At 45.1% G+C, this 144,179-nt stretch overlaps 3 protein-coding genes across 6 annotated transcripts in view; all 3 read left to right on the forward strand.

The window, feature by feature from the left end:
• The first annotated feature begins 17,334 nt into the window (after nt 1–17,334).
• Nucleotides 17,335–43,643, forward strand: LOC117354613 (oocyte zinc finger protein XlCOF6-like). Of its 2 annotated transcripts, XM_033932409.1 has the most exons (5): nt 17,335–17,628; nt 18,025–18,151; nt 38,838–38,957; nt 40,683–40,931; nt 41,175–43,643. In XM_033932409.1, exons 1-5 carry the CDS (start codon nt 17,605–17,607, stop codon nt 42,578–42,580), a joined length of 1,926 nt encoding a protein of 641 aa, XP_033788300.1. In that variant the 5' UTR covers nt 17,335–17,604; the 3' UTR covers nt 42,581–43,643. The 2 variants fall into 2 exon arrangements, with proteins under 2 accessions (XP_033788300.1, XP_033788299.1); XM_033932408.1 differs by having other exon boundaries at nt 17,336–17,628; nt 40,683–43,643.
• Nucleotides 43,644–65,144: 21,501 nt separating this feature from the next.
• LOC117354609 (oocyte zinc finger protein XlCOF6-like) lies at nt 65,145–110,456 on the forward strand. 2 transcript variants are annotated; one of them, XM_033932402.1, is made up of 5 exons: nt 65,145–65,370; nt 86,108–86,230; nt 91,115–91,241; nt 102,182–102,301; nt 107,620–110,456. In XM_033932402.1, exons 1-5 carry the CDS (start codon nt 65,203–65,205, stop codon nt 109,515–109,517), a joined length of 2,436 nt encoding a protein of 811 aa, XP_033788293.1. In that variant the 5' UTR covers nt 65,145–65,202; the 3' UTR covers nt 109,518–110,456. The 2 variants fall into 2 exon arrangements, with proteins under 2 accessions (XP_033788293.1, XP_033788295.1); XM_033932404.1 differs by lacking the exon at nt 102,182–102,301.
• Nucleotides 110,457–134,868: 24,412 nt separating this feature from the next.
• Nucleotides 134,869–144,179, forward strand: part of LOC117354602 (zinc finger protein 850-like) — a 78,752-nt gene continuing 69,441 nt past the window's right edge. Inside the window, exons 1-3 of one of the 2 annotated variants that reach the window (XM_033932390.1) lie at nt 134,869–134,993; nt 138,676–138,798; nt 139,171–139,297. In XM_033932390.1, coding sequence (XP_033788281.1) covers nt 134,991–134,993; nt 138,676–138,798; nt 139,171–139,297 — 253 coding nt within the window. In that variant the 5' untranslated portion in view covers nt 134,869–134,990. Of the gene's footprint in view, nt 134,994–138,263; nt 138,307–138,675; nt 138,799–139,170; nt 139,298–144,179 lie in introns of those variants that run through there. The other variant, XM_033932388.1, reaches the window with a different exon arrangement.

Below are 144,179 nucleotides of genomic sequence, written 5' to 3' on the forward strand. Positions count from 1 at the left end.
TTTTTTGCTTTACGATAAAGTAGTATATTAGTTGTGTTGATAAAAATTTATAAACAAAGCCCTGCCAGCTGAACATCTCTTTCTCTAGTTCAGCAGCAGGAACTTTGATTTATAATAAAGGAATAAGCTAAATATTACAGTACTAAGGCTTATATGGATGCAGCGGGGACTGTGACGGGGTGGTGAATGGGATGGCAGGGGTGGTGACGGGGCGGTGAAAGGGATGGCGGTGACGGTGACGTGGTGGTGCAGAGGATGGTGGGCCGGGGACGGGGCAGTGACGGGGACAGATTTTTTTTCCCCGTGTCATTCTCTAATCTGGAATGAACTTCCTGACTCCATTAGGCTTTTAGGCCAGCTGCAATTATTTTTTAAATTCCTGAATCTTTGTTCTCGCAATTTTTAAATGGTTTAACTACAGTCTCAATGAATGATAATATTATAGTTATTTTTCTTATGCTTTTCTTATGTACTTTAGTTTTTAATTAGTTCTTCCTTCTCCTATGTTTTTACTATGTACTCTAGTCTTAAATCCATAAAACAAAATTATAACTTTTCCCCTTCCTTCCCACCCCTTCTTGTTAGTCCAATATTGTCTGTCATTTAATTGACTTTTGTAAACTAAATGTATTACCACAATCTGATGGTTTTTATACTGTACATCGCTTAGATATTGTTATAAGCGATTCATCAAATAAAGATTAAACTTGAAACTTGAACCGAGTCGAGCTGGGAGATGACCCAGTTTATAAACCAAAGATTAAATTAGAAATAGAGGTCTTCAGCAAACTCTTATAGTACAACAATTTTATTGGTTTTCATTGAAAATACAAACAAGCACATGGCTCAAAGCCCCACACCAAAACACATAACTATTAGTAAACAGTGTAGTCCCCCCCCACACCCGAAACAGGAAGCAACCTCTAGTATGCGGTACAAAAATACTAAGACTACAGCAAGAAAGTAGACCACACAACCCCAGATAATAACCCAACATTTAGAAACATAGAACATGACGGCAGAAAAGGGCCACGGCCCATCTAGTCTGCCAACACTAATGGCCCACCCCCTAACTACCTCCATGAAGAGATCCCACATGCCAATCCCATCTTTTCTTAAAATCTGGCACGCTGCTTGCCTCAATTACCTGTTATGGAAGATTATTCCAGTGATCAACCACCCTTTCGGTGAAGAAATATTTTCTGGTGTCGCCATGAAATTTCCCACCCCTGATTTTCAACGGATGCCCTCTTGTTGCCGTGGGTCCTTTTAAGAAAAAAGAGATCCTCTTCCATCTCGATACGGCCTGTGACATATTTGAACGTCTTGATCATGTCTCCCCTCTCTCTGCGTTCCTCGAGTGAGTACAGCTGCAACTTACCCAATCATTCCTCATACGGGAGATCCTTGAGTCCTGAGACCATCCTGGTGGCCATTCGCTGAACCGACTCAACTCTCCGCACCTCTTTTTGATAATGCGGCCTCCAGAATTGTACACAGTATTCCAGATGGGGCCTTACCATGGATCTGTACAGCGGCATTATGACCTTGGGCTTACGGCTGACGAAACTTCTACGGATACAGCCCATGATTTGTCTAACCCTGGATGAAGCTTTCTCCACTTGATTGGCAGTCTTCATGTCTTCGCTAATGATCACCCCCAAGCCACGTTCTGCTACAGTCCTTGCTAGGATCTCACCATTTAAGGTGTAAGTCCTGCAAGGATTTTTGCCGCCAAGGTGCATGACCTTGCATTTTTTTGGCATTGAAGACAAAGCAAGATATAAAACAGTGCATTACAACAGCAATTCCAATAGGAAATGAAAACTAACAGCTCAATGAACCAGACTATTATACCCCCACCCAATCTCAACGCAAATTGTTACCGCAATAAATACTCTGAAAACTATGAACTCTGCGAGTCTTACGAGATACATCTCCCGAATTCCAAGAATCAGGAGGACAAGCAAACCCCAACCCAGATAGGGCAAAGAAAAAAACAAAACAGTCCACACCTCCTCTCACTCACACCCCACGACCTCACCCACACTCTGGTACAACCCAAAATTTAAGAAAGAGAATTTAGGACCTCACTACGTGCCCATGGGGCTAAGGATTGAATGTAGAGGTCCCAAATCTGAAGGAATTGTCTTTTGCACATACAGCTGACAAAGGCTACTCTCCGCTCAAAAAGCAAAAGTGTATGAAGTCTATTTCTCCAAGCCCAAAAGGAGGGAACCGCATTCAGCAAACTCTTAAAACATCTAGTCCAGTCTTCAGAAATAAAAGTGACACCCAACTCACATTCCTACAAAGATTTATAATGTTGTACAGGATCCGTCCTCAGCAGAAGACAACGAACCTCGACAAAGAGGTTTCTGCAAAGCTTGCTCAAGATATGTAAGAGGGAGAGAGAGCTCACCTCTAGCCTTTTTATACAACAGGGTCTCCAAGCTGAGTATAATAGAAAGATTCAGAATTAGGTAAACCATACTCCTCTTGTAAACTTTCCCAAGACAGCATTCCCTGGTCATCCCACAATTGACCCAAAGTGGACAACGAAGCTTTAGCCCAACGCACAAATACCGGCCAAGAGACATCAGTCTGTAATCCAGGCGTATGTAAAATAGCTGTAAATCTGAAATATTGGCGTTCGGGGAACCAAAGCTGACAAAGGTGCAATAAACAACTTAACATCGGGCCAGCTCTACGCATCAAAACCGATAACAGGTAAAGGTAAATCTAGTATAGCCCACAGCGGCACCGAAGGCATTAACTGCTGCTCCATATGCACCCATAATTTAGGTAATCTATTTGTCCAAGCCATCAAAATTTGCAATTGCACCATCCGATGATGATATGCAAAATCAGGTACTCCCATTCCCCCATGTTTTTTTAAAATGACACAAAACTAAACGTTATTCTTTATTGAATCATAGCTCTTTTTAAGCTTTCAAGCTTATATATTAAAAGCAAACGCTTATCCTTTACAGCAATATATTGATTCAGTTTCCAATAACACTGGAACAATTCATGTAGCTAGATGGTAAATCATATTATCTTCTTAAAGCTCCAGCCATCCGAATCAAAAATGGCGGAACAAATACAAAAGTCCATAGCAGCGTTAATGGATTGTGCAACGAGTGCAAATAGTGCAAACAATAATATAATGTGCTGAAGTGCTGTTAAATTTAGTGCCTTGTGCTTATTACTTCAATGCCTGGCCCCCCTTTGACCCATGTTTCGTGTTCTTCATCAGGAGGGGTCTAGGTTAAAGCAAACTAACATTAAAAACATTTCAAAATTAAAACAAATACATACATACTGTTGTAACTGAATCTCACCAATCCTATATCCAATATCAAACTCATCTTGTATCAGTATAAGGCTAATAAACATACCTTCTCAGGCAAGCTACATCGGGGAACGACACCGGAAGAGGAACTGGCTGAAGCTACCTAAACTCCCGGATTTAAATGCATACGCACTCACTAACACACCCATCTGACCAAAACTCTACAATTAGAATAACGGAAATGACGTTTTGGCTAAGATCAAGTGTAGTTACACCCGAAAACACCACACATACTCTTATATATTTAACCACTCGATTTCTGAATTTAAACCGTTAGGAGATAATGTATTCCAATTACAAATGAATCGTTGTTCTTTCTGTAATAAAAGTTTACAGTTATCTCCTTCATATTGATTGATATGTATAAGCACTGTATATCTCAGATCTGACAACGAATGATCCTCCCTCAACCAGTGATCCACCAGGGGGGAGGATTCTCTGCCCCTGCGGATATTGCTAAGATGTTCAACAATGCATGTTTTAATTTTTCTACTGGTTTGGCCAATATACAACAAACCGCAGGGGCAGATCACGCAGTACACAACTCCCTGGGAATCACAGTTGGTGCCCATAGTGAGAACAAATTTCTTCCCCTGTAATTTTGGAATAGATATAAAAGGTTGACACCATACATGACCACAAGTGCTACAATGACCGCAAGGTTTATGAGCGGACAATCTCTGTCTGCAATAAGCCCCCCTCCTATATCTAAGCTTATCCTAGGACAAGCAGGCAGCATATTCTTAACGCATGGGTGACGTCACCGACGGAGCCCCGGTACGGACACTTTTAACTAGAAAGTTCTAGTTGGCCGCACCGCACATGCGCGAGTGCCTTCCCGCCCGACGGAGGAGTGCGTGGTCCTCAGTTTCTTCGTTTCCGCGGAGCGAAGAAGATGCATGTGTTTTCAACGGCCGTTGAAAAACTAGCTTCTGCCTTCCCGCTCGCGTAAATTTTTTTCGGTTTTCTTCTATTTTCTTTTTCGGATTCCTTATTTTTACTTTCAAAAAAAACAAAACTCATCGAGTTTTCTTTATTTTTCTGGCCAGCCCCGGCGGGGCCTGTTGCCACCATACAGGCCTCCGGATTCGATTTTGCGGAGGCCGTGTTTCCCTTCATGCCCCCTCAACCGGGCTTTAAGAAGTGCCAGCGGTGTGCACGCCCGATCTCTCTCACCGACCCGCACAATTGGTGCCTGCAGTGCTTGGGTCCGGAGCATCGGGCTGACACCTGCACCCGCTATGCTACGCTTAAAAAGCGCACATTAAAAAATAGGCAGATCCAGCAAAATATTATTTTCGGTACCGGATCTGCCATGGAACCTGCCGTACGTCGACGGCACCTCAAAAGTCGGCACCGACTACTTCGACACCACCGGATCCTTCTTCGGGGTCGCTGGCCCCAGGTAAGCTGGCTAAGAAGCCTTCCACTTCCCTTGAGTGCCCTCCTGCCACGGTTGCGACACCGGTCCTCCCGGCACCGCACCGACCCCGCAAACGATATCGGTGAGTGTCTCGTCATCGGCCTCGTCATCGCCGGAGCGTAGAGCGGCACCTATGGTACCGAAGAAGAAAAAAGCGGTACCGGTGCCCCTCCTGGACGACCGCATCGCGGCCATACTCCAAACCCGGTTACAGGAGCAGCTGCAGCAACAACTCCAACAACTGTTGCCGGTGTTGCTGGCCCCGCACCTTCCGGTACAGGACCGGTCCGAGCCTCGCACGGTCCCATCCGTGTCGACCCCCTCGGTACCGCTTAATACTTCCATGCCGGTGCTCTCGGCTGAACCACACCTTTCCCAGCCTACAGTGCAGACCTGCGCTGATACCGACCCTTCCCGGTACCAGGAACGGCACCGGTCTTACTCTCCCGGTACCGCCTCGGTGCGCTCCGGCAAGTTTCTCTCAAAGACCTGCCATGCCGAGCCTTCCACACCGATGTCCCGACGTGCACACCCCGACATCAGGGACCCAGACTTATGGGAAGAATCCCCGCACGGTACCGAGGAAGACGCTTCGTCGACCGACGAAGAACCCTCGGTGGCTGATACCGTTTCAAAACCTGAACAGTCATCTTTCTCAAAATTCCTCAGGGAGATGTCAGCGGCTCTTTCCATCCCCTTAGAGTCTGACTCTAAAAAGTCCCAGGCTTTTCTCGATGCCCTAGACTTTGAGCAACCTCCCAAGGAATTTCTTAAGTTACCTGTCCACGACATCCTACGGGAAACTTTTTATAAAAACTGGGAGAATCCCCTCACTGTCCCCGGGGCCCCTCGCAAACTGGATAGCTTGTACCGGGTCATTCCAATCCCAGGGTTTGACAAGCCTCAATTGCCCCATGAATCTCTCCTGGTGGAGTCCACCTTGAAGAAAACTCAGGGCTCCAGTGTCTATGCCTCCACCCCTCCTGGCAGAGAGGGGAAAACTATGGATAAGTTTGGCAAGCGCCTTTTCCAGAATGCAATGTTGGCCAACAGAGCAAACAATTACACCTTTCACTTCTCCTTCTACATGAAGCATCTGGTGCAACAACTCTCCTCCTTACAAAAATACCTTCCTGAATGTAAGGTCCCCCTCTTCCAACAGCAAATTTCCAGTCTACTCCAACTCCGGAAGTTCATGGTATGCTCCATTTATGACTCATTTGAGCTGACCTCTCGAGCATCTGCCATGGCTGTTGCCATGCGGCGTTTGGCCTGGCTGAGAGTTTCTGACCTCGACATTAACCACCAAGACCGCCTGGCTAACGCACCTTGTCTTGGTGACGAACTCTTCGGGGAGTCCCTGGACTCAACAACCCAGAAACTCTCCGCACACGAGACCAGGTGGGATACTCTGGTAAAACCTAAAAAGAAGACTCCGCCTGCTCGCCCCTATAGACAGCAGTCCTCCTACCAGCGCAGGTTCTCGGCCAGACCTCTCAACCCGCCTCAACAGCAGCCTCGCCGTCCTCGTCACCAACACCAGACTCAGGCTCGCTCACAGTCTCACCAGCCTGCAAAACCTCAACCTCCGTCAAAACCATCTCAACCCTTTTGACGCTTTTCTCCAGGACATAGCCAGTCTCCCACCATCATTGCCTCTTCCTCAGCCTATCGGCGGACGCCTCCACCTCTTCCTCAGCCGTTGGGAGATCATCACATCAGACCAGTGGGTCCTCAACATCATTCACCAAGGCTACTCTCTCAACTTTCAGACTCTTCCACCAGACAGTCCTCCCATAGAGTCTGCTTTCCAATCCTCCCTCCTCCTGAAGGAGGTCCACTGCCTCCTTCTTCTCAACGCCATCGAAGAGGTACCCTCAGACCAAAGGGGTCAGGGATTCTACTCCCGCTACTTCCTAGTTCCCAAGAAGACAGGAGACCTTCATCCCATTCTCGATCTCCGGGATCTCAACAAGTGTCTGGTCAAGGAAAAATTCAGAATGCTCTCCCTTGCCACACTTTACCCTCTTCTCTCTCAACACGACTGGCTATGCTCCCTAGACCTCAAAGAGGCCTACACTCACATTCCAATCCATCTGGATTCACGTCGTTACCTCCGTTTTCAGATACAGCACCGCCACTATCAGTACAAAGTGCTTCCCTTTGGCCTCGCATCATCACCCAGGGTGTTCACCAAGTGCCTTATTGTGGTGGCGGCTTTTCTCAGGTCTCATAACCTGCAGGTGTTCCCCTACTTGGACGATTGGCTGGTGAAAGCACCTACGTCTCCACTTGTACTGCAAGCCACTCAGCACACCATCTCTTTCATCCATCTCCTGGGGTTCGAGATCAACTACCCCAAGTCGCATCTGCTTCCCACCCAGCAACTTCAGTTCATTGGGGCCGTTCTCGACACCACTCTGATGAGGGCGTTTCTCCCCTCCGACCGCCAACGGTCCCTGCTCCACCTCTGCCGTCAGGTACTCCTTCATCACTCCATTCCAGCTCGGCAGATGATGGTCCTCCTAGGCCACATGGCCTCGACGGTCCATGTGCTTCCTCTGGCACGACTCCACCTCAGGACACCTCAGTGGACTCTAGCCAACCAATGGTCACAGACCACGGATCCTCTTTCGCATCCCATCTCTGTGACATCGTCTCTTCTGCAATCTCTTCAATGGTGGTTGAACTCCTCCAATCTTTCCAGGGGTCTACTCTTTCATCTACCCCCTCACTCCATGATCATAACCACAGATGCCTCTCCCTATGCATGGGGAGCTCACCTGGGAGATCTTCGCACCCAGGGACTCTGGACCCCTCAAGAGCGTCAACATCACATCAATTTCCTGGAACTCAGGGCCATGTTCTATGCTCTCAAGGCCTTCCAGCACCTTCTCTACCCTCAGGTTGTTCTTCTGTGCACAGACAACCAAGTCGCCATGTACTACATAAACAAGCAAGGCGGCACGGGATCTCCCCTCCTCTGTCAGGAGGCCATCCGCATCTGGACCTGGGCCACGACCCGCAGTCTCTTCCTCAAGGCTGTCTATATCCAGGGCGAACAGAACTCCCTGGCCGACAATCTCAGCCGCATCCTTCAACCTCACGAGTGGACTCTGGATCCTCCCACTCTCCACTCCATCTTTGCTCAGTGGGGCATTCCTCAGGTGGACCTCTTTGCAGCTCCTCACAACCATCAGCTGCCCCAATTCTGTTCCAGACTCTTCTCTACGCATCGTCTGGCCCCGGATGCATTCCTGCTCGACTGGACGGATCAGTTCCTCTATGCCTTTCCTCCACTGCCTCTGATGTTACGGACGCTATTCAAACTCCGCAGGGACAGAGCTACCATGATTCTCATCGCCCCTCGGTGGCCTCTCCAACACTGGTTCTCCCTCCTGCTCCAGCTATGCTCCAGAGAGCCCATTCCTCTACCTGTGTTTCCTACTCTACTTACACAGCAGCATCAGTCTCTACTACATCCCAATCTGTCCTCGCTCCAACTGACAGCTTGGTTTCTTTCGGGCTGACCTCCCCAGATAACCTGTCTCAGCCTGTCCGTCGTATTTTGAATGCTTCCAGGAAACCGACCACCCTCCAATGTTACCATCAGAAGTGGAACCGGTTCTCCTCTTGGTGTCTACTCCATCACCACGATCCCACCTCATTGGCGGTGGAAACAGTACTGGACTATTTGCTCTCTCTCTCCGACGCTGGCCTCAAGTCTACCTCAATCAGAGTCCACCTCAGTGCCATCACTGCGTTTCATGAGCCTATCCTCGGAAAACTCCTCACGGCTCATCCCCTGGTATCCCGGTTCATGAGAGGCCTCTTCAATCTCAAACCACCTCTGAAGCCTCCTCCAATCGTCTGGGACCTGAATGTGGTTTTATCCGCCCTCATGAAACCTCCTTTTGAGCCTCTTGCCACAAATTCGCTCAAATTTCTTACGTGGAAGGTGCTTTTCCTCATTGCCATCACCTCTGCCAGGAGGGTTAGTGAACTGCATGCACTGGTTGCCGACCCACCTTACACAGTTTTTCACCATGACAAGGTGGTTCTGTGTACCCATCCTAAATTACTTCCCAAGGTGGTCTCGGAATTTCACCTCAATCAGTCCACTGTGTTGCCTGTCTTTTTCCCTAAGCCCCATTCTCATCCTGGGGAACAGGCGTTGCATACGCTGGACTGTAAGCGTGCCCATGCATACTACCTTGACCGTACCAGGGCTCACCGCTCGTCACCTCAGCTCTTTCTGTCCTTCGACCCTAACCGTCTAGGTCGTCCTGTCTCTAAACGGACGCTTTCCAACTGGCTTGCTGCCTGCATTGCGTTCTGTTATGCTCGGGCCGGTCTCTCACTGGAAGGTGCTGTCACGGCCCACAGGGTCAGAGCTATGGCTGCTTCTGTGGCTTTCCTCCGCTCCACGCCCATCGAGGAAATCTGCAAGGCTGCCACTTGGTCCTCAGTTCACACGTTCACTACTCACTACTGTCTGGATGCCTTCTCCAGACGGGATGGACACTTCGGCCAATCTGTGTTACAAAATTTATTTTCCTAATGGCCAACCATCCCTCCTCCCTCTCTGTTAGCTTCGAGGTCACCCATGCATTAAGAATATGCTGCCTGCTTGTCCTGGGATAAAGCACAGTTACTTACCGTAACAGGCGTTATCCAGGGACAGCAGGCAGATATTCTTACGTCCCACCCACCTCCCCGGGTTGGCTTCTTAGCTGGCTTATCTTAACTGGGGACCACGCACTCCTCCATTGGGCGGGAAGGCACTCGCGCATGCGCGGTGCGGCCAACTAGAACTTTCTAGTTAAAAGTGTCCATACCTGGGCTCCATCGGTGACGTCACCCATGCGTTAAGAATATCTGCCTGCTGTCCCTGGATAACACCTGTTACGGTAAGTAACTGTGCTTTTTCACACAAGTTACGAGCCCTAGTAAAGGCAAATTTAGGTTTATCTCTAAGAGAAGAATGATATTGAACTATAGGCCAATATTTTAAAATTATTTTCTTAATAGCATTACTGTTGTTGGTAAAAGGTAATACACACACTGTATGAGAATCATTATCCTTCTCTGTTGATCGTATAAGCCAAGATCGTTGACAGTTCTTGGCTCGCTTCCAAGCTCTTTTAATAATTTTTTTAGGGTATCCACGTTCAACAAATTTGAAATACATCTCAGTAGCTTGATTATTAAAATCAACTTCATCTGAACAAATACGGCATATGCGTAAAAATTGACCCAATGGAATACTATTCTTAAGAGAACGAGGGTGAAAGCTTTGGTACTGGAGGAGGGCATTGCGATCAGATGGTTTTCGGTGTAGACTGGTGGAGATAGCTTTATCATGAATATAAAGACTAATGTCCAAAAATGATATATGAACCTTGTCCTTCTTATGCGTAAATTTAATATTAGGATCCTTCTGATTAATTTCTATCAAGAACTCATCAAGCTCATCCTCTCCACCAGTCCACACAAAAAACAAATCATCAATAAAACGCCTCCAACATCTAACGTGACAGAAATGGCTGGAACTGTATACAAACGTCTCCTCAAAGTTGGACATATAAAGGCAGGCGATGGTGGGAGCAACTGCTGCCCCCATCACTTCCCCCTTGGTTTGTAAATAAAGGGTATTTTAACTTGAAATAATTGTTGAATATAATTACTTCAGCTAATTGTTTAAGAAAATGTTTTTTAGACTCTAAAATATCCAGCTTAGAGGACACCGATTCAACTACTGTCATAGCTGCCTGTCGGGGGACCTTTGTATACAGTGCCATGACATCAGCAGTCACTAAGATGCTATTATCAGGCAACGGTTGTTGGCACAGGCAATCAATGATCTGAAGAAAATGTGACGAATCCTTTATATATGATTCAGCATATGGAACAAATTTTTTCAAATACCCATCAAGGTATTTGGATAATGGTTTCAATACTGAGTCAATACCCACTACAATAGGGCGACCAGGGGGATGAGTGCTAGATTTGTGTATTTTAGGAATAAAATATATGTGTGGTGTCCTCGGGTAATTGTTAAGTCAGGAAACGAAATTCCTTAAAAGAAATCAATTCCTCATTCTTCGCTGATTGAATTAACTGATCTACTTTTTGTTTAATAGCATTAGTAGGATTAGTAGGGGGGCCAGGCATTGAAGTAATAAGCACAAGGCACTTTAACAGCACTTTAATAGCACTTCAGCACATTATATCATTGTTTGCACTATTTGCACTAGTTGCACAATCCATTAACGCTGCTATGGACTTTTGTATTTGTTCCGCCATTTTTGATTCGGATGGCTGGAGCTTTAAGAAGATAATATGATTTACCATCTAGCTACATGAATTGTTCCAGCGTTATTGGAAACTGAATCAATATATTGCTGTAAAGGATAAGCGTTTGCTTTTAATATATAAGCTGAGCAATATAATATAAAGACTGAGCAAATTGCAGCTCTACACTCTCGAAGAGCGTAGGGAGAGGGGAGACATGATTGAGACATTAAATACATCACGGGACTGATCGAGGTGGAAGATGATATCTTTCTTCTCAAGGGACCCTCGACCACAAGAGGACATCCGCTCAAACTCAAGGGAGGGAAGTTTCGTGGAGACGCCAGGAAGTACTTCTTCACGGAGAGAGTGATTGAGCATTGGAACAAGCTTCCAGTGCAGGTGGTCGAGGCACGCACCATCCTAGACTTCAAGAACAAATGGGATACCTATGTGGGATCCCTACGAGGTCATGCTAAGGGATAGGATCACTAGGACTTGAATGAGCGGGTCAGTAGAGTGACAGTATAATTACAATTATACTTTAGGGGGTCAGTAGACTTAAGAGGGTGGGTAAATAGTGTGGGCAGACTTGATGGGCTATAGCCCTTATCTGCCGTCATCTTTCTATGTTTCTATGTTTCTAAGCTTGAAAGCTTAAAAAGAGCTGTGATTCAATAAAGAATATTATTATTTTCATCACAGAGTTCTAGTAATTTTCTCCCTACTATATACTACTGTGATTCAATAAAGAATATTATTATTTTCATCACAGAGTTCTAGTAATTTTCTCCCTAATATATAACAAAACTGAACGTTCATCCTTGTGGGATTTTTCTGCCAAATATAGTGAAACACCTTTTTATTCAAATCACAAAGAAAAGAGCCTGATAAAACTATCGGTAATGACACAAACAAATAAAAGAGCTTGGGAAGCACTATCATTTTAATAGCCGCTATCCTCCCCAGCCATGAATGAGAAAGCTTATTCCAATCCTCCAAAATCCCAAAGAGGTCCTGAATACAACCCAGAAAATTACTAGCATACAGATGATCTATAGTGCTAGGCAAGTTAATCCCCAAATACCAAAGTGTTCCAGAGGTCCACGAAAAGGGATACAATTGTTGTAAACATTGGACCTCATCCCCAGGTACCATCAAATTCAAAATTTCAGATTTTACATATTGAGATCTTGAAGTCTGTCCCCATACATCTTATTACATAGACCACACACCATTTTTGTAGCCTCCTACTGGAATAACCGCATCCTTTTTTTAATCTTTTTGAAGATACAGTCTCCAGAATTGTACACAATATTCTAAATGAGGTCTCACCAGAGTCTTATACAGGGGCATCAATACCTCCTTTTTCCTACTGACCATACCTCTCCCTATGCACCCTAGCATCCTTCTAGCTTTCACAGTCACCTTTTCAACCCATTTGGTCACCTTAAGATCATGACATACAATCACATCCAAGTCCTACTTATCTGTCATGCACAAAAGTTCTTCACCCCCTAAACTCTACTGTTCCTTTAGCTTTTGCAGCCCAAATGCATGAACTTGCATTTAGCATTAAAGTTTAGCTGTCAAATTTCAGACCATTCTTCAAGCTTCGCCAGGTCTTTTTTTATGCTATTCACACCATCCTGGGTGACTACTCTATTGCAGATTTTGGTATCATTCACAAAGAGGCAAATCTTACACAACAGCCCTGCAGCAATATTAAACTAAACTAAAACTAAATTAAACCTTAGGTTTGTATACTGCCCAAGAACAGAACCTTGAGGTACACCACTGGTAACAATCCCTTTCCTCAGAGTGATCTCCAATGACCACTACCCTCTGTCGTCTTCCACTCAACCAGCTCCTGACCCAGCGCATCAGTTTATTTATTAGACGTCAGTTGTAGAAGGTCTGCATAGCGCAAACAGCGCAGAAGAAATAGGGCGTGGCAGAGAACTTTCTAAGTTCTGATCAGAGGCTCTTACATGCAAGCAGACACATTTAAAACTTTGAAAAGTCAGAATAATTAACAAAAGACCAGAAAAACTATGTATAGCATAGGACAATGAGAATTTAGTATTTATGTGAATTGCTAGGTAAAGCAGGATCATAAGGGAAATTATATATAAATATATATATATATATATATTGTAGAGGTATTAAACTGCCTCCATTTTTATTTCTCTTTGTGCCTTTTCTTTATTTAAAGGGTTCATGCCAAAAATCCTCATGCCTTATTGATACCAGATGTTCTTGAACTGGTTAGCTAGGAGCATATCTGATTTCACATACCATAGCTGGGTAAAGAAGGAAGCCCAGATCTCATAAATGTACTTTGATAATAATTATTATATATGTGATAAAATGTGACATATGGATGTTAATGTATGAATGAAGGGATCCCTGTGTGATTGTATGTATATGTGTTTAAACATAAAATTGTTTGCAAACTTTATTTTTATATATTTTAAACCTGAAGAAATCCTGAAAGGTAACATCTGTAGTTTGACCTATCTGACCTTTAAGTTAGGAAACTCTTTACTCTGTACAGTCCAAGAGGCCTGTTTGCCTTTTAGGGGTTTTTTCAGCTCACTTAAGACTTCTCATTAAGGGGGGTCATATGGGCTACTGTTGTAACTTGAGGCTGTCGTTTTCTGTCCAGTATAAGTTCTGAAGAGTCAGAAAGCTGTTTGGATTTAAATTTTTAGAGAAGGGAGTTTGCTTTGGAGTATATTATAATATATAATTTGTAAAACTTTTTCTTAAGCCTGGTGTTGATAAGAGCTAAAAGGAATATCTTTATTCAAATACAAAAGACCAGCCTCTGCTAGCTGATTAGTTGATAGGGAGTGATGTCATACTGGTCACTGCGAAAGTATATAAGTGAACCTAGTGGCATAGTGGTCCCCAAGATCATATATTGTTTCAATAAAGGTGCAATTTTCAGGCCTAACTGTAAATGTGTCTGCATTGTACAAATGCCTTTTCAATCAAGATTTCTGTTAAATTTTAATAAACAATATGTGATTGGAAATATTTGTACAATTATCATTATTCCTGGGCACCTAAGGGCAAAGGTTAGCGCATTACGCTGCTTACTATGTGGTACATTGTCAATGGTTTTGCTAAAATCTAAATACACCACATCTAGTGCACTCCCTCTACCCAATTCTCTGGTCACCCAGTCAAAGAAATTGATCAGATTTGTCTGACAAGACCTACCTCTAGTGAATCCATGTTTCCTCTGGTCCTTTTATCCACAGGTTTACAGAAAGTTCACCATCCTCTGTTTTAGAAGTGTTTCCATTAATTTGCTTTCCACAGAAGTCAGACTTACTGGCCTGTAATTCCCTACTTCTTCCTTACTTCTACTTCTGTGAAGAGGGACCACTCCCGCCCTTCTCCAGTCTTTCATTTCCGACTCGAGAGAAGCATTGAAATGGTCAGTCAGTGGAGCCACCAGAACTTCCCTAAGTTTCTTCAGCACTCCAAAAAATGTTAATTCTTGTCAACTTAAATGACATGTTCATTCCAAAAAATGTTAATTCCCAATGGTATCTTCTTTTGTAACATTATTAATTGCTGTGAACTCTCTGTGAACCTAGAACTCTCTGGGTATGGCGGTATACAAAATAAAGTTATTATTATTATTATTATATGCAGCATCCGCCCCCATCGCTTTATCTACCTTTAATTTAGCTAGTTCCTCATGAACATAACCCTCTGAAAATCGATCAGGGTCTTCCACTCCATCATCCCTATTTGCATTTGTCATCTGCGGTCCCACTCCTGGATCTTCAGGCATGGACACAGAACTGAAATATTTGTTAAGCAATTCAGCCTTTTCTTTATCAGCTTCTGCATATTCCTCCCCTTCACTTTTGAGTCTCATAATGCTACTTTTGTACTTCTTCCTATCACGGATATATCTAAAAAATGTTTTGTCTCCCCATTTTTGCCTGTCTTCCTCTTTCTGCAATCTTTTGTAATTTATGAAAGCTTATCTGCGGCTGGATATTTGTAGAAATTTCTGGTGTAGAGAAGTAGATCTGGGACAGGGGATGAAGGAAGGTAACACCAATATCACACTTTTTTTTTTTTTTTGCTCTTCTCTCCCAATCGTTTTCAATCTAAGGATCGGCTTGTCTTGGCTGAGCTTTCAGACAGAGATGTCGACCTATCCCAGTTATGCTATATATAACACTGCAGTCATCACTCCTCCCACCCCCTTCAATACAGACATACTGTGAATAACCGATGACCCATTTCAGACCCCAGTAGTGCCCACGTCTCTGTACCCCTTCCCCAACACAATCACCTACGTTATAGGAACATAGAGTGGCAGGGAAGAAAGCCATATTCGTTTGCACTTTGCTTTAAAATCAATCAGACACAGCACCAAGGAGTGCCATCCTTCTGCCATGGCTCACATAAACAACAACGTTGTGAATCATTGTCCCTTCAATCGTTACGATTTAAATCAGGGGTCTCAAAGTCCCTCCTTGAGGGCCACAATCCAGTCAGGTTTTCAGGATTTCTCCAATGAATATGCATGAGATCTATGTGCATGTACTGCTTTCAATGCATATTCATTGGGGAAATCCTGAAAACCCGACTGGATTGTGGCCCTCAAGGAGGGACTTTGAGATCCCTAATTTAAATAAATTATCTGTATCTCACACCCAATGAGATCTATGGTACGGGACCAGGAGTGAGGTCTGAACATCAAAACATAAGAGAAAGTGAGTGTATTCAAGATAAGAGTACGACCTCCAGGCCTCTCCTACAATAGGACTCCGAGACTAAAGCCAAACTAACACTCCACAGAAGAAGGGTTTACAGCGAATGGGCTCTCTGGATGACAAATGCGGTGTGGGCAGTCAGATCTCTAATTTCTTCGGAACGGCTTTTATTATTCAGGCCATACATGAAAGATGACATATTGCCCTTCCACCCCCGTCAGAGCCATCTCACTTGTCTGCGCATGCTGTTCATCACCCCCATGAAGCTGGCCTGCAACTTCGCTTCTTCCTGCGCCACAGATTTCTTCTCTGTTTTCTTATTGGGAGTCTTCTCTGCCACTGATGCTGCCATTCTCCCAAGAATGGTGGCGCAACCGGAACTGGATGACAGCCGTGGCAGCCCAGGAAAAGGAAGGGTTCACTCAATTACCGGTCCTCGGTGTCACCGCCATTCCACTTCTTAAAGCTACTGTACGAGCTCCATTCTACGGGGCATTGTTACACGAGATGGGAATTCCAGACGCATGCGGTGACGATACAGGTGGCTGCGGGGGTGGGGGAGGGGGGAGGTTGAATCAGCGCTGGAGGGAGGGAGGCTTTAGCGCGGCAGGGAGGGGAAGCAATCGCTGGTCCGTTGTCCCATGCACACAAAGCTGTCCCTGAAAACAGAACATTTTGGCATCCCGAAGTGGTGGGTTGGGACAATGGGACGGTCGGTCCAATAACGGGACAATCCCGTTGAAAATGGGAGGTACGGTCACCTTAGGCAGCTCCCATTTTGCAAATATACACGTTTGTCTGCCAGACCTGTGTTTCCCCCCAAGCTGTCACAGAGCCAGTATTGCTTTCTGAGGGACAGGAACAAAAAGCATTGAGAAATTAAGGGGTGACCTCCACTAATCCCTCCAGTAGAAAATGCTACACAAAATTAACACCTTTATAGGAGGGGCTGATGGAAAGTTCTCAGCCCAACCAAGAAGAGAATCATGTGGAACCACGAAACTTACAAGTTATTCCACACTTTTCGTTTCAGTGATATGAAATGAAACGTGTCAGGAAAAGTATGGAATACCTTGTATGTTTCATGGCTCTACATGATTCTCTTCTTGGTTGGGCTGAGAACTTTTCAGCAGCAGATGTGAATCCTGATGTTTAACTCAGGGGATATAATTGTGCATTTATGGTCTGAGAAAGTGACCAAAGCCTTTGAGTTCACCTGAGGGGAAACTGCTGCCCACTTCCTGCCACTATGATTGCTTCTGTATCTGCTTCCCGCCCATCTGCCCATCCATGTCCAGCCCTGGCTCCTCCTCCCACCCTAGCTATGAGCAGCAGGACCTGAGAGTGATGCCTTCTTTTCTCCCCTCCTCCAATCAGGGATAGAGGGCGGACCCTGCAGCCATTTTCCCGCCCATCTGCCCAGTAACATGCTCAGCCCTGGCTATGAGTAGCAGAAGGAGGAGCTGAGAGTGACGCCTTCTTTTTTCCTCTCCCCCAACCAGAGCTAGAGGGCGTCCCATTGTATGCCTCACCGCCCAGGGACCATTCTGACCAATCAGCACTGAAAGGGATTCGAGACCCGTGCGTCATTCAGCCCTCAGTGAGAAGATCCGCCTCTCCGTTGTGACGTCATCGGTCTGCGCCAAACAGGAAATCTCTTGTTTCCTACTTCCTTTGTTTCTCTTGTTTGCAGATAAACCGGAAATCTCCAGCTCCATATCTCCGTTTCTGACCTTCTCTCCAGCGCTGCAAGAGGCCAGAAAAAGAGCCTCCAGGTCAGGCAAATGCCTGCAAGAGCTTCTGCGCAGGTAGGAGACTGGCCCTAACATCCTGCCCCTGCTGCACTTTTCTCATCTGGGATCCTAAGCAGTCCTGGGGCTGGACACTGGCACTTTGGGCCTCTTGTCTAGTTGCTCTGCTCCTTTTCTGGGACACAAATCTCTCTTCAAATAAATATGACCCTTCTCTGAGCCTGTGTTATGTGACACTGAATTATATACTCACAAAAATATGTCCCTCTGCTCTGCTGAGCCCCAGTACTGGGTGATGTGAACTATAACCCCATTGTGGGACTGTGGCTTCTGCAATTCTAAATTATATGCATTCAGCAAACTTTTCCCTACCCCAATGGGCACCAGCACTGGGAGATCTGATGGTCTAAGCAATGCTGAAGATTCTGAGTGTGTTTCCGCTTTGTATTTCAGATGCCGGTAAAGTTTGAGGACATCGCTGTCTCTTTCTCCCAGGAGGAGTGGGAGTATTTAAATGAAGAGCAGAAGGAGCTCTACAGGGAGGTGATGGAGGAGAATTATCAGACCCTGATCTCACTGGGTAAGTGAAGATATTACTTTTTTAAAAATCAGTATTGAGACATCATTATAAAGCCAAAAAGATGAAAAAAATCACACAGCAATACAATTTGTTATGGTAATGCTCAAAAATTATGTTATGTAGACAGTCTCCCTTCATAAATTGGCACCTATCAATCACAGGTGCTTAAACTGCATAAATAATGGAAATACTTTCAAGCCCAACTTTATCCATATTCACAGATAATGCTATGTTAATCATTTTTTTCTGTTTTACTTTTCAGAATCTTAAAGGCAGTGATTCCTATTTTAAATTTGATTCTTTCGGTTATGGGCAGCCAGTCGCCTATTGGCTTCTAATATCAAAAAGCATAGCACACATAATATGATTTATCATATCTCCGATAGTGAGGGGAACATCTTGTCCTCATCAAAGTTTATTGGAGAGGCTTGTTTAGCCTATTATGAAAGGGTGTATAGGGCAGAGGACACAACGACATCCGAGCTTGAGATGAGACTGTTTTTTAGCTCAGATTCCCTTACCGACTATAATGGAAGGGAAACACTCACAGCTCTCTCTCCCGATTACACAACTAGAGGGAGATTAAGTCAGAGAGCCTTCATGTAGGCATCTCTCCAGAATTGGATGGCTTTACTAATGGCCCTTACAAGAGCTTATAGCCCCTTTACTAATCAAGGCGTTCAATCGCTTGAGGACAGCTTCAGTATTACCTGCCACCAGCCATTGGGCAGCAGTGACACTAATCCTTAAACTGGGTTGGGTTTGTCATATGGGCAGACTTTACCTACATACACTATCCTCACCTGATATGAGGACTTTCAGAGCCCTGGCCTAGGCCTGAATTGGAAGTATCACGAGGTCTATTTCCTTGCAGATAAGCAGACCAGAACTGAACACAATACTCCAGGTGAGGGCGCACCATGGAGCGATACAGAAGCATTATAACATTCTTAGTCTTGTAACCATCTCTTTTTTTAATAATTCCTAGCATCTTGTTTGCTTTTTTGGCCGCTGCCACACATTGGGCAGAAGATTTCACCGTATTGTATACGATTACACCCAGATCCTTTCTTGGGCGCTAGTCCCCAAGGTGGACCCTAGCATCTGGTAACTGTGATTCGGATTATTCTTCCCAATGTGCATCACTTTGCATTTGTTCACATTAAATTTCATCTGCCACTTGAACTCCTGGTCTTCCATTTTCCTAAGGTCTGCCTGCAATTTTTCACAATCTGCATGCGTTTAACAACTTTGAACAGTTTAGTGTCATCTGTAAATGTAATCACCTCACTTGTTGTTCCAGTTTCCAGATCATTTATAAATAAGTTAAATAAATAGCACCGGTCTCCGTACCAACCCCTGCGGCACTCCACTGTTACTCTCCTCCATTGAGAAAAATTACCAATTAACCAATTTCTAATCCACAACTGAACTTTGCACCTATCCCATGACTTTTTAATTTTCTCAGGAGCCTCTCATGAGGAACTTTGTCAAAAGCTTTCTGAAAATCTAGATACACTACATCAACCGGCTCACCTTTATCCACATGTTTATTTACATCTTCACAGAAGTCAAGCAAGTTGGTGAGACAAGATAATAATAATAATAACAGCTTATATACCGCAATACTGTGAAGTTCTATGTGGTTTACAAAGATTAAGCAAAGGTACAAATTGATTGACTTTAAGAGGGGAGGAAGAAAGAGGGTTAATAGGACAGGAAATCAATTTTTGAGGAGAGAGTGATCAATAGAACAAGTTAATCGCTATAGAGGGGAGAGAGAAGAGAGGATCAGATCTCCTTCGGCTGAACCTATGCTGACTCTGTCTCACTCAAGTCAGGCTTACCCGCCTTTAATTTCCCGGATCTTTAAGTCTGTCCCCATAAGCCTTATCATGAAGACCACACACCATTTTAGTAGCCTTCCTCTGGACCAATTCCATCCTTTTTATATCTTTTTGAAGGTGTGGCCTGCAGAATTGTACACAATATTCTAAATGAGGTCTCACCCCAGAGTCTTATACAGAGGCATCAATACCTCTGTTTTCCTACTGGCCAATGCAATCTAGCATCCTTCTAGCTTTTGCTGTCACCTTTTCAACCTGTTTGGCCACCTTAAGATCATCACATACAATCACATACAAGTCCCGCTCTTCTGTTATTCACATAAGTTCTTTACCCCCTAAACACCACTGAAACGGGAAAACAGAGGCCTTGGTGGAATATAATTTTATCATCTAAATGTTGTGGTGACCCCAAAAGTAACATTTTAAAGGTCAGTGATGAAGTCTTGGCAGCAATCACGATGCCAGGCTGAATGGATCTTTGAATGAAGGGCTGGACTAAAATGATCATCAAATCTACTTTGCTAAATCCTACTAAAATAAACACTTCACCTCTGATTTCACTTTGCTTCTTTTTATTTGTTATTTTAATGCTCAATACCCAGTGTTTGTATTCGGTATTCAACCAAATAGTTTTCATTATTTGTATTCTACCGAATATTAAAATATGTTTTTCACTGCAACTCTAAATGTACAATTTTAACAAAATAAATCCAAGCAACATTTCTAACATGAGCTTGCAAGCAAAGAATGAAATCAACACAAATTCCCAGAATTTTGGACTTACTCCAGAACAGATCACCGTTAAAAAATATTATTTGAGGTGGTCGGTACATTTAAATCACTCTTATAACCTATTCACCAACACCTACTGGAACAAATATCTCAAATGGAGTGACGGATTAAAAGTCAAGATATTTCAGTCTACACCTAGGGCTCCTTTTACTAAGCTGTGTTAGCGTTTTTAGCGCACGCTAAACCTGCACTACGTGGCTAGAACTAATGCCAGATCAATGCTGGCATTAGCGTCTAGCGCGTGCAGGAATTGTTCAATCGATTTGTAAGCTAAGAATCTATACAGCTCTGCTTATTCAACCAGTAACCCTAAGAACTATATAGCTTTCCAATTCTTTCTTTATGTAAGATTGTATTGTTGACTTTGATTGTAACCTCTTCTCTGATTATCCAGCGCTTCTTGCTGTAAACCACCTCGAACTTCCATGACTTTGGCAGTATATAAGAATAAAATTATTATTATTAGTGCGCTATTCTGCACATTAATGCCCTAACGCAGCTCAGTAAAAGGAGCCCCTAGTTCTGGGTAAATCTTTATACTCCTATTAGAATTAGAATCAGAAAATAATATTAAATATTGAACTAGGCCAGTTACTGGGCAGACTTGCACGGTCTGTGTCTGTGTATAGCCGTTTGGTGGAGGATGGGCAGGGGAGGGCTTCAATGGCTGGGAGGGTGTAGATGGGCTGGAGTAAGTCTTAACAGAGATTTCGGCAGTTGGAACCCAAGCACAGTACTGGGTAAAGCTTTGGATTCTTGCCCAGAAATAGCTAAGAAGAAAAAATTAAAAAATTTAAATTGAATCAGGTTGGGCAGACTGGATGGACCATTCGGGTCTTTATCTGCCGTCATCTACTATGTTACTATGTTACTAAAGTGAAGGTGGTGGACTTCATGCGTCATCTAGATTGGTTTTTAGATTGTGGTGGGGAGAAGCATGTTGTCATGGTATATATGGGTACCAGTGACATAGGAAAATGTGGGAGCAGCGGCGCCCAGAGTGATTTGCGCCCCTCCCCTGCTCTCTTCTTCACCTTCTAACCCCATCTGCTCCTCCTCCCCCTCCTTCCGTGCACACTCGCACCCCTTTCCTGCAGGGTGATTGGCGCCCCCTCCCCTGCTCTCTTCTCCACCCTCCCATCCCATCTGCTCCTTCCCCTCCTGCTGGTTGCACATGCACTCCTTCCCTCACATCTTGTTAACGTTCGGGTTGTGAGCAGCAAACCCAAGCTGCTGCTCACACCAGCGTTGGCTCTTCCTCTGATGTCACACTGAACATTAAAGAAATACGGGGGAATTGAAGGGGCACGCACAGTAGTGGGGGTGTGGGAGAGGCAGAGAGGGAAATGGGTGCTAGCGCCCCTATCAAAATGGCAACCGGGGCAAGTCCCCTCCCCCCCATTATCATGTCACAGTGTAGGAGGGATGTTCTGGAAACCAAATTTAGGTTCTTAGTTAGAAAGCTCACATCCTGAACCTGGAGGGAAAGGCAGAGCTTCGGAGTCTCAATGCGTGGTTGAAGCAATGGTTCAGGGAGGAGGGATTTAGATTTGTTAGGAACTGGGTGATCTTGTGGGGAAGGGGGAGTCTATTCTGCCAAAGATGGGCTCCACCTTAACCAGACTGAAGCCAGGCTGCTGCCATCAACATTTAAAGAGGAGATAGAACAGCTTTTAAATGAGAAACTGGGGGAAGGCCTACTGTCACGCAAAAGTTTGTTGTTCCGAACAAGATATCTTTAAAAGATATCACCAGAAGAGGGAAGACAGGGCATCCTGTTAGCGAGGTTGTAATAGAAACCACAGCAGACCAGGTGACCTTAAATATAGAGTGGACTGATTTTAAAGATTGCAGATTATCCATGTCAACTGCTGAGCAAGTTGTAAATGGAAATGACATTTTTTGAAATGTTTGTAAGCAAATGCCAGAAGTCTAAGAAATAAGATAGGAGAGTTAGAATATATTGCATAGAATGAAAAGGATAGATATGATAGGTATCTCTGAAACTTGGTAGAGGGAAGATAACCAATGGGACACTGAGATAATAGGGTACACATTATATCACTGTGATAGGGTGGATCATATTATTGGAGCTATAGCATTATATGTTAAAGAAGACCTTGAATCATATAGAATATAAATTTTACATGACAATACACTCCTTTGAATCTCTATGAGAAAAAGATAGTGATAGCAGTGTAGAACCATCCGCCTGGCCAGGATGAACAGACAGATGCAGAAATGTTATCAGAAATTAGGGAGGCTGAAAATGGGTAAATTGGGAAAATCTCTCTTCTATATCTATATCTTTGTTGAATCAAGATATCAAGCTTTTTGCGGCCATTATGGCTGCGCGTCTTGGCCAGGTTTTGCCCCTTCTGGTTCATCCGGATCAAGCAGGTTTTGTCCCGGGCCGGTATTCCTCTGCTAATGTCTTACGAGCACTTTCTGTGTTGCAGAACCCTGCGCTGTTACGGGAGCATCTGGGTCAGGAGAATGCCCTTATTGTTAGTCTTGATGCTGAAAAGGCATTTGATAAGGTTCTCTGGGATTACTTGTTTTGGGTTCTGCCACAGGTGGGTATTATGGGGGGTTTTCTGGCCGGGATCCGCTCGCTTTATGAGCAGCCGACTGCTCAGATTTTGGTGAATGGGACACTCACCTCCTCTTTTTCCTTGGCTCGGGGTACTCATCAGGGCTGTCCGCTCTCCCCTATGCTGTTTGTGTTGGCCCTTGAACCTTTAGCAGCTAAGATCCGACACCTCCGGGATCTTCGGGGTATACAGTTGGGGTCGCAGGAATTTAAAATCAACCTATTTGCAGATGATATGCTTATCTTCTTAGGTGATGCAGTTACGGGAGTGCCTGTGTTAATTAAGCTTATCCAACAATTTGGTGCGTTTTCCGGTCTACGAATTAACTTTGATAAATCGTAGGCTTTAGCGGTCCACTCGCACTGTGCGGCGCATCACGATCCTACATTTCCATTAAAATGGTCTGGGAGCCCGCTTAAATACCTGGGGGTTTATCTACATGCGGACCCTCGGGTGGTTTACAGGAAAAACGTAGTGTATAAATTGGACGCGATTCGAGTGCTATGTAGAAGGTGGATGGACTTCCCGATTTCTTTTCTCGGTCATGTTGCTCTTATTAAGATGGTCCTCTTGCCGAAGTTGCTCTATCCTCTGCACATGCCGCCCCTGTGGGTTACCTCTAGGGATATACGGGTGTACAAAGGTATTGTTTCTTCTTTCATATGGCGATCCCGGCGGGCGCGAATTGGCTATCTTAAGCTTGTTAGGGAGCGGTCCCAGGGGGGTGTAAATCTTCCAGACCTTCGTCTTTATAACGTGGCGGCTCTACTTCGCTGGGTACATGAAGTTTACTCGGGTGCGACCAAGTTTGCCCCGATGGGGTTCTGGTCCCTGTTGGCGGCTCCGGTGTCGGTGTTTAATGTCTTGAGATCTGGGGCCGGCTCTTGTGGGATCTTTTTAAGGCAGAGAACGATCCTCAAGATGATTCTGATGTTACGTTCTGGGAGGCTAGTAAGGCAGTCATGCGGAGAAAAATCATAGAATTTGTGGCCTGTAAACAGAAGAACAAGATAGGGCGCTGTTGGAGTTGGCCCATCAGTTATAGACTGTTCGGGGGGAGATGGCAAAGCGGGGGACTGATGCAATCTGTCGCCAATACACAGATACAAGAAGGCAGATTACATGCTACTAGTCCAGAGGGCCCTTGGAGATATCCAGTTCTACAAATATCAACTGCATAGATGGAGTAATAAAGTGGGAAAGCTGTTGGCGTCTTTGAAGCAGAGAGAACATAAGTGTCTTATTACAAATATAAAGGCACCCAATGGGTCGGTGGTGTCCACAGTGAAGGACGTTCAACAGAATTTTGTTAATTTTTACCAAGCATTATACAATAAAGGACATTGTGATGTAGATATGCAATCTTTTTTTCAAGTGCTCTAACTCCCCACCATGAGTCAGGAACAGAGGGATCTGTTGCATGCTCCTATGCAAGGGCTAGAAATCCAAAGGGCAATTAAAGCTCTGAAACTTGCTAAAGCACCTGGGCCAGATGGTCTATAAGAATTTGTGTACCAAAGTGGTAGGACCCTTCCAGGCTCTCTATAATGCCCTCTGATCCCGTAGGATATCTCATCACAGGCTTACTTATGCCACTTGTGATTCTACCCAAACCAGCTGGGCTCCTATCGTCCTATATCTTTGTTAAATCATGACGTCAAAATGCTATTTTGGCTGCCATGTTGGGTAATGTCTTGCCGCCTTTGGTTCACTCGGATCAAGACGGTTTTGTGCCCGGGAGCTACCCTTCTGTTAATGTTCTTCGTGCCCTCTCAGTGTTAACAACATCCTGGGTTACTGAGCAAATGCACCTCTAAGTCAAGACTTACAGGTTCCAGATAGCAATCATTGCTCCTCTAAACCTCCCCCTCCCAGATTTAAAACTCCCTTGCTGTACTGTAAATTCTTTATTAATCTTCTCTTTAAAATCCTTCTAATGATAAATCTGTCATCTTTCATTCTACATGAATAATTTATCATCCACCCAGCAAAGGGACTGAATGACTTATCTTAAATAGCCCCACGGGACCTGTTTCGCCTTACAGTGGCTTTCTCAAGGGTTCAATACTGACACTGCATCTATTTTTGGCTGCCTCACTCCCGATTGAGGCTGGGTGCTCAGAGGCAATGACTTTCTCTAGTTTTTTTAGTTATTGCCTGTGAGCACCCAGCCTCAATCAAGAGTGAGGCAGCCAAAAATAGATGCAGCACCACCATTGAACCCGATCACCTACTTGAGGACTGCAGGGGATGTTTACATTCTGTAACTATCATTTATGCTATTTTTTTGAATTGTATGCGCTGTTCTCTCGCGCAGTGTGAAATGTATTGTTCCTTTTTGGGGGGACGGGCACCGATGGCACCAGTGATCTGCTTTCCAGCTCCCATTAGGCCGCTGGATAGCTTTCAGCGTCTTTGGGGTGTGGAAAGGTAATGGAGTGCGGGAAGGGATGGGGGAGGAGGAATGTGGGGAAGGGGGTTTGCGATTTGCTGGTTGTGTTTTCCAGAGTGCATACAGGGTGTATTTTATGTTGTGGTCATGGGCTTACATTGGTGTGTTTTCTGTGGAGCTTTTTTTCCTTGGGTAGGGGCTGGGCACCTGGGGGACTTCTTGGTCTTGCTGTTGTGATGTATTGTGTATTGCAGGGCAGTGAGTGGTAAGACATTCAGGATTTTATCTTAGAACTAGTCTTTAAGCCCGTTACATTAACAGGTGCTAGAATAGATGTCTGTCTGTCTGTGTTTCTTTATCTCTCTCTCCTTGGCCGCTGTCTGTATCCTTCTGTCTCCCCCTCCCCCCCGAGCAAAGCTGTCTGCCCCCAGCACCCACCTCCCCCCCAAATGTCTCTCCATGGCCCTCTTCTGTCTTCCCACCCAGAGCAAAGCTGTCTGTCCCCAGCACACCTCCCCCCAAAGCAGCCCACTTTCCCTATCTCTCCATGGCCCCTTCTGTCTCCCCCCAGCACACCCCTCCCCCCAAAGCAGCCCCCTTTCCCTCTCCCTGTCTCTCCATGGCCCCTTCTGTCTTCCCCCCAGAGCAAAGCTGTTTGCCCCAAGCACACCCCTCCCCCTAAAGCAGCCCCCTTTCCCTCTCCCGCTGACTCTCTCTCTGGCCCCCTTTCTTTGTCTGTCTTTCTGTTCCTCTCCCTGCCCCTGTGTCTTTCTTTCTTTCTTTCTGTCTCCCTCCCTCCCGCTGTCTGTCTGTCATTTTTCCCCATTTCCCTATGCAGCAGCATTTCCATCCCACTTCCCTATGCAGCAGCAACAGCATTTCCCTCCTATCCCCCCCTTTCCTGTGCAGAAGCAGTAGCAGAATTTTCCCCCACCCCCCTTTCCCTTCTCTTCCCTGCTCCATTCTGCCCCTCCCCCTTCTTTTACTGCCGTTGTCCTGCTCGATCTGGCCTGCTCCTGACCCTCTCACCGCCGACAAACCTCGGGGCTCCAGCCACATAGGCAGCACTTTAAACACGCTGCTTCGCGGCCTTCTACTGCCGATTTCCTCTGCCGCGTCTGTTTCCGATGATGTCATCAGAGATGCGGCAGAGGAAATCGGTAGTAAAAGGGCGCGAAGCAGCGTGTTTATAGTGCTGCCTACACCGCTGGAGCCGGGAGGTTTGTGGAGGGTCAACGGCCGGAGCGGGGCTGCTGTCCACCACTCGGTTGCTGCCACTGGTGCTGCCTACGCCGCTGGAGCCGGGAGGTTAGGAGAGAGAGAGAGAGAGAGCACAGTCGTGCGCCTTCAGGCCCCGCATGCGCCGTGAGGTTAGAAGCACACCTCAGGACGCCACACCGCACAAATTTTTGAGAGCGCATGCGCACTCTAGCATTTTATTATATATGATGTGTGTGGCATCACCTTCCCAATTTAACGAACAAAGATCCTTAGGTTAAAGTATTGTGGGGCAGACCTGGCAAGAGACCCGACGTACCCGAGAGGAACATACCAAATTTCAGAAAGGATGAGTGGGTCAGATTTTATTTACATCATCGCCTCATAAACGGGCAGGGGTTGCATTGTTGGTGCAGAAGGGGGTTCCCAGAGAAAGTGGAACAACTAGTTGCTGATGTCTCTGGTAGATATCTTTTTTTGTCAGGTTACTTTGTCTGGACAGGTGTTTAATCTCCTGATCACATATGCACCTAATCATAAATTTTTTTTTTTTCATTGGCTCAGCTTGGCCTTAGAGAACAGTCACATCCATTGAAAGTTTTGGGTGATTTTAATCAAGTGATGGACCCAGACGCAGACAGAACAGGGCCGGGGCCTTCAAAGCCGGTTAATCAAATTAGTGGACTCCCCTATTTGTGTGACACCCTGGATTTGATTGATCCCTGGCGCCTTCTACACTAATGAGAGAGACTTTACACATCAATCTCGCGCACTCCAAACCCTTTCTAGAATCAATGATATCTTGACTTCTACATATTTTCCTTCTATTCATACTACTGAGATTGGCCCTCTCTCGGTGTCGGATCATTGTCTTATATGGATAGATGTTCTTCAGGGAGAATCTTCTTACTCTCAGGGTGGGTGGCATTTTTCCTCCTATTTGGTTGATAACCCTGACTTTGTTAAGTATATTAAGGGAAAATGGGAGGATTATCTTAAATTTAATGCACAACATTGGGAGACGCCACTCCTGTTTTGGGAGGCTGTAAAGTCAGTCCTTTGTGGAGATATTATTTCTTATGTGGTGGTGCATAGAAAGCGCATAGCTCAGGGAATCATAAGGCTAGAAAAGGAATGCATTGCCTTGAAGAAACAACTTATTAACCAGACCACGGATTCCTCCTGGGAGTCGCTTATGTCAGATCAGGTGCCCTTAATACACTAGAAACAGAAAAGGGCTGGGGCCCATCCAGTCTGCCCACACCAATGACCCACCCCTACCTTCCTCTGTGAAGAGATCCTATGTGCCAATCCCATTTTTTCTTAAAATCTGGCACACTGCTGGCCTCAACTACCTGCAGTGGAAGATCATTCCAGCGATCAATCACTCTTTCGGTGAAGAAATATTTTCTGGTGTCACCATGAAATTTCCCACCCTTGAGTTTCAGTGGATGCCCTCTCGTTGCCGTGGGCCCCCTGAGAAAAAAGAGATCTTCTTCCACCCCGATACGGCCCGTGACATATTTGAACGTCTCAATCAAGTCTCCCCTCTCCCTGCGTTCCTCAAGTGAGTATAGCTGCAGCTTTTCCAGCCGTTTCTCATACGGGAGATCCTTGAGTCCTGAGACCATCCGGGTGGCCATTCGCTCGACCAACTCAACTCTCAGCACATCTTTGCGGTAATGTGGCCTCCAGAATTGTACACAGTATTCCAGATGGGGTCTCACCATGGATCTGTACAATGGCATTATGACCTCGGGCTTACGGCTGACGAAACCTCTGCGGATACAACCTATGATTTGTCTAGCCTTGGATGAAGCTTTCTCCACTTGATTGGTAGTCTTCATGTCTTCACTAATGATTACCCCCAAGTCATGTTCTGCTACAGTCCTTGCTAGGGTCTCTTCATTTAGGGAGTAAGTCTGGCATGGATTTTTGCTGCCAAGGTGCATGACCTTGCATTTTTTGGCATTGAAACTTAGTTGCCAAGTCCTGGACCATTGTTCCAGTAGGAGTAGGTCGTGCGTCATACTGTCGGGCATTGAGCTTATGTTAGGCACTTGCTTTGGTCTGTTGTGTTCTGGCCTACTACGTTGCATAGTTTGGCGTCATCGGCGAATAACGTAATTTTGCCTCGAAGCCCCTTAGCCAAATATCTTATAAAGATGTTGAAAAGGATCGGGCCCAGTACTGAGCCCTGCGGCACTCCGCTGATCACCTCCGCTGCTTTGGAGGGGGTGCTGTTTACCACCACCTTCTGAATTCTGCCTCTGAGTCAGTCCTTAACCCATGTAGTTAACGTGTCACCTAATCCCATCAAACTCATCTTGCTCAGTAACCTGTGGTGTGGGACGCTATCAAATGCTTTACTGAAGTCCAGGTACACAATATCTAGGGACTCCCCTACATCCAGCTTTCTTGTAACCCAGTCAAAGAAGCTGATCAGATTGGACTAGAAGGACCTTCCCTTTGTAAATCCATGTTGATGGGGATCTCGTAGATTCTCCTCGTTCAGGATCGTATCCAATTGGCACTTGATTAGAGTCTCCATAAGTTTGCACACTATTGATATGAGACTCACCGGTCTATAGTTTGCAGCCTCCGTCCTGCATCCTTTTTTGTGGAGTGGAATGATATTAGCTGTTTTCCAGTCATAGAAACATAGAAATAGATGGCAGATAAGGGCCACGGCCCATCCAGTCTGCCCACCCTAATGACCCTCCCCTACCTTTCTCTGTGAAGAGATCCCACGTGACGATCCCATTTTGTCTTAAAATCAGGCCTTGAGCATGCGTACATGCTCAAGGCCCAGCACAGGAAGCAGATTTTCGGGCACCGGCACCAACGCATAGGACATGCTGGTGCCGGTGCCGATGCGGAGGCTACATTGGAAGTAAGAAGAGGGTTCGGGTGGGTTGGGGGATCTCAGGTTGCGGCGGGGGGTGCCCGATGGCGGCAGGGGGTGCCGGATCGCGGGGGGGGGGGGCGCTCGTACAGCAAGGCAAGCTCGGTTTACGAGGCACCAAGTTTGCGAATGTTTTGCTCGTCTTGCAAAACACTCGCAAACCGGTGCACTCGTAAACCGAGGTACCACTGTATCTTCTTCCACCTCGATACGGCCCGTGAGATATTTGAACGTCTCGATCATGTCTCCCCTCTCTCTGCGTTCCTCGAGTGGGTATAGCCGCAACTTATCCAGCCGTTCCTCGTACGAGAGGTCCTTGAGTCCCGAGACCATCCAGGTGGCCATTCGCTGGACCGACTCCAATCTCAGCACATCTTTGCAGTAATGAGGCCTCCAGAATTGTACACAGTATTCCAGATGGGGTCTCACCATGGATCTATACAAAGGCATAATGACTTCAGGCTTACGGCTGACGAAACCCTTACGTATACACCCTATGATTTGTCTAGCCTTAGATGAAGCCTGATCCACTTGATTGGCAGTCTTCATGTCTTCACTGATGATCACCCCTAAGTCCCATTCTGCTACAGTCCTTGCTAGGATTTCGCCATTAAGGGTGTAAGTTTTGCATGGATTTTGGCTGCCAAGGTGCATGACTTTGTATTTTTTGGCATTGAAACCTAGTTGCCAGATCCTAGACCAGCGCTCCAGTAGGAGTAGGTCATGCGTCATATTGTTAGACATTGAGTTTTTGACCGTTGCGCTCCTGTCTACTACATTGCATAGTTTGGTGTCATCTGCGAATAACGTTATTTTACCTCGAAGCCCCTCAGCCAAGTCTCTTATAAAGATGTTGAACAGGATCGGGCCCAAGACCGAGCCCTGCGGCACTCCACTGATCACCTCCGTCGTTTCAGAGGGGGTGCCGTCCAACGGAACTCTTCCTATACTTAGGGAAAGATTGAAGAGCGCGGACAATGGTTCTGCCAAGATGTCACTTAACTCCTTGAGCACCCTGGGGTGCAGTTTGTCCGGTCCCATAGCTTTGTTAACCTTGAGATTTGATAGTTCGTAGTGGACGCTGCTGGCCGTAAACTCGAAGTTTCGAAACGGGTCTTCCAAGCTTTCCCTTGTCTGCAGCTGAGGGCCAGATCCTGGCGCCTCGCAAGTGAAGACTGAGCAAATGTATTCATTTAAAAGTTTGGCTTTGTCGGAGTCCGATTCTACATAGTTCCCGTTGGGTTTCCTAAGGCGTACTATCCCATCTGTGTTCCTGTTTCTGTCACTAATATACCCGAAGAAGGATTTATCGCCTTTCTTGATGTTCTTCACTAGATTCTCCTCCATTCAGAACCTGGCCTCTCTGACTGCTGTTTTGACTGCTTTTGTCTTGGCCAGATAGTCTTCCCTAGATTCCTGCCTCCCTGAGATGAACGCTCTCTTCTTCTTTTTTATGAGATCTGAGATCTCCACAGAGAACCATTGTGGTTTATTGTTTCTCTGTCGTTTACTTACTGATTTTATATAGCAGTTGGTTGCTTCGTGCATGATTGCTTTCAGAGTTGACCACATTTCCTCTACATCATCTGTTTCTGCCTGGTTCTGCAGTGCTTGATTGATGAAATCTCCCATGCTGTCAAAGTTTGTGTCCCTGAAGTTGAGGACCTTGGTCAATGTGTTTGATTTAGTCAAACGTTTCCTGAAGATGTTGTCACTGGAGGCCAACGTGTCGCCTACTGAGACCCCTGTGGCGCTTTCTCCATTGGTAAGTATCAGGTCCAGTATCGCCTGATCCCTGGTTGGTTCTGATACCATTTGCCTGAGTCTTGCTCCCTTCATAGAAGTTAACAGCCTTCTGCTGCTGCTGGTCGTAGAGGAAAGTGTGTTCCAATCCACATCAGGCATATTGAAGTCTCCTACCAATACTATGTCCCCATGTAAGGTGATGTTCTCTATGTCTTCGATTAATTCTATAGCCAGGTCATCCTGTTGTCTTGGAGGTTTGTATACTATGCCAAGGTACAGGCATTTGTCGTTCCCCCTGGCCAAATTCACCCAGAGGGATTCCCCGGTGTACTTGATATCTGCAATTCTGGTAACTCTAATGTCATCTTTAGTGTAAAGTGCTACCCCTCATCCCATTTTGCCCTCTCGGTCTCAACGGAGTAAGTTGTCCACAAGAGGACAAAAAAATCTTTGTATTACACCAGGTTTCATTACTATAAATACGGGAATAAACCTGGCAGATTGTTGGCCGCTTTAACTAAACCTAGACGGTCTAACAGATATATTCCCTTCCTGAAACTCAAAGATGGCACGATTGTGAACACCACTGCTGAGATAGTGGATCTTCCATGGAGGGCAATGGGGGCCCGGATGTGGAAGACTATTCCTCGGCTGTCCTCTCCGATGCGCTTTCAGTTAAATAAGCCCATTCAGGGGAAGGAACACCAGTTAGCAGTCAAACAACTAAAGAATCGTTCTGCCCTGGGTGCAGATGGATTTTCATCCGAATTTTATAAATTATTGTTCTCCCATATTTGTGGCCCTTTGGAGGCTTATTATACTGCAGCCTTGTCCAGGTGTAGATTCTCGGAGGGTGAAAACTTGGCCTATATCACATTAATTCCAAAGCCGGGCAAGCCGGATAACGAGATTGAATCCTACTGCCCAATCTCACTCATCAATGTAGATATAAAAATTTTAGATAAAGTACTGGCCAACCGATTAGCATCGTTATTACCCTAATTGTGTCCGAACAGGTGGGTTTTGTACAACAGGGACATTCGGTGTTGAATGTTCGCAGATTGTTATCAGCTAGGCATATAACTTGCACTCAAGGGATTCTCGTAAGCCTTGATGCTGCCAAACATTTCGACCAGGTCAATTGGGGGTACTTGTTCCATGTCTTCACATATATGGGCATTACTGGTTGGTTTCAGGAGGTGGTGCGTTTATTATACACTGACCCCACAGCTTTCATTTTGGTAAATGGTACAAGGACCTCGTCACTCCCCATAGTAAGGAGGACGAGGCAAGGCAGCCCACTTTCGCCCCTATTGGTCCTTATTTAGACCCATTCTTGCGAACTCTTAAGAAGGATGATGATTTGCGGGGTCTTCCAGAGGGTACTTCCCAGTTGCGTGTTCTGGCATTTGCAGATGATATGTTGTTGATGATTGCAGACCCCCAGGTATCTTTATCTCGGGCTCTGGAACTCTTGGATGAGTATAGTATGTATTCAGGTCTGGCTTTAAACTCACAAAAATCTATGTTATTGCCCTTATCCCTGGATATACCCCATAATTGGAGGGGAGACTCCATTGCGGTGGGTGTCTGATTCCCTGACCTATTTAGATATAAAGATTCCATCAGACCTTAAACAATTATACCACCTGAATGTCGGACCACTCATGACATCTACTAAGCAGAAACTGTACCTTTGGAGGGTTTTCCCTCTATCATTAATGGGAAAAATTGCATTGTATAATATGGTGTTGGTGCCTCAGTGACTATATGTATTTCAGATGATTCCAGTTTTGCTTTCTGTTCAACATGACAAAGAATTGGGGGAGAAGTTTGAGTTCCTATTTATGGAATGAGAAACGAGCCAGATTACCCTTGTCTGCACTGATGAGGCCTAAGGTCTGGGATGGTTTGGAATTGTTTTCCCAGGCTTGTCAAATGAGACATTTAAATGACTGGTTCAGGGATACGCATCATTTTTCATCAACTTTATCTGAACTTACTCTTTGTGAACCTTACCACTTCAGCTACCTTCTACATACCAGGCGTCTCCCTGTGCAGCCACCTCATATGGGAGACATTTTGCTCAAGCCCCTGCGCCGGGTATGGCGGAGCCTATACAAAACTCTACGGATTCCACACACCACCACGCCATTTCGGGATAATAGTGACTTTCCACCTGGAACATCTCAGTTCCCCTCCTCGGTGTTGTGGACCACTAATACGCAATACATTTTCCAGGTTGTCACATCTACTGGCTCTTAGATAAGTTTGACACATTACAATCTGAACTACATTGGACAGCTAAGGATTGATTCTCCTACACTCAGATGTTCTCTTATGTGAGGTCAATACCTCGGGACAGTCTTACTGACAAGAGAAGGGAGTCTCTCTTGGAGGCCCTATGTTTGTCTGCACAGACTCAGATCCCATTAAGGTTTCATCATAGGTTCCTTCAAGAGAGTATGGGGGAACTTCCTTACGATATCTATGCAGCTAAGTGGATTTACCTTATGTGGTCCCAGGTCCCAGAATCAAGACCGGACTTCAATGCACTTCTCGCCTTACATCGTAGGTCACTTTGATTTAAATGAATTACAAATTTCTGCTACGCCTTTATAGATCCCCGGTATATATGCGTAGAGGCAAGATATGTAGCACTGACCAATGCCTCAAATTAGAGAATGACACGGGGAAAAAATCTGTCCCCGTCACTGCACCGTCCCCGGCCCACCATCCTCTTCACCGCCCCGTCACCGCCGTTCCCTTCACCGCCCTGTCCCGCCATCCCTTTCACCGCCCCATCACCGCCACTGCCATCCCATTCACCCCCGTCATGGTCCCCGCAGCATCCATATAAGCCTTAGTACTGTAATATTTAGCTTATTCCTTTATTATAAATCAAAGTTCCTGCTGCTGAACTAGAGAAAGAGATGTTCAGCTGGCAGGGCTTTGTTTATAAATTTTTATCAACACAACTAATATACTATTTTATCCTAAAGCAAAAAATAAATAAATAGAATTTTTTTTTCCTACCTTTGTTGTCTGGTTTCTGCTTTCCACATCTTCTCATTCAATTCCTTCCATCCACTGTGTGTCTTCTCTCTGCGTCTTCCATTTGCTGTTACTGTGCCTCTCCCTTCACCCCTCCCCCCCCCCCAATTGGTCTAGGACCCATCTTCTTCCCTCCGCTCCCACATAGTCTGGCATCTGTCTTCTTCCCTTCCAGCGTCTTCTCCCCACTCTGCCTTCCACATTTCCCTTCAGGGTCTGTTCCTCTCTACCCTCTTTCAATGTCTGTTCTATTCCTTTCCACCACTACCCTTCCCTCCCTCCTTTACCATCTGTTCCTTTCTACCACCTTTCTTTCATATCTTCTATTAGTCCCCCCACCATCACTAGCAGTCTCTCTTCTCCCTTACCATGAGCAAATAGAACTTCTGAAAATTGTATTGCTGAGGCATTATTTCTAGTACGCCTTTTTTTCCAGATGGATAATGACATCAATTTTATAATTCTTACTGTCTGCTCTGATTTCATTCACAATTTGGTTTGTGTTGTGGCTGAGGATTCCATGAGGCATTTAACCTTTTCCTGTCTCTTGAACTGTGATTTCAAGTTGATTCCTTCAATAATGGAGTCTCACGGCAGTAGCAGTTGTCTATTTTGGACTCTTTTGACATTGTTTAAGGGATTTCTTGTACATTTGGTGCTGGTCTTCTTTGATGAGGTCACTTCAGAATCTATTTCCAAGGAAGAGAAACTTTTTCCCTTTCACTCCCTCCTTCCTTGTGTGAGCCGGGAACACGCGATCCCCGCAGCCCCCACCCGCCCACCCGCACGCCGGCTTGATCGTTTAACCAGCTTCCTCTCTTCACCTCACCTTAGTTTGCTGGCTTTCTTTTTCGGCAACCGGCACGCTTTCAAAGAGCCGCGCATGCGCAGCTGCTCAAAGTTCAATCTTTTGCTCTGCTGCAATTTCCTGTTTCCGGTTGGGTCAGAGCAGAAGATTGAATACTGAGCAGCCGCGCATGCGCGGCTCTTTGAAAGTGTGCCTGTCGCCGAAAAAGAAAGCCGGCAAACTAAGGTGAGGTGGAAAGAGGAAGCTGGTTAAACGATCGATCGATTGGGTGGGACCGTGCAATCCTTGATGCCTCACTGCGGAGACAAGACCATTCACCGCTCCACGGGGCAGTGAATGGCCTTGTCCCCATCCCCGCAGAGGCTGCTATTTTTCATTCCCTGTTTTGGCGGGTTACCCGCAGCTAAATGCGGGTGATCGCCACCGTGTCATTCTCTACCTCAAATGTTAGCAACCTAAGGCTACATCAATTCTTGTCCTGCCCCTTGGTGCAAATATTTTGGAACTGGGTCCACCAACATATTTCCAATATGTGGCATTACACGTACATTCCTTGTCCTGCAATGTTATTTACGTTGATGTTTCTTCCACGTACATCCCCGAAGGGCTTTCGGGGCTTTTTGGAGAGAGCTATTTTGTTGGGAAAGAAAACCATTTTACATTGTTGTATACAACAAGAGCCGACGAAGCTAACACATTGGTGTACTCTCATGATACAGCAAGCCTCCATGGAACGCCTTTTTTGTACAACTTTGCATACCAAACCAGGACATTTGTTTTGTAATATTTGGGAGCCTTTTTGGCTCACATTGACTGCCAAGTCTCGTAGCCACCTGTTGAACCCATGATATTGTTGGCACTCTGGACTATGGAATATTTTTGTTGTACCGTGAAACTTGGTGGGAAGGTGGGTGGGATTTGTGTGGTAGGCATGGGGGGGGGGGGCGGGAGGGGCTGGCTTTGTTCATGTTTATTGTGTACTACATAAGAAATATTTGTTACAATGTTTTTTGAAAATTTATCAATAAAAATATATTTTAAAAAATCCTAAGAGAGACTCAAAAGGCTACACTATTGCCTAAAGTGACTTTGCTGAAAAAGCAGAGTACTGAACTAAAAAGGTAAAAGAGGAGGACAATGAAATAACCTACTGAAGCCCATGTTATTACTTGACGGAGCCTCCAATAGATGCACAATGCCAGGCAGAGCTCTGGGTTTCTGGCCCAGAAATATCTAAGAAAAAGAACAATATAAATTAAAGCATTAAATTATGGAGAGTTTATGTTTGGGCAGACTGCGTGGACCGTCATTTACTATGTTATTACCTTTTCCCACGTTTGAAAGCCAACAGGTAAGTTATTCCCATGAAGGTTTTCTTTCCCTTAGCAGATCTTCACTCAGCACTCAGATGAACGTCATCAGTGATATTGGAGGAGTGTGTGGTGCGGTGGTTGAAGCTACAGCCTCAGCACCCTGGGGCTGTGGGTTCAAACCCCACGCTGCTCCTTGTGGCCCTGGGCAAGTCACTTAATCCTCCATAGCCCCAGGTACGTTAGATAGATTGTGAGCCCATCGGGACAGATAGGGAAAATGCTTGAGTACCTGACTGTAAAACCGCTTAGAAAACCTTGATAGGCGGTATATAAAAATCCTAATAAAAAGAAAAAAAAAAACCCAACCATATTGGGGATAGGATATGGGTTGCAAAACTATCAAGAAATACCCAGATTTAGAATTGAAAAGAAATCCTAATGCTTTGCTTTAAGGTGATCTCTGAAACGGCTGATTTTTTTAATTTTTTTATTCAATTTTTTAGCCCATCCTCCCAAAGGAGCCCAGAACGGGTTACAAAGTATATCCATAATAATCGATAAAGGACAGAGATGACAATAATAGACAAGACAGTAATTTACAATATAGATATGACAATAAAACGTGCCCTAAGCAGCATCTGGTGAGATTAGGTGGCGTAAGTGTGTTGACTGATTGGCATTTCTGGGTGAATGATTTTAAGGCGCTGGGTTAGTAAAGAGGAAGGTTTTCACGGCCTTCCTGAAGTTCCAGAGTCCATCTAGTGATCTAACAGATGTTCTGTCTTGGATTCATTTAACTGTAACTTATTCCCGGTCATCCAGGTCTTTATTTCAGTTAAACAAGATTGGAAGTTATAGATTTGTGTGTCTCGGTGACGGCCTAGGGGAAGATAGAGTTGTAGGTCATCAGCGAAAGAGTGGATTCTGATTCGGTGTGTTTCTGCTATGTCCAGTACTGGTTTGACATAGCGGTTGAAGAGGAGAGGTGATAGTAAGGCTCCCTGAGGCACTCCATAGTGGAGTGGTTTGGGTTCAGATATGGATTTTCCTAGTAGAACTCTGCGATCTGTTGGTCAGGAATGAAGAGAACCATTGAAGTGCGTTGTCATGGATTCCAATGGACTTTAGCCTGGACAAGAGGAGAGAGTGGTCAGTGGTGTCGAAGGAGGCACTGAGGTCTAATAGTACCAGCAATGAGTCATTTCCGTCGTCTAGGATTTTCCAGGAGTCATCTAGTATGTCCAAAAGCATTGTTTCTGTGCTCTGGGGTTTCCTGAAGCCCGATTGGAAGTTGGAGAGTGTGACGGAAAGAGTTTTCTGCGACATAGGAAATTCATTTTCTCTTCCTGCTCGCTCTTTGTGTTCATATTAGTCTGAACATTATCTGGGCATTTATTTCATCTTATTCCAGATGTTCTGAATTAGATGGAGACCTGCTTGTTATATAAAGGATAAGGAAGCTCACACATATTGAAATAAGCCTGATCTCAATATACAAGATGATGAGTAAAGAGGGTTTATGTGATTTTACTGAGATTTGCAGGGTCTAAAAATTTGAGTATTTTTGTTTTTTGAAATTGGTGAAATTCTTTATGCTGGAAATTGTGTTAAGTCTTGAATTTCAGGGAATCCAACAATACAGCACTTTTCTGTTATTTGCGGGGTTTCCGTTCCAGGAACCCCCATGAATGTCGAAAAACCGTGAATATGGTTTTTAGGCAGGGGAGGCAGGAGAGGGCAGCCGGAGTACCGACGAATGAAGAAAATCACTCGCCGTATGTTCCGACCGCCTCGTCCTGTACTAAAGTTGGGCCTCACCAATCAGGAGCTGGGTGTCAAAGGAAGAGGCAGTTGGAGCATACGGCGGGTGATTTCCTTAATTCACCGGCACTCCGGCTGCCCTCTCCTGCCTCCCTTTCGCGGTCAGGAAATACCGCGAATGACCGTGGACCGTGAATTCGCAGGGGAGTACTGTATATACTTTTGAGAGACCTAAATCAAAATGTTCTTTCCCCAGGAACAGGCAGTCTTCCCGTCACTCCTGATATTATATCCCACATTGAACTGGGGGAAGAGCCGTACATTAGGGAAGATCCAGGATCAGAGGAAAGAGAACCTGGGAGAAGCAGCTGCTCAGGTGAGGGACGGGGTAAAACTGCTGAGATGAAGGGGGGAGTTGTTCCAAACCTGGCTCATCTTTATCGGAACATGCGAGAAATACTCAGGTCTTTATATATGGGGCGAAGATCTGTTTTATGTGAAAATATCTTTTGACTATTATATTTTTCAATCCATAAATCACATATTACATTACATGCTGCAAACCCCTCCCACAAAACCCACATTAATGGCAACAAACTGTGTATTCTACAAGTGATGCTATTTCCCCTTTACCAACCAACTAACAAAACTAGGGTCACCTGTGTTGTTCCTTCACGGTTCCTACTTCTAGTACAGAAAACTGAAAGAAGACAGTCGCACTCTCCAACCCCCTCCCACAGGAGGGACAGGAGAAACAGCCTCTCACTGCTGGTAGGGCTTCTGCCGGGTTTTTGCATGTATTAAAAAAAAAAAAAAGCCTCCCGACAGCGCCCCCTCCACAAATACCCCAAAAATGCCAGGAGGGATGCCCACTCCCTCCTGCCACCCAGATGCACTGGGAAGGGGCCTAAGGCCCGCATTGCACAGGAGCAGGTCAGAGGAGCAGGAGGGTCTGACTGGGCACTCCTTCTGCTTCCGACTTAAAGGCGTGGGGAGGCCGACAGGAGGGAGAGGGGCATCCCTCCTGCCATATCTAAGTTCGGCGGGGAGTTCAGCAGGAGGGGAACCAATGGCAGGAGGGAGTGGCATCCCTCCTGCCATATTTAAGATTGGCGGTTGCGGGAGACATCTGGCAGAAGGGAGTGGGCATCCCTCCTGCCATATTCACACAATGGGGGGAGCGTGCATCCCTCCTGCCACTTTTTTGGGTTCAGGGAGGGAGGGGGCCGTTTTGTCTGGGGTGGGGGGTGCTGTTATTTCTTTTTCATTGGGCAGATATTTTGCATGTGTAATATACGCAAGATATTTGTGCCTTTGCAAAAAAAAAACAAAAAAAACCCCGAAACCCCCCCCCAAAAAAACCCCCAGGCAGACCTGTCGGTAACGCAGTTACCAACAGGTGTAAAGCAGTCGAGTTTTTAGGATCGTAAAACCCAATAGAAAATAGCCAAGGAATGTAAGTGAATCAATCGCTTGGCTATTTTGGTTGGGGTTTTACTAATTTGCATAGCTGGATTGGAAAATGGGCGATCGAGGGGGAAGCACGTGGTGGACCGTTTTGTGAATTGGGTCGGTTAGCAGCGATCATCGGGTTTAGTGACAATTGATGACTTTAGTGAATCGGGGCAAAAGACAGGTATTAGGAGAGAGAACTTGCCTGGGCAAAACGCCTTTGGTCAGGCAGGTAAAACTCTCTGCAGAATGGAGTTTAACAGTGATTAAGTACTTTTTCAATAGTAAGCTTGAGAGGAAGCTAAAACATCTAATTCTTGCTAAAGTTTAGTTGGAAAATAAGCTCAGCTAAGCTAACTAGTTGCAGCTGTTTCTGCCGTCTTTTATCTAAGTTTCCTACCTCAAGCATCCTCACAGTTAAGCACCTGTGGGTCAAATACCTTTATATGGTTCATCCAGTGTCTCTGAGGAACAACAACAGCTCTCTGATCATCCTCCACGTTTCCTGTGGAAGGTTCCGGTTGGGTCTTCAGCCCAGTCTAGTTCTTCTACTGCATGTCCTTATCATGTGTTTGATTAACTAGGTATCTCTTAAAAACCACTACTGTCTTCTGACACATGATTAATACCTTCTGTTTATATCCAACAGATCATCAGATCACACAAGAAAGGAAGAGAGAAAAGAAGCAAGGAGAAGATCCTGTAGAAATAGTCCAAAGACAATCAGGAAACGTCTGTAAGAATATTTCCCAGGGAATTGAGAGGATTAACACAAAGAATTATAAGCAGGAATCAAAGGAGCATGAAGACCCTACAGGAGACTCAAGGGATGGAGACCTAACAGGGAGACCCTTCCAAATTAATAGTAGTGATAAAGTGACTTCTGAAGTCCACCATGGTAAGAGAAAAGGAAAAACACACCACAAAGAATTTACATGTATTAAATATAAGAGGAACTTTCCCTTGATTTCAGAACTCCAAAGGTACAAAAACAATCATAAAAATGAGAAACCAGATACATTCACTGAGTGTAATAAAAGTTACACTCAACTTTCAGGTCTAAAAATTCACCAACAGACCAACACAGCAGTCAAACCATTTACATGTACTGAGTGTACTAAAAGCTTCACTTGGCTGTCAGAGCTAAAAATTCACCAGATGATCCATACTGGAGAAAAACCATTTACATGTACCGAGTGTAAAAGAAGCTTCTATCGGCTTTTAGAGCTAAAAATTCACCAGAGGATCCATACAGGAGAAAAACCATTTTCATGTACTGAGTGTAATAAAAGCTTCCCTTGCCTTTCAGAGCTAAAAATTCACCAGAGGATTCATACTGGAGACAAACCATATACATGTACCGAGTGTAATAAAAGCTTCAATCAGCTTTCAAATCTAAAACGTCATGAAATGATTCACAAGGGAAACAAACCATTTACATGTACTGAGTGTAATAAAAGCTTCCCTTGGCTTTCAGAGCTAAAAATTCACCAGAGGATCCATACTGGAGAAAAACCATTTACATGTACCGAGTGTAATAAAAGCTTCACTCAGCTTTCAAATCTAAAACGTCATGAAATGATTCACAAGGGCAACAAACCATTTACATGTACTGAGTGTAATAAAAGCTTCCCTTGGCTTTCAGAGCTAAAAATTCACCAGAGGATCCATACTGGAGAAAAACCATTTACATGTACCGAGTGTAATAAAAGCTTCACTCAGCTTTCAAATCTAAAACGTCATCAAATGATTCACACAGGAAACAAACCATTTACATGTCCTGAATGTAATAAAAGCTTCCCTTGCTTTTCAGAGCTAAAAATTCACCAGAGGATCCATACTGGAGAAAAACCATTTACGTGTACCGAGTGTAATAAAAGCTTCAATCGGCTTTCAGAGCTAAAAATTCACCAGAGGATCCATACAGGAGAAAAACCATTTACATGTACCGAATGTAATAAAAGTTTCACTCGGTTTGCAGAGCTAAAACGTCATCAAATGATTCACACAGGAAACAAACCATATACATGTACTGAGTGTAATAAAAGCTTCACACAGCTTTCACATCTAAAAAGTCATCAAATAATCCACACAGGGTACAAACCATATACATGTACTGTGTGTAATAGAAACTTCATTTGGCTTTCAGAACTAAAAAGGCACCAGAGGAGCCACACTGGAGACAAACTATTTAAATGTACCGAGTGTAATAAAAGCTTCACTCGGCTTTCAGTGCTAAAAAAGCACCAGAGAATCCATACAGGAGAAAAACCATTTACATGTAACGAGTGTAATAAAAGCTTCACTCAGCTTTCACATCTAAAACGCCATCAAATGATTCACACGGGAAACAAACCATTTACATGTACTGAGTGTAATAAAAGTTTCACTCTGCATTCACATCTAAAACGCCATCAAATGATTCACACGGGTAACAAACCATTTACATGTACTGAGTGTAAGAAAATCTTCACTTGTTTTTTAGAGCTAAAAAGTCACCAGAGGATCCACACGGAAGACAAACCATATAGACTTGCTGAGAGCTAAATTCTATGTATAGCACCTAGAAAATCAGCGCTGAAAAATGAGCTATTCTATAAGCTTAAATTTAGACATGGTTTATAAAATAGCATTTACACCTGGGAACTGCGCCAACGAAAAGATGGTGTAAGTGCCTATGACTAAATTTAAATGATGGTTAAATCTTCCAGAAAAGGAATTGAAACCCACCCAGCTATAGTTGATATTGAAGCCTTAAGGTCTCCTCCCTTAAACTTTTTTTCTCTGATTTGCAATCTGAAATTTGTACTATTGTGTCCAAAGCTAAGAGGTAGAGAGTGACATGGGGACGGGTACCTGCCTTTAACCACGGGGTGGGGGATGGGCACTGACTGTGTCCCCATGTCATTTTCTAGGCCTTAAACAGGCTTTTTCAAGTAGATGGAACAGCATCTATAAAATGCTAGTATCAATAAGTAAACATAAGGATAGCTTTACTGGGTCAGACCAATGATCCATCAAGCCCAGTAGCCCGTTCTCATGGTGGCCAATCCAGGTCCCTAGTACCTGGTCAAAACCCAAAGAGTAGCAATATTCCATGCTATCGATCCAGGGTAAGCAGGGGCTTCCCAGATTATGGATTTAACAGATTATGGACTTTTCCTCCAGGAATTTGTCCAAACCTTTTTTTTTTCCTCTCAATACATTTTTATTAATATATTCCAAAAATAGCAAGCATATGGTCCTCATAAGACTGCTACAACAAAGTTGAAATCACACATCCAGCTGTTCTATATAATACAGAGAAGCCTCTCTCTCTATGTTCTCCATTAAGATCAATTACATGAACCAACTGAGAACTGAATTGCCCAAACTTTTTTTTTAAACCAGCTACGCTATCCGCTTTTACCTCAGGCAATGCATTCCAGAGCTTAACTATTCTCTGAGTGAAAAAATATTTCCTCCTATTGGTTTTAAAAGAATTTCCCTGCAATTTCATCGAGTGTCCCCTAGTCTTTGTAATTTATGACAAATTGAAAATCTTAACACATCTTGTACAACTGGTAAATGAATTCAGTGATTAAATAAACTGCTTTTGGATTGAAATGAACTACTGTTAAATGGCATCATTTGTGTTTTGTCTGCCTTTGATGTGCCATCGAGAGTCTTGTGTGCTGATCAGATTCATACCACCTGCAATGTCCTTCCATCACGTGCTCAGTTGATCAGCATCTTACTGTTACTGCAACAGACTCATAGAAACATGATGGCAGATAAAGGCCAAATGGCCCATCTAGTCTGCCCATTATCTCTCTAAGAGTTCCCATGTGACTATTCCACACCTTCTTAAATTCAGACACAGTCTCTGTCTCCACCACTTCTACCGGGAGACTGTTCCACACATCTACCACCCTTTCTGTAAAAAAGTATTTCCTTAGATTATTCCGGAGCCTATCACCTCTTAACTTCATACTGTACCCTCTCATTACAGAGTTTCCTTTCAAATGAAAGAGACTCGACTCATACGCATTTATATTAAGTAGATATTTAAAAAGCTCTATCCTATCTCCCCTCTCCCGCCTTTTCTCCAAAGCAGGGATCTCAAAGTCCCTCCTTCAGGATTTCCCCAATGAATATCCATTGAAAGCAGTGCATGCACATAGATCTCATGCATATTCATTGGGGAAATTCTAAAAACCCTACTGGATTGCAGCCCTCAAGGAGGGACTTTGAGACCCCTGCTCTAAAATATACTTATTGAGATCTTTAAGTCTGTCCCCATATGCCTTATTATGAAGACCACCCACCATTTTAGTAGCTGCCTTCTGGACCAACTCCATCCTTTTTATATATTTTTGAAGATGCGGTCTCCAGACTTGTACACAATATTCTAAATGAGGTCTTATACAGGAGCATCAATACCTCCTTTTTCCTACTGGCCATACCTCTCCCTATGCACCCTAGCATCCTTCTAGCTTTCGCCGTCAACCTTTTCAACCTGTTTGGCCACCTTAAGATCATGACATACAATCACACCCAAGTCCTGCTTTTCTGTCGTGCACAAAAGTTCTTCACCCCCTAAACTCTACCGTTCCTTTGGCTTTTGCAGCCCAAATATATGACCTTGCATTTAGCATTAAGTTTTGGCTGCCAAATTTCAGACTATTCTTCAAGCTTCGCCAGGTCTTTCTTCATGCTATTCACACCATTCTGGTTGGCTACTCTATTGCAGATTTTGGTATTATCCACAAAGAGGCAAATCTTACACGACAGCCCTGCAGCAATATCATTTATAAAAAATGTTAAAAAGAACAGGCCCAAGAACAGAACCTTGAGGCACACCACTGGTAACAATCCCTTTCCTCAGAGCAATACCCTCTGTTGTCTTCCACTCAACCAGTTCCTGACCCAGCTCATCATTTTGGGACCCATCCCAAGGACATTCAGTTTATTTATTAGACGTCTGTGTGGTACATTGTCAAAGGCTTTGCTAAAATCTAAATACACCATATCTAGTGCACTCCCTCTACCCAATTCTCTGGTTACCCAGTCAAAGAAATTGATCAGATTTGTCTGACAAGACCTACCTCTAGTGAATCCATGTTGCCTCTGGTCCTTTTATCCACAGGATTACAGAAAGTTCACCATCCTCTGTTTTAGAAGTGTTTCCATTAATTTGCTTACCCCAGAAGTAATTACTGGCCTGTAATTGCCTACTTCTGTATTGCCTGGTAGACCGGTATCGTTCCTTTATGGATGGGTATTATACCTCACTGCTACCAGCAGGTGGAGACTGAGATCAAAATTGTATATCAGTATAGCTTCCCCCCTAAGAATCCAGTCTTCCTCAGTCTCTGGTAGCAGGTGGTAAGGCTAATTCGTCTCCCCTCTTAGAACAGTTGGAACTTTGTTTTTGGACTCCTGGTACCCCTTTTGTGCTGAACAGAGATTGGACGAGTCCTGTTTTGCGATCCATTCGACCTTGGGTGTGTCACACTCGGTGAGGTCTCGTGCTGGGTCCCTCCACCCACCTTCCTCCACCTCCCCATATTTTTGCTGAGATGCCTCAGCTGGCGGCCTGGCCTCCAAGTTGGAAAGCCCTCCAGCTTTGAGAGCCGTGGAGTCTGTTCTGTAAAAAAAAATAAATCCAAAAATCCTGAGGTGTGCCAGTCTAAAGGGCTAATTTCCCTTTAAAATTGCCTTTTTCCTGTATTTTCTTGCAGCTAGGGCGGTTTTTAGCACAATGAGCACTTTTAAAAGGAAAAAGTGCTCCTTGTGCTCCAGATACGAGGTACTCGCAGCCGGTCTGTGCAAGTGTTGTGCAGGCCGAAGCGGTGGGATAGCCTCGTCGGTAGTGGATGCTGGCAGCCATGGCACCCCGCCGCATGTATGAATTGTGTTCAGATTGCGGGGAAGCCTGGGTTTCCCCCAATTCCCACACAGAGGGTTCCCCAGCTGCCAATGGTCAAGGAGAAAAGGATTCCCTTGCCACTGGAATGGCTGGGGATTCCTTTTTCACGTCGGTCGGTTCCTTGGCCTCAGCGTCAGGAAAGTCCCAGGCTTTACAGATGTGGCAGGCCGCAGGAGCTCCGATTTTGGTGATTTGAGGTCCAGTTTCAGCGGGAACCTCCTCCTTCATCTCAGTTACCTCAGGTGACATTCCCCCTGCTGAAAATACAGGGGCAAGGTATGGCAGGGTCCCCTGCTAGGGCAGGGAGTCCTTTGGGGCCACCAGGGATTTTTCCCCCTGCATTTATGTTAGCACTTTGTACATCTTATGTGCTGGTGGCTGGAGGTTCCGTGTCCACTCCGGGGGTCTCGGGGGGGGGGGGGGGGATGGTTATGCCCTCGACATCTTCCCTGGTGCAGCCCCACATAGCGGCGGGTTTGCCCCCCTCTACTCCTCTCTCATCCAAACGCCTGAGGGTCTCTTGGGATGAGGATTTTTGCCCAGAAGAGTAGGATGTAATTGATGAGGACCTGGACCCTTGGGGAGAATTCCAGGATCCTCTTGGGGGGTTGGATTTCGCCAGCGAGGGGTTCCAGCACCCCCCCCCCCCCCCCCAGCTGGCGAAGATGCATCTGTGTGCATTTTTCAGTGGGAAGAGCTTCATGAGTTAATTCTTCAGGTCTCCTCAGTTTTGCACTTTGAGGACACCGTGTTGGAGCCCCTGCATACCGTGGACCCCTTGCTGAAGAAGATCCGCTTTGCTTCCCGCTCTTTTCCTATTCATCAGGATATTCAGGATGATATGCTTGCACAGTGGCATGTGCCAGAAGCCCCTTTTCGTTTTGCGCGCTCCATGGCCCGCCTGACCCTATTTCTGAAGGGGATAGGGATACTCTGAAATTGCCCGTAGTGGACGTGGTGGTCTCGGCCATCTCTAAGTGGCATACCGTGTCTGTTGAGGGCGGTGCAGCCTTGATGAACACGGAGGAGCATAAGTTGGAGTCTCTCCTTAAACAGACAGACATCACATCCGATCAATGGGTTCTGGAGGTGATTTGGGATGGTTATGCTCTGGAGTTCGCCCAGTCCTTGCCAGATCATTTTCTCACTTCTCCCTCGCAGGTGGCATGGAAGCAGCAGGCTTTACGCCAGACCCTTCAAAGATTGGTAGATCTCTGCACGGTGGTTCCAGTTCCCCCGAAGGAGTGGGACACAGGTTGGTACTCGATTTACTTTGTGGTGCCAAAGAAAGAAGGGACCTTTCGGCCCATCCTGGATTTGAAGGGGGTTAACAGGGCTCTTCACATGCCTTCCTTCTGCATGGAAACTCTGCGGTCTGTGATTCTGGCAGTTCAGCCGGGGGAGTTTCTGACCTCTCTGGATCTGATCGAGGCCTATTTGCACATTCCTATTCGGGCCTCCCATCATTGCTTCCTGTGCTTTGCAGTTTATTCCCTTCAGTATTTTGAATGTTTTGATCATGTCCCCTCTCAGACTCCTATTTTCAAGGGAGAAGAGGCCCAGTTTCTCCAATCTCTCGCTGTACAGCAACTCCTCCAGCCCCTTAACCATTTTAGTCGATGAAGCCATTCGTGCAATGTGCAGCGGCGGTGGAAAAGGCGAACAGAATGCTAGGAATGATAAAGAAGGAGATCATGAACAGATCAGAGAGGGTTATCATGCCGCTGTACCGGGCCATGGTGTGTCCTCACCTGGAGTACTGCGTCCAGCACTGGTCGCCGTACATGAAGAAGGACACACTACTACTCGAAAGGGTCCAGAGAAGAGCGGTTAAAATGGTTAAGGGGCTGGAGGAGTTGCCGTACAGCGAAATATTAGAGAAACTGTGTCTCTTCTCCCTCGAACAGAGGAGATTGAGAGGGGACATGATCAAAATATTCAAGGTACTGAAGGGAATAGACTTAGTAAATAAGGACAGATTGTTCACCCTCTCCAAGGTAGGAAGAACGAGAGGGCACCCTCTAATATTGAAAGGGGATAGATTCTGTACGAAGATAAGGAAGTTCTTCTTCACCCAGAGAGTGGTAGAAAACTGGAAATCTCTTCCGGAGTGTGTCATGGGGAAAACACCCTCCAGGGATTCAAGACAAAATTAGACAAGTTCCTGCTGAACCAGAACAAACGCAGGTAGGGCTGGCCTCAGTTAGGGCACTGGTCTTTGACCAGAGGGCTGCCGCATGAGCGGACTGCTGGGCACGATGGACCACGGGTTTGACCCAGCAGCGGCAATTCTTATGTTCTCTGGACCCTTTCGAGTAGTACTGTGTCCTTCTTCATGTATGGTAACCAGTGCTGGATGCAGTACTCCAGGTGAAGGCGCACTATAGCCCGGTACAGCGGCATGATAACCTTCTCCAATCTGTTCATGATCCCCTTCTTTATCATTCCTAGCATTCTGTTCGCCCTTCTCGCCAACACCACACATTGCACGTATGGATTCATCGACTTATCAATCAGAATTCCCAAGTCTCTTTCCTGGGAGGTCTCTCCAAGTACCACCCTGGACATCCTGTATTCGTGCATGAGATTTTTGTTACCGACATGCATCACTTTACACTTATCCATGTTGAACCTCATTTGCCATGTCGATGCCCATTTCTCAAGCTTGATTATGTCACGTTGCAGATCTTCGCAATCCCCCTGTGTCTTCACTACTCTGAATAACTTCGTATCGTCTGCAAATTTAATCACCTCACTCGTCGTACCAATGTCCAGATCATTTATAAAGATGTTGAAGAGCACAGGTCCAAGCACCGAGCCTTGCAGCACCCTACTGGTGACGCTCTTCCAGTCCGAGTATTGTCCATTTACCCCATTATCCCAGGACAAGCAGGCAGGTATTCTCACAAGTGGGTGACGTCATCCAACGGAGCCCGATGCGGACGCCTCACAAGCAGACTTGCTTGAAGAAACTCAAAGTTTCGAGTCGCCCGCACCGCGTGTTTGCGAGTGCCTTCTCTGCCCCGTTCTGGGCGTGTCTCCTCAGTTCTTACTTTCCCGCGGAGCCGAGAAGTCCGTCTTTGATTCTCTGCGCAAGTATTCAACTTTTTGCCTTCTCTTAACCGCGTTTGTGGTTCTTTTTTATCGAATCGTTGTTTTATTATTTTATTATTCAATATTTTAAAAAAAAAATAAAAAATTTTTTACTTCCATCCGCTCGTCCAGGCCGGCCACGCGGCTGCGGCCCCAAGACTTCGACCTCGCGGAGGCTCTATTTAGATCTATGTCAAGGCCAACAACCGGTTTTATGTTCAAACAATTTTTATTGAAGGATAAGACATATACAACAGGTACCCACAGAATAAGACATGCCATTCACAAATAAGAGTTTGCAATACGCAGGGCCAGAACTCTGAAGGCTCCACTTCTTCAAGCTCTACATACAACATCATTCCTTCAAAATTTATATCTTATTATCAAATAACCTATGTCAAACCCACAAACAGATAAACCATAATAACAGGAGAAAATAATCAGGTACAGGTCATCAAATCCCACAGTCCCACCCAAACCACCCCCACCCCAAAACCCCCTGGTCCAAAACAGACACAAGAACTCCTTGCCAAAACAGAAGTAAATGCCCCCAGGGATAGAAGAAGGAAAAGAGATAAGAAAAGAAAAGAGAAGAAAGAGAAAGGAAAGAACACCTGGTGCCTCCTCAAAGATGGAACATGCCCGGGCCTCAGAAAGAATTACAAAGAATTCAAAATGTCACTTCGAGCCCTCGGAGATAATGAAAAAAGGTAAGAATTCCAGACTCGAAGGAAGAGACGCTTTCTGTGTAAACTGAAAGACGCATCCTTCCGCTCCAGCAGCAGCAGAGCATGCAAACGATTCCTCCAAGCCCAAAAAGAGGGCAAAGTATCTCCAATCCAAACAGATAGAATTACCTTCTTCCCCAGCACCCCCACCCGTCTCATAAACTGCCGCTGCCCCGAATCAGGTAAACAAAAGGCCTCATATTTATCCAGCAGGAGACCGGCTGCCGAAAAGGGAAGCGTCAATCCCAAAACACGCTCCACATAAGATAGAACCTGCCTCCAAAAACGCTTGATTTTCACACAAGACCAAAAGGCATGAATAAACGAGTGAGGTTGCTGGAGACATTTGGGGCACAAAGGAGAATCCGTAAAACCTGAATAATACAACTGACTCTTCGTGAAATAGCCTCGATGTATAACCCTAAACTGACACTCCCGAAGATCAGCATTGACAGACACTCCTGGTAGTCTAGCAATCAAGGAAGAAAGATCCAAAGTGTCCTGAGCTATCCCTAGATCTCGACACCAATGATCCTGTAATACGGTACGATCAGTCGTTCCCAACCAACGCCTGAAATCTCTATAAAGGCCAGAAACCGTAAATCCATTTTCCAAATAAGGATCTAAAAGTGTTGTAAATTTGTCCTCAATAGGAAATGCTAGCGCAGCTCGGGGGAGAGAATGAATATAATGATGAAGTTGTCGAAACGCAAAGAAGTCACCCACAGCAAAAACCCCAGACCGGACCAAAGCATCCCAAGACATTAAAGAACCATCAACTTGAAGCACATGGGTAAGTAACATAAAATCCCGGGACGCCATCTCACGAAAACTAGCATTCTCCATGCCGGGGCTAAATTGCAGATTTCCCTGAATAGGTAAGTATCTAGTAATCGTGGGAGTCCCTTTCCAGGAGTCCAGCACAAAAGACCAGACGATGCGTAGAGAATGCAACAACAAACTTCCCCGAAGTGACACCGGTAATTGAGAGCGAGGGGCCTGTACCAAGGACAAGATGTGCCAAGGGGCAAAAAATTCCTTCTCATAGGGTTTCGGAGTAAAATCCTGGCGGTCCGAAAGCCACTCACCCAAATAACGCATCAAACAAGCAGCATTGTATAACCGAAAATGCGGTAGCCCCAAGCCCCCACCCTTCCAGTCACCAAACAGGTAACGCAACGCCACCCGCGGACGCCGTCCCCCCCAACAGAATCGAGAAAGCATAGAATGCAATTTAGTAATATCCCGTTTCAAAAGCCATAACGGGAGTAACTGCAAAGTATAAAGCCATTTAGGAAAAAGAACCATATTAAACAAATGAATCCTGCCCGACAGGGACAAAGGATATGGAGCCCACCGAGCAAAACACTCAGCCGAAAAACTTAACAGGGAGTCGATGTTAACACGATATAACCCAGAGGTACACGGTGTCAGTATTATCCCTAAGTACCGAAACGAAGAGGAAGCCCATTGAAGGGGAAAGGACCCAGGCCAAGAGTCCCGTATTGATGAAGACGTGGCCAACGCTAAAGATTTGTCAAGATTAAGCTTAAACCCTGAATAATCTCCATATTCCTGAAAAGTGGCCATCAAATTGGACAGAGAGACAACGGGGTTCGAGATATGAACCAGGAGGTCATCCGCAAAAGCCGAGATTTTAAATTCAGAGGAACCAATGCGAATACCGGAAATAGTTTTATTAATCTGAATATCCCGAATCAAAGGGTCCAACGACAGAGCAAAAAGCAATGGGGAAAGAGGACAGCCCTGACGCGTACCACGACATATGGGGAATGAAGAAGAACAATGTCCATTAGCCCAAACAAAGGCTGTAGGGGAATGATAAAGTACCCGAACCGCATCCTGAAAAAAACCCGTTATGCCATACCTAGTCAAAACCTCAAATAAAAAGTTCCAAGAGACCCGATCGAAGGCCTTCTCAGCATCAAAGCTGACCAAAAGGGAAGATATATTGGTTCTTTCCACAAATTCCAAGGAGGCCAATATGGATCTAATGTTTTTCACACTAGTACGCCCCTGCACAAACCCCACCTGCGGGGAAGCAATCAAATCAGGGAGAACACAGGCCAGCCTGTTAGCCAAAACCTTGGCGAACAATTTAGCCTCCACATTCAGCAGCGAAATAGGGCGATAAGAGGAAGAAAGGGTAGCATCTTTCTGGGGCTTCAAGAGCACTATTATTTGAGCAGAAGTGAGAGAATCCGGGAGAGCACCCCGATGAATGGCGGCTGTGAAAGTATCCGCCAAGACTGATGCTATCGAAGGGTGTAGGAGTTTATAAAATTCCATCCTGAAACCATCCGGTCCAGGGGCCTTCAGTAAAGAACCCTTCTGTATGACACCGGACACCTCCTCAGCCGTAATAGGGGTATTGAGGTTAGCCACCGCCTGAGCGGATATACACGGAAGGGTAATACCGTCCAAATACATAGAGCCCTCCATTAAATCAGATGGTTGAGAATAGAGCTTCCTATAATAATCATAAAACACTGCATTAATCTCGGCATCCGTCCTGACCATATCCCCCCTTGCCGAGCGGAGCTGTAAGATATGAGTACGACCCGTAGATCGATGGACCACCCTAGCCAAGAGTGCCCCCCTTTGATTCCCATGTCTGAAAAATTGATACTTATAATAAGCAAGCGACTTGACTGCCCTAGCATGCAACAGCTCCTGAAGTTGACTCTGGGTGGCTAAAAGCCGAGAACGCAATGAAGAAGTGTGAGATTGACTGTAAAGCCGACTGAGGTCACCAACCCTACGTTCCAATTGCAAAATTTCCCTATCTCGAGCCCGACGTTGATGACTGGAATAAGCCAAGATCTCACCGCGGAGCACTGCCTTCGCTGCCTCCCAGAAGAGAGTAGAATCATTCCGATGTTCAATATTATGGAATTGATAGTCAGACCATTTCTGAAGTAAGAACTCCTGAAACTTCGGGTCCTTGTACAATCGAAGCGGAAATCGCCAACGGAAGGAGCCCGGGGAAGAGATATCCAAATGTAGGGTTAACAAAAGCATGGTATGATCAGAGACGTCAAAGGAGCCAATTGTAGCCGATTCAATTTGAGAAAACAAAGAGCTAGAAGTCAGCCAGTAATCAATCCGTGATAAAGAGGCATGAGCCCTAGATATGTGAGTATAGTCACGCTCACCTGGATGAAGCGTCCGCCAAACGTCAAGAACATCTAAAGAAGAACAAAGTAAAGAAATACCCCTCGTAGGCTGCATCCGGTCCTGAGGAGCCGGGAGCGACTTATCCAGCAAAGGATCATGAACACAATTGAAATCCCCTCCCACAAGTAATGGTATATCAGAATGTTGGCCAAGAAGACGAATAAGTGAGGAGAAAAATCGAGATTCATAATTGTTAGGCGCATAAACATTACAAAGAATCAGGGGTTGACGATGAAGAAGCACCTTAGCAATGATATACCTACCCCCCGGGTCTGCCCACTGCTCTTGGATAACAAAGGGTAACCCCTTCCGAATCAGAATCAGAACCCCCGCCTTCCGATCGATCGCCGGTGCTCCCAAATGCTGACCGACCCACCAAGTTTGAAGCTTAGCATGCTCTGCCGCTGACAGATGTGTCTCTTGCAAGAAGGCTAAATCAGCCTTCTGACGGTTCAAGGCTCGTAAAATTTTTTGTCGTTTAATAGGTGAAGTGACACCATTTATATTCCAGGAAATACATCTAAGAGGCTTCATGAGAAAATGTAGAAGGATAATGAGCCGGTACAGAACCAGAAATAAAACCGAGAGCAAGGCCGTCCCAGCCAGCGACCCGCTCCCAGCTCCTCAATCCAGACCCGAGTTTCCACCAATGGACAGAAGGCCAAATACCAGGTTTCAAGAACACGAAAGAAGAAGAAGAAGAAAGAAGGAGGAAAAAGAGAAAGAGAAAAGAAGAAGAGGTAAGAACAAGAGGAGAGCCCAGCACACCCTCCCCCCCACTATCCCTCCCCCCCACCACCATCCCCACCCCGTCCCTCATATGACCCACTAGTGGTCTAAGGGCCCTGTGCAGCAACTCCCAACCCCCTCCCTCCGCAGACTATATCTGCCAACCTCCAAAGCGGGAGAGAGAAGGAGTCACGCACAAATGTGAACAGGGCCCCGAGTCCCCCCAGTCCCAAACCTTCTATCCCCATACTCCTCCCGCCCAGATCACAATCCACATAAAGAATCCCCGGAATAGTTCACACCTGACCATCCCACTGTACCCATCCAGAACCAACCATGAGCATATGATGGATATAACATCTCAAGTAACAAGCAGAAGCATAACCCAACCCAAGTAGCGCCACCAGACATCCAGTAATAGAAATGCGTCTCTCAAGGTACACAGAAAGAAGTCCCTGAGAGTCCCCTACAGACACCCACTGAGACACACATACTCCTTCAATGGCACTGTTTTCACCATCCACTCCCAAAAGGTCAAATCCAATATAGACATTCGTACCATAACCCCAGCCCAACACCCATCGTCCATCCATACCCCCAACACACAGGACCAAACCGCATCCATACAGAACATAATAAAGGATTGTTCATCCAGAGAGTCCTGCGATTCAAAAGAACGAAGAGCCAAAGTCTCGAATTTAACCACCGGACCCAGCTCCACAGGTGGATCCACGCCAGGTGAAGTCTGCATCAACCCAATCCGAAGCAGCACAAGTCCTGGCCAACGCCTAATCGCCAAGCGTTCAGATTATGCAGCAATAGGGGGCCATCCGGAAATACCCCGGTTATTCAACAGCAGCAGAGGCCAGAGGGGCAAAAGCCCGGACCCCATAAACAGGACTTCAAGTGCATGCAGAACCATCAAGCTGGCCCTCAAACAAGGATCCACAGGATAGAACAAGCAACAAGCCAACAAGGAACAATTGTGAATCCATGTCTAAAAGGAGAAAGCCGCTCAGCATCCCGCCCTCTGGTCAGCCAGGAAAAATCTAAGGTCCTTGCTCAAGCAGCGCCAGGACACCACCTCAGTAGCAGAAATACCAGCACAGAAAGGAAAGTTTCAGGGGACCGAGGAAGGTCCAGCCTCCCCAGGCAAAGAATCCAAATATGCCTGAGCATCGTCCGCTGATGTGTAACTTTTCCATCCTGTAGCAGTCCAGATCCGCAATTGTGCCGGATAGAGCAGCTGGAACCTTTGCTGACGATCAAAGAGAGCGGAGCAGACTCTAGAAAACCGCTTCCTTCGCTCCTGCAGTGCTGGAGAGTAATCCTGGAAAAGACGAATCTGTGTTCCTTCAAAGGTAAGATGGTTGCGCTTTTGACGGTACTGTTTCATCAATTCCACTTTATGCGCAGAGTTATGGACTTTGAAAATAGTGACCCGTGCTCTGGTGTGGTCTTCACTGCGCCTCCCCAGGCGGTGGGCCCGATCCAGCCGCAAGATGCCCATACCTTCAGGAAGAGGTAATGCTGTGCGAAGCCAGGATTCCAATGTAGTGTGCAGCCGGGAGTCAGACACTGTCTCAGGTAGACCTATTAGACGAAGATTATCCCGTCTCGAGCGGTTCTCGAGGTCTTCGATTTTATCTGCCTGTCGAGCAATTAGCGTTTTAAGTGAGGTCAGATCTGCCGACGAAGCAGAGTGGGCCTCCTCCACGTGCGCCACCCTGGTTTCCAGTTCTCCGGTCCGGCGCGTTGTTTCCGTGACCAGGGACTCCAAAGAGGAGAGTTGACCCGACAGCTGCTCAAACCTGGCATCCAGAGCCCGCACCACCGAAGCGGAAAGAGCAGCGATATGCGCCTCCGACAGTGGGAGCTCAGGACCCGCGTCTGGTGGCCCGGTCGCCATCTTAAGTTCAGCGCGGTGCAGTCGCGCCTCCCGATCCTTCGCTCCCCGGGTCACTTTGCCGCTCATTACAGGGCTTACAGGCTGGGCAAAACGGTCCATGAACTACTCCCACCAAGACACAGCGAAATCGCAAGAAAATTTGCACTCGTTGGGACAAAAGAGGACCCGGGACCCCGGAGCTCGAGCAGAGCACGTCTTGCTCGGCTCAACACATCACGTGACCCCCCCAACAACCGGTTTTAAAAAGTGTTGCGAGTGCAAGCGCGCAATTTCCCTTATGGACCCTCATTGACGCTGCCTCCGGTGTCTTGGGCCTCACCACCTCCCGAAATCGTGCCTGCCTTGCTTAACACTCCAGCCACGTGCGTTCAAGCATCGCTGCAGCCTGTGGAAGCAATATTTCGCCATGGAGTCCTCGATGGAGCCCTCAACTTCCAAAGGCGCCTCTACCTCGACTTCACCCAAAGTACCGAAGTCTTCAATGACTCCCACCACGAGCCTCATCAAACCTGCTTCGTTTGGCCCGGCTTTGTCCTCCATGCCTGCTGCAATGCCTTCCTCTGTCTCTCCAAGTCAGATAGCGCAGCAGCCTATCCCCCTGGTAGTGATAAAAGTGCCTAAGACCTCGAAGTCGAAGCACTCTCACACTACCTCAAGGGAATACAAAGCCCGTGCAGGAGGCCCGGTTTCAGATTCGAATACCTCCTTGCCAGCTTCACTCCAGACCTTGTTAGAGAAGCGATTTGCTCATCTCATTGGCGGCATGGAGCAGAGGCTTCTCTCACAAATCCAGCTTGGGCATACAGCGGTCTCCCGCGAGGTCGAGCTGCCTTCCATGTCTCAGTCTGAGGGGCACTTCCGGCAGGGAGCAGAGTCTCTGCAAGTGTCTGGTCTGGTACTCAGGGGGCCCATGCCTCCATTGGAACCCGCGCACTCGAGGTCTGAATCAGAGCCTTTACGAGTGCATCGAGGTTCCTCACCTCAGCCCTCGCAGCTTCGTTCAACGGCCTCCAGACCTATCCACTCTGGGGGCCTCAACGACTGCGGCCGAGGCTAAACCTCCTCGATCCCTGAGGCCGTCCTTGAGACACGGCTCTCGTCACCGAGCGAGGCATTCTTCGAGGCACTCATCCAGCCATGACTCGCCTCGCTGCAAGCAGCCGTTCCTTCAGCTGTCGCCCCCATCTACGTCGAGGCCGATACACTCGGACTTTGAGGATATGGGGATGTCTTTCACCTCCTCTGGGTCCCTGTCCACGAGGGACCCGTTCTTCCACGAGGAGGCGGTCTCATCATCCTCAAGCCCCCCTCGACGTAGGGCCAACTCTCTTTTTCCACATTCCTCCACCAAATGGCGGAGAACCTGGATATTCAGATGGACACGGGCTCAAAATTCTCCAAGGAATATCTCAAGACCATCACCTCCCTCTACCTCCAGCAGAGTCCCTCAAGCTTCCTCTCCATAAGCTCTTGGACCAAACTTTCATCCAAAACCTGGAGACCCCTTGTACCATTCCAGTCATTCTGAACAAATTGGAATCTAGGTACAAGACTACCCACCATAAAGGGTTTGACAACTCTCAATTGTCCCACCAATCCCTTCTGCTCGAGTCCTCCCTGAAGAGGTCCCATCCCACCCAGGTGTATGCCACGGTACCCCCGGGGTGGGAGGGGAGAACAATGGATAAATTTGGATGCTATGTCTACCAAAGCACCATGGCGACGTCCAGAATCCTCAACTATAACTTCCATTTCATCGCTTATTTTGAGTTCTTCCTTTCCGTTCTCCCTAAGTTTATGCCTTTCCTGGACACTCAAATGCACTTTGAATTCCAGGAGGTCCTCGCTTCCTTGTCGCAGCTGCGACTCCACCTACTCCAGTCGCCCTACAATGCCTTCAATGTGACGACTCGACTAACGGCGAAATTGGTGGCCATGCGCCGCCTCGCCTGGCTTTGGACGGTGGACATGGACCTGAACCTTCAGGATCGGTTAGCCAATGTACCTTGCGTTGGAAATTACCTCTTTGATGAGTCCATCGAGGCCACCACCAAAAGGCTGTTGGAGCACGAAAAATCCTTTGCCTCCATCCTCCGACCGAAGCCCAAGCCGGCTCCTTCTCGACCTACACGCCCCATGCAGATCTACCAGAGGCGATATCAACCGAAGCAAGCTCCTACCACTCACCAACCAGCAAAGCGGCAGTTTCCTCCCAAACAGCAGAAGCCCCAACCACCTGCAGTACCCAAGGCTCCTCAGCCCTTTTGACTGCGAAAAGAGCATAGCCTCAGTCACTCTGCCATCCTCCAACCCCTTCCCCATTGGGGTCCGTCTCCATCATTTCTTACACCAATGGACGTCGATCACCTGCGACCATTGGGTCCTCTCCATCATCAGAGAAGGATACTCTCTTCATTCAGAAGCGTTCCTCCGGAACACCCCCCAAGAGAGTATCCTTCCAATTCCTCTCAGACCCTCAGGCCCTCCTTCTTCAGGAAGCCCAAGCTCTTCTTCGGCTTCGAGCAATCGAGCCAGTTCCCCTGGCTCAACGAAACAAGGGTTTTTACTCCCGTTACTTCCTTGTCCCGAAAAGACAGGCGATCTGAGACCGATCCTGGATCTCAGGATCCTCAACAAATTCTTGGTGAGAGAGAAATTCCACATGCTAACCCTAGCATCGCTCTACCCTCTCCTCGAGCAGAACGACTGGCTATGCTCTGGATCTAAAGGAGGCCTACACTCACATTCCCATTCATCCAACCTCCCGACAATTCCTCAGATTTCGGGTGGGAAATCAACATTTTCAGTACCGAGTACTGCCCTTCGGCCTGGCTTCCTCTCCCAGAGAGTTCACCAAGTGCTTAGTAGTGGTAGCAGCAGCCCTCCGGAACCAGGGGCTACAGGTATTCCCCTACCTGGACGACTGGCTCGTCAAGGCCCCCATGCACCTAGGGCCCTACGAGCGACCCAGCAAACCATCTAGTTTCTCCAGAGTCTGGGATTCGAAATCAACTTTCCAAAGTCCCAGCTACAACCCTCTCAGCACCTACAGTTCATCGGTGCTGCACTGGACACAGTCCAACTCCAAGCGTTCCTTCCTCAACAACGTCAGGACGCTCTCCTCCATCTCTGCCAGTCAGTGGCCTCCCGCCAGACCATCTTGGCGCGACAGATGATGGTCCTCTTGGGTCACATGGAAGCCACAGTACAGGTGACTCCCTTTGCCAAACTTCACCTCCGCATTCCTCAGTGGACCCTGGCATCACAATGGATGCAGGTCACCGACCCCCTGTCTCAGCACATCCAGGTCACACCTGCACTGACACAGTCTCTTCGCTGGTGGATGCTCTCTTCCAATCTTTCCAGAGGCTTGCTGTTCCACATGCCCCCCCACGGGAAAGTCCTCACGACAGACTCATCAACCTATGCCTGAGGGGCTCATCACGACGGCCTCCGCACCCAGGGCCTTTGGACCAGTGCAGATCGTCAGTTCCATATCAACCTACTAGAGCTCAGGGCGATCTTCAATGCTCTCAACACTTTCCAACATCTCCTCAGTGACCAAGTAGTCCTCATCCGGACAGACAACCAAGTCGCCATGTATTACCTCAACAAACAAGGGGGCATGGGATCCACCCCCATATGCCAGGAAGCCCTGAAAGTCTGGGATTGGGCGATCCGCCACAACTCCCTCCTCACGGTGGTCTACATCCAAGGGGCGGACAATGCCTTGGCGGACAACTTGAGTCGTCTCCTGCAACCTCACGAATGGACTCTCCATTCCCAGCCCATTCATCAAATCTTCACACAGTGGGGGAACGCCTCAGATAGACCTCTTTGCAGCTCCTCACAATTTCAAGCTGCCTCAATTCTGCTCCAGGATCTACACTTCTCTGCTTTGAGGCAGATGCTTTTCTCCTAGACTGGAGCGATCTCTTTCTAAATGCGTTTCCTCTCATTCAGAAGATTCTGGTCAAGCTGAAGACCGAACGCGCCACCATGATATTAATCACTCCTCGGTGGCCCAGACAACCTTGGTACTCCTTCCTTCTTCAGCTCAGCAGCAGGGAACCCTATCCACTGCCTCTTTTTCCCTCGCTGCTTACACAGCATCAGGGATCTCTACTTCATCCCAACCTGCAGTCCCTCCACCTGACAGCTTGGTTCCTCTCAACATAGCCCCTCTCCAGCTTTCTCAATCGGTGAGGGAAGTATTGAAAGCCTCTCAGAAACCTACCACTAGGCAATGCTATGCCCAAAAGTGGACCAGGTTCTCGGTGTGGTGTAACTTGCATCATAGGGATCCTCAAGATTCCCCCTTGCCTTCAGTATTGGACTACCTCCTGCACCTGGCGGATTCAGGCCTCAAGTCTACATCCATCCGAGTCCATCTCAGTGCAATTGCTGCCTTCCACCACCCCATTGATGGGAAACCTCTATCTGCGCACCCGGTGATTTCCAGATTCATGAAAGGACTTTTCAACGTCAACCCTCCTCTCAAACCACCTACTGCGGTTTGGGACCTCAACGTTGTTCTTGCCCATCTGATGAAGCCTCCATTTGAACCAATGAACAAGGTCCATCTGAAGTATCTCACCTGGAAAGTGGTGTTCCTCGTTGCACTCACCTCCGCCCATTGAGTCAGTGAGTTGCAAGCACTGGTGGTGGACCCACCCTTCACAATTTTCCATCATGACAAGGTGGTCCTCTGCACCCATCCGAAGTTCCTTCCTAAAGTGGTCTCAGATTTCCACCTCAACCAATCTATTGTTCTTCCAGTATTTTTTCCAAAGCTTCATTCTCACCCTGGAGAAACGGCCCTTCACACTCTGGACTGTAAGCGTGCTTTGGCTTTCTATCTGGATCGCACCAAGCCACACAGAACTGTACCCCAACTTTTTGTCTCCTTTGACCCGAACAAGTTGGGGCGCCCTATCTCTAAGCGCACCATCTCCAACTGGATGGCGGCTTGTATCTCTTTCTGCTATGCCCAGGCTGGATTACCCCTACACAGTAAAGTCACAGCCCACAGGGTCAGAGCTATGGAGGTGTCTGTAGCCTTCTACTCCTATTGAGGAAATCTGCAAGGCCGCCACTTGGTCCTCGGTTCATACCTTCACTTCTCACTACTGTCTGGATACCCTCTCCAGACGGGATGGACAGTTTGGCCAATCTGTGTTAAGGAAGTTATTCTCCTAAGTTACCAACTCTCCCACCATCCTATTCTGGTTAGCTTGGAGGTCACCCACTTATGAGAATACCTGCCTGCTTGTCCTGGGATAAAGCACAGTTACTTACCATAACAGTTGTTATCCAGGGACAGCAGGCAGCTATTTTCACATCCCACCCACCTTCCCGGGGTTGGCTTCTCTGCTAGCTATCTGAACTGAGGAGACACGCCCGGAATGGGGCGGAGAAGGCACTCGCGTGGGCGTCTCGAAACTTTGAGTTTCTTCAAGCAAGTCTGCTTGTGAGGCGTCTGCTTCGGGCTCCGTTGGATGACGTCATCCACTCGTGAGAATAGCTGCCTTCTGTCCCTGGATAACAACTGTTATGGTAAGTAACTGTGCTCTCTCTGTTTCCTATGCTCTAGCTAATTCCTTTACTTCCTTTATGAGGGATTCAAGCTGAAGACAGCTTGCATAAGGAACCACTCCCTCTGCCTGGGTAACATTTTCTGTCTACACAGAGACAGAAGCTGTAACCTGAGCATAATATGGTTGCAAAAGTACTTTCACCTGGAGGGAAAAAAAAGAACAGAAAATTCCTACCAAAGCAATGCCCTGTCTCTGGTTTGCTGAAGAGCCAAAAAAGCTCCACTTTGGGGTGAGCGGGTGGGAGTTAAGCTGAAGTGTCACCTGTGGAGTCTGATCTCTTAAAAATAACCCTATATATATATCAAGGAGCATTTCCAGGATTTAATACATGCTTTTTTTCTGTTCATCCACTACACCAGGGGTTCCCAAATGGTCGATCGAGATCAATCAATAGATCGCAAAGGCAACACGAGTCGATTGTGTTGCCTTTGCAATCTTGTTCTTCCTGCCTCCCTGATCCAGGCCAGGCGTGTACAAGCGCCAGACCCACAAGCCTTCACCTCCGACGTCAATTCTGATGTCGGAGAGGAAGTTCTGGGCCAGCCAATTGCTATAATATCCTCCATTGCCTAAGAATCATTGAGAAAGCATGGAGGGAAGTGTCTTTGAGAACATTGGTCTCTGCTTGTAAAAACCTCTGGCCAGAATGTGTTGCTGAAAGGAACATTGAAGGCTTTGAAGAACCACCTGTTGTTCCTGACATCGTATCTCTGGGCAAGTCCATGGGTTTGGAAGTCAGCGAAGAGGATGTCAATGAGTTAGTGGACGATCAGAAGACAGAGCTGACAACGGAAGAGCTTCAGCACCTCAACCAGCAGCAGCAGAAAGAAGTAGCCCACGAAATTTCTTCAGGGGAGGAATAGGGAGACGCAGGTACCATACCCACAGCTGAAATCAAGGATCTGCTCAGTATGTGGTCAAAAACACAGGTAGTCATAGAGAAGTGGCACCCCGATAAAACCCTTGTTAACAGGTGTGTTAACTTATTCAATGATAACATCATTGAACATTTTAGAAAAGTTCAAAAAGGTCGTCATCATCAAACCACTTTGGAACGTTGGTTTGCAGCAAAAGACACCACTAGAATACAGACACCAGAACCATCTGAACCACTTGATGCCAACACAGAAGGTGATCCCAAGCCCTCTACAACTGGTACCTTGGCAAAGAGCCTAAAAAGGAGCAGAATGAAGACACCAGAACCATCTGAACCACCCGATGCCAACACAGAAGGTGATCCCAAGCCCTCTACAACTGGTACCTTGACAAAGAGCCTAAAAAGGAGCAGAATGAAGACACCAAAACCACCTGATGCACCTAATGCCAACACAGGTGATCCCAAGCCCTCTACAAGTGGTACTTTGTCAAAGAGCCTAAAAAGGAGCAGAATGAAGAAACCTGCCTGGTAACACATGCTTTCACATTCTATCTCCACCTGAACCACAAGAGGCTAATCTGGAAAGTGACTTGCCTTCCTAACAATAATCTACCTCATGTTCCAGGTTCCACATCATGATTGATAATCATTGGTTACTTTAAATTACTGTACTGAAAATTACTCTACTGTACTGTATTATCATTGGTTAATATCTGAGAGTGTTATGAATAAAAAAATTACAAAACAAGCTGGACTTATTTCACTGAGGCTTCGGTGTTGCCGGTCTTGTCCACTGCTTCTTATTATTTTAAATGCTACAGCACTGAAACTAGACGATGGCCAACGTTTCATGCTAAGATAATCATTTCTTCAGGGCTCTGGAATTGAGAGAACAGTAGTTGTCCTGCGTTCAGTTCTCTAGTTTCAACGCTGTAGTGTCTAAAACAATAAGAAGCAGTGGACAAGACTGGCAACACAGAAGCCTTTGAAAAATAAGTCCAGCTTGCTTGCTTTTCTTTTTCACAGACTGGTTTCTTTACATTACTGTACTGAAAATTACTGTACTGTACTGCATTATCATTGGTTAATATCTGAGAGTGTTATGAATAAAACATTACAAAACAAAACTAGTGTGTTTACTGTTATATTTATTTGAAAATGCAGTTTCTATTGTTTTCAATGGGAAAAATTGTTTTGGAACTCGAACGTTTTGGAATTTGAACGGGGTTCTGGAACAGATTAAGTTCGGATTCTGAGGTACCACTGTATTAGATATATGTAATACTCGGATTGGTGTACATTTGATATTGTTCACTTTGACTTGTTATTTCTTTATCCAAATTGTTGTACATTTTGTACTCTGATTTCTGTTTTTCTTTTGTATTTGAAGAACTTTTCAATAAAATTTCATGGTTAAAAAAAAAGAGGGAGAAATGTTGTGGTAGAAAGGGAACAGTGGGACAGATTGAAAGGGATGCAAGAAGGAGTAATGCTGGACATAGTGGTGAAGGAAATGGAGGGAGAGATGTGGCATGGTGCTGGAGAGGGGTGATTGAAGGAGAAATGTTGGGCATGGGGCTGATGGGCAGGTGTGAAAGATGAGAAAGGGATAAATGCTGGACCATGGTAGGAGGAACCAATGGACAGCAAGAGAAGAACTTAGAGAAGATGGGAAAGCAGAAAAAATAAACTGGGACCAACTTGATGGAAAAATAAGTTTCCAGATAACAAAGGTAAAAAAATGGAATTTATTGACTAAAATATGTTAGCTTTGGGAAATGTATATAGCAGATGTCTTTGTATTGTGTTCAAAAGAAAAGGAATTGCATTTCTGGTTTTATTTCTACAGTGTTGAAGTACTTGCTGACCCTTGCTGTGACTGGTGGGGATCCCCAAGCACCGCCAGCAGAGGACCTCCTCTAGAGATGGCCAGAACTCCCCTCCACCAAGCACAGCAGTCGCTGGCAGCATCCATGAGCCACTGAGATGCCAGCATCTGTGACTCGGACGCTACTGCTGCCTACCAAGCTTGGCAAAAGGGACCCCTGGCCAACTGCAGAGGAAGACCTCAGCTGAAAGCGTGGGGGTCCTCTCATTAGCTGAGTATTTCTATTTTATATTTACATTAGAGGCTCTGGTAGAAACCCGTTTACAAAGTATGTATTCTTCCCAATTAATAAAGTGTCTTTGCTTATTTGTAAATGGGTCTCTACCAGAGCCTTTAATTCAATAGCATAATTACATGAAATAACTATTTCTGAAGTTTATAGGGACAGGCGGGGATGGAAGGAATTCCTCGAGGGGACGGGCGGGGATGGAGGGATTCCACATGGGGACAGGTGGGATTTTGGTGGGGATGGGTGGGATTTCTGTCCCCATGCAACTCTCTACTTTGGACCCCCCTCCAGGTAATCATCTTGGAACTCTGTCTCCCCTTCTGGCTGAGACACCATGGCAGATACCCCATTCCAACCTTCAGTCACAACCTGCAAAAATCACAGGGTTTGACCAGGCTCCTTCTCTTGGACTGTCCGTGAGTCAGGGTTTGGATTTGCTAATCTCCTTTCCCTTCTTGGAACTTTTGGGCTTCCATTTCCCTACTCTCCTGGGTTTAAAACCTGCTTCTTTCTGCTGGCTAGTTCCTTGACTGCCTCTTGGTGGTCTACTGGCTCTAGGGCACTTAATCTCTTGTGCTCCTCTGAGCCTGCCAGGACCCTGTATTGATCAAAGAAAAATATGGGGTGTGTTTTTCCAGGGTTACCTTTAAGCCATTCATCAGTTATTGATTTTAGAGTAACTGAAAATTGTTTAGCTGTATCAGAGCTTGGATATTTCCAGCTATCTAAAGAGGTAACTTTAACGTTACAGAATTGTCTTCTGCTTTTTCTAAATCTTCTCCTTCGGGAGGGGGGGGAAGAACCTCCTCCTTTTTCTGTAACCATGGTAACCCCTTCTCGTTCTTCTGTACCTCCTCCTGTTTAATAAAGATAAGGATTGTGAAAAATGATGAGTCATTGTTTTATTTAAGAGAAGTGAGAGCTAGTATTACCTCTCACTTCTCGACACGAAAAGCCATAGGATAACATTGAACAATCAACCACAAAACCCGGTTTGTCTATTATTTTAGATGGAAGATCTTGTAACTGATAAGGAATTGGGGTTGATTTTAAGCCCCAGTATTGATCTGGAGTGCCTTGAGCAGCTGGAAGCAAGTACCAGTAAAGGTGAAGGGCTTATTCACATATCCATCCCCCCCTCCCTGAAGAAGAAGCAGAGGAAGGAAAAGAACATTGTGGTAAAGAACAATGTTAAATATTCTAGATGGTGTTTTACTGTAAATAATTATAGTAACAAAGATATAGATGATTTGAAGTTATTTTTTACTGATAGTAAATATTATATTATTGGTAAGGAAAGAAGTAATAGGGAAACACGGCATTTACAAGGTTATGTAAATTTTGGTAATAGAAAGGAGAGCTTGTTAAATTTTAAAAAGGTAGTAAGGAGAGCTCATCTGGAGAAAGCCATGGGTTCCGATTATCAAAACAAGAATTATTGTTCAAAGGATGGTAATTTTGTTGAAGCAGGAAGTATATCCAAGCAGGGGCAAAGATCAGAGCTGCAGCAAGCAGTGCACCTGCTTCAGGAGACATCCAGGGACTTAGTGCAGGTTGCAGAACAATTCCCCGGTGTATTTATAAGGTATGGGAGGGGCTTAAGGGATTATAAATATATAAGGAGATTGGCAAAACCACGTGATTGGAAATCTTTGGTGGTGGTAAGAGTTGGTTTTGCAGGTTGTGGCAAGTCCAGACTTGCAAAAGATACCTGTGACAAATTGGGGGGGGAGAGGTTTATTACAAACCTCGGGGGGAGTGGTGGAATGGTTATGTGGGACAAGACAATGTGATTATGGATGACTTTTATGGATGGATTAAATATGATGAATTGTTGAGAATAATGGATAGATACCCACACCGAGTACCAATTAAAGGAGGATTCACGGAGTTTGTTGCACCAGGTTTTTTGCCACTCTTCCTCCCAAACTCCCATTTTGGGTTCTTAGATTCTGGTCTCTCACCAGTGGAATCTGGAGTACTGACTTTTATATTTCAATCTGTTTTATTGAAGGAACATATCCGAACAGTGCAAATTAAAAATACAAGCAGAGCCCTAGTTCTTGTGGGCCCACTCCTGGAATTATGCTAACATTGTAAATAGTTCCCCCAAGCAGGACAAAGTATACCAACATCCCCCCCCCCCCAAGTAAGACCCTAAAGATGGAATGTCACAACAGGAAAAAAAAGGCAGTATATTAATGTAAATAATTCAAAATCAGATTTTTAGCTCTGTATGATAAAGATTGGAGTTAAGGGTCCCAGATCATCAGGAAGATTCTTGAAAATTTAGGAGTCAGATGAGCCTCCAAAACCTCAAAAAGTAGCAACCTATGGGGTTGATTTCTCCAATGCCAAAAACTCGGGGGAGAATCCTGTACCCAAGTCTGCATTACGCACTTATGGCCCACCATACATGCCTTCAGAAACAACAATCCCAAACCCCATCCCAAAGACCCCACAACAAGCAGCTTTACCAAACAAAGCTCCCATAGGAGAACTCCGGACCAGACTATCCCATAAGGCACCTAGAGAGCAAAAGATATGATTCCAAAAGGATTGTATTTTAAGAGTTGCCAGAGGGCATGAGCATATTTGTTACATGAGGAAGAGATAAGCCAGCAGGAGTAAAGTACGCCTCATGTATGACTATAGGGTTGCCAGATTTTCCAGAGCTAAAATCTGGACCCATGGCCCTGCCCCCAGCCCCGCCTCCCTCAGCCTGTCCACTTCTCGGGAGAGCATCTGCGCAGGCGAAGGTGTGATGTCACTCTGTTGCATCAGCGTTTGCGCAGATAACATCCTGACGTCGCTGCTAGCTGGAAGCTTTTCAAAACCCGGACAAAAGTGCCAGGTTTTGAAAAGCCGCCCAGATGCCCGAACATGTCCTCTAAAAGGAGGACACATCCAAGGAAATCCGGACTTCTGCTAACCCTATCTATAAGTGCACTCTCTCCAGACAAGTTATGATTTTTGAGAGTCGTAGAATTGCTTAACATCTGTGGCCCCTGGTTTTTTTTCCTGGTGGAATGAGGAAAACAAATGGGACTTAGTACTGCCGGGGTACAAGCTCTACCAAAGGGACAGGACATATCAGAAGGAAGGAGGAATAGCACTATACATAAAGGACACCATTCACTCGACCAGAGTGGACGCAGCAGCAACAAATGACCAACTGGAATCACTATGGGTTAAAATACCAGGAAGAAATGGAACTGAGATAAAGATGGGTCTGTACTACCGCCCACCTGGGCAAACTGAAGCCAGGGATACAGAACTGGGAGCCGAGCTGAGGCGGGAATGTAAAAATACAAACACCATAGTTATGGGAGATTTCAACTATCCCAGGATAGACTGGATTCTTGGAATTTAAAAATGTACAAAGGAAACGGAGTTCCTGGAACAGCTTGTCAAGGAACCAACGAGAGGGACTGCTATTCTGGATCTAATCCTCGACGGGCTGACAGGACCTGCAAAGGAAGTGGAAGTAGTGGGACCTTTAGGAAACAGTGATCACAACATGATCCAATTCAAAGTGGAAGTAGGAATGCCAAAGGGGAAGAGAACCATTGCAACAACGTTTAACTTTAAGAAAGGGAACTATGATGCCATGAGACTAATGGTGAGCAAGAAACTCAGAAACAGCTCCAGGAAAGCACAGACTGTGGAGCAAGCCTGGTCTTTATTCAAGGACAAGGTAAACGAGGCGCAAAACCTGTATATACCCAGATTTAGAAAAGGGTGCAAGAAGAATCAAACAAAAGACCCGGCGTGGATAACCAATGAAGTTAAGAAGACGATAGGAGACAAGAAAAAATCATTCCGGAAATGGAAAAAGGATAAAACCAAGGAAAATTGGACAGAGCACAGGAAGCATCAGAAAGAATGTCATCGCGTGGTCAGAAAAGCAAAAAAAGAATATGAAGAGAGACTAGCCAGGGAAGCACAAAACTTTAAACCATTCTTCCAATATGTGAAAGGAAAGCAGCTGGCGAGGGAGGAGGAGGGACCTCTGGATGAGGGAGACCAAAAGGGAGTGGTGAAGGAGGAAGAAGAGGTGGCAGACAGACTAAACAATTTCTTCTCGGTCTTTACAAGAGAGGACACATCCAATGTGCCAGAACCGGAAAAAATCTTCATGGGGGATCAGGATGAAAAATTATCTTGCATGGAGGTAAGCCACAAAGACGTACTCAAACAGATAGATAGATTAAAAACTGATAAATCTCCGGGCCTAGACGGAATCCACCCGAGAATACTGAAGGAGCTCAGAAACGAAATAGTGGAGTTACTGCAGCAGATTTGTAACATATCTTTGAAAACAAGGGTAATCCCGGAGGACTAGAGGATAGCGAATGTTACACCTATCTTCAAAAAAGGATCGAGAGGCGACTCAGGGAACTAAAGACCGGTGAGCTTGACCTCAGTTCCGGGGAAGATGGTTGAATCTTTGATCAAGGTCAATATCAACGAGCACATAGTTAAAAAGAAACTGATGAGATCAAGCCAGCATGGTTTCTGTAAAGGAAGATCATGCCAAACGAACCTACTGTACTTCTTTGAGGGGATAAGTGAACATTTGGACAAAGGTGACCCTATAGACATCGTATATCTGGACTTCCAAAAAGCCTTCGACAAGGTACCCCATGAGCACCTACTATGAAAACTGTGGAGCCACGGGGTAGAAGGGGACATGCACAGGTGGATCAAAAATTGGCTGGCAGATAGGAAACAGAGGGTAGGAGTAAAGGAACACTACTCTGACTGGAAAGGGGTCACGAGTGGGGTCCCATAAGGGTCAGTGCTGGGACCGCTGCTGTTCAATATATTCATAAATGACCTGGAATCAGGGACGAAGTGCGAAGTTATAAAATTTGCGGACGACACGAAACTCTCCAGTAGGGTTAAAACTGTTGAGAAATGTAAAGAACTACAAAGAGACCTGAACAAACTGAGTGAGTGGGCAAAGAAATGGCAGATGAGCTTCAATGTGGAGAAATGTAAAGTCTTGCACATAGGGAAAGGGAACCCTATGTACAACTATACGATGGGAGGGATGGTACTGGGGGAAGGCAATCTAGAAAAGGACTTGGGGGTATTGGTGGACAAAACAATGAAGTCAGCAGCACAATGTGCAGCGGCCTCAAAGAAGGCGAACAGAATATTGGGCATTATCAAAAAAGGTATCACTACCAGAACGAAGGAAGTTATCCTGCCACTGTATTGGGCGATGGTGCGCCCACATCTGGAGTTCTGCATCCAGTACTGGTCGCCGTTCCTAAAGAAGGATATGGCGATGCTCGAGAGGGTCCAGAAAAGGGCAACAAGGATGATCAAGGGCATGGAAAACCTTTCATATGCTGAAAGGCTAGAGAAGCTGGGGCTCTTTTCCCTGGAAAAGCGGAGACTTAGAGGGGACATGATAGAGACTTATAAGATCATGAAAGGCATAGAGAAGGTGGAGAGGGACAAATTCTTCAGACTAGCGGGGACAACAAAAACAAGAGGGCATTCAGAAAAATTGAAAGGAGACAGATTCAGAACGAATGCTAGGAAGTTCTTCTTCACTCAGAGGGTGGTAGACACCTGGAATGCGCTTCCAGAAGGGATGATAGGACAGAGTACGATATTGGGTTTCAAACAGGGATTGGATGACTTCCTGAAGGAGAAGGGGATTGAAGGGTATAGATAGAGGGTTACTATACAGGATAATAAATGACTAGAGAATAAGAGGTTTTAGGTAAAGGATCACTTACAGGTCTTGGACCTGGGGGGCCGCCGCGGAAGCGGACTGCTGGGCATGATGGACCCCTGGTCTGACCCAGCAGAGGCAATTCTTATGTTCTTATGGCTCCTCCTTAATATTGTGGATTATTTCCTTATTTGTGTAATTTTCTCTTATTAGTTTACTGATTTCTTTATTTCAACTGGTATTTTGCTTGAATGTTAAATATACAGTATGTATGTATGTGTGTGTGTGTATGTATGTATGTATGTATGTGTATATATATATATATATATATATATACACATACATACATACACACACACACAATGTATGTGTATATATATATATATATATATATATATATATATACACATACATACATACATACACACACACACATACATACATACTGTATATTTAACATTCAAGCAAAATACCAGTTGAAATTAAGAAATCAGTATATATATATTGTAACCGGCAAGCTCAAGGCAAGGTGTCTTGGGTCACCGGTACAAGAAAACTCTTGTGAGCTGCTGCGGGCAGCACAAGGAGAAAATAATATAGCGTTTAGAGCAAGAAACACCACCACACCAGGTAGGTACTTCTTCAGGGAAAACTTGAACTTTATTCTTCAAAAAAACCAAAATAAACAGAAAACTTATCAGGATGATTCTGTTCATAAGCATAGGCTCAAAGTCAATACTGCAAAACTGTATAAGCTAATGGTCTCTGTGGGTGTATCAAATAAAGATACTCCAAAAGCATACAACAAAAATCTTCTCCAGCAGAGTTAAGTCCACTTTCACTTCACAGTCCAAAAGTGTAAGTAACAAAAGAAAGAAAAAACTCCAAAATCAAAACAATCTTCAGGGCTGCACAAATTCTGCCTATGTCAATGCAATCGCACTGGCTTCCTCAGCAGCAACTTGTTGGTCAGACAGTGTGCTCCGTGTTGTAACAATCTGCCAATAATAGGCCCTCTATCCCACCACAATGAACACGGGGCAAACCCACTGCCTGTGACTGAAACAGTCCACTTCCCTCACCAGGGAAAACAGCAAACTTCAAGAAAAAAACAAAAGCCAAAAATAAGTCTTTGCACAGTTCTCTTAAGAGCTTCTCCACTCTTCAGCTATCACAGGGTTATCAAGCACTTGTAAGCAAATAGGATAAGTCAGACTTCAGGTACTCACACATACAGAGTCAGTTACTTGCTTTTCATGCTGCATGCTTCCATTGGTAGGACCTCATTTGGCAACTCAGCATTTGTCTCAGGGTCCAGCTCCATATCATGAGACTCCTCCACCATGCTAAGAGGAGGCACTTCCTCTCCAGCCTCTGTCAGCTCCATGGATTCTGGAGGTTGACTGTTATCCAGAGCTCTCAGCCCTGAGCACTGTGGCCTGTCCTGCCTTGTTCCTGCTGCTCCTGACTCTCAAGTAGTTTAGTTCTTAGGGATAGCAGTCTGCAGCCCCGCCCCCAAACCCTCAAGTGGAAATGATTTCCGGGCAATTATCCTAGGATTCTGTGGGGGATGGGAAACCTGCACTCCTGCTCTCCCGCTCCCTCTACAGGACAAAGAAGGAAAGTCATCTACTGACTCAGATTGTAGTTTAAATGGGGATATTTGAGTAGAGCCTGTGCACTGCTCTAGGGACACTCCTAGCAGGCATAGACTGCATACCACAATATATACACACACACACAAATAAAAATGTAAAATATTAAAAAAGAATTCCACCCCGTTCTTTATAGTCTTTCTAAGATTGTATGTCATTTAAAAATAAAAAGGCTCTCTTTTTACGAATCTATGCTTTTTATCTTTGAAATAAAACTACATCGCGGTCACGTGATGCCGAGTTGTTGATTGGACGTGCCTCTGCACAGCTCCGGGCCATGCTGCCCTAATTTCTGCAAAACTGCACAAAATTGATATCTAATATTTCTCTTCTCGCCCCCCCTGACTTCCTGGGGTTGCTGAGTGCTGCCGAAGCGATTTTCGAAGGGCTCCGTGCACGGAATGCCGGCGAGAGCACAGCGGGACACCCGTGGGAAGGTGAAGCTCCCTGAATCAAAGATGGCGGAGAGCCACGAGGTGCCGATGTTTACGATCCAGGAGGCGGCTATCCAGGAACTCACTAAATCTCTTACCCTCGTCATGGAAGACAAACTAGCGAAAATATAGACATTCATGGAGGTCTTTCGAGAAACGATCGAAACCCATGCGGGCAGGTTACAGAGGGTGGAAGATAGAGTGGCCCAGCAAGAAGATCGCACCGCAAGTTTTGAGGAACGCTTGCGGGCCCTGGAGACCGCAAAAACTGCATGCTTTGAGCGCCTGGATGATCACGAAAACAGGAGCCGTCGGAACAATTTGAGATTTATCGGATTGCCTAGCAACATTAGGGACGTTGACCTGCGAACATGCTTGGAAACATGGCTCTCGTCCGTTATGGAGATGGATGCCTCGGAGGAGAAAGTGCTAATTGAGCGCGCTCACCGGGTGGGGATCAGGAGAGAAAACGAACAATGACCCCGTCCTGTCCTTGCACGCTTTCTTAACTTTGCTTTGAAGGAGCGTGTTCTCGCCCAATTTCGGCGTGGGGCAGGATTTGTTTATGAGGGGCAGAAGATTTTAGTCTTCCAAGACTTCTCCCCACAAGTGTCCTCTCGGCGCCGGGCAATGGCACCACATTGTAACACCCTTTACCAACGCAACATCCGGCTATATCCGGCCAGGGCTCGTGTCTCCTTCAACAACAAGATTCAATACTTTGAGACACCGAATGAACTCGAGCGGTTCATTCAGAGCTTGCCGGCGCCCTTGCGCGAAGAGCCCGGGACTGCCTGACTCTCCCCTGGTGTGTTTTACATCTAGCACCACTGCCTGTTGAGAGGGGAGACTATGGAGCTACAATCGTTGGTGGAATGAGGAGAATATGCAGCGATTCTAAGGGGCTTTTTCTTGTGATTCAAGAGGGCTACCTATACTACCTGGTTTGCTGCAGAATCCCTGTGCCTATGCCGCCTTTTGCTGTGTGCGCCCAGATAGGAATATCGCTGATTGCAGGGGCGTTTGGGAACCCTGCGACCTCCAGCTCCTTCATTTCACCCCCTGTTGGCATTTTATGACCCTCCGGGAGCGCAGCGCAGACCTTCAGGGGGAACGTTGGACTCGGAGGATTCCTTCCGTCTCCTTGTGGGGGTGCCCAGCCTGACATGCTGGATTGATGTGAAAGGCTGCGGGAACTGGTTTGTCGGCGCCCACTGCTTCTACTGTGTAGCTGATATATCGCTGAAGCATGCACCTCTGTTACTGTAAGACCTTGCGTTCAGTGCTTCGGCGCTGTGGAGATGGGGTGATCTGAGGGGCAGCTTGAGCCAGCGGGCCCTCGCTGGGTTGATGCCCCTTTTCTCAGACTCTATGTGCTCTACCACGAAACAGGCCTTGTTAACAGTGCTTTCTCTGCTTTGTTGATTTTGTTCACCAGGGGCATGGTCCGGAGTTGTTTTCTTGTTTTTTCTTGACTTTCTGGTTTAGCATGGTTTTCCATGCTGGGGTTAGGGGGTGGGGGGGATTGGGGACGGGGGGTTGGGTGAGAATGTTTGGGGGATTGTTTGTGTGTATGTTTCGGGTTTGTATGGGGGGGTATGTCTGAGGGTCGTATGGATGAATGTATGGGTTTTCACATGTTGAGTCAATATTCTCGTCCGAGCAAGACAGCTTTGTATTGCATGAGTGGGTGGAGGCATAGGCTGGGACAGCCTCTATCGCTCTTCCTTTGGCTGTTTACTGCATACTATTTGTTTATCTGTATGTTACGTGGTACAATTGCATGTTAAATCATTAAATGTAGATGGGATTCACTCACCCATTAAGCGTACAAAAATCTTAGCATATCTTAAGCGTGAACACACGGACATAGCATTCCTACAGGAAACCCATCTGAGTTCTGCGGAGCATGGGAAACTGCGCAGGGGCTGGGTGGGACAGGTACACTCTGCATCATTTACAACTCGGAAATGTGGGGTGGCTATTCTCATCCATAAGAACATACCCTTCCACATGCATAGCCAAATTGATGACCTCAATGGGAGGTTTCTCATTCTAGTGGGTGAACTATGGGGTAAACCTTTAGTTTTGTGCAATATTTACGCCCCTAACACTTACTCTCATGCTTTCTTTACCTCAGTGGTGGGTCACCTGGCGCCCCTCCTGCCTCAGCCGGTCATACTGGGAGGCGACTTTAATTTTGTGGCACACCCCCAGTGGGACCGTAGGCCAGCTAAGCCAGTGCCAAAGGGCCATTTCAATAAAGGGGTACACTTCCTTCTTAAGGAGCTGGGACTGCTGGACTCTTGGCGCACGCTGCATCCAACCGAACTTGATTTCTCTCACCCACACTCGTCTCACTCCCGCATTGATTACTTCCTCATCTCAGCTTCTCTATTTCCGAACCTGTCGGCTGCGAGCCTTTCGCCACCATTAGTATCTGACCAAAACAATACAAAACAATAATACAAAACAAAAGCAGTACAGGTGCACAGGAAAACAAAGTAGAAAACATGCAATTCCAAACATCAGAACAATTTGCATAGTCATAAAAATGCAGAAACAGGTGACTGTAGAGTAAAATGAGGCACCACACGCCTGCAAAGAACGGATAACTAGCAGTGAGGGAGAACAGTGTGCTGACCAGCGCCCCTCGTCTATAATTTCTATTAAGAGAAACAACAACAACAAGGATCCCCAAACGATCCAACGCATCCTTATATCGTTCACACCCCAGACAAATCAGTCATATCTCCAATCGCACCACATTCAACCCAACAGACACACACACACTTTATGTTCTTTTGTCAAGAAGCACACGAGCAAGGACGTATTGGTACCCAAATAAGCAAAAACTCAAATATGCTAATGCGCTAACATTGATCTCATGGCAAGAGAACGTAGGGAAAGGTACAGGATACAAGTTACAAAATAGAAAATAAGCATAAACATACATATCCAATGCAGGAACCAATCCTACAGAGTGGCAGTGGCTGTCCCAGTGTTTCTTGTCTTAATAAACATGATATTTAAAAAAAAAACAAAAAAAAACTACATCCAAGTGTCTAGGGCTAGGGAAGAGCCGAACGCATCATCTTCACAAATATGATAAACTTTTCTTAAGTAAATAGTGGTTAATCTGGTTTTTAGTATCTGATGAGGTCAGGAATTGTTTTCCTCTCATGTGGGTGGAATCTGTAAAAGGAAGTTTCATGTAATCTCAAGAGTAGAGGTCTGCACAGGAACGGGGATCGTGAGAACATTGCGGGGATCCCTCCAGGTCCATGGAACTCCCATGGGATTCCCCCCAGATCCACGGAACTCCAGTGGGGATGGACACTGATTCTCCAGGATTCCCATGGAAATACCAGCCTACCTTTGTTCCAGTGTTCCTTCTAAGCTTCTTGCTAATTTTCATCAAAGGGTGTCAGTGGTCCTTGAGCTGGGGGAAGGGTCCATGAGTTGGTGGGGGTCTGGATCCCCCCAGCCCACTAGACCACCAGGGTTTTGTTTCAGGGGCTTGAAAGAGTGTTGGGGAGGAGAGTGGACTTTTGCTGCTCTTCCTGCTGGCTGATTAGCTGAACTGGCAGGGGAGCTGATGGCAGCTGAGTCAGCAGGGAAAGCCCCGAATGACTGAGCCACAGGGGAAGCAATGCTGTGACTCAGTTGATTGGAGAAGGGAGAGCAGCTCAAGACTGACAGGAGGGAGGAGCTGTGCCCAGGATTGCTCTTCTGAGCAAGCACTGGGCACAGTTCCCCCCCTTTTAACGGTGATTCTCCGCATGAATAGCATACATATAATTTGAATGCTATTATGCTGAGTATAGAAACATAGAAAGATGACGGCAGAAAAGGGCTATAGCCCATCAAGTCTGCCCACACTATTTACCCACCCTCTTAAGTCTACTGACCCCCTGAAGTATAATTGTAATTATACTGTCACTCTACTGACCCGCTCATTCAAGTCCTAGTGACCCTATCCCTTGGCATGACCTCGTAGGGATCCCACATAGGTATCCCATTTGTTCTTGAAGTCTGGGATGCTGCGTGCCTCGACCACCTGCACTGGAAGCTTGTTCCATTGCTCAATCACTCTCTCCGTGAAGAAGTACTTCCTGGCGTCTCCACGAAACTTCCCTCCCCTGAGCTTGAGCGGATGTCCTCTTGTGGTCGAGGGTCCCTTGAGAAGAAAGATATCATCTTCCACCTCGACCCATCCCGTGATGTACTTAAATGTCTCAATCATGTCTCCCCTCTCCCTACGCTCTTCGAGAGTGTAGAGCTGCAATTTGCTCAGTCTTTCTTCGTACGGGAGACCCTTTAGCCCCGAGACCATCCTGGTGGCCATCCGCTGAACCGATTCAATTCTGAGCACATCCTTACGGTAATGTGGCCTCCAGAATTGCACACAGTATTCCAGATGAGGTCTCACCATGGCTCTGTACAATGGCATCATGACTTCAGGTTTCCTGTTGACGAAGCTTCTCTTGATGCAACCTATCATCTGCCGTGCTTTAGATGAAGCCTTCTCCACTTGAGTGGCTGCTTTCATGTCAGCACTGATGATTACTCCTAAGTCTCGTTCTGCCGTAGTCCTGGTTAAAGTTTCTCCATTCAGGGTGTAAGTTCTGCAAGGATTTCCGTTACATGTACAAAAAAAAATTGCTCCAGTCATGGTAATTTTTACTGTGATATTGGAAGTTTGTGCATCCTGCCCATAATCTGTTTATTTTATCTGGGTAATGGAGGTTTAAGTGACTCATCCAGGGTCATAAGTAGCTGCAGTGAGAATTGAACCTGATCCCCTGCACTGACCATCGGGCAATTCCCTATGACGCTTTAGTGAAGGAGACCACTGACTATTTTAGTGGCCAGTACTTTAAAGAGCAGTTTTACAAAACAGCAGCAAAACGTGGCCTTAGTGTGCTTTCCCGCTCATTTCAAAAAAGAAAGAAGTCCAGAAAATGGCAGAGATCGGCACTTGCATGTCTTACTGACAAAGACGCCCAAGTGCCGATTTTCAAAACCAGCTTCTTTCTAGTCGTCTTGCTAGACTTTTTGTCTGCACTGCATCTAAAGTTCAGGGGGGGTGGTTTGGAGGCATGTTATGGGCGAGAGTTGGGCGTGCTTAGCACTTGGACTTCTTGGGCCATAACCATTTCCCAAGATGTCCAGGATGCCATTTAGACGTCCAGAATTAGATGTTTTAAAAGGTTCCCAAACTGACCAGATGATCACTGGATGCATGAAGGTATGAACCCCCCCATTCCCCCAGTGACCCCCCTTCCATCCCCCCATTGCATAAAACAGTATATATCTGTCTTCTAGAAACAGAGAAACATGAAGGCAGATAAAGGACCCATCCAGTCTGCCCATCCGCAGAATCCACTAGCTCCTCCTCTCCCTAAGAGATCCCACGTGCCTGTTCTGGAATGGGAAATCCTAGTTGAGCAGCAAGCAGTGAACCATAGAGAGGGGGATCCAGGCCCATATCACACTCTAACCACTACATTTATGGTGGAAAGTGTGAGACCACCAAAACTCACCCAAAACCTACTGTACTGCTATATAGCCGCAGGAGGGGTGCTTGATTGGCTGTGGGAGGGAGTGGGCATTCCTCCCGCTACTGAGGAGGGTTCATACTCTAAAGAGTGCGAGAACAAAGGCGCGTGGACAACTGAGCGCAAGGCTGAATCGCGCCAAAGAAATCGATTCAGCCTCGTGCTCAGTTGTCCACGCTCAGTTGTCGGCATGCCTTTGTCCTCATAGAAACATAGAACATGACGGCAGAAAAGGGCCACGGCCCATCTAGTCTGCCCACACTAATGGCCCACCCCCTAACTACCTCCATGAAGAGATCCCACATGCCAATCCCATCTTTTCTTAAAATCTGGCACGCTGCTGGCCTCAATTACCTGTTGTGGAAGATTATTCCAGCGATCAACCACCCTTTCGGTGAAGAAATATTTTCTGATGTCGCCGTGAAATTTCCCATCCCTGATTTTCAACAGATGCCCTCTTGTTGCCGTGGGTCCTTTAAGGAAAAAGAGATCCTCTTCTACCTCGATATGGCCTGTGACATATTTGAACATCTCGATCATGTCTCCCCTCTCTCTGCGTTCCTCGAGTGAGTACAGCTGCAACTTACCCAGTCGTTCCTCATACGGGAGATCCTTGAGACCTGAGACCATCCTGGTGGTGGCCATTCGCTGAACCGACTCAACTCTACGCACATCTTTTTGATAATGCAGTCTCCAGAATTGTACACAGTATTCCAGATGGGGTCTCACCATGGATCTGTATTACGGCATTATGACCTCGGGCTTACGGCTGACGAAACTTCTACGGATACAGCCCATGATTTGTCTAGCCCTGGATGAAGCTTTCTCCACTTGATTGGCAGTCTTCATGTCTTCGCTAATGATTACCCCCAAGTCACGTTCTGCTACAGTCCTTGCTAGGATCTCACCATTTAGGGTGTAAGTCCTGCATGGATTTTTGCCGCCAAGATGCATAACCTTGCATTTTTTGGCATTGAAACTTAGTTGCCAAGTCTTTGACCAATGCTCCAGCAGGAGTAGGTCCTGCGTCATACTGTCGGGCATTGAGCTTTTGTCGGGCACTGTGCTTTCATCTGTTGTGCGGTTGCCTACTCTGTTGTATAGTTTGGCGTCATCGGCGAATAATGTAATTTTACCTCGAAGCCCCTCAGCCAAGTCTCTTATGAAGATGTTAAATAGGATCGGGCCCAAGACCAAGCCCTGCAGCACTCCGCTGATCATCTCCGTCGTATTGGAGAGGGTACCGTTTACCACTACCCTCTGAAGTCTACCTCTAAGCCAGTCCCTAACCCATGCGGTTAATGTTTCACCCAGTCCCATTGAACCCATCTTTCTCAATAACCTGTGGTGTGGGAAGCTATCAAACGCTTTGCTGAAGTCCAAGTACACGACGTCCAGGGACTCCCCTATATCCAGCTTTCTTGTTACCCAGTCAAAGAAGCTGATCAGATTTGATTGGCAGGACCTTCCCTTCATAAAACCATGTTGATGGGGATCTCGTAGATTCTCCTTGTTCAGGATCGTATCCAATTTGTGTTTGATTAGTGTTTCCATAAGTTTACTCACTATCGATGTGAGACTCACTGGTCTATAATTCTCAGCCTCAGTCCTGCATCCCTTTTTGTGGAATGGAATGACGTTAGCCATTTTCCAATCCAACAAGACTCTTCCTGTACTTAGAGAAAGATTGAAGAGCACGGATAACGATTCCGCCAGGATGTCACTCAACTCCCTGAGCACCCTGGAGTGTAGTTTGTCCAGTCCCATAACTTTGTTCACCTTGAGTCTTGATAGCTCCTCGTAGACACTGCTGGGCGTAAACTCGAAATTTTGAAACGGGTCTTCCGAGTTTTCCCTCGTCGGCAGCTGAGGGCTAGATCCCAGCGCCTCGCAAGTGAAGACCAAGCAGAAGTATTCATTTAAATTTTGGCTTTGTCGGCGTCCGATTCTACATAGTTTCCGTCGGGTTTCCTAAGGCGTACTATCCCATCTGTGTTTCTTTTTCTGTCACTAATATACCGGAAGAAGGATTTATCGCCCTTCTTGATGTTCTTTGCAAGGTTCTCCTCCTTTCGGAGTTTGGCCTCCCTGACTGCCGTTTTGACCGCTTTTGACTTTGCCAGATAGTCTTCCTTGGATTCTCGCTTCCCTGATTGTAGAGGATGAACGCTCTTTTCTTCTTTTTTATGAGGTCTGAGATCTCCGCAGAGAACCACTGTGGTCTATTGTTTCTTCGCCGTTTACGTACTGATTTGACGTAGCGGTTGGTTGCTTCGTGTAAGGTTGATTTCAGAGTTGACCACATTACCTCTACATTATCTGTTTCGGCATGGTTTTGCAGTGCCCGATGGACGAAATCTCCCATGCTTTCGAAGTTTGTGCCCTTAAAGTTGAGGACCTTGGTTGATGTGCTTGACTTAGTGAAACCTTTCTTAAGATTGAACCATATCATGTTGTGGTCACTGGAGGCCAATGTATCGCCTACCGAGACCTCTGTGACACTTTCTCCGTTGGTGAGTATTAGGTCTAGTATCGCCTGATCCCTAGTGGGCTCTAATACCATTTGTCTGAGTCTCGCTCCCTTTATAGAGGTTAATAGCTTCCTGCTGCTGCTGGTCGTAGCGGAAAGATTGTTCCAATCCACATCAAGCATATTGAAGTCTCCTAACAATACTGTGTCTCCATGCAAAGTGATATTCTCAATGTCTTCGACTAATTCTATATCCATGTCCTCCTGTTGTCTTGGAGGTCTGTATACTACACCAAGATACAGACATTTGTCCTTTCCCCTAGCCAAATTCACACAGAGGGATTCCCCGGTGTACTTGACATCTGCGATTTTGGTAACTTTGATGTCCTCTTTAGTGTATAGTGCTACCCCTCCTCCCATTTTGCCCTCTCTGTCCCGCCGAAGTAAGTTGTATCCCGGTATAGCCATATCCCACCCATGGGAGTCCGTGAACCAAGTCTCGGATATCGCCACCACATCTAGGTCGGCGTTCCTCATTTCCGTCTCTAATTCCAGAATCTTATTGCTCAAACTGTGGGCATTAACGTACATAGCCCTCCATACCTTATGTTTGCTATGTCTCTGTGCAGATATTCCTGCTTGAGCTAATTGAACTCCTATAATACTGTTTGCAATGTGTGTACTTACCTCTGACTCGGAAATGTAATGTGTACTTACCTCAGACTCAGAAATGGATTGGCAACTTACCTCGCCAAGTTGGTTACTTGTGCCAGCACATGAGTGGGTACCCTCCCCCAACTTACCTAGTTTAAAGCCCTACGAAGTAGGCGGGTTAGTTGGTGTCCAAAGACGTTCTTTCCCCTTCTGGTCAGATGAAGTCCATCAGGTCCCTGTAGTCCTTGCAGCGCCTCTCCATGGTTCAGGAATCTGAAGTTCATCTCACTGCACCATCCATGCAGCCAGTCGTTTGTCCTCTGGATACGATCCTCCCTGGCTCTCCCCTTGCCTCTCACTGGGAGGATCGAGGAGAAGACCACCTGCGCTTCCATCCTCCTCAACTTCTCACCCAGGGCTCCAAAGTCTACAGATATGTTCTCCGTGGTGTTCCTGGCAGTGTCGTTCGTTCCAACGTGGATGAGAAGCATGGGGAAGTGGTCATGTGGCTTGATAAGTCTATCTAGGTAGGCGGTTACATCTCGGATCCTGGCTCCTGGCAGACAGCAAACCTTTCTTGATTGCATATCTGGTCTGCAAATTGGTCCCTCGGTGCCCCTCAGCAGGGAATCCCCAATGACTACCACTCTGCGCTTCTTTGGGGAGAGCTGATCTGTTGTCTCCGGAACCGGAATCGTCTGGTGGACAACTTCCTGTACCTCTTTGGCAGGATCCTCCTGTAACAGCTGGAATCTGTTCCTCAAGGTGATTAGTGGGGTCGATGTTAAACTGCCCTGTGAACGAGAGAAAGAGAAAGAGACAGAAGAGGAAGAGGAAGGTCTTCTACGTTTGACCCGTCACCGCTGAGGGGTATGGGAGGGGTTGGTGGGAGGGAATGGGCATCCCTCCTACTGCTGGGGGAGTGTCTGTGGGGCTGCAGCAAAATTTTCTGGTAGGTGGTGCTGCCCGATTCACGATTCAAATCGATTCACTTGAGATGAATCGATTTAAAAACAAAAAAAATCAGCCTCCCGATTCAGTGACTGACCCTCCCCATCTCGCCCCCTAAAGGAGGAGCAGCAGCGCTGCCTCTTGATGGCTGGCAGCTGCTGCTCCTTCTTTAGAGGGCGAGGGGGGAGGGTCAGTTGGTAAGTGCTGTTGTCCGGCTTCCCCCCCTGGCCTCCCGCGCATCCATTTATCTAATTCCAGCAGCAGAGCAGCCTGCAGAGAAGATCGCCAGTACTTTAGCGATCCTTGCAGGTTGCCATTGGCCTCCAGAGCTATTGTTTCCTCTGCTGCGATCCTGCCTCTGATGTCAGAGGAGGGGTTGGACCGCGTCAAAGGGAAGATAGCTCTGGAGGCTGGCACCAGCGATTCTCTCTGCAGGCTGCTCTGCTGCTGGAATTAGGTAAATGAATTTGCAGGAGGTCAGGGGGGAACACGCAGGCCTTTGGAGAGAGGGGGTGCAGGCCTTCAGGGGGGATAGGCAGGACTTCAGGGGTGAGCTGCAGGCCTTCAGGGGGGACAGACATTCAGGGGGACAGTGCAGGCCTTCAGGGTGGGGTTTCTGGTGTAGAAGTACATGGAGGGAGGGAAGGGGGGTTCAAAGAGACATGCATATGCCGAACTTTGGGAGGGAAGAAATAAAGGGTCTAAAAACAGAGGAGAGGGAGAGAGATAGTGGACAATAGGATTTAGGAAGGGAAGGAACAGAAAGGGAGAGAAGTTGGACACAAGAGATGGTGTGGAGGGGGGATAGATATACTAGATAGGAGGGTATTTGGGAAGAGAAAGGGAGAGATGGTGGACCCTGGGATGGTAGGGTGGTGGGAATGGAGGAAGAGATGAAGGATGAAAGGGTAATTGAGAAAATGTGGATCTGGGGATGGAGACAAAAAAAGGAAAGATGCCAGACCTCCAGGGGAGGGAAGGGGAGGACAGAGATGGAAGATGGATGGTTAGCAGGATACCCTGGCAAGCCCATCTCATGATGGCATCAAGTGATTAATAGAATAAGGTTTCCCCTAAATGGCATGATTGATGTGGGGGAGCTGTTACTGTCAGAGTGCCAGGCAAGAAATGGGAGACGGCATGACTAGTGACCGGCAGGTGACCGTACAGAAATTAGAGATTTATGTTTTAAGTGCCAGTGTGAGAAGGTACTGTGGTTAGAGAGAGAGAAAACTAAGGATCCAAGGCTTTCTTCCTTGCTACCCTTGTCAGCGTTCTGAGCTCCTTGAGTGTATGAGTAAGGTGACCATAAGTCCCGTTTTGAACGGGACTGTCCCTTTTTCAGATCCCCTGTCCTGTTGTCCCCATGCACAGCTTCGGGACGCTAAAATGTCCCGTTTTCAGAGATGACTTCCTGAAACTGTGTGAGGGGGCCAATGGGACAGGGGATCGCAGAAGAATGGGCTGTCTCCCTGCCCCAGGACCGGCGTTAGGGGGGAGCAAATAGGGCAGGGGGCACCCCCGACTGTCTAGTGAGGTCTTCTGCCCTCCCTTCTACTCCCTCACTACCCTCTCGCCTGCAAGTGAACTGAACTCAGGCCACAGGGCTCTAACACTGCTTGCGCTGGATTCCCTTCACATCTGAAGGGAGAAGGGAAGCCAGTGCGAGCCATGTTAGAGCCCCGCAGCCTGAGTTCAATTCACTTATGGGCCATTACTATGGAGACAGCAGTACGCTTTCCCATCTCCCGGCCACTACCTGTCTCAGTGCCTCTCCGCTGTGGTTACCGGGCAACAGAGATGTGCCCTGACCAGAGAGAGAACTCGTGAGGGTAGCAGACTACCCACCACACCCAGAGGGCCACAACAACCAGCAGGTAACCGCCCAGCATACATGACTCAAGCAGTCGACTTCTAATTAGTCACACTGGATGCTAATCATTTTGGATTTTCTTTTTCTCCTTCCTGTAAGGATTATTTATATACCTTAAGGAAGGAGAAGAAGAAGAAAATCCAAAACGATTAGCATCCAGTGTGACTGACCATTCTACAAAGGCAGGGTTTTATGGGCTCTCTTACAAGTGTAGCCAGTATTCAAAGAACCACCGCTAAAGTCCTCTTTTTCAAATTTTTTTACCAGCACTCTAAGGCCAACTCTCTAACTGAGCATCTGCATTTACCCTTCACTTACACATGGAGGGGGAAGAAGACATATGCCAAACCAGGGGCAAGGAAAGAGGGAGGGAGAGAAAGGAAGGAGAGAAAATGCCAGATAATGGAGGGGGAGGGAAATATAGAAGAGGAGAGCAGAGAGATGCCAGGGTATAAGGGAAGGGAAACTAAGGAGACAGATGCCAGACCAGAGAGAAAGGAAAAAGAGGAGATGCCAGAGCATGGAGGGGGAGGGAGAGGTAGAAGAGAAGGAAAGGTGTGTGATGCCAGGCCATGGGGTTGAGTGGGAAGGAAGGAAGGAAAGGAGAAGAGAGAGATGCCAGAGCATAGGGGAAGGGGTGGAGACAGAAAAATGAAGAGGGATGAAGCTGAAATGAATCATATACAAAGGAGAAAAGGGGCACAGGACAGACAGCTTATTGAAGGGACATAGAAAGAGGGAAATTGTCATATGGAAAAGAGAGAGAGAGGGCGGACACTGGATGGAAAGGGCAGAGAGGGCAGTGGATGGGAAGGGCAAGACAGAGGGTGAACAGTAGATGGAAGGGGTAGAGAGAGGGGGATCGGTGCTGAATGGAAGTGTGGGGGAGAGGAGGGACAGATGCTGAATGGAAGTGTGGGGAGGGGGGCAGACATTGAATGGAAGGGGTGAGAGAGGGGAGTAGACGCTGGAAGTAAGTGGAGAGGAGAAAGAAAAAAGGGCACATGCTGGATTGAGGGAAGAGGATAGAGTTAGATACTGGAAGGGGTGAGGGAACAAGGTGGCAAGCTATAGGTAGACACAATGAAAGAGGGAAATTGAGGATTGAATAGTAAGAAAGAATTTAGACAGAGGCAGAAAATAAATTGAGAAGGAAGAACAGGAGGAAGAGAGCAGAGAGAGAGATGCCTGAGCCAAGGGGAAGGGGAGGAGACAGATACCAGACCTGGGAGGAGGAAAAGAGGAAAGAGACAGATACCAGATCTGAGAGGAGAAACGGAGGAGAGAGATATGCTAAAATCTACTGGGAGGGAAGGAGGAAGGGAGGCGAGAAAGAGGCACAGAAAACGGGGTGGGTTGTAAGCAGATTAGAAAGACTAGAGAGAGAAAGGCCTGAACCAAAAGGGAAAGACAGGAGGCAGATGCAGGACTATGGGAGGCTCAGACATGAGGGAGAGACCCTGGGAAAGAACAGGGAGATTTAAGATCATAACAGAGGAGGGAGAGAGAGGGAGACCTAAAACAAAGGTACAAATGAGAACTGACACTGGATCAGGGGAGGGTAACAGAGGGAAAAGAGAAAGAGACCTGGACCCAAAGGGAATGGGGCTGGATTGTGAAAGAAATGTTGGATGCAAAAGAAAGAAAGATTGGATGCACAGTCAGAAGGAAGTGCAACCAAAAGACTCATGGAAATCACCAGACAACAAAGGTAGGAAAAATGATTTTATTTTCAATTTAGTGATCAAAATGTGTCTATTTTGAGAATTTATATCTGCTGTCTATATTTTGCACTATATTTGTCTATTTTTCTATAGTTACAAGGTGACATTGCATATTTTAAAGTAATCTGCCTTGAAATCTTTGAAAAAACTCCGAACCTCATAAGTGATAATTAACATTTTCTCTGTGTATAGTGTGCTTTGTGGGTTTTTTTTAATTTTATGTTTACCATTATGAATTAATAAGATATTGTGTGTGCATGAAAAATGAATGTTTGAAAATGGGGGTGGGGTTAGGGTGGGATTGGGGGCGGGGCTGAATATTAATAGATGTTCCGTTTTGATGAAAAAAAATGGTCACGTTATGTATGAGGAGAGATTCTGCTTAATGCAGCTTTAGGAGAGGTCACAACCTAGGCTAACAAGATGCAACCGAAGAAAAAAAATGTAAAGGAATGTGCTCTTTAAGGGAATATTCAGCATTTAAAAAAAGAGAGATTAATGTCAGACTCTTTTCATCACCACTGTGGTCTAAATTCCCAGAAGAGTCTCTTTCTCCTGCTTTTAGTCAGAGCTGACAGGCTGGTAGACTCTTTCTCTCCACAGTGGGCTGAAAATGCTTCCGGGGTTGGTTCTGATGAACTGTGAAGAAGTGAAACTATCTGGAGATACAGGATTGCAGAAGGAGCTGAGAGTGACGCCTTCTTTTCTCCTCTCCCCCAATCAGGGCTAGAGGGCGGACCCTTCTATGACTCTCCCCGCCCCAGGGACCATTCTGACCAATCAGCACTGAAAGCGATTGGAGACCGTGTGTCACTCAGCCCTCAGTGAGAAGATCCGCTTCTCCGTTGTGACGTCATCGGTCTGTGCCAAACAGGAAATATTTTGTTTCTCTCGTTTGCAGATAAACCGGAAATCTCCAGCTCCATATCTCTGTCTCTGCCCTTCTCTCCCTCTCTCCAGCGCTGCAAGAGGCCAGAAAAAGAGCCTCCAGGTCAAGCAAATGCCTGCAAGAGCTTCTGCGCAGGTAGGAGACTGGCCCTAACATCCTGCCCCTGCTGCACTTTTCTCATCTGGGATCCTAAGCAGTCCTGGGGCTGGACACTGGCACTTTGGGCCTCTTGTCTAGTTGCTCTGCTCCTTTTCTGGGACACAAATCTCTCTTCAAATAAATATCACCCTACTCTGAGCCTGTGTTATGTCACACTGAATTATACACTCTACTCTTCTGAGCCCCAGTACTGGGTGATGTGAAATATAACCCCATTGTGGGACTGTGTCTTCTGCAATTCTAAATTATATGCATTCAGCAGCTGTTTTTGGGGGTCCACAGCTGCTCTGCTTTACTTATTGCATTGGTTCTGATAATTAGCTCTGCTGTGCTCTGCCTGAGGATTCGGAGCGGCAGAGATGGCCCCTACACCAAGACATGATGGGGACTCGGGGCTCGGGGAGGCACCTATTCGTGATCTCTCACATCTCTAGGGTCACCTTGGTGTGGTGTCTATAGCTGTGACAGTTTCAAAATGAGGGATTGGGAGGGTGGGTGTGGGAGTTGGATGTGGGATGGGTATGAGTAAAGGTGTTTTGTACATGTGGTGGTATTGACCTTCCTTAGGTGGGACCTGATACTGATGAATGGTGGTGCGTCTTAGCTGATTTGGATGATGGGTGGAGGTGGCACCCATTCCTATATTTGCCATCAGGGTAAGGCTGGGAACCCGGGATGGATAACCTATGTGGCAATTGCTATTGCCTGACACAATATCTTACACTTTAACTTGGCCATGGCCAATATGCTAAGAATTATATCTTGGAATGTGTCGGGTATTACTTCCCCCATCAAAAGAACAAATATTGACCCAGTTGAAACGTCATAAGGCCAACATAGCCTGCCTGCAGGAAACCCGCCTGACTGAAGTTGTAGACAGTGATCCACAGGGCAGATACTTGTTGCTTTATTTGACGATAGGTACATATTCGTTTTACCTTTTAAATATTTACGCTCCTAACGTATATGATCACTCCTTTTTTGAATGTATTACATCCCTATTGCTCGAGCGGGTGGCAGACCCGATATTTTTGGCAGGTGATTATAATCAAGTACTTGACCCGAGTAGTGATTGCTCATCTCCAGGGACTGCACCGATGTGAGGAATCCCGTATCTTTGTGAGGCTGTGGACTTGGTAGATCCGTGGCGCCTATTGCACCCGACCGAAAGAGATTTTACCCATAGGTTGCGGGCGCATGGCACACTTTCTAGAATAGATTACATCCTTTCTACAAGCCGGGCCTTTCTTAATGTAGACTCCACGGTTATTGGCCCCGCGGCGATATCCGATCACACTCTGATTTGGATAGATGTGAATATGGGCATTGGTTTGCAGGATGACCATTTTAAAACTTACTTGACAACCAAATGGGAAGAATTTTTGGAGTTTAACGGTCAATACTGACAAGACCCCGTACTATTTTGGAGTACAGCCAAGGTGGTTCTTAGAGGAGATCGCATTGCATATGTTATAGATCGCAATAGACACTTGTCTAGAGGCATTGTTCATTTGGAACAAGAGTTAGTGGTAGCTAAACGTCGGTACACCCATCAGCCGTCCCGAGCTCACAAGGAACAACTAGTCTCTGTGGAGATGGCCCTTAATTTCTATATACATGAGCGCACAGTCAAGATGTTGTTTTACCAGAAGTTTCAATATTATTATTATGGGAATCACTCAGGGAAATTATTGGCTCGCTTGACTAAACAGGCCAGGGGACAGCGTTTTGTATTTGGTCTTTGAGATGACACGGGTCAGTTGCAACATTCTACCGATTTGATAGCGCGAACGTTCCATTCCTACTTTAGGGGAATTTATGGCAGGCGGGACTCGGGGCTGGTCCTCTCATTCGGGACTACTTAGAGGATTCTGGCTTCCCTAAATTGCTAGAGCGGAACGTACAATCTCTGAATGCTCCCATTACGATTAAAGAATTACAGAAAGCCATTCAGACCAAGCGGAATTACTCTGCCCCAAGGCCCGATGGCTTTACAGCTGAATTTTATAAGTTGTTATCCCCTCAGATCGGGCTCCCGTTACACGAATATTATACCCAGGCTGTTGAGGGAGGGCAACTTCTGGAGGAAGCAAATGAGGCTCTAATCACTTTAATATTGAAACCTGGGAGGGAGAGTACGGCTCCTGAGTCATACCGACCTATATCACTTCTAGATGTAGACATTAAAATTCTGTCTAAAATTCTGGCAGATCGCTTGGCGCTCTTCCTCCCCAACCTTATCGCTCCGGACCAGGTGGGATTTGTGAGAGGTTGACAGGCAGACGATTTACTATTTACTTTGCCAAGGCCGAGTCACTCCATTTCCCATCTATTACAAGCATTAGATGAATTCCGATTTTATTCAGGATTCACCTTAAATTACAGAAAGTCCACTGCCCTAGCTAGCCCGCTTGCACTGCAACAGTCTTGGTAGGGGGAGTTCCCTTTTACATGGGCTTCGGCCTCTATCAAATATTTGGGGGTATGGATTCCTAGAGATGTCACGACTCTATACAGTTGCAATATCTCCCCTTTGATGACTGAAATTTTACATAGACTACAAATTTGGTCTACATTTCCCCTCTCAGTGGTGGGACGTGTGGCCCTGTATAATATGGTGCTTTTCCCCAAATGGCTGTACAGATTCCAGGTGCTTCCTATATTATTATCCTATGTTCACAATGTCCACCTTACTTTACCAAGGGCTTACATCATTTCATATGGGGGGGTAGATGCCACCGCATGACACTTCCTCGGATGTGTCTGCCCAGGGAAAGGGGAGGATATGGCTTGCTGAACATTCGCTGGTATGCCTTGGCATGTCAGATGAGACACATCAATGATTGGTTTAGAGGTACTTCCTATTTTACGGCTACTCCAATAGAATTGTCATTACTGGCTCCTTACCATATCAGCTATATGTTGCATGTCACTGATCCGACCCTCCGCCCGGTGGTGGCAAATTATCCTGTTTTTGCCCCGGCTAGGCGGACGTGGTGGTGGCTTTGTAAAAGTGCTAAACTGTCATCTGTGGTTTCAATGTATTTGGGCTGTAAAAGGTTTACGATATTTATTTCAGTTGATTTCGGAGGATGGACATCTGGCTTCCTTTGCAACCCTATGTCGTATGTTTGATTTGCCAGCCACGGATATTTTCGCTTACTACCAAATACGACATTATGTCCATTCATTACCAGTTGAATACCTCACGGAAGACAGCCGTGAAGCTCTCTCTGAACTTTTCAGTCTCTCAGCTCAACAGATGATTCCTCTCAAATTTCACTTAATGGGCCTTCGGGACTGTCAAGTGGGACCTAACTTTGACATCTTGGCGGCATCCTGGGCAGAAGACCTGCAGTGCTCTTTGTCAGCTCAACAGGTGCAACAGGTGCTGAAAAATATCAGGAGGATGTCCCACATGCTTCACTGGGAATTACAATTGAAGATTGTTCTGCGGCTTTATATTGTCCCTGAAAGGGCATCTAGGATGGGAATTACCCCTACTCATAACTGCCCCAAGTATGCACAGGCTCATGCTTCACTGGGACACAGAGGGAAAATGCTTGAGTACCTGATTGTAAAACCGCTTAGATAACCTTGATGGATGACAGCTTTTGTAGCGAGAGCAGTGCTTCTAGGAAAGAAAGCTATTTTGACCAATTGGTTGTCCCGGGACCCGCTCTGGCTCCTCTCTGCAGCTTGAGTTCTCGAGCAAGGTCTTGGGCATCATCATTGATTCCACATTGTCCTTCAATGACCACCTCCAATCCTTGGTAAAAAAATGCTTTTTCAGCCTTCACATGCTGAGGAAAGTTAGATCCTGCTTCCATCAAAAACATTTTACCCTCCTTGGCCAATCCATCATCCTCTCCAAATTGGACTATTGCAACTCTATCTACTTAAGCCTAACTAAGAAAAACCTCCACAGACTCCAACGGATTCAGAATGCCGCGGCCAAGCTCATCTTCGCTAAAAGTAAATTTGACCATGTCTCCCCGCTCCTGGCCAAGCTCCACTGGCTTCCGATAATCACCAGGGTCCACTATAAATGTGCCTGTTTAGCTTTCAAAATCCTATATGGTATCCTCCCTCCCTTTATCCCTCTTTCTTGGAATTCCTCAAACCCTAATACCACCAGATCCTCCCACAAATTAAAACTATCCTTCCCCTCGCTAAAAGGCATTTCCCACACAGGAAAGCTAGGGACCTCCCTCCACTTCAAAATCACTGAGCTCTGGAACAACCTTACCTCCCCTCTTCGGAACTTGAGCTCTCTCCAAGTTTTCCGCAAACATCTGAAAACCTGGCTTTTCTCAAAAAATGTAAGTCTCCCTCCAACTTAGGAATCAAGGAAACTCTTATATCTTGGCATCCCAAGTCCTCTAAATTTTCTTCACACTTTTACCTCTAACCCTCTGTTGTAGTTCCTTCCTATTTCTCCTACTGTAAACCGCGTCGAGCTCTACGAACGTGGAGATGATGCGGTATACAAACCTAAGGATTAGATTAGATTAGATATGGCCACGGGTTACCGCTTCAGTTTGATTTCAGAGCACTTTTGGATGGACCAAACACCCCAGGCCCATGGTCATCTATTGAATTTGTGAAGGGGGTCTTATGCCACATGCTGGATTGTTGGACACTGTTATTAATGAATGTGGGGAGGGGGGTTTATCTGTGCACATGTAAAAGTCTTTGGATTGCACTGTTTTGTGATGTTTCTGGCACTTTATTGAAAATCTTAATAAACATATTAAAACATATGCATTCAGCAAACTTTTCCCTACCCCAATGGGCACCAGCATTGGGAGATCTGTGCAATGCTGAAGATTCTGAGTGTGTTTCCGCTTTGTATTTCAGATGCCGGTAAAGTTTGAGGACATCGCTGTCTCTTTCTCCCAAGAGGAGTGGGAGTATTTAAATGAAGAGCAGAAGGAGCTCTACAGGGAGGTGATGGAGGAGAATTATCAGACCCTGATCTCACTGGGTAAGGGAAGATATTACTTTTTAAAAAAATCAGTATTGAGACATCATTATAAAGCCAAAAAGCAAATGCAGAAAGATGAAAAAAAATCACACAGCAAAAAAATTTGTTATGGTAATGCTCAAAAATAATGTTATGTAGAAGCACCGGCACACTCAGTTGATCACATCAGTGAAAAAAATAGACAGCAATTGACAGTCTCCCTTCATAAATTGGCACCTATCAATCACAGGTGCTTAGACGACATAAATAATGGAAATACTTTCAATCCCATCTTTATCCATATTCACAGATGGATATGTTAATCATTCTTTTCTGTTTTGCTTTTCAGAATCTTATAGGCAATGATTCCTAATTTAAACTTGATTCTTTCAGTTAATGGCAGCCAGTGCATTTATTTAATTAATTTTATATCCCATTATCCCCAAAGGGCTTGGAATGGGTTACAGGTTGACATACTGTGACAGGGAAGCCCCTGTCCCAAGGAAAAGAACAGTTAAACTTCCCCAGCAGGCATCAAAGGGCTTGGTAAAACCTGGCCTGGAGCAGGCTCAGCTGACTCAGCCCAGAGGAAAGGGGCAGAGGCAAGATTCAGTACAACATAACAGCCAGGGGGGAAGGGCACTGCAAGCCAATTATCTCCCCTATCGATCCTTTCCTCAGGGTGAGAAACCTAAACCCAACCCAGGAGGGGGTGGGGTTAGCACTCGTGATAGTGGGGACCAGCTTCCTCAAATAGAGAGGAGGCAGAGCAAGCAGAGGTTCTCAGCTGGCTCTAATGGAGAGAGTGCAGCTACTTGCCGAAGGGGCAGTTCCAGAGTTCCAGTTCCCCAGCCCAGGACGCTATACAAAGGTCAGCCTAGTAGGAGGGAGAATATAAGTCCTGGGAGGTTTATTGCCTTGCCTAGCAGACCCGGGGAGAGGGACCCGGGAGTGGTGTATGGGAAAGAGCACTTTAGCAGAGAGCTGACAGGCAGGCAGAGTGGGGGAGGGGAGGAACAGCCCAGGAGGGGAACTTGCCAATACTACCTAGACTCCCTGTCCAACGAAGAAGAAATGCCCAGTATTCATGAGGACAGTGAATGGGAGGAGGACATGGAGATATGGGGGAATGAAGTGTGAAGGGTGGTTCTAAAACCCCTTAGCTAAAGCAAGCTGTAAGAAAGGGCAGAAGCAGCTCTGCCTAATTAAAGGCAATTGGAGGGAAGTCTGTTTCCAGGCTTTCCAGTAAACCCAAAGGACTCCAGAAGCAAAGTTAGGAGTTTGGAATTGCCTCAGTGAGGGAGACCCTTGTGGGGGGAGTGCAAGTAGCCCAGCATCAGGGAGTACTGACTGGGTGAGCCCTGAACACTGGCTGGAAGTTGCCAGCCTGCCCAGGAAGAGGTGGGCTCCAGAAAATTAAAGCACACTCCTGAAGGGTGGTTTTGGAAAAACGTTTTTTTTTCTTTATGCTTTTGCTGACAAGTACAGGGCAAGTTGCCCACACTAGAGCAAGAGGGATTGCTCCCAAGGACTTATAGGACATTGCCTTGATGAACATATTGTTGGTTTACCATGCTCGTGGATTACAAATAAAATGAAGCTGTTTTTCTTTTGAGAAATCCCTTTTCCTGGTTTTCCTTTCTGCCATCCATACAAAAGGCGCTACATGAATCTACCTGTGGCCCGGGCCCGGCTTTCCACCAACCTAGGAACCGGCCTGGTCACAATATATAATATACACAGGAGGATTGTGAAGACCTACAACAGGACATAAACACACTCAAGAAATGGGCTGCGACATGGCAAATGAAGTTTAACATGGATAAGTTGATGAAGCTGTCCGCACAATGTGCCAAATATAAATGTTGTATCCGGGTTGTTATGGTAAACTAAAGTCACAAGTTCAATCGATATACCTCAGCCCCACCACTCCACCGCAATAATAATCTTTTCTAAAGCGGGAGATTTACGTGGTGCTTCATCATTGGTAAATCGTTTTTAGCGCTGTGGTTGTTTTTAAATTCGTTTTTTTATATATATATATTTTTTTTTCAATAAATAGAAAATTATAAAGTGCAGTTATATACTTAACGTCTAAGCACAGCTAGACCTGGGAGTCCGACCCGACATGTTTCGCACTGGTTGTGCTGTCTCAAGGGTCTCCCGAGGAAGCCGCAGTCATCCGACTCACAAGTGTAGTGACAGTGAAAGATCTTTCACTGTCACTACACTTGTGAGTCGGATGACTGCGGCTTCCTCGGGAGACCCTTGAGACAGCACAACCAGTGCGAAACATGTCGGGTCGGACTCCCAGGTCTAGCTGTGCTTAGACGTTAAGTATATAACTGCACTTTATAATTTTCTATTTATTGAAAAAAATATATATATATAAAAAAACGAATTTAAAAACAACCACAGCGCTAAAAACGATTTACCAATGATGAAGCACCACGTAAATCTCCCGCTTTAGAAAAGATTATTATTGCGGTGGAGTGGTGGGGCTGAGGTATATCGATTGAACTTGTGACTTTAGTTTACCATAACAACCCGGATACAACATTTATATTTGACTTACTAGAGAGGGTTGGTTATAAATCTATGTGAATTACTGGTTCTAATAAGTCCGCACAATGTGCGGCAGCAGCGAAAAGGGCGAACAGAATGCTAGGAATGATTAAGAAGGGGATCACCAACAGATCGGAGAAGGTTATCATCCTGCTGTACTGAGCCATGGTATGGCCCCAGCACTGGTCGCCATACTTGAAGAAGGACATGGTAGTACTCGAATGGGTCCAGAGAAGAGCAACTAAAATGATTAAAGGGCTGGAGGAGTTGCCGTACAGTGAGAGATTAGAGAAACTGAGAGGGGACATGATGGAAACATTCAAGATAATGAAGGGAATAGACTTAGTAGATAAAGACAGGTTGTTCACCCTCTCCAAGGTGGGGCGAATGAGAGGGCACTCTCTAAAGTTAAAAGGGGATAGATTGCGTACAAACGGAAGGAAGTTCTTTTTCACCCAGAGAGTGGTGGAAAACTGGAATGCTCTTCTGGAGGCTGTCGTAGGGGAAAACACCCTCCGGGGATTCAAGACAAAGTTAGACAAGTTTCTGCTAGATCAGAACGAACGCAGGTAAGGTTAGACTCAGTTAGGGCTCAGGTCCTTGACCTAGGGGCCGCCGCAGGAGTGGACTGCTGGGCACGATGGACCACTGGTCTGACCCAGCAGCAGCAATTGTTTTTGTAGTAGAAAACAAAAGAGAAAACTTCAGACAGTATGTACAAGATGCAGGCTGTGTTTATTGAACCAAATATAAAATGCGGTAACTATTATCACCCTTTTTACAAACCCTGGGACCCGACGGTCCGTGTTTCGGAGAACACACCTTCTTCAGGGGTCCTAATGAATATAAATATAAATAACACTGCTAAGAATATGTACTTCATAAGGGGACAGGTGGTGTGTGTAAAATAACCTGTGTGGAAAGAGTGACATGGCAAAAGGAAAAATTGAGACATGATTATGAAAGAAATATAGCATGAATCAGAGGGTGATCGTGGATACCAAAAAAACAAATGAAAAAGTGAAAAGGACAAAATGAATAAAATCAATAGAAAAAATGAATGAAAAGAATAACCTCATGTGAATTAGACAGGATCAAAACTAGGAGGATTAAAAGTTATGAGATCAAATTACCAACGAAAGTACATGAAGATACCACAAGCTTTTTAGAAACCACACCTTGTGTGGTAAAAACATGGTGACATGAGCATAAAGAAACCTACCATTAGTTGTAAGGGTTAAAACAAACCGCAATATAAATTGGTAACAAGCTAAAAGAAAAAGAAAAACATATGTACAATAAGGCATTGTTAAGAAATAAAAACTAAAAAGTTAATATTTATTTAGAATACATATTAAAAACTTTGTTAAAAGATCAATTGACCCCAACAAAGCCTTATGTAATATGATCAGAGGTAAAAGATATAATAAAAGGAATTAAGAAATCATGTAAAAGCCATAAAAAGTAATAAAAGTATACAGAATAACCCCCTCTGGGATCAAAATTCAGCAATGCTAACGATTGACAAAAAATTTTAAGTCCATCTTTTACATACTGTAAATTTGATATATCAACAGCACGTGACATAGTGTTAGGTCCTTACAGATGTGGTTGTTGCAATATTTGCAATATTACTAAAGAATGTAAAGAGTTTATTAACCCACAAGAACATAGAAAATATGACCTTAGACAGTTCACCAATTGTAAAACTACTTATGCTGTTTATCTTATACTAGTCTTTAAGCCCGTTACATTAACGGGTGCTAGAATAGATGTGTAGACTTTTAGCACAATGGGGGGCTGAGGCATTTTTTTCTTTCTGTCCCATGTCCAGCAGTACCCCTTCCCTGCTCCCCCTGTCCAGCAGTAGCCCTTCTCCCTTCTTTTTACCTCCCCCCTCTCCAGTAGTACCCCTTCCCTGCTCCCCCTGTCCAGCAGTAGCCCGTCTCCCTTCTTTTTACCTCCCCCCTCTCCAGTAGTACCCCTTCCCTGCTCCCCCTGTCCAGCAGTAGCCCGTCTCCCTTCTTTTTACCTCCCCCCTCTCCAGTAGTACCCCTTCCCTGCTCCCCCTGTCCAGCAGTAACCCCTCTCTCTTCCTTTTACTTACCCATATTCAGGTTCCCATTTCCCCTTTTACCTTCCCTATTTCCACCTTTTTCTCCCCATCCAGCATCATTCCTTCTTCTCTCTCTCTCTGCTATCCCATCCAGCATGCTGCTGTCTCTGTCTTGCCCTCCATCAAGAATCACCCCATCTTTCTCTATATATTTCTTCCCTCATCCATCACCAATTTATTTGTCAATCCCTAGTATCCCTTCCCCCTCATCCAACATGGCTCCCTTTGCCTCTGTTTCCCCTTTCCAACATCCAGTGTCATCCTTTTACAAAATTTCAAGTTCAGTGACAGAGCAGCAGTAGTATCAGATGTAAAAAGAAAGTCCACTTGCTGCAACTGGAAGTGGCCCTTTCCCCCTTCTCAGTTCCTTCAGCAGTACTGCTCCCAGCGATCATCCTTGCCGCTTCACTCGAGCCCGCTATCGCAATGCAGTAGTAACTGCACCCTCTGCCTGGGTTTCTGCACCCGGGTGCCCACACCACCCTCCACTTTCTCTCCTCCTATCACCCAGATCCCTGGGCCCTCTCCTCCCGGCCTGGCTCTCCCCCTATAGCGCTTCACGGGAGGAATGGGGTCACACAAACTATAGCGCGGGAGCGGCCGCTCTCAACCCGACCCTTTGCCTGCTCTTCCTGGTCTGCCCCGAATAAAGAGAGAGAGAACGAGCAATCTACAATTTAAAAAAGGCTACTGAGGATCGCGGCTGGCTGTAGCGAACCTCGCAGGCGCTAAGCACCTCGGTAGCACGTTCCCTCTGACGCGATCCGGTGCGTCAGAGGGAACATGCTACTGAGGTGCAGAGCGGCCAGCGAGGTTCGCTACAGCCAGCCGCGATCCTCAGTAGGTTTTTGCAGATAGAAGAGGCCTTCGGTGGACTCCACCAGTAGGCCTCCCTTTCTTTTCCCCTCCCCCTTTCCAACAGCACCTCTTCGTGCTCCTCTTGTCCAGCAGTAGGCCTCCCTACCTTTCCTCCCCTTTTTCTATCCCCCTAACAGTCCAGCATCTCCCATCAACCAACCATCTCCCCTCTGTCTCCTCCTGTCAGCCGCTGCCATGGTGTTCAGCTCCGGCGCGTTGCTCAAAGGCAGAGCAGCGGGAGCAGCGCTACCAGCAGCAGCGCTTCCGGACACTGCGGGAGCCCTTCTCAAGGGGGCGGGACAGGCTGCTGAGGAGCTTCGGGGGCTGCTGCTGTTAGCCCTTGCAGAGACGTCTTCCGATATAGGTTCGATTTTTACATGTCACCGCTGAGCTGGCGGCAGTGTCAGCGCCGCTTTCCTTCTCAGCAGGCCGGTTTTTAAAAAAAATTTGGAAAGCCGCCACCGCAGCTCCTCTCTCGATCCGGGTGCAGTTCGAGAGAGGAGCCGTTACGAAGCACATTGAGAGCCGGGGGTGAGGAAGTCCACCGCAGCTGTGTAAGTTGTTTTTTTTAATTTTAATTTGAAAGCCGCCGCTGCAGTCGGGGCCGCGCATGCGCACTCGTATTTTCGCGACGGATCAGGGAACACGTTTTTTTTAGTGCGCATGCGCGGCCTATCATTTTATTATATTAGATGTCCGTGTGATAAGTTATATGTTGGCATGACATCACGAGATTTGAGAACAAGAATGCGCGAACACAAATCTAATCTCAAACATGAAAGGCGTTCTGAAGTTATAGTTGAACACTGTAAAACCATGAACCATCTATTCCATGATTTACGGTGTTTTGCCATCGATGTAGAACCTAAGTCATTCAGAGGTGGAGATAGATTCAATCGTCTTAAACAACGAGAATCTAGATGGATTTTTAGATTGAATAGCATACATCCAAATGGGCTCAACACTAAATGAGAGTGGTCAGCGTTTATTTAAATTCCATTTAACTTTATACGTCATCGAGCCTTTCAGTAATTCACTAATGGGTCCTTTGCTGGCTAGATTCCTTCTCATAAATGTCAGAACACTACCTGAGATTTTTTGAATCACAAATAAAAGTTAATGTTCAAAAGAAGCAAATTGATAACGGAAAGATGACTTGGTTCATAGTTAATGTTTGAATTGCATTTAAGTTGTGTACGCGCAATGAATTAAAATGTTTTAAAAATGCCTATTGTGCATGCGCTGGCGTCCTTAGAGGTTATAAGCGCCATTTTGAATCTAATCTGATATGAATAGAAAGGCTTTTACACGATTTCTTAATTCCTTTTATTATATCTTTTACCTCTAATCATATTACATAAGGCTTTGTTGGGGTCAATTGACCTTTTAACAAAGAATGCTATTTGTAATTTTTTATTTTCAAATATAGGGTGTAGATTCACTATTTCCCAATTTTTTTGATAATTTCAACTGCCGTAGAACTTTTAGAACAATATCGCATGACAAAGTCTCATTTTCTTCTTCTTGTTCTTCAGATGGAATACCTTTGAGTTGATCTATTAAATGATCTCGATTTAGATACTTTGCACGCCTACGAGCTCTATCTACAATTTTCTTTGGATAACCTCTTAATTCAAGTTTGTTTTGTAATCCTTTAGATTGTGTTTATAGTCCTTCAAAGATGAACAATTTCTTCTGATTCTCACCATTTGGGAAAATGGGAGACTTTCTTTAAATTTCCTTGGATGGCTGCTATCAAATTTCAAAAAAGTATTGTGATCAGTGTTCCCGCTAAGCTGCGTTGGCCTGCGCTCACGCACAAAATATTACATCGCAGCGCACAAGTTTCTCTTCACAGCGCACACACGCGTCGCAAATTTCCCCACAATTGCCATGCTTCGGTTCCTCTTCTTCCTTCCTTCCTCCCCCCCCGCGGGACCCTGCGGCACCATCAACTCTTACTCCCTCTAATGTCGGCCCTGCAGCTCCAGACTTCCTCGCACCTTCTCCCCTCCCCCTTTGGATCGCTATTATTTTAAATGTTATAGCCGCGGAGCTGTATCCATCAGTGGAGATGTCTAACCTCGGCCTGCCCCGGAACTCTTACTGCAACAGTGACTTCCTGTTCCTGCCTAGACGGGCGGCTGCTGCAGTAAGAGTTCCGGGGCAGGCCGAGGTTAGACATCTCCACTGATGGATACAGCTCCGCGGCTATAACATTTAAAATAATAGCGATCCAAAGGGGGAGGGGAGAAGGTGCGAGGAAGTCTGGAGCTGCAGGGCCGACATTAGAGGGAGTAAGAGTTGATGGTGCCGCAGGGTCCCACGGGGGGGGGGGGGGGGAGGAAGGAAGGAAGAAGAGGAACCGAAGCATGGCAATTGTGGGGAAGTGCAGAGCTGCAGGGAAGAGTGTTGCGGTACCCAGCTGGAGGGAGAAGGAAGATGAGGGAGGGAATTAAAGGAGATGCCAGGGCTTGGAGCGTAGGAGGAAGGTATGCCAGTCTAAGGGAAAAGGAAGGGGGAGATGTGAGAGCATGGAGGGGGAGCGAAAGATGGAAGAAAAGGAAAGGAGAGAGATGCCAGAGAATCAGGGAAGGGGAGATACCAGACTATGAGGAGAGGTGTGGGAGAGGGAAGGCGAGGAGAGAGATGCCAGACCAATGGGGTGAAAGGAGAGATGGAAGGGGGAGGCATACAGTTTCTGGAAGGGGCATAGAAGGAGAGAAGATGCCATATAGGGGAAGAGAGACGGCAGACAGTGGATGGAAGGAAGAGAGTTACAAGAAGATGAGGAAAGGAGAAACCACAGAAGACAAAGGTAGAAAAAAATTTCTATTTATTTATTGCTTTAGGAGACATGTGTCACTGTTTCTGTGAAGCATTGTATGCAGAGTCCAGCTTCTTGCTGGTTCAATTTAACCTTTGTCTATGTATTTTTATTTTATCCCCCCTTTTACAAAACTGTGAAGCGTTTTTAGCACCAGCCTTGGTGGTAGCAGCTCTGATGCTCAGAATTTTATGAGCATCAGAGCTGTTACCTCCGTAGCTAAAATCCACACTACAGTTTTGTAAAAGAGGGAGGGGTTAGTTTGTGATTACATATTCCTTACTAGGCGAAGGTGTTTTCTGTGTTCTGTGTGTTTTCTGTTAGGATTGACGGTGTAGGATTGATCTGTGCTGGTCTGGCTTGTTTAGTTTTACAATGGGTGTATTGATGTACTGCTCACTGCAATATGTAAGATGCTGCCTTTTCCTAGGTACTCATGTGTGACGTGTGGTTTGTTACTAAAAATCATGTTTTTCTTACAGATGGGGGGGTGCCAAAAAATGATGGGCCCCGGATGTTACATATGCTAGGTACGCCACTGTATGTAAAGATACCAGAAAGCTGGCGTAGCAAAAACTTCTAAGTTTTGAGTATTTAACCCTCCCACAATCTCACGGGCACTCGTTTCAAGTTTATTGAGATTTTGATTTAAACGCAATATCAAATATTTTCAATGCGTATAACAAAAATAAATTTGGGGAAATAAATAAAACCATTTGAACCAGTGTTCCCGCTAAGCTGCGCTGGTGCACAAAATATTACATCGCAGCGCACACGTTTCTCGTCACAGCGCACAATCGGAAGAGGCGTACGGCAGATGGCAGGGCGGCGAGAGGAGAATCGGGCGAGTTGGCTCATAACTTGCTGGCGCCCGATATTTTTGGCTCACGGTGAAAAAAGTTTGCTCACAACACCCGCCCGCTTAGAGGGAACACTGATTGTGATCAGTGGATTTGATATAAACTTTGGTAGAGAAGTTATTAATTTGAGAATCCAGTGAGATGTCAACATCTAAAAATTGGATATGATCTGTAGATGATTTCATGTTTCTAACCACGTATGGAAAAGATTCAAGTCTGTGAGCGTAAAATAAAAAGAAAAACATATGTACAATCAACCTTAATGGAAAAATCTTCCCAATTGACCCAACCATAAAAATCCTAGGTTTCCCCCTTGACCAACAACTAACATTCAAAGCCCACACCAATATCTTAATCAAAAAATATGTTTCAACCTTCTATGGAAACTACGCATGCTAAAACCCTACTTTGACTCCACATCATTCAGACTACTAGTACAATCATTAATCCTCAGATCACTGGATTACTGCAACATAATCTACCTTGGATCCCATTAAAAAAAAACTTAAAAAGACTTAAGAACGATCCAAAACACGGCAGTACGATTGATCTTCGGACTAAAAAAATCAGACCACATCACCCCATATTTCAAAAAACTCCATTGCCTACCAATCGAGGCTAGAATTATCTTCAAATTCGGGTGCCTATGTTACAAGACACTATTCAGCACCTCACCCTCCTACCTTCTGAGACACTTTGTCCTACAGGACAAACCCCGCCTCTCTCGCAGACCATTACTATTCGCTTTCCCTAATCCCAAGGGATGTCAATTCAAAACATTCCTCAATAGGACACTATCCTTCCAAGCAGGCATATGGAACAACACCCTAAGTAACCTCCTCCTGAATTCCTCGACATTCAAATCTTTCAGAAAAGCAATGAAAATTCACCTATTCAACAAATTTGTTTGAACTGCTTTCCTTCAAAACCTGACTATCTCCCCTCCAACTTCTCCAATCTCTCCTCACTTACCTACCCCTCTTTTTCCACCCAAACCCTGATACTCATGTACAAGCTACAACCCTGTACGTATAGATCTTCCTGCACCTTGCAATCACTTCGTTTGCTGCAGTACTGTATACCTGTACCTTATAACCACTTTGTTCAATGCTATACTGTATACTGTTTTGAACTGAAAAGGTATGATGGGATATAAATAAAGCCAGCAGGTAAGATATTCCCATGGAGTTTTTCTTCCCTTTAGCAGACCTTCACTCAGCAACACAAAAGAACGCCATCCGTGATATTGGGGATAGGATTTGAATTTCAAAACTATTAAGAAATAACCAGATTTAGAATTAAAAAGAAATCCTTACTGCTTTGGTTTAAGGTAATCTCTGAAACGGCTGAATTTTACTGCAGGAAAGAGTTTTCTGGGACATAGGAAGTTAATTTTCCCTTCCTGCTCGCTCTTTGAGTTCATATTGGTCTGAACATTATCTGGGCGTTTGTTTCATCTTATTCCTGATGTTCTGGATTAGATGGAGACCTGCTTGTTATATAAAGGATAAGGAAGCTCACACATATTGAAATAAGCCTGATCTCAATATACGACACTATCAAGATGATGAGTAAAGAGGGTTTATGTGATTTTACTGAGATTTGCAGGGTCTAAAACTCTTCCACTAACTGAGGGTTTGAGTATTTTTGTTTTTTTGAAGTTGGTGAAATTCTTTGGGCTGGAAATCCAACAATATATACTTTTGGGAGACCTAATGCAGTTTTCTTTCCCCAGGAATAGGCTCTCCTTCCGTCACTCCTGATATTATATCCCACATTGAAGGGGGGGAAGAGCCGTACATCAGGGAAGAGCCAGGATCAGAGGAAAGAGAACCTGGGAGAAGCAGCTGCTCAGGTGAGTGCAGTAATAAGAGGCACGGGGGTAAAACTGCTAAGATGAAGGGGGGAGTTGTAACCTTAATTTCCAAACTTGACTCTTCTTTATCTGAGCGCGCGAGAGATATTCAGATATTTTTATATGGGGCAAAGGTCTGTTTTATGTGAAAATATCTTTTGACTATTATATTTTTCAATCCATAAATCACATATTACATTACATGCTGCAAACCCCTCCCACAAAACCCACATTAATGGCAACAAACTGTGTATTCTACAAGTGATGCTATTTCCCCTTTACCAACCAACTAACAAAACTAGGGTCACCTGTGTTGTTCCTTCACGGTGACCCCTACTTCTAGTTCAGGAAACTGAAAGAAGACAGTCGCATTCCCCATCCCCCCATCTGTGCTCATTCACAAATTTAACAAATAGCTGTGTGCTCTCTATGGAAGGTCAATATTCTGAGGCGCCTGAGCCAATCAGGGACTTCCTTAGGCCAGCATTGCACAAAAGCAGGCTGGAGGAGCAGGATGGTATGACTGGGCACCCCTCCTGGTACCGACTTAAGGCACGGGGAGGCTGATGGGTGTGAGGGGGGGCCCGATGGCAGGAGGGAGTGGGCATCCCGCCTGCCATATCTAAGTTTGGTGGGAGGAGGGGGGGCGATGACAGAAGGTAGTGGACATCCCTCCTGCAATTTTTTTATGTTCGGGGAGGGAGGGGGAGCTTTATCGAGGGGGGGGGGCGCTGTCGGGAAGCTCTTTTTCATTTCCTTTTATTGGGTAGATATTTTGCGTGTTTAATACACGCAAAATATCTGTACCATTGCGGAAAATAAAAACAACAGGCAGACTTGTCGGTAACACAGTTACCGACAGGTCTAAAGCAGTCGGGTTTTTAGGATCGTAAAACCCGATGGAAAAAAGCCAAGCAATGTAAGTGAATCAATCGCTTGGCTATTTTGCATGGGGTTTTACTAATTTGCATGGCCGGATTGAAAAATGGGCGATCGAGGGGGATAACACGTGGTGGGCTGTTTTGTGAATCGGATTGGTTAGCAGCGATCATCAGGATTAGCGACAATCGCTGACTTTAGTGAATCGGGGCCAAGACTGGTATTAGGAGAGAGAACTTGCCTGGGCAAAACGCCTTTGGTCAGGCAGGTAAAACTCTCTCCGCAGAATGGAGTTTAGCAGTGATTAAGTACTTTTTCAATAGTAAACTTGAGAGGAAGCTAAAACATATAATTCTTGCTAAAGCTTAGTTGGAAAATAAGCTCAGCTAAGCTAACTAGTCCCAGCTGTCTCTGCCGTTTTCTATCTAAGTTTCCTGACAGTTAAGCACTTGTTGGGTCAATATACTGTTATATGGTTTGTCCAGTATCTCTGGGGAAGAGCAACAGCTCGCTGATCATCCTCCACGTTTCCTGTGGAAGGTTCCGGTTGGGTCTTCAGCCCAGTCTAGTTCTTCTACTGCATGTCCATATCATGTATTTGATAAACTAGGTTTATTTTGGTTCTGTAACTTTCAGTCTCCACCTGTGTGCAAATGGGTAGGCAGTTGTAAAAACAGGTGGGGAGACAGACAGGCAAATTCCTGACTTAAATTCCTGGAAAAAAGATCTGAATGAAGAAAACAAGAAGAAACACAAGCACTGGCAAGTTAGATGCAAAGCATTGATAAAGACAGCTAAGAAAGAATATGAAGAGAAACGTGCAAAAGAGGCAAAACTCATAGCAATTTTTTTAGGTACATCAGAAGCAGAAAACCTGTGAGGGAATCTGTGGGACCATTGGATGATCAAGGAGCGAAAGGGGCGCTCAGGGAGCCATAGCGGAAAGACTGAATGAATTCTTTGCTTCGGTCTTTACGGAAGAAGGAGTAAGAGATCTTACCTGAACTGGAAATGGTTTTCAAGGATGATGATGTGGAGGAACTGAAAGAAATCTCAGTGTATCTGGAAGATGTACTGAGCCAAATCGACAAGTTAAAAAGTGATAAATCATCAGGACCGGATGGTATACATCCCAGGGTATTAAAAGAACTCAAAAATGAAATTGCTGACCTGCCATTAGTGATCTATATAACCTGTCGCTAAAATCATCTGTAGTACCTGAAGATTGGAGGGTGGCTAATGTTACGCTGATTTTTAAAAAGGGCAAAATGTTAGAAACAATTAAAAAAATAAAATTGTGGAACACGTAGTCAATCATGATTTAATGAGACAGAGTCAGCATGGGTTCAGCTGAGGGAGATCTTGCCTCACATATTTGCTTGACTTCTTTGAAGGTGTGAATAAACATGTAGATAAAGGTGAGCCGGTTGATATAGCATATCTAGATTTTCAGAAAGCTTTTGATAAAGGTCCTCACGAGAGGCTCCTGAGAAAATTAAAGTGTCATGGGATAGGTGGCAAAGTTCAGTTGTGGATTAGGAATTGGTTATTGGATAAAAAACAGAGGGTAGGGTTAAATGGTCATTTTTCTCAATGGAGGAGAGTAAACAGTGGAGTGCCACAGGGTCTGTACTGGGACTGGTGCTATTTAAATTTATTTATAAATGATCTGGAAATAGGAATGACAAGTGAGATGAATAAGTTTGTAGATGACACTAAACTGTTCAAAGTTGTTAAAAGACAGGCGGATTGCGAAAAATTGCAGGCAGACCTGAGGAAACTGGAAGACTGGGGGCTCCTTTTATTAAGCCGCTCTAGCAGGGTTAACATGCGTGACTTTTCATCACGCGCTAACCCCTATGCTGGCCTAAAAACTACCACCTGCTCAAGAGGAGGCGATAGCGGCTAGCGCATCCGGCGGTTTAACGCACACTATTACGTACGTTAAACCACTAGCGCGGCTTGATAAAAGGAGCCCGGGGCGTCCAAATGGCAGATGAAATTTAATGTGGACAAATGCAAAGTGATGCACATTGGGAAGAATAACCTGAATCACAGTTACTGGATGCTAGGGTCCACCTTGGGGATTAGCGCCCAAGTAAAGCATCTGGGTGTCATTGTAGACAATACGATGAAATCTTCTGCCCAATGTGCAGGGCGGCGAAAAAAACAAATAGGATGCTAGGAATTATTAAATAAAGGATGGTTAACAAGACTAAGAATGTTATACTGCCCCTATATCGCTCCATGGTGCGACCTCATCTGCAGTATTGCGTTCACTTCTGGTCTCCTTATGTCAAGAATGATATAGTGGCGCTAGAAAAGATTCAAAGAAAAGCGATCAAGATGGTAAAGGGGATGGAACTCCTCTCTTAAGAGGAAAGGCTAAAATGGTTAGGGCTTTTCAGCTTGGAAAAGAGACAGCTGAGGGGAGATATGATTGAAGTCTACAAAATCCTGAGTAGAGTAGAACAGGTACAAGTGGATCGATTTTTCACTCCGTCAAAAATTACAAAGAATAGGGGACACTCGATGAAGTTACAGGGAAATACTTTTTAAAACCAATTGGAGGAAATTTTTTTTTCACTCAGAGAATACTTAAGCTCTGGAACGCATTGCCAGAGGATGCGGTAAGAGCGGACAGCGTGGCTGGTTTTAAGAAAGGTTTGGACAAGTTCCTGGAGGAAAAGTCCATAGTCTATTATTGAGAAAGATATGGGGGAAGCCACTACTTGCCCTGTATCGGTAAAACTAACTCCACTAATAGCAAAAACTGCACAAGAAACTAAATAGAAGCCACAAACAGCAGCAAAAAAGGTCTAATGGACCTTCAAAGTAACTAACTTCTGTCTCAAGCGACTACCAATCATATACCATATAATATAATTGAGAGAGGAAGGGAGTCTCAGTGTGAAAGACCAGTGAAAGGAGAAAAAATCTCCAACACTCACATACGAAGGTGAAGGTCTAATAACCTGTCTCCTCCCTCTCTCCATGCTGGCTTGTTTGCTTTACTTGCTGCTCAAGGCTGAATGAGTGCTGTTCGTTCAAAGTCACAGGCTCCTGAGGAAGGGACCCAGAGTCCCCGAAACCGGGCTGGTTGAACCTTATCCTGAATTTCATCTGATCCGGCAGTGTACTGTGTTGCCTTGCCTTTGTTTTAATCTTCGGACTATGCCTGCAAGCTATGTCTTTCCGTTTTGATTCTGGGAGTCAGCTGGAGGGACCTTCAAAGTATTTTTCTCTGTTTCAGCACTGTGAATATGTGATTTATTATTATCACTGTTGAATTTCACCTTATTTTTTTATTTGGTTGGTGGGTGCACACAGGAAGGATTCGATGATGGTGTGCAGGTGGAGGTTATTAGACCTTCACCGTAGTATGTGAGTGTTGGAGATTTTTTTCTCCTTTCACTGGTCTTTCACATTGAGACTCCCTTCCTCTCTCAATTATATTATATTATATGGTATATGATTGGTAGTCCAGTGCTTGAGACAGAAGTTAGACCTTTTTTGCTGCTGTTTGTTGCCCTGTATCGGTAGCATGGAATATTGCTCTGCCTTGGGTTTTTTGGCCTGTTACTTGTGACCTGCATTGGCCACTGTGAGAACGGGCTACTGGGCTTGATAGACCATGGGTCTGACCCATTAAGGCCATTCTTATGTTCTCATGTAACTCTATTCATCATATACTGTATACTACCATATCAGACCATAAATGCATTACTTGCAATCCCATTACATAAACACCAAAAAAGAATGCAAAGAGTAACCCTCTCTTCCCCCTCCCCCTCTTTCCCCTCCACAAGACCACATTATAATCCCTGGGATCTAGTGATGTTGTGAGGGAAAGAGCAGGATTGAACCCCAGCAATTTTTGGCCTTCTCAGCTCAACTCTCAAAATGGCTGTCATGATCTCGTTAGCTGTCTCATGAGATTGGTGCCAGAGGTTGGGCAGCCATTTGAGATCATAGCCAGCATGGGTAGGAGCGACTGGAGATCACTCCTGCCTTGACTACAACCCTAAACCACCAGGGATTGTAAAATAGGCCCAAGGGGGGCATCTGCAGGTACAAGGGAGTGGCAGCTACACCTCTTCAGAGGGGAGATAGAGGGATGGCCAAACTGAAACTGTGGCCACGGTCTTTAAGCTGAAACCAAAATTGGGCAGAGAAAGGATTTTGTCACCCAAACTGAAATTTGAGCAGCTTCTACTCATTCCATTTCCAAGGAACAATTCACCATTTCAGAAACCTGCAATGCATTAGAAGAACACTTCAACAAATGGTTTTCAATTAAGAAAGAGACCAAATTGAATCCACACATAGAAAATCCCACTGTAAGATAACCAGTCCTCCTTATTTATACACAGGCAATCTCATAGAAACCACCACTGTCTTCTGGCACATGATTAATATCTTCTATTTATATCCAACAGATCATCAGATCACACAAGAAGGGAAGAGAGAAAAGAAGCAAGGAGAAGATCCTGTAGAAATAGAACAAGTCCAAAGACAATCAGGAAACGTCTGTGAGAATATTTCCCAGGGAATTGAGAGGATTAACACAAAGAATTATAAGCAGGAATCAAAGGAGCATGAAGACCCTACAGGAGACTCAAGGGATGGAGACCTAACAGGGAGACCCTTACAAATTAATAGTAGTGATAAAGTGACTTCTGAAGTCCACCATGGTAAGAGAAAAGGAAAAACACACCACAAAGAATTTACATGTATTAAATATAAGAGGAGCTTTCCCTTGATTTTAGAACTCCTAAGTCACAAAAGCAATCATAAAAATGAGAAACCAGATACATTCACTGAGTCTAATAAAAGTTACACTCAACTTTCAACTCTAAAAATTCACCAACAGACCCACACAGCAGTCAAACCATTTATATGTACCGAGTGTAATAAAAGCTTCCCTTGGCTTTCAGAGCTAAAACGTCATCAACTGATTCACACGGAAAACAAACCATTTACATGTACTGAGTGTAATAAAAGCTTCACTCAACTTTCAACTCTAAAAATTCACCAACAAACCCACACAGCAGTCAAACCATTTACATGTACTGAGTGTAATAAAAGTTTCACTCATGTTTCAGGCTTAAAAAGACACCAGATTATCCACATGGAAGACAAACCATTTACGTGTACTGAGTGTAATAAAAACTTCCTTTGGCTTTCAGAACTAAAAATTCACCAGAGGATCCATACGGGAGACAAACCATATACATGTACTGAGTGTAATAAAAGCTTCACTCGGCTTTCAGTGCTAAAACGTCATCAGATGATTCACACAGGAAACAAACCATTTACATGTACTGAGTGTAATAAAAGTTTCACTCATGTTTCAGGCTTAAAATGTCACCAGAAAATCCACACGGGAGACAAACCACATGAATGTACTGAGTGTAATAAAAGTTTCACTCATGTTTCAGGCTTAAAATATCACCAGAAAATCCACACGGGAGACAAACCATATGAATGTACTGAGTGTAATAAAAGCTTCACTGACATTTCAAATCTAAAACGTCATCAAATGATTCACATGAGAAACAAACCATTTACATGTACTGAGTGTAATAAAAGCTTCACTCGGCTTTCAGAGCTAAAACGTCATCAAATGATTCACACAGGAAACAAACCATTTACATGTACTGAGTGTAATAAAAGTTTCACTCATGTTTCAGGCTTAAAATGTCACCAAAAAATCCACATGGGAAACAAACCATTTACATGTACCAAGTGTAATAAAACCTTCACTTGGCTTTCAGAGTTAAAAATTCACCAGAGGATCCATACAGGAGAGAAACCATTTACATGTACTGAGTGTAATAAATGCTTCACTTGGTTTACAGAGCTAAAACGTCATCAAATGATTCACACGGGCAACAAACCATTTACATGTACGGAGTGTAATAAAAGCTTCCCTTGGCTTTCAGAGCTAAAAATTCACCAGAGCGTCCATACAGGTGAAAAACTATTTACATGTAACGAGTGTAATAAAAGCTTCACTCGACTTTCATATCTAAAAAGACACCAAATGATTCACACAGGAAACAAACAATTTACATGTGCTGAGTGTAATAAAATCTTCACTCGGCTTTCAGAGCTAAAAATTCACCAGAGCGTCCATACAGGTAAAAAACTATTTACATGTAACGAGTGTAATAAAAGCTTCACTCGGCATTCACATCTAAAAAGACACCAAATGATTCACACGGGAAACAAACCATTTACATGTACTGAGTGTAATAAAAGCTTCCCTTGGCTTTCAGAGCTAAAAATTCACCAGCGGATCCATACTGGAGACAAGCCATATATATGTACCTAGTGTAATATAATCACTCGTCTTTCAAATCTAAAACGTAATCAAATGATTCACATTTGAAACAAACCATTTACATCTACTGAATGTAATAAAAGCTTCAGAGCTTTCAGAGTTAAAAATTCACCAGAAGATCTATAGAAGAGAAAAACCATTTACATCTACCGAGTGTAATAAAAGCTTCATTCAACTTTGAAATCTAAAAAGACACCAAATGATCCATACTGGAGACAAACAATATACATGTACCGAGTGTAATAAAAGCTGCATTCGACTTTTAGGGCTAAAAAGTCACCAGAGGATCCCTACAGGAGAAAAACCATTTACATGTACTGTGTGTAAGAAAATCTTCACTTGTTTTTTTGAGCTAAAAAGTCACCAGATGATCCACACAGGAGACAGAAAATATAGACTTGCTGAGAGCTAAATTCTATATATAGCACTAGAAAATCAGCGCTGAAAAATGAGCTATTCTATAAGCTAGATATGGTTTATAAAATAGCATTTACACCTGGGAACTGCGCCAACGAAAAGATGGTTTAAGTGCCTGTGACTAAATTTAAATGATGGTTAAATCTTCCAGAAAAGGAATTTAAACCCACCCAGCTATAGTTGATATTGAAGCCTTAAGGTCTCTTCCCTTAAACTTTCTCTTATTTGCAATCTGAAATTTGTACTATTGTGTCCAAAGCTAAGAAGTAGAGAGTGACATGGGGACGGGTACCTGCCTTTAACCACGGGGTGGAGGATGAGCACCGACTGTGTCCCCATGTCTTTTTCTAGGCCTTAAACAGGCTTTTTCAAGTAGATGGAACAGTATCTATAAAATGCTAGTATCAATAAGTAAACATAAGGACATAAGAATAGCTTTACTGGGTCAGACCAATGGTCCGTCAAGCACAGTAGCCTGTTCTCACAGTGGCCAATCCAGGTCCCTAGTACTTGGCCAAAACCCAAAGAGTAGCAACATTCCATGCTACTGAACCAGGGCAAGCAGAGGTTTCCCTCATGTCTTAATAACAGACTATGGACTTTTCCTCCAGGAATTTGTCCAAATCTTTTTTCTCTCTCAAAAATTGTTATGAATATATTCCAACAATAGCAAGCATATGGTCCTCATAAGACCGCTACAACAAAGTTGAAATCACACATCCAGGTGTTCTATCTAATACGAAGAAGCTTCGCTCTGTGTACTCCATTAAGATCAATTACATGAACCAACTGAGAAATGAATTGTCCAAACTTTTTTGGGAAATCAGCTATGCTATCCGCTTTTACCACAACCTCAGGCAAAACGCTCCAGAGCTTAACTATTCTCTGAGTGAAAAAATATTTCCTCCTATTGGTTTTAAAAGTATTTCCCTACAATTTCATCGAGTGTCGCCTAGTCTTTGTAATTTATGATGATTTGAAAATCTTACAAAACAACAGAGAACCAAATGGTAATCTATTAGCAAAATAAACAAATATTAGACCATTTACAAAAAATCAAAAATGAACACCGATTCTAAATATACTCATTAAATCATAGCATTTAGTTAATTTATTTAGCTATGAGTTCATTTAAATTTGAATTAAGCCTCAGACTTAGGAGTACATCTTCCCATCCTGGGACTTCTTCAAGAGAAGAATGACTTATTCTCTTGCCTCCTTATAACATCACTTCCTACCAATGTATTGAATTCATTAATCAACTAACTTTTTTTAAACCTACATTGATCTTCTTATATAAAAATACTAACAAGTTTTCTTTCCACTATCTATATAATTTAATAAAAAAAAAAAAATTATTCAATTTAAAAAACTTTCTTCAATATTTTGATAATGTCAATATATGAAAAACTCTCACATTTTTGGTATGGGGTACACATAAATTCCAAAGAATCAGCATGCCATTTTTGAAACTCAAAACCAACCCGTAATTAATATTCTCAATTCATCTAATTATTCTCCTTCAGAGTTATCTCATTCAAGGTTATTCTTCAAATTCATTACTTCTTCATCTGTCTAGCACCTCCTTCAATTTCATCAAAAATTAAAAATAAAAAGTGCTCATGTGCTATAAATATTATAAATGCATCAGCGTATCGTTTCTTCAACTGAAGTAAACTTCAATTCATATTGAGTTCATTTCAAGACATTCAATTCAATTCAGCTTGTAGCATTCACTGCAATTAATTCAATTCAACTGGTACTTCATATATTCTTTCAAGTATTTAGCTCAAATTACTCATTGCAAAACCAGCGCCATTGCCTGTAACCATTATCCGACAAGGCCTTTGTTTCGCGGGACAGACTTATATCACCCGCTGCATTAAGGAAGTGACTTGAACAACGCTGAAACAACAGCTAGAGGTTAAAAATTCAAACGACTAAACTATATAAAAGTTCTTTTACATGCACAAACTTTTCAACTTTACCTTGTTCTAATCTCCTTAACCGTGTTGGCCCCAAGCAAACAGGCAAGCACGGCATCACGTCCTCTATATATACTGACGACTTAACAAAATGTCAGTACGTACTCTAAACTCATCTACTTTTAAAGTGGCAGGACTAAATTATTCAATCGCAACGGGTATCTAGAGAGAACAATGATGGATTTTTAAATTAAATTCAGTTCATCCCAATGGGCTTAATAAAAATCTGGAATGACAACATTTTTATTAATCTAATATTTAAATATATCTTTGAGCAATTGGTGGCGCTATCTATGTAGTGTGGAGGTTCAAGCCACTTCCCTGATGCAGCGGGTGATATAAGTCTGTCCTGTGAAACAAAGGCCTTGTCGGATAATGGTTACAGGCAACGGCGCTGGTTTTGCAATGAGCAATTTGAGCTAAGTACTTGAAAGAATATATGAAGTGCCAGTTGAATTGAATTAATTGCAGTGAATACTACAAGCTGAATGTCCCCCCCCTACCCAAAACAGGAAGCAACCTCTGGTATGCGGTACAAAAATACTAAGACCACAGCAAGAAAGTAGATCGCATACCCCCAGATAATAGTCCAACATTTAGACAAAGCAAGAAATAAAACAGTGCATTACAACAGCAATTCCAATAGGAAATGAAAACCAACAGCTCAATGAACCAGACTATAATACCCCCACCCCCCACCTGTAGGGGTGTTTCCTTCTTCACACCTAAGGTTAGGCCTCTATGATGTCACTAAGCCTGAACTATATTACCAGCATGAACCATTGTCTGCAAGAAGAGAAAGAAGAAATAATTTTTGCTCTTTATGCCTGCCTGATGCATTCTGGGTATGTACCAGAATTGTATTCTAGTCAAGGACATTCGACTATGCCTACATGCTCAGTCTGTGTGAATCTTGGGGGAGGCATTGCTTCTGTGCTGTTCTTATCTTCGAAGGCGCCTCTGTTACACAGCCTGTGCAAGACTCTATACAGAAAGACTATTCATCCAAGTTCTGTTTCTGGATTGGTCCTGAGAGGTCATCTGACGATTACGAAGGAGAAGGTGCCTAATTAATTGATTAGTCTGTGCTAAGGTGTAAGGGAGCTTGCATCTTAACATAGTTTTTCTCTGCACATCTTCTATAATAATTAAGACCTGAAAAGTACCTCTTGGACTGCTCTCTGAGGAGAGTGAAAATAACTGCTTTTGAAACAGATCTGGTTTTTCATCACATAAGGAAACTGTTGCGGACAACCTAATTTACAGCTGTTCCAGTGACCGACGGACTTTTATTCCTAATCAAGAGAATTTATATCCTCCGCACTGAGAAGAAGATGACTTCCATCTCCCTGATTTTGCTAAAGCCTAATCTGATGATGAGAATAAGGAAATTATCTATATTTTCAGCTGGGGTTAGATAAAAGAATTCTATTGTTGTATGGGATAAGGAAGTGAAGTTCCTGGGGTGATAAGCTATTTTTAGATTGCTGCTAATCAGGAATTATTATTATAAGGAATTATCTAGTGTGTAAGAATTAGTTACTCATTTATCTAGCAAGTGTTGTGTGATAATTATGTACTGAGTTTCATATATGTATTCGGATATTTTGTGAACAATAATTAGTTATTTGCTGCTGGCTTATGAATTATATTTTTCTATTTCTTTAATAAAATATTTCATATAGCCTTGGTCTGTTTCATATAAGTAGGCAAAGAATGCTGAATCCGGAAAGGTGTTTATAGTATATCCTAGCAACGAGATATGCACTAATTTGTCATACCCATAAATCTACCCACTCAATCCCAATGCAAATTGTTAACTGCAGTAAATACTCAGAAAACTATGAACTCTGCGAGTCTTCCGAGATACATCTCTCAAATTCCAAGAATCGGGAGGACAAGAGAAGCCCAACCCAGATAGGGCAAAGAAAAAAACAAAACAACCCACACCCCACGACCTCACCCACCCTCTGGTACAACCCCAAATTTAAGAAAGAGAATTTAGGACCTCACTGCGTGCCCGTGGGGCTAAAGATTGAATGTAGAGATCCCAAATCTGAAGGAATTGTCTTTTGCGCTTACAGCTGGCAAAAGCTACTCTCTGCTCAAAAAGCAAAAGTGTATGAAGTCTATTTCTCCAAGCCCAAAAGGAGGGAACCGCATTCAGCAAACTCTTAAAACATCTATTCCAGTCTTCAGAAATAAAAGTGACACCCACAAAGATTTATAATGTTGTACAGGATCTGTTCTCAGCAGAAGCATTTTATATACAAAAGACAATGAACCTCGACAAAGAGGTTTCTGCAGAGCTTGCTCAAGATATGTAAGAGGGAGAGAGAGCTCACCTCTAGCCTTTTTATACAACAGGGTCTCCAAGCTAAGTATAATAGAAAGATTCAGAATTAGGTAAACCATACTCCTCTTGTAAACTTTCCCAAGACAGCATTTCCTGATCATCCCACATTGTCCCAAAGTGTATAACGAAGCTTTAGCCCAACGCACAAATACCAGCCAAGAGACATCAGTCTGTAATCCAGGCGTATGTAAAATAGCTGTAAATCTGAAATATTGGCGTTTGGGGAACCAAAGCTGACAAAGGTGCAATAAACAACTTAACATCGGGCCAGCTCTACGCATCAAAACCGATAACAGGTAAAGGTAAATCTAGTATAGCCCACAGCGGCACCGAAGGCATTAACTGCTGCTCCATACGCTCCCATAATTTAGGTAATCTATTTGTCCAAGCCGTCAAAATTTGCAAGCTCATTTCTACATGTAACCATCTCTCTAAAGAATCAGCAGCAATCAAATTAAACAGCATTTTTTTATTCGCCAAAATCGCTACACCAGCCTTCTTTTCCACAGCAGGGGCAAAAAAACCCCTTTCTAGTTTCTTGGACTCTAAAGCCGACAGATGTGTCTCTTGGATATAACAAATATTCAGTGGCATACCAAGGGGGGGGCGGTCCGCCCTGGGTGCACGCCCTAATGGGGTGCACAGCTGGCCACCTACCGGGGAATAGGCTGCCGCTGGGGAAAGGCTGTCACTGCCGCCATCGGGAACAAGCTGGCGCCGAGTTCTCCCTCCCTGCTTTTCTTCCCCGTGGGGCCAACCAACTCTCGCCACCCGATGTCAATTCTGACGTCGGAGAGGACGTTCTGGGCCAGCCAATCGCTGCCTGGCTGGCCCGGAACGTCCTCTCCGACGTTAGAATTGATGTCGGGCGACGAGAGTTGGCCCCACGGGGAAGAAAAGCAGGGAGGGAGAACTCGGCGCCTGCCTGTTCCTGATGGCGGCAGTGGCAGCCTTTCCCTGGCAGCGGTGGCAGCAGCATGTTTCCCAATGGCAGTGGCATGGGAAGGGCAGGGAGAAAGAAAGAAAGAAAGGGGGGGGACAGGGAGCCAGAAAGAAAGAAAGGGGGCAGGGTGAACCAAAGAAAGAAAAAAAATGGGACACGGAGAGAGAGAAAGACAGACATAGAGAAAGAAAGGGGGAATGGAGAGAGAAAGAAAGAAAGAAGGAGGCAGGGTGAAAGAAAGAAATGGGGCACGGAGAGAGAGAGAGAAAGACAGACATACAGAAAGAAAGGAAGCATGGAGAGAGAGAGAAAGAAAGAAGGGGGCAGGGTGAAAGAAAAAGAAATGGGGCATGGAGAGAGAGAGGAAGACATGGGGCATGGAGAGAGGAAGACATGGGGCATGGAGAGAGAAAGAAAGAAGGGGCAGGATGAAACAAAGAAAAAGTTGGGGGAGGGAATGAGGTCTGGAGGAGAGGAAGCATACAGGAGGCTGAAAGAAGGGAAGAAATATTGGATGCACAGTCAGAAGAATAAAGTGCAACCAGAGACTGATGAAATTACCAAACAAAGATAGGAAAAATGATTTTATTTTCAATTTAATGATCAAAATGTGTCCATTTTGAGAATTTATATATGCTGTCTATATTTTGCACTATGGCCGCCTTTTACTAAACCGCAATAGCGTTTTTTAGCGCAGGGAGCCTATGAGCATCGAGAGCAGCGTGGGGCATTCAGTGCAACTCCCTGTGCTAAAAACCGCTATCGCGGTTTAGTAAAAAGGGAGGGGGTATATTGTATAATTGTTACTGAGGTGACATTGCATAAAGTCATCTGCCTTGACCTCTTTGAAAACCCGCAGAATATAAATGATAATTAACATTTTCTCTGCGTACAGTGTGTTTTGTGTTTTTGTAATTTTATTGTTGGTAGATCATTTTGACTTGGCCACGAAGGTAAGGGGCAGGGAGGGAGGGGAGCTGCTGAAAGACATTTAGTAATCCTTGCAGGCTTGACTGTGCAGGGAATTATTTTTGTAAAATCATGTTTTGTTATGTGACTGGCATTATTTAGACTTTAATTTCTATGAATGAATAGAATGAAAATGATATAAAATTACTTGCTTGTTTTTATGTGCATGCGCTGAAGGAAAGTGGAGAGAGAGTGGGCTGGGGACGCTGAAGAGAAATGGGGAAGAGAGAGTGGGGAGAAGACGCTAATTTATAAATTGACAATTGTACAGAATATTGTTTCTTTTTATACTTTAATATAAGTTCAATATAAAACAATTCAAGGCTTGTGTGGATGGAATCAGGTGGTTTGCGGGGATGGGGACCAAGCTTACGGGGATTAGTCCAATAAAATGGTATTTTCTTATTTCTGATTATTTGTTTTATTTTTATTTGTTAATTTGTAAAGTGGTGATTGTTATGTATCAGTTTTTTTCAAATTTACATCTACTGTCTTTATATTTTGCACAGTATTAGAGGGCATGTATTATTGTTTTGTGGTGTTGCATTGTGTGCAGAGTCTGGCTTCTTGGCAGTTCAGTTTAACTTTTGTCTACATATTTCTATTTTTAATTTATGATTATTCCATATTGGGCATGGGTGTATCTCTGTTCTCTGTGTATGAAAAGAACTTAGTTTTCAGTTTGCATTGACTGCAGGATCAATTGACTGCGGGATCTGGCTTGTTTAGTTTTACAATGTATGTGTTGATGTTCTAGTGCTCACTGCAGTGTTTAAGATGCTGCCTTTTCCTAGGTACACTCTTGTTGTGCGATATGTGGATTGTTACTAAAAATCATATTTTTCATATAGATAGGGGGGGTGTCAAAAAATGATGGGCCTCGGGTGTCACGCATGCTAGGTACGCCACTGCAAATATCTACATTCTGTTGTTTCAAAAACAAAAGTGTTTTCTTCCTTTTAATTGGATGATTGAGGTCGTTAACATTTAATGAGAATATTTTAAACTCCATTCTGAAGTTTTCCTCTAGGACATGTAAACCCAATCAAATATTTCAAAATATTATGATTTCTCTGTAAATACTCCTTCTCCCTCAATTTATTTATTTATTTATTTTTATTTTTTATTTATTTATTTATTTAGATTTTTATCCCGTCCTCCCAATAGCTCAGAACGGTTTACAAATGAACATACACAGTGGGGAGTAACTAGACATATAAGTGGTACAACAAGTTTAGTGATTGGATTTAAAGTTTTTGGAGAGATTTAAATACAGGGAGAGTAAGCAGAGAGAGAGAAGGGGGAAATACAGTAGTTTAGTTTAAGGAAAGTTATAAGCGTATAGGTACAATTTGTTAGTGGATAGAGTAAGAGAGGGTCATACTGGAATTTCGGGAAGGTGATAGGAGAGTGGAGGGTGGGGCCTAAGGGGGGAGAAGACAGAGGAGATCTTTAATTGAAGAGGAGGGTCTTTACCGATTTACGGAATGTTAATAATGAGTTCTGTTGTCTAAGTTGGGGGGGGAGTTGGTTCCAGAGGTGTGGAATGAAGTGGCTGTAGGATCGTTTGTGGGCAGTTTCTGTGAGCAGGGATCTTCCGGGGGGGGTGCATAGGCGTATCTCTGACTTTGAGCGGAGGGTGCGAGTGGGGTTGTAGATGGGAAGTTTGGATTTTATGTAGGAGGGGGTGGTGGAGTAGATTCTCTTGTGGGCAATTTAAAACCTAAAACATAATACCCATCCCCCCAAACCACTCCCTCCCAAATCTCTTTTCTTCCCTTGATCCTTTGAACAATATAATTCTAAGACCCCTAAAACCCATCCCTTTTCCCTCCAATATCCCCACTCTCCTTATCCATTGATTACTTAAAGACATATATTCAGATTGACAGCCATAGCCCTCCCCCAGGCATCTTACTTTAATTTTTCCCTCTATATTATTACAATTAAACAACCCAAATTAAATAAAACTCTTTCTAAATAGTAAATCATTATATAATTACTTTTGAAACAATGAACCCCTATAATAACCCTTTTAATAAGAACAATATCCTTCAATCCTATATGATAAAAGCATTTCATAATATCTAAGTGAACTCTATTCATTAAAAATGAATAAATATATATTGCAGTATATTAAAAACACAAATCAAATTTTCATACTTTTACAAGAATCCTCTCTCCAATAGATTACCTCACATTACTTATTTAATTTATGAAATATATGTGCATATCCAATATCCCCTTCCATTAGAATCCATTGTTTAAAAATAGTTTAACTTAATTGATCTATGAAATAAATAACTTTTAGTATTGTTAAAATGATTATTTCAATATCTAAAAAACCTTTCCCCCCCCCTTTATAGAATAGATTTATCACCCCCCAAAATAAAATATCCATACATATCTTATTACTAACCTATTCATATAGGATAAATAAATAATTATTCAGGAATATTAATAAGATAAAATAAATAATTAAATTACATTAACAAATGCTCTCAATTAATATTGTCATCTCCTTTTCATTGAAATTACTTAAATATAAATAATTTACCCATTCCAAAATCTATATCATATCTTACACCCATCCACTACCCTTTGCATGAATCTTTTAGGCAGCACAAAGTTGGTATGAAAAAACTTCAAGCAAACCCCAAGGCACAACATCAAACATCAGCCTGTTTGTTCTCTTGAGCCTCCAAATGAAAATTTAAATCTTTCAACAGCAGATGGTACCTTGGGGCTACCTCTCATCTATTTCCCCTATTGTAGCACCTCAGAAAGAGCATACTGCTTTAACCTCAGGGTCTCACGTCGCTTCAGGACTTACTGATGCTCAAATTGTAACTTCCATGCAATCCAGATCCATTCTCAGTTGGCAACAGCATCTCTTCTTCACTTTGTGATAAGTACCTTCATTCGCAGGCCTCAAGCTCCCATCCCTCTCTGCGTAATGCAAACCGATCGAGGGGAAGCCGTGGGAAGAGAGAGGGATGTGAGCTAAAGCCTCGCTAGCAGAACTGAAGAGGCCGTTAGCAGATTCGTATTCTAAGGAGTGGTCAGGAAAGATGAACTGCAACTTCCTCATCAAAATGTCACGACCACCGCTGCACTTCGATTGACTCGATCCTCATTGAATCAATACAGTGGCCATAAACGTAACATCCCCTTCCTCCACATTTCACTATGGAATCGCACATCGCTGGAGCATCTCTTCTCAAATTATACACAGTACAGAGGAAATGCATTACTGTTTTCTATTTTTCCAGTGTTCTACTGCATAGAAGGTTTGTCTTCCTGAGGTTCAGGTATTGTTTACATATTTGTATTTTTAATTTTTACTTACTTATTCTGTATTTGTTGGGAATTTGTTTTGGTAGCAGTGCAACTTATGCTGTTTTCCCCATAGAAAGCAATGAATGGTGTATTGGTATTCTAGATCTCAGTGTGATAATTATTGAAGTGCTGTCTCTTCATAGACAGGGTTGCTGTTTGAGCTCTTTCAGCTTTGTAATAGCATGACAGGCTTGACTTATAGGTTCTAAGTTTGTTTTTGCAGGATACTGTAGCCATTAGCGCGAGAGTTTGCTGCTTCTCAGTGCACTGTATTTTTGTGGTATCATCCCAGTTTGTGGTATCATCCCTTCCACTATCAAATTAGACGTCATTTCCATCAGAGGGAGGCGGGACTCAGTTATAACGAGGCACCAAAGCACAACATATCCAGGCCTGCATCTGTTCTCCCACACCGATCCGCCTCCCATTCTCACAAACATGAACTCACCGGAGGCAGTTCTGACAGCATATCAATCAAATGCTCAAACAGCTGCAGATGATTCCAGAGATGACTCATTGGACTTCAGACTCCATTTTGGAATGAAGACAGTATTGAATGTTCTTCCCTCCTCTCTCATCATCAGGTATAAATTTGCATATGAGATGGAATTTTCTTTTAGTTTTAGATTTTTCTCTTTATTTGAATGGAAAAAAAACTGCTCATAGAGTTCTTTTGCAGTTAAAAAAAAACCTGTATACAGCTGGAATGTCAATTTTCATGTAATAAATCATAAATAATCATAAGCTTATAAATCATCTTTAATTTTCTTGAGTTCAGGAAACTATAGTAATAAATAAAATAATATAAAAATAGAAACACTGTTTCTACTTACAGTATTATTCATTTAAATCATTGGTGATTCTTGAGATGACAAAAATTCCTTCAGTTTTTCTGGATCTTCAAACTGATAAAACTTGTCTCTGAACGTGACCCTCAACAAAGCAGGGTAATAAAGTCCATATTTGGCCCCAATATCCCTTAATGGTTGCCTTAATTGCAGAAATTGCTTACGCAGCTGCACAGTCTCTTTGGCAAAGTCTGGGACAAACATTAATTTTGAGTCCTTATAGGCCAACTTTTTTGTTTCCTTTGCCACTTTTAAAATCTCTAGTACATGTTGAAAGCGTAGTAAACGTAATATTACTGGCCTGGGTTTGTCCTGATTTTGAGGTGTCCTTCCTGGGATCCTGTGAGCTTTTTCTATTTCAATTGGCATTTTTGCCTTGATGGGTAGTACTTTTGGTATTAATTCTTCAAGAAAAGATATTATGTTTCTTCCTTCAGTCCCTTCCTTTAAGCCAAGGATTCTTATATTCTGCCTTCTTGAGTGGTTCTCAATATCTGTCATCTTCTTTTTCATTTCTTTTAGGATCTTATGATCTTCTTTGTAATTCTTCTGCACTTGTTCAATTTTCTCCACTCTGTCTTCTACTTTATCCATTCTGTTGTTAATCACATCAAACTTATTATTCATAATCTCCATTTCTTTCTTCAACCCAGTCAAAGTTAAATTGATCCTTAATTCCTCCATTACCTCAATCATATCCAAAGTGTCCATTGGTAAAGGGGTCTCACTAGAAGTATGTGGACCTCTTTTAACCTTTTTGTTTTTCCTGCAAACTTTGTAGAATTTTCTTGTAACTTCTGCTTGCTAGAAGACATAAGTACAGGATTTTTCAGATGAGTAGAAGAAAAATTATGACTCTGAAATCCAGCAATTGATGCCTAGAGGAAGGAGCACAACAGCTAACCAGCCATCTACCACGTCTCCAAGTTCCGGAAACCCATGTTTTGTTTTTTTTAAATGACACAAAACTGAACGTTTCACCCTTGGGGGGTTTTTCAGCCAAATATAGTGAAACACCTTTTTATTCAAATCACGAAGAAAAGAGCCTGGTAAAGCTATCGGTAATGACACAAACAAATAAAGGATCTTGGGAAGCACTATCATTTTAATAGCAGCTATCTGCCCCAGCCATGAATGAGAAAGCTTATTCCAATCCTCCAAAAGCCCAAAGAGGTCCTGAATGCAACCCAGAAAATTACTAGCATACAGCTGATCTATAGTGCTAAGCAAGTTAATACCCAAATACTAAAGTGTCCCAGAGGTCCACGAAAAGGGATACAATTGTTGTAAACGTTGGACCTCATCCACAGGTACCGTCAAATTCAAAATTTCAGATTTTACAAATTGAGATCTTGAAGTCTGTCCCCATACGCCTTATTACGTAGATCACACACCATTTTAGTGGCCTCCTTCTGGACCGACTCCATCCTTTTTATATCTTTTTGAAGATGCAGTCTCCAGAATTGTACACAATATTCTAAATGAGGTGTCACCAGAGTCTTATACAGGGGCATCAATACCTCCTTTTTCCTACTGACCATACCTCTCCCTATGCACCCTAGCATCCTTCTAGCTTTCACAGTCACCTTTTCAACCTGTTTGGCCATCACATACAATAACATCCAAGTCCTGCTTTCCCTGTCATACACAAAAGTTCTTCACCCCTAAATTGGGTGGGGAGGGATACTTGGAATGGGCAGACTTGGTGGGCTATAGCCCTTTTCTGCTGCTTTTTCTATGTTTCTATGTTCCTTTGGGTTTTTGCTGCCCAAATGCATAACCTTGTATTTCTTAGCATTAAAGTTTAGCTGTCAAATTTCAGACCATTCTTCAAGCTTCGCCAGGTCTTTCTTCATGCTATTCACACCATCCTGGGTGGCTACTCTATTGCAGATTTTGGTATCATCCACAAAGAGGCAAATCTTACATGACAGCCCTGCAGCAATATCATTTATAAAAATGTTAAAAAGAACAGGCCCAAGAACAGAACCTTGAGGCACACCACTGGTAACAATCCCTTTCCTCAGAGTGATCTCCATTGACCATTACCCTCTGTCATCTTCCACTCAACCAGTTCCTGACCCAGCCCGTCACTTTGGGACCTATCCCAAGAGCACTCAGTTTATTTATTAGATGTCTGTTGTAGAAGGCCTGGATAGCGCAAACAGCGCAGAAGAAATAGCAGGGCGTGGCAGAGACCTTTCTAAGTCCTGATAAGGTGCCCAAGTAAACACAAATTGAGATTGCAAAAAAAACGCACTTGGGAATCAGGTAGAAACATTCAACAACTTAGATTTTGCCATATTCACTTTAAACCCAGAGAGTCCACCAAATTCTTCCAAAACTCCCATGACAGCAGGCAAAGAACTATCCGGATGTCTTAATAATAACAAAATATCATCGGCATACAACAAGATTTTATAATGATGGGACCCCACTTCAATTCCCTCTATATCAGGATGTAAACGTATCCGACAGGCCAACGGTTCCATAGATAGGGCGAACAATAAAGGCGACAAAGCACAACCCTGTCTGGTCCCTCTCTCTAACTCTATTGTCGGCTGTAAAACTCCATTGATTTTAAAACAAGAGAGGGGATGATCATAAAGAAGGCGTAACCACTGATAATACTGCTGTCCAAATCCCATATGCTCAAGCACCTTAAAAAGAAAAGAACAACCCACCCTATCAAAAGCCTTCTCCGCATCAAGCGATAACACTACTACCGGGTCCCCCACCGTACGAGCATGCCACATCAAATGCAAAGCTAATTTGATATTATCAAACGTTTGTCGTTGCACAATAAAACCCGCTTGATCACAATGTACAGTTTAGGCATATAAGTTTGTAATCGCTAATATTTTTGTGAAAATTTTATAGTCTGTATTAAGCAACGAAATCAGCCGATTTGCCGAACAACTCTCTGGATTTTTCCCCGGTTTAATTAGCAAAGTCACTGCTGCCAACCGCCAGGACCTCGGTAACAGATGATGCTCATCAAACGTATTAAACACTCGAACCAAAATAGGAATCAAAATCTTTTGAAACACTTTATAAAACTTATTAGTAAACCCATCCAAATCTGGAGAGGTATGCAAAGGTAGAGCACCTATTACTTCCTCAATCTCCACAGCTGTTATCGGACGAGAGAGGTAGGACGACTCTTCCTAAGAAAGAACTGACAAAGGCAAACCTAGCAAATAAGAATTAATCCCATCTACACTCACCGATCGATCAGCCTGATAAAGCTCCTTATAAAAAAGATTAAATGCCTCCCCAATAGCCTGTGGGGTCGTACAACGAACCCCTGTCCCATCCACAATACAAGTAATATCATTTCTTGTTGCCTGTAATTTCAATTTATGGGCCAGATGTCTGCTATTTTGATTGTTAAATTCAAAATATTCCTGACGTGTTTTATTTAATGCCTCGGCCATATTAACCAATTCCAAATCTTTCAACTCCAACCTTATAGCAGCCAACTGATCCTTTTCCTCCGCAACCTTTCTTTCTAAATCCATTAATTCCTTGTGCTTAGTAGCAATCGCCTGGCCCCTAACTTTTTTAAGAAATGCTTCCCGTGAAATCACCCGACCATGAATAACCGCTTTCAATGCCTCCCATAACAGAATAGGATCAACATCCTCAAGATCATTAAGCTCCAGATAGTCCCGTAACTCCTTCGTCAAATAGTCTACCTGTTGAGAATCCACTAACAAAGCATCATTAAACCGCCAGGGTACTAACCAACGCATCCAAATCCCCCCCCTGTACAACTAACAACACCGCTGCATGATCCGTAAATACCACAGCATGAATAGTACAGGACAAAACCTTCTGAAAAATCAAACGATCCCCAAACCAATAATCAATCCGCGATTCTGAATCATGAACCGCAGAGTAAAAAGTATATTCCCGACTATCCGGATGTAAAACACGCCATATATCAGAAAGCCCCCAACGTGAGATCAAAGCATACAAGCTCCCTCTATCGCAACCCCCAGTTAAAGTGCCCATGGCTGAGCTATCCAATAAAGGGGTTCAGAGACATGTTAAAATCCCCCCCAACTAATAATAACCCCTCCTGATGGGCCTCTAATACCCCTTCCAAAGTGGCAAAAAAAAAGTCCCTGCTCAATATTAGGGGCATAAACATTACATAAAGTATAAATCTGGTTATTCAAAGAAAAACAAATCAATAAATAATGCCCCTCAGGATCCCGAAGGACATTTGTAATCTGAATTGGTAACCCCGTAGCAAATAAAATCGCCACCCCTCGAGTTTTCTTATTTTGGTGATGATTTGTCGCATGTTAAATAGTCTCATAACGTGGAGGCCTTAATAAATATTCCGCCTTAGACAAAAAATGAGTCTCTTGTAAAAGTACTATATGAGCCCGATGATATGCCAACTCTCTATATAACATATGACGTTTAACTGGAATATTGAGACCCCGCACATTTAGTGATAATAAACGCATATCCCCCATCACAACCCAAAATCACTAAACCTAGCAAAAAAAAACCACCACCCCTCACATCCCCCTACCCAAACACCAAACAACTACACATCCAAACCCAACCCCCAATTATTGCAGAAAGCATTACTATCATGCTCCCTACCATTCCGAGGAAGAGTCCCTCTCCACAAACCCTCCCTCCAAAACAACACAAATCCCCTGCAAACACAACCTTCCTATTACCCCACATCTCATAACACACATACAATAAACAGCCCATCCAGCCTGTCATACCTCCAAAACCTCAACCAACCCCCATCAACCAAAAGCCCCCCATCAGGAAATCAAGAAAAAATCCACAGTCAGTCAAGTGCCAACCTCTTTCTCAGCCAGTTTCTGCTGCTGCGGGAGCTCCACAGATTGTCTCTTCAGACGCCCACCGGTATGGCGAGCCCGCTGCCAATGAGAGCGTGGTGGCAAACTCACTCTCGAAGAACCTGCCAATGGCGGATCTGCCAACGAATCCTTAGAAGACAAGAACCCAGGAAAAGCTCAAAAGCCTCCAAAGTTTTAACAGTACGCAAAGTACCATTAAGGTAAAAAAGTAAAGCAAATGCATAGTGCCACCTATAGCGAATATTTTTCTCATTAAGGAGGCGCAGTAAAGGTTTCAATTCCACTCTGCGACGTAAAGTCACTGCTGAGAGGTCTTGGTAAATTTCCAAAGCAAAAGTATCCCACTTAAAATCCTCCATACCTCTGGCCTTATGATAAATCACCTCCTTTACTTTAAAATCCTTAAACAATAATATCTCTTGGCTTATTACCTCTCGGCACTGCCAGTGCTCTATGAGCGTGCTCTATCACCACTGGTAACAAAAGCCCATCAACTGAAGATCCATCAAACAATGTGCCCACAATCTTCTGCACCACCGACTCACAATCCTTATAATCCGGCACTTCCGGAAGCCCTCGAATCCGCAAATTGGCCCAGCGACTCCGATTCTCAAGGTCTTCCAGCTTATCAAACACCGAAACTTGCTGAGAATGCAAGGCCGTGCATCGAGTATCCAGCCTTTCCAAGGAAGTATATTGTTCATCAACCAAAGTCTCCAGCTCATTCACTCGCGATCCAATTTCCGCAATCTCACTACGGAGCTCTCCCGCTAGTGTAGTAAAATCTCCACGCAAATCTTTCATCTCCTGGTGCAGTTCCACAAACATCGCCTGCACCTCCACTAGTGGGTCTACTTCCGACTCCACTCCAACCACTGCTGTGAGTGAAACCGGCATCTGCTCAGACTCCCTGTCCGGGTGCGACATCACTGACATTGCAGCAGGCCCCGCCGGGCCGAACGCATAATCGCGCAAAGTTTTACGGGTTGACTGAGCCATCTCCAGCGAATAACCTCGGACACAATGTTCCTCAATCCAACTCACCGCCAAAAGTAGGGAAAAAGCAAGTGGGGATGGGAGGTTCTAGCGAATTAAAACGGAGGGCATGCGGAGCTGAAAAATCAAACGTCCATCTTAGACGGTGACATCACTTCCTCCAATTCTTTCATTATATTATTCTTAGCTACTTCCATCTCATTCGGCTGAGTCTGAACAGCTTTGTGGGCTTCTCAAGCCTCTTCCCAACTTTCCTTTTGCGTAGAAAACTGGTCCTGGACTTCCACCAGTTGCCTCTGGAGGATTTTCTTTTCCTCCCTTAATTTAGCCACATATTCCACAGCAAATAACTGGTCTTCTAACAGGTCTTCAATTTGGCGCTTACTCTGGTCTAGCTCAGTAGCTAGATCTTGAATTGGGCTTTGAATCCCCTACAGATAATAATCATCTTGGAGCTCTGTCTCCCCTTCTGGCTGAGACACCATGGCAGATACCCCATTCCAACCTTCAGTGGGCTCCAAATCACAGGGTTTGACCAGGCTCCTTCTCTTGGACTGTGAGTCAGGGTTTGGACTCGCTTGTCTACTTTCTCTTCTTGGATCTTTTGGGCTTACATTTACCCACTCTCCTGGGTTTAAAACCTGCTGGCTAGTTTCTTGACTGCCTCCTAGTGGTCTACTGGCTCCAGGGCACTTAATCTCTTGTGCTCCTCTGACCCTACCAGGACCCTGGTGCAAGATCTGCCAGGTTTTTTGCCACTCTTCCTCCCAAACTCCCATTTTGCGTTCCTAGATTCTGGTCTCTCACCAGTGGAACCTAGAGTACTGACTTTTATATTTCAATCTGTTTTACTGAAGGAACATATCTGAACAGTGCAAATGAAAAATACAAGCAGAGCTCTAGTTCTTGTGGCCCCACTCCTGGAATTATGCTAACATTGTAAATAGTTCCCCCAAGCAGTACAAAGTATACCAACTTTCCCCCCCCCTAAGTAAGACCCTAAAGATGGAACGTGACCATCACAACAGGAAAAAAAAAAAGCAGTATATTAATGTAAATCATTCAAAATCAGACTTCTAGCTCTGTATGATAAAGACTGGAGTTAAGGGTCCCAGATCAACAGAAAGATTCTTGTAAATTTAGGAGTCAGATGAGCCTCCAAAACCTCGAAAAGTAGCAACCTATGGGGTTGATTTCTCCAATGCCAAAAACTCGGGGGAGAATCCTGTCCCCAAGACTGCGTTTCCCCATCCCAAAGACCCCACAACAAGCAGCCTTACCAAACAAAGCTCCCATAGGAGAACTCCGGACCAGACTATCTCATAAGGCACCTAGAGAGCCAAAGATATGATTCCAAAAGGATTGTATTTTAAGAGTTGCCAGAGGGCATGAGCACATTTGTTACTTGAGGAAGAGATAATCAAGCCAGCAGGAGTATAGTACACCCTATGTATGACTGTAGGGTTGCCAGATTTTGTGGAATTAAAATCTGGATCCAGGGAGTCACGTGATGTGTTGAGCCGAGTGAGACGTGCCTTACTCGTGCTCCGGGGCCCCGAATCTCTCCACTCCTTAAGCTTCTTCTTTTGTTGGCCCGCGCATTCCAGGACCTCTGGGACCGTGCATGGATCGGTTCGTGCAGCAACCTAGCCCGGTCATGAGCAGTAAGCCGAGTCGTGCAGCTAAGGAAAGGGAGACTCGTTCGGCGCGGTCCGACTCTAAAATGGCGGCGGGGGACTTGGGTTCCGCGCTTCCCTTGTCAGAGGCCCATATTGCAGCGCTGTCGGCTTCGGTGGTTAGAGCTCTTGACTCGCGATTTGACCACCTGTCTAGCCAGCTCACCTCGCTTGAAGCTCTACTGGGGGAGACTACCAGGCGCACGGGTGAACTGGAGAGCCGCGTCTCGGGAGTTGAAGACACGTGTGCGGCCTCCGCTATCGATTTGACCTCCATGAAGGCGCAGCTTCAGCGCCAGGCCGACAAGCTGGAGGACCTCGAGAATCGCTCGAGGCGGGACAACTTGCGCCTGGTGGGTCTCCCCGAGACAGTCCCTGATGCCAGACTGCTTTCCACCTTGGAGTCCTGGCTGCAAGCGGCACTGCCGCTTCCATCTGGCGTGGGACCGCTGCGGCTGGACCGTGCACACCGCCTGGGCCGGCGCTCTGATGATCGAGAGCGGGCTCGAGTAACTATTTGCAAGATTCACAACTCGGCTGTTAAAGCTGAATTAATGCGGCAGTACCGGCTGAAGAGGAATACTCTTTCTTTTGAAGACGTCCCGGTGCGCCTGTTCCAGGACTACTCCCCCGCGCTACAGGAACGCCGGAGGCGCTTCTCCCCTGTGTGTTCAGCTCTCTACGACCGAAAACTGCGATTCCAGCTTCTTTACCCGGCGCAGCTCAAGATCTGGACCCCTTCGAGATGGCGAATGTTCCACTCAGCGGAAGCCGCGCAAACCTACCTGGATGAGTTACCCGGTGAAGCAGGGCCTTCTTCGGCCCCCTGAGTCTTCCTGTCCTGGTTGCTGCGCTGACCTAGCACTTTCCACTGGAGAGATCTTCCCTTGGTCTGCGGGACCCAGCTTTGTGACTCTGGGATGGCTCCCTATTTCTATTTGGCTCTTTTGGCATTTTGGTCCCTGTTGGAGTGTTCACACTCCCTTGCCTTTGTTTTGTTTATCCCTTTGAGTCTGTACACTTTTCCATTGCCTTGCCTCTTTGACTTTTGCTGTCATCGCGTCCTTGCATCCCCTGCCCTGCACTTTGGATGGACCCGGTTCTGCCTGCTTCTTGGTTGCTTGACCACTGTGCTTGTTTGGAGCTTTTGCGGGCCACCTGTCTGGGAGCGACGCCCAGGGGGCCCCCGCTGTACCTTTGGTTTAAGCACCTTAAGGCGAGGGCAGGCAGCCTCCCTAGCTTGGTCTGTGGAGGGCTCCGTTTCTGGAGGGTTTCCTGCGATGCCTGCTGACCCCCCCCCTTTTTTTCTTTTGTGGGTTCTTGGGTGTCAGCTCCTTGCTTGTATTGCTTATGGGGTCCGCTGTGGCTTTGGGTCTCCTGTGTGTGTGTGTATGTTTGGTTTGCCTGTTTTGGGGAGAGACTGTTTGTTTCTTTGGTTTGCAAGGCCTTTGCATGGTTTGTGGTTCGCTTGTTGGGCTACTGGTGCACTGTTTGGAAGTGGGGGGGGGGGGGGCTTTAGTACTGGTGGTTGGCGGGCTTCTCTGTTCCCCTGGTTTCACAGCCCTGCCACATTTTGGGCCCTAGTTTCTCCTGGTTTTGGTGGGGTTTGTTTGGATGATTGGATGAGTGTTGTAGTACCTGGGGTGCGTATGATGGGAGTGGGATTGGGGGGATTTGGGGCCCCGTTCACATCTTTGTGTGACTCTTTTCTGTTCCCCTTTTGTGGAGCAGAATTTTCCAAGGGGGTGGGAGTTGGGATGGGTTGGGTAGTTAGGGGGTCTTGGGATAGGGTGGGTTGGGTTGGGTTTGGGGGGTGGGGGGTCCACCTTCCAATTGTGTTTCTTCTGTTACCTTCTAGAAGGTGTTACTTGGTTCTCTTTTGGGGGTGGGTTGGGGTGGCTGGCTTTGGGAGTTGTTGGGGTGGGTTCATGGGGGTGGGGGGTCCTCCTTCGGTATATTTGCTCAATAAGTTTGATACGTTTTATTGTTGGTCTTTTCTGTCCCCTACAATTATTTGGCGATTCTTACTGCTCTGGGGGAGGCTGGGCCCTTGGGGTAGTTTTCACTTGCTTTTCCTTTTCTGGCATTGTTTCCTTCCTGCTTTTCTACTATGAGTACCCCTTTTAGAATTGCCTCTTGGAATGTTGGGGAGATCACGTCGCCTGTCAAGAGATCCAAAATACTTGTTGCTCTACAACGCTACCGGACTGACATTGCTTGTCTACAGGAAACTAGATTGACTGATGCAGAACATCTTAAGTTACGTCGATCCTGGGTGGGGGAGGTGTTTTTTGCTTCCTCTTCGGGTCGTCATGGGGGCATAGCAGTGCTGGTCCGTAAGTCTTCGCCAATAGGTGTCCGGGTTCTTGATAAGTCGTCTGACGGTCGCTTCTTGCTTCTTCGCCTTACTTTGGGTGGTCGCTCCTATCTTTTCCTAGTGGTTTATGGCCCTAATTCTGGAGAATCAGCCTTTTTACAGCGATTGCTTCAGCTTCGTTCTCGCTTTCCTGATGACCCGCTGCTTCTTTTGGGAGATTTTAATTTGGTGATGCATCCCGATCAGGATAAATCTAGCTCTTCTGCCTCTTCTTTGGGTTCTAAAGGTCATCTCCTTTCTGATTTCTGTGACTCCCTTTCGATTGTAGACCCGTGGCGTCTTCTACACCCTGAGGTTCGTGACTATACCCATCTCTCTCGTGCCCATGGCACTTGGTCCCGTCTCGATTATATTTTCTTGTCCTCTTCTCTTTTTCCTTCTGTTCACTCGGCGGAGCTTGGCCCTCTGTCTATCTCGGATCATGCCCCGATTTGGGTTGATGTTGTCTTGGATCCTACGTACCTCCGCGCACCGTCCTGGCGGTTCCCCTTTTACCTTGCTAAGGATGAGGACTTTCGTGCTTTTTTGCAGACTCAATGGGACGATTATTCGACAAATAATGCTCCCCACATGGATGATCCTATCTTGTTTTGGGAGGCTGGGAAGACGGTGATTCGGGGACATATCATTTCATTTTTATGTGCTCGTCATAAGCGTATTAATCAGGGGATCGTTACTCTGGAACGGGCTTTACGTCTGGCAAAGCGGTCCTTTTCTCTTCACCCTTCTCCGGAGACTCGAGACTGCTATTTATCTACTCAGGTGGCCCTGAACTCCCTTATCCATTCTCGTTCCCAAAAATGTAAAGCCTTTTATCATCATCGTTTCCTTCGTTACGGTAACAAACCCGGCCGTCTTATGGCTCGTTTGGTTAACGCTGCGACTGGCAGGAAGCCGATTTTATCTATGCGTACCCAGGGCGGCGGTGTGGTGTCTCGGACTTCCGAGATCTCTGGGGTCTTATTTGATTTCTTTAGTCGGTTATATGAAGCTCCGGAAGACGCTTCTTTGGATATGATATCGGACTATCTTCACTCTTCTGGGTTGCCTCGTTTGTCAGCGGCTGCGATTGCCTCTCTTAATAGTCCGTTTAGGGCGGTTGAATTGGAGTCTGCTATTAAATCACTCCGCTCTGATCGGGCTCCGGGCCCGGATGGGTTCTCGGGTGATTTCTATCGGCTCCTTTCTCCGACACTTTATGGACCTTTATTGGCATATTTTAATGCAGCTGTGGCCCGTGGTTCTTTTCCACGTTTTGCCAATGAGGCCCTTATTACCTTACTCTTGAAGCCTGGTAAGACTGCGGATTTGCCGGAATCATATCGTCCCATTTCATTGATCAATGTAGATCTAAAACTTTTTGCTCGTATGTTGGCTGATCGTCTTGCTCCTCATTTACCGCTGCTTATCCATAAGGATCAGGTGGGTTTTGTTCGGGGCCGACAGTCCGTACATAATGTCCGCAAGGTACTTCTTGCTCTTTCTCAGTGTCAATCTTTTCAGATTCCGACCTTGTTTGTCAGCCTTGATGCCTCTAAGGCGTTTGATAGCATTCACTGGTCCTTCTTGTTTCGTACCTTGGAATATGTGGGGCTCGGGGGGTTCTTTCTAGATGCTGTGCGTTCCCTCTATTCCAATCCCTTGGCTTCCTTGCTTGTTAACGGGACTTGTACTGACTCTTTTCCTATTCTTCATGGCACCTGTCAGGGATGCCCTCTTTCCCCTCTTTTGTTCCTTCTTTCTTTGGAACCGTTGTTATGCACTCTTCGGGGGTTCGCGGAGGTCCGAGGTCTCTCGGTTGGTGACTTCGAACTTAAGACTCTGGCGTACGCGGATGATATGTTTTTAATTCTTACCCGACCTGAAGATTCTCTCCCGGCGGCTCTGGATCTCATCTCTGAATTTGGTTTTTATTCTGGGCTGTCTCTCAACTTTGATAAATCCTTGGCCTTATCTTTTCCGCCGGATTTGCGAACATCGTGGAGGGGTGTTTTCCCTCTTCGTTGGGCTGACTCTTCTTTGCGGTACTTGGGGGTTAATATTCCGCTGGACTTATCTAGTTTGTACCGGCTGAATGTGACCCCTCTGTTTCAGACATTACAGAATAGGTTGCACCTTTGGGAGTCTCTTCCTTTCTCACTTTTGGGTCGAGTACACCTGTATAACATGCTTCTGGTCCCCTGTTGGCTTTATGTTTTTCAGGTCCTTCCTCTTTATTTGACGTCTCGTGACGAGCGCCGGTTGGAACGACTGGTTCAGAAATTTCTTTGGGCCGGTAAGAGGCCTCGCTTGCCTTACAAGCGGGCGGCGACTCCCTGGTATAGGGGTGGCTTGGGATTGTTGAATCTCCGCTATTTGACAGTTGGTTGTGGAATGAGGCATATTAATGATCTCTTTAGGGGTACTTCAGCATTTACTAACTCAGTTCTGGAACTTTCCTGCTTTTCTTCTACTCATTTTAGTGCCTATCTTCATTCTACTCCTTCTCTTGCACCTGAGTCTCTTTCTATGAAAGTTTTACATCGACCCTTACGGAAGGTTTGGCGTTGGGTCTGTAAATTTCACACTCTCTCTCCTTCTGTTTCTCCCTTCCTTCCTATTCGTTTTAATGGTTCTTTCTTACCTGGGATTGATGGGCCGAGTTTTGCTCGGTGGGAAACAAGGGGCATTCAATATCTATTTCACTTGGTTACTGATGAAGGCGCCCCTAAATCTTTTGCTCAGTTGCGAACTGAATTTGATCTCCCTCCTACTGACTATTTTGCTTACATGCAAATCCATCATTATATCTCTTCCTTACCATCTAGCTCCTTGCAGGCTGCCTGTCATGAGACTTTGTCTACGGCCTTTACCTTTGGTTCTCAGCTGCCGGTCCCTCTCACGTTTCATCACCGCCACTTGAAGGATGAATGCCCTTTGTTTGACCATGCTAAGTTGCGTGATGCTTGGTCCGGTGATCTTGCTGTTGATTTGCCTTCTGATATTCTCCTTCAGGCTGTTCGTAGACTGCCTGCTTTTCGTAAATATGCTACCTTTTGGGAGCAGCATTTTAAATTGATTTTTCGTTTGTATGTTTCTCCTAAAAGGGCATATTTGGCTCACTTCCGTCCCCATGCAGCCTGCCTTCGTTGTCAGGCTCCGGAGGCCAGCTTGGGCCACATGTTTTGGACTTGTCCTCAGATACAACTTTTTTGGACTGCTATATTTGCTTTTGTGGAGAGTCTTTGGCATGTAACTGTTCGCAGTTCCCCTTTGCTTTTATTTGGGACTGTTCCTCACTACTTTCCACGCTCCAAGGGAGTTGCTGCTTTCCTCAAGTGGGCTATCCTGATTGCACTGAAATGCATCCTGCTCAAATGGCTTGCAGCTGAGGCTCCGGACTATTCCCTTTGGAGGAGTCGCATGATTTCTCTTTTGATGTGGGAGCGCAGGGATGTGACGGACTTGTCTTCTCGTCAAGGTCGTCTTTTCCAGACCACTTGGGAACCTTTCTGGAATACTTTGACCCCTCTGGCTCGTAGCCGGATACTTAACTGAAGCTTTGTCTGTACTTACCCTTTTGTACTCTTTTGTATGGTTTGTTACTTAGATTCTTTGTTACTTTGTGTTTCGAAGGAGGACCCAGGGGTGGGTACGATGGGAGGGGGGGTTTGGGGGGGGGGGTTGGGGGGGGGACTGGTTCTTTTGGGGACTATTTAAAATTTTGAGCTGGTTCTGTACTTTTGTGTTATCTTGCTGTGTTTTTGATTGCTCAATAAAATATATTTGACCATAAAATCTGGATCCATGGCCACCCCAAATCCTATCCCATTCCGCCCCACTGCCTTGCCCCCAGCCCCGCCTCCCTCAGCCTGTTTATTTGTCAGGAGGGCATCTGAGTCGGTGAAGGTGTAACATCACTATATTGCATCCGCTAACCCTATCTATAAATGCATTCTCTCCAGACATGTTATGATTTTTGAGAGTCGTAGAATCGCCTAACATCTGTGGCCCCTGTTTCTTTTTCCTGTGGCTCCTCCTTAATATTGTGGACTATTTCCTTATTTGTGTAATTTTCTCTTATTAGTTTACTGATTTCTTTATTTCAACTGGTATTTTGCTTGAATATTAAATATACAGTATGTGTGTGCTTGTATAAAAATGTAAAATATAAAAAAATAATTCCACTCCATTCTTTATAGTCTAAGATTGTATGTCATTTAAAAATGAAAAGGCTCTCTTTTGATGAATCTATGCTTTTCTTCTTTGAAATAATACTACATCCAAGTGTCTAGTGTGAAGTGACGCCATTCTGAAACAGGGCGAGGTCAGCGCACTGATTTCTAAGCCCCTGTGAAAGAATGCTGAATTATTCCCTCTCTCCCCCTTACCTGTCACAAATTAACCCTTATCTTAAGCAGTCCTTATTTGGAAAGGACATCAGCTGACAGGGATCAGGTTTTGTCTACGTGTTAATCAGGCATTGCCTACGTGCAGAGTTCAGAGTGACACGATGTAAATGCATGTGACTTTGTATTCTACCAATCATTAGTGATGTACACAAGGGAGTTACTATGATGTCATTAGCATAGAAGCATAATAAAAGGAGTTTGGAGCTTGCCACGGCAAAGCCTCTGCCTGACCTTTATCCTGCGTGTGTGTGTGCTGTGTTCCATCCCTACACTAGGGCAAGGGAAGAGCCGAACACATCATCTTCACAAATATGGTAAATTTTTCGTAAATGTATAGATTGGTTAATCTGGTTTTCAGTATCTGATGAGTTCAGGAATTGTTTTCATCTCATGTTTGTGGAATCTGTAAAAGGAACTTTCATGTGGTCTCTATAGTAGAGATCTGCACAGGAACAGGGATCCCCCTAGGTCCATGGAACTCCTGTGGGATTCCCCCTCAGATCCACGGGACTCCCGAGGGGATAGATACTGGTTCTCCAGGGTTCCCATAGAAATACCAGCCTACCTTTGTTCCAATGTTCCCTCTAAGCTTCTTGCTAATTTTCATGAAAGGGTGTCTGTGGTCCTTGATCTGGGGGGATCTAACCTAACCAACCCAGCCCTTTAGATCACCAGGGTTTTGGCTTGGGGGGTTGTTGGGGGAAGGGTCCTAGAGTTGGTGGGGTCTGACCCCCCTAGCCCGATAGACCACCGGGGTTTTGTTTCAGGGGCTTGGAAGAGTGTTGGGGGAGGGGAAGAGGGCTTTTGCTGCTCTTCCTGCTGGCTGATCAACTGAGCTGGCAGGGGAGGCCTCAAAGCTGCTCATTGGCGGCTTTGGAGATTCCCCTTCCAGCTCAACTGATGGCAACTGAGTCAGCAGGAGAAGCCCCGAATGGCCGAGTGGCAAGGGAAGCAGTACTGTGACTCAGTTGATTGGAGCAGGGAGAGCAATTCGAGACTGACAGGAGGGAGGAGCTGTACCCAGGAAGAGCAAGCACCAGGCACAGTTCCTCCTCTACCGGTGATTCTTCGTATGAATAGCATACATATAATTTGCATGCTATTATGCTGAGTATTACTGTGCAAAAAGAATTGCTCCCACCACGGTAATTTTTACCGTGATGTTGGAAGTTTGTGCATCCTGCCCATAATCTGTTTATTTTATCTGGATAATGGAGGTTTAGGCGACTCATCCAGGGTCACAAGTAGCTGCAGTGAGAATTGAACCTGGTCCCCTGCACTGACCATCGGGCTACTCCCTATGACGCTTTTGTGATGGAGACCACTGACTATTTTAGTGGCCAGTACTTTAAAGGGCCGTTTTACAAAACAGCAGCAAAACGTGGCCTTAGTATGCTTTCCCGCTCATTTCAAAAAAGAAAGAAGTCCAGAAAATGGCAGAGATCTGCCCAAGTGTCGATTTTCAAAACCAGCCTTTTTTCTAGTCGTCTTGCTAGACTTTTTTGTCTGCACTGCATCTAAAGTTTAGGGGGGTGGTTTGGAAGCATGTTATGGGCGAGAGTTGGGCGTGCTTAGCACTTGGACTTCTTGGGCCATAACCATTTCCCAAGATGTCCAGGATGCCATTTAGACGTCCAGAATTAGACCCGTTTTAAAAGATTCCCAAACTGACCAGATGACCACTGGATGCATGAAGGTATGATCCCCCCATTCCCCCAATGGTCACTGACCTCCCCCTTCCATCCCCTATTGCATAAAACAGTATATATCTGTCTTCTAGAAACAGAGAAACATGAAGGCAGATAAGGGGCCCATCCAGTCTGCCCATCCGCAAAATCCACTAGCTCCTCCTCTCCCTAAGAGATCCCACGTGCCTGTTCTGGAATGGAAAATCCTAGTAGAGCAGCAAGCAGGTATCTGAAGCAGTGAACCATAGAGAGGGGGATCCAGGCCCATATCACACTCTAGCCACTACATTAATGGTGGAAAGTGTGAGCCCACTGAAACTCACCCAAAACCTAATGTACTGCTATATAGGTGCCACCTGCAGTTATAAGGGCTATTGGGATGGTAGACAGGTGGGTATAGTAGGTTTTGGGTGAGTTTTAGAGAGGGAGGTTCTAGTGAAACATGTACTTAACACCCCCCCCCCAGGTTGCTTAAAGGTCCTTCTGTGGGTTCATTTGGGGCTATGATTTGCCCAGATGCCAATAACTTAGGTAATGTAAGCCATTTAGAGCCTTAGGCCCCTCCCTGGCGTATCTCAGTATGCACCAAGGAGGGAATGCCCGCCATTTTGAAGAGGCGGGTCTGCTGGCTGGAGGGAGTAGGCATCCCTTTGGCTAGCCTTTATAAACAAGGTAAGAAGAGCAGGGGTTCGTTGGAGGCATAACAGTGGCAGGGGGAGAGAGTGGGCATCCCTCCCGTTGCAGGTGGGTGTCGGGGGCTAGGTTGGCAGTGGGAGGGAATGGGCATTCCTCCCGCTGCTGAGGGGTATGGGCGGGTTGATTGGTGGTGGAAGGGAATGGGCATCCCTCCTACTGCTGGGGGAGTGTCTGTGGAGCTGCAGCAAAATTTTCTGGCAGGTAGTGCTGCCTGATTCACAATTCGAATCGATTCACCGATTCACTTCAGGTGAATCGATTTAAAACAAAAAAGAATCAGCCACCTGTTTTGGTGACTGACCCTCCCCCCTCTCCCCCTAAAGCAGGAGCGGCAGCGCTGCCTCTTGCTGGCCGGCTGCTGCTGCTCCTGCTTTAGAGGTTGAGGGGGGAGGTCAGTCGGGAAGTGCTGGTGTCTGAATTCCCCCCTAGTCTCCTGCGCATCCATTTACCTAATTCCAGCAGCAAAGCAGCCTGCAGAGAGGATTGCCAGTACATTAACGATCCTTGAAGGTTGCCATCGGCCTCCGGAGTTGTTGTTTCCTCTGCTGCGATCCTGCTTCTGACATCAGAGTAGTGGCGGGACCGCGGCAAAGGAGACAGTTCTCTCTGCAGGCTGCTCCACTGCTGGAATTAGGTAAATGGATCTGTGGGAGATCAGGGGGGAACACACAGGCCTTTGGAGGGGGGGGGGGGTACAGGCCTTCAGGGGGATAGGCAGGACAGGTCTTCAGGGGGGATGGTGTAGGCCTTCAGGGAGGGGTCCTGGTGTAAAAGTACACGGAGGGAGGGAAGGAGGGGTTGAAAGAGACCTGTATATGCTGGACTTTGGGGGGGAAGAAATAAAGGGTCTAAAACAGGCGAGGGAGAGAGATAGTGGAGAATGGGATTTAGAGAGGGAAGGAACAGAAAAGGAGAGAAGTTGGACGCAAGGGATGGGGGGGGGATAGACATACTAGATAGGAGGGTAGTTGGGAAGAGAAAGGGAGAGATGGTGGATCCTGGGGTATTAGGTATGGAGGAATAGATGAAGGATGAAAGGGTAGTTGAGAAAAGGTGGATCTGGGGATGAAGACGGAAAAAAAAAAAAAAGATGCCAGACCTCCAGGGAAGGGAAACGGAAGATGGATGGTTAGCAGGAAACCCTAGAAAGCCCATCTCATGTTGGCATCAAGTGATTAATAGAGTAAGGTTTCCCCTAAATGGCATGATTGATGTGGGGGAGCTGTTACTGTCTGAGTGCCAGGTAAGAAATAGGAGACCTCACAGAAAGGAGAGATTTATGTTCCAAGTGCCAGTGTGAGAAGGAACTGTGGTTGGAGAGAGAGAGCAAACTAAGGCTCCAAGGCTTTCTTCCTTTCTACCCTTGAGTGGATGAGGAGAGATTCTGTTTAATGCAGCTTTAGGAGGGGTCACACAACCCAGGCTGACAAGGTTAGAGGGCGGACCCTTCTGTGACTTCCCCCCCAGGGACCATTCTGACCAATCAGCACTGAAAGCGATTGGAGACCGTGCGTCAGTCAGTGAGAAGATCCGCCTCTCCGTTGTGACGTCATCGGTCTGTGCCAAATAGGCAATCTCTTGTTAACGCTTTCTTTGTTTCTCTTGTTTGCAGATAAACCGGAAATCTCCAGCTCTAAATCTCCGTCTCTGCCCTTCTCTCCCTCCCTCCAGCGCTGCAAGAGGCCAGAAAAAGAGCCTCCAGGTCAGGCAAATGCCTGCAAGAGCTTCTGCGCAGGTAGGAGACTGGCCCTAACATCCTGCCCCTGCTGCACTTTTCTCATCTGGGATCCTAAGCAGTCCTGGGGCTGGACACTGGCACTTTGGGCCTCTTGTCTAGTTGCTCTGCTCCTTTTCTGGGACACAAATCTCTCTTCAAATAAATATGACCCTTCTCTGAGCCTGTGTTATGTGACACTGAATTATATACTCACAAAAATATGTTCCTCTGCTCTGCTGAGCCCCAGTACTGGGTGATGAGAAATATAACCCCATTGTGGGACTGTGTCTTATGCAAACTTTTCCCTACCCCAATGGGCACCAGCATTGGGAGATCTGGTGGTCTAAGCAATGCTGAAGATTCTGAGTGTGTTTCTGCTTTGTATTTCAGATGCCTGTAAAGTTTGAGGACATCGCTGTCTCTTTCTCCCAAGAGGAGTGGGAGTATTTGAATGAAGAGCAGAAGGAGCTCTACAGGGAGGTGATGGAGGAGAATTATCAGACCCTGATCTCACTGGGTAAGGGATGATATTACTTTTTTTAAAAAAAATCAATATTGAGACATCATTATAAAGTCAAAAACTACACTGATAACCTTTAAAATCCAAGAAACTAATGCACCAATATTTCTGGATTGTCTTCTAATATTCTCCAGTTAGGACACTTAGATCAACAGAACAGCATCTGCTGACTATCCCCTCTTTAAAAATAATAGGTACTAGGAGATCTACTATTTTTTCGGATATAGCACCTCAGATCTGGAACACTTACCAATTTACTTACGTGGTGAATCCTCACTCAAAAAATTTAAAAGCTCTTTAAAAAGTTACTTTTATATAAGGGACACATTGAGACATAGTTAACATAATTCATTTATCATTAATGCATATGCTCATAATACCTAATTTTAATCAGATTTTACGTATAGGTCACAATCTCCTTTACCTTCTCCTCTAGGCTTAGCCATGCTTTCAAGATTATTTTTATTACCCTCCAGTTGTTGTTTTTTTCCCTAAATGTTTCTCTATTTTCTTTAAAGATTGTAGTTCACCCTCCTTTCCTTTTGTACTGGTAAATATTTGTACGTATATATTGTATGTTTATTTGTGTAAAGTTCTTTTATTGTTTGTCTCCTACTTTTAAACTGTCATACGCATTGAAGTACAGTATTTGACATTGCGTGTACAACAATTTTTAATAAACTCTTAAAACCATATGAAGATAGATGATAAAATCACACAGCCAAAATATTTATATTAATGCTCAAAATAATATTATGTAGAAGCACCAGCACGCTCAGTCGATCACATCAGTGAAAAAATAAACAGCAATTGACGTCTCCCTTCATAAATTGGCACATGTCAATCACAGGTGCTTTAAACTACATAAATAAGAACATAAGATGTTGCCTCCGCTGGGTCAAGACCAGAGGTCCATCGCGCCCAGTAGCCCGCTCCTGCGGCGGCCCATCAGGCCATGACCTGTAAAGTGATCCTTTGTCTGAAACCCTTCATTCCCCTTTTTCCTTCTATCTATAACCTTTCATAGTCCTATCTCTACCTCTATCTGTATCCCTCAAATCCCGAATCCTTCAGGAATTTATCCAATCCCTCTTTGAAACCCCGTAATGTACTCTGTCCTATCACAACCTCCGGAAGCGCATTCCAGGTGTCCACCACTCTCTGGGTGAAAAAAGAATTTCCTAGCATTGGTTCTGAACCTTTCAATTTCTCTGAGTGCCCCCTTGTTCTTGTGGTTCCCAATAGGCTGAAGAAATCTGTTCCTCTCCACCTTCTCTAAGCCTTTCATGATCTTGTATGTCTCTATCATGTCTCCTCTGAGTCTCCGCTTCTCCAGGGAGAAGAGCCCCAACCTTTCCAACCTGTCTGCGTATGGAAGGTTTTCCATACCTTTTGTCATTTTTGTCGCTCTTTTCTGAAACCCTCTCAAGTATCGCCATGTCCTTCTTTAGGTACGGTGACTAATATTGGACACAGTACTCCAGATGCGGGCGCAACCATCGCACGATACAGCGGCATGATGACTTCCTTCGTTCTGGTTGTGATAACCCTTCTTAATAATACCCAACATTCTGTTAGCTTTCTTTGAGGCTGCTGCGCATTATGTCCGTTGACTTCATTGTTGTATCCACCAGCACACCCAAGTCTTTTTCAAGGTTACTTTCCCCTAGTACTAATCCCCCCATTTTGTAGCTGAACATCGGGTTCCTTTTCCCTATATGCATGACCTTACGTTTCTCTACATTGAAGTTCATCTGCCATTTTTTTGTCCATTTCTCCAGTTTGTTCAGGTCCCTTTGTAGGTCTTCACATTCCTCCATGGTTCCAACCCTGCTACAGAGTTTAGTGTCATCTGCAAATTTTATAACTTCACACTTCGTCCCTGTTCTAGGTCATTTAATAAATACATGAACAGCAGCGGTCTGAGTACTGACCCCTGCGGTACACCGTGAGTGACCCTCCTCCAGTCCGAGTAGTGTCCCTTCACTCCAACCCTTTGCTTCCTGCCTGCCAACCAGTGTTTAACCCATCTGTGTATGTCCCCTTCCACCCCGTGGTTCCACAGCTTCTTGAGTTCATGGGGTACCTTGTGAGAGGCTTTTTGGAAGTCGAGATAAATGATGTCTATGGGTTCCCCTTTGTCCATCATGGCGGTTTATCCCCTCAAAGAAGTGCAGTAAGTTCGTTTGGCACGATCTTCCTTTGCAGAAGCCATGTTGGCTCGCTTTCATTAGTCCATTTTTTTTCTATGTTCTCACAGATGCTGTCTTATCTACCATTTTGCCCGGAACCGAAGTCAAGCTTACCAGCCTGTAGTTTCCCGGGTCACCTCTCGATCCCTTTTTAAAGATAGGTGTAACATTTGCTATTTTCCAGTCCTCCGGGATCTCCCCAGTTTTCAAGGATAGGTTGCAAACTCGTTGGAGTATTTCCGCTATTTTGTTCTTAGTTCTTTTAATACCCTTGGGTGGATTCCGTCTGGGCCCGGTGATTTGTCGCTTGTCAGTCTCTCTATTTGTTGGAGGACATCATCATGGCTTACCTCTATTGTCGACAGTTTTTCTTCTTGATCTCCATTGAAGATCTCTTTGGGTTCTGGTACATTGGATGTGTCCTCGTTTGTGAAGACTGACAAGAAGAACTTGTTTAACCTATCAGCTACCTCTTTTTCCTCCTTTACCACTCCTTTTCTGTCTCCGTCATCCAACGGTCCTACTTCCTCCCTCTCCGGCTGCTTCCCTTTGGCGTATCTGAAGAACGATTTTGAAATTTCTTACTTCACCGGCCAGTCTGTATTTGTATTCTCTTTTCGCTCTCCTGACCACTCGATGACATTCTTTCTGGTGTTTCCTGTGTTCCTCCCAGTTTTCCCCGGTTTTGGTTCTTTTTCCATTTTCGGAATGAATTTTTTTCTTGTCTCCTATCGCTTTCTTCACTTCATTGGTTATCCATACCGGGTATTTTGTTCGATTTTTTTTTTTATTTTTTTTTTTCACTCTTTTCTAAACTGAGGATGTACAGATTCTGTGCTTCTTGCACTGTGATCTTGAATAAGGACCAGGCTTTCTCCATGGTCTCTGTTTTTCTTGAGCTGGTCCTGAGTTTCTTTCTCACCATTGCACTCATAGCGTCATAGTTCCCTTTCTTGAAGTGAGCGCTGTTGCTGTGGTTTCTCTTCCCTTTGATGTTTCTACTTCTGATTTGTACTGGATCATGTTGTGGTCGCTGTTACCATAGTGGTCCTACTACTTCCACTTCCTTTGCAGGCCCCCTAGCCCACTGAGGATTAGGTCAAGAGTGGCATTTCCTCTCGTTGGTTCCTTAACGAGCTGTTCAATGAAGCAGTCCCTCACAGCCTCTAGGAATTCTGTTTCCCTCGCGCAGTTGGAGTTTCCAATACTCTAGTCTATCCTGGGGAAGTTGAAGTCCCCCATTACCATCACGTTTCCGTTTTTGCATTCTTGCCTCAATTCTGCTTCCAGCTCTTTGTCGTTTGCTTCTGTTTGTCCAGGTGGACGATAGTACAGTCCCAATTTTATGTCAAATCCATTTCTTCCTGGTAATTTAACCCATAATGATTCCAGTCGTTCTGCCTTCAATGCCTATCCACTCTGATCGAGTGAATGGTGTCCTTTATATATAGTGCTATTCCTCCACCCTTCTTGTGAGTCCTATCTCTTCTATAGAGTTTGTACCCTGGTAGTACTATGTCCCATTTGTTTTCCTCATTCCACCATGTTTCCGTGATTCCAATGATGTCTAGGTCCTCTTTTTTGGCCGTGAGTTCTAGCTCACCCATTTTGGTCTTTAGGTTCCTTGCATTTGCGTACAAGCAATTTAAGTCCTGTTTTTTCTTTTTCCTGCTGTTTTTCCCTGTGATTCGCTCCTTTTACCGTCCCCCTCATGAGCTTCCAGCCCCTGATTTCTGTTCCTTTCTTCATCTTTTCCGTCCGCAACCTGTTTCCTCATTTTCACCTGTTCTTCTAGCTCTTGCTGTTTGCTCTTCTTTTTGTTCTCTAGTTTCTCTTGTTCCGTAGACTCATGATGTTCATCTTTTGTTTCTTCCCAGCATTTCTCCCGCTCAGTATCTTCTTTGGATACTCTTGTCCGAACCGTCAACGTCAGGTCAACTGTCGGCTTTCCCCTTTTTCTTAGTTTAAAGCCTGCTCTATTCCTTTCTTGACGTTGTTCGCTAGCAGTCTCATTCCTGCCATGCTCAGGTATAGTCCGTCCCTCCTGAAGAGCTTGTTCTTCCCCCAAAAAGTTGTCCAGTTCCTCACAAAGTGGAATCCCTCTTCTTCGCACCATCTCCTCAGCCATGCATTTATTGCTTGTAGTTCAGTCTGCTTCTTCACGGCTGCCCTCGGTACTGGGAGGATCTCTGAGAATGCTATCTTCTGTGTCCTCAGCTTCAGTTTCCTTCCCAGGATCTTGAACTGTTCTGTTAGCGTAGTCCTGCTGTAATTTCTCCTGTTGACATCATTTGTTCCAATGTGGATTATCACTGCTGTCTCTTCCGTCTCTGCTCCTTCCAGGATCCTCTCGATTCTGTCGGTGATGTCCTTCGTTCTTGCTCCTGGGAGACAGGTCACTAGCTGTTCTTCTCTCCTTCCTGCTATGTGACTGTCCACTTCTCTCAGGATTGAGAGTCTCCCACTGTGATTGCAGATTTCCCCTTTTTCAGCTTCCTCACTGGTCTCAAGTCTGTATTCTCGGTGTGGTTCAGTACTTCTCCTTCAGGGTACCAGTGAGTCTTTGCCTCCTCTGCTTGCTCGATTCTTCCATGAGGTCCTTCATCCTTGGTGTCTGTTGGTTCCTGTCTTCCATCTCGTGTGGGCGTAGCTTCCTTGTTCCAGCGCTGCTGATGATCCTGTTCTTC

Source organism: Geotrypetes seraphini, chromosome 2 (assembly GCF_902459505.1).
Source record: "Geotrypetes seraphini chromosome 2, aGeoSer1.1, whole genome shotgun sequence".
Classification (NCBI taxonomy): Eukaryota; Metazoa; Chordata; class Amphibia; order Gymnophiona; family Dermophiidae; genus Geotrypetes; species Geotrypetes seraphini.

Bases quoted from the DNA above. Each gene is read 5' to 3' on its own strand.
- LOC117354613 (XM_033932408.1), top strand. From the start codon at position 17,605: ATGCCTGCAAGAGCTTCTGCGCAG. The intron at 17,629-18,024 runs GTAGGAGACTGG...TTTGTATTTCAG, and splicing joins CTGCAAGAGCTTCTGCGCAG to ATGCCGGTAAAGTTTGAGGA. The intron at 18,152-38,837 runs GTAAGTGAAGAT...TTCTTTCCCCAG, and splicing joins TCAGACCCTGATCTCACTGG to GAACAGGCAGTCTTCCCGTC.
- LOC117354609 (XM_033932402.1), top strand. From the start codon at position 65,203: ATGGAAGATCTTGTAACTGATAAGGAATTGGGGTTGATTTTAAGCCCC. The intron at 86,231-91,114 runs GTAGGAGACTGG...TTTGTATTTCAG, and splicing joins CTGCAAGAGCTTCTGCGCAG to ATGCCGGTAAAGTTTGAGGA. The intron at 91,242-102,181 runs GTAAGGGAAGAT...TTCTTTCCCCAG, and splicing joins TCAGACCCTGATCTCACTGG to GAATAGGCTCTCCTTCCGTC.